General features: G+C 43.2%; 1 protein-coding gene across 2 annotated transcripts; it reads right to left on the reverse strand.

Moving 5' to 3' along the window:
* Positions 1-3,441: 3,441 nt before the first annotated feature.
* HTR2A (5-hydroxytryptamine receptor 2A) lies at positions 3,442-56,263 on the reverse strand. 2 transcript variants are annotated; one of them, XM_075919033.1, is made up of 3 exons: positions 55,855-56,263; positions 50,443-50,643; positions 3,442-9,914 (listed from the first exon to the last, which is right to left on the reverse strand). In XM_075919033.1, exons 2-3 carry the CDS (start codon positions 50,564-50,566, stop codon positions 9,217-9,219), a joined length of 822 nt encoding a protein of 273 aa, XP_075775148.1. In that variant the 5' UTR covers positions 50,567-50,643; positions 55,855-56,263; the 3' UTR covers positions 3,442-9,216. The 2 variants fall into 2 exon arrangements, with proteins under 2 accessions (XP_075775148.1, XP_006123028.2); XM_006122966.4 differs by having other exon boundaries at positions 54,715-56,262.
* Positions 56,264-144,179: the final 87,916 nt, after the last annotated feature.

The following is a 144,179-nucleotide window of genomic DNA, read 5'->3' on the forward strand; positions in this document are numbered from 1 at the left end:
CTAGTTATTTTTTCTTCAGAGTGTATTTCTGAAACCTCGTTTAACAATATTTAAGCATAGTGGGTGAAGCTCTTCCTCTGTTAGGGCAGCTTTGTATCACTCTCCTTGTGTAAAGCTTCCCTAAAACCGGCTTAGCCAGTCACAGAAGCATCGCTCCATAGTAGAAATGATGGCCAGCACAATGAACTTGGTCAGGGAATGGCAGGATGGGCAGAGCATGCCTGCACTCAGATGATCCCTGGCTGCTATAACTGGGCTTTTGGGGCCATTGGTGGCTGGCACTAGTTGAATCAGATACCTGTTCCTGTTAAACACTCAGTCTGTGATCACCTAGAGGGTAATAAAGTTTTAAGCAATAACCACCTGGATTCAATCAGAATGAGTCATTCCAGACAAGCTTGATTTCCTTCTTTTTCAAGCCTACTGGATGGGGGAAGAAATAAATGTGATGTATCTTGATTTTTAATAAGGTATATAACACAGTCCCATATGACAGTCATAACAATCCTGGGTTATTGTGGCCGAGATTAACTTACTAAAAGGTCGAGGTACAACTGGCTGCAATATCATACTCAAAGGCTAGTTATCAATAGCTCACTGTTGAATTAGGAGGACATACCTAGTAGGTTCCTAAAGGAGTAAGTCCTATGTCCAGTAGGAGTCAAAATTAATGACTTGGAGAGTATGCATATAAAATTTGCAGATGACATCAAGCTGGTCCGTTTTGTGCAAGTATTTTTGACAACAGGTTTAGAATTCAAAATGACCTGGACAAAATAGGAAATTGTTTTTGAGCCAACAAGATTAAATCCAATCCAAGACACATGCAAATTACTAAGTAAGGAGAAATGAAATACACAGCTACAAAATGGAGAATAAGTCATAGAAGCATAAATGGATAGGTGATGAGCCTACTGAAAAGGATCTGGGAGTTATAACAGATCACAAATTGAAAAGGGGTCAATAAAACGGTGGTAGCAAAAAAACCCTGATAACAGGACTATAATGTTTAAGAGTAATTTTCCTGCTGTACTTGGCACTGGTGAGGCCTCAGCTGGAGTATTGTGAGCCATTCTGGCTATCATACTTTAAGAACAATGTGGACAAATTGAAGGTAGTGCAGAAAAGACCAACAAAAATGAATTTATCTAAATCTTTTTAAAACTCTTTTATAGTCTTGACATTCATAGCCTCCTCAGGCAAAGAGGTTGACTCTGCATTGTAAGAAGAAATATTTCCTTTTATTGTTTTTTTAAAACCTGCTGCTTATTAATGTCATGGGGTGACCCCTAGAGCTTGTGGCATGTTAAGGATTAAATAACATTTCCTTATTCACTTTCTTCATACTAATCAAAAAATTGTAGACCTCTATCATATGCCCACTTAGTTGTCTTTTTTTCCAAGCTGAAAAGTGCTAGTAATTTTAATCTCCTCCTGTTTCCTACCTCTAATTATTTTAGTAGCCTTTCTCTATACCTTTTCCAATTCCAATATATTTGGGGCATAGGGGTGACCAGACTGCACACAATATTCAGGATGTGAGCATACCATGACTTTGTATAACAGCTTCATGATATTTTCCTGTCTTTGCTATTCCTTTCCTAATGGTTCTTAACACCCCATTAGCTTTTTTGACTGCTACTGCTCATTGTGGATGGTTTTCTGAAAATATCCACTTAATGATTCCAACTTCTTTTTCTTGAGTGGCTACTGCTAATTTAGACCCCAGCATTTTGTATCTATAGTTGGAAAACACAAACTCAATGTGCATGACTTTGCATTTATCATGCAACCCACCTTCACCTTGAGCCTCTCCTTTCATTGGTTTTGCCACCCACTTACCTCCTCCCTACATTCAAACTCCTCCCTCCCCCAATTTCAATCCTAAGGGAAAACACTGAATGGATGTTACAAATAAGTGAGCACAATGCATATATCTATAAGGCTATGTCTACACTGGTGGCTTCTTGTGCAAGAACATCTTGTGCAAGGGTTCTTGTGCAAGAACTCTTGCGCAAGAAAACGTCCACGCTACCATGTGCAAGCTGTGCTTTTGTGCAAGAGTGCCCAGGACAGTGTGGACGCTCTCTTGCACAAGAAAATTCTGATGGCCATTTTAGCCATAGGGGTTTCTTGCACAAGAAAACCCTGCCGAGTTTCCACACAGCCCTCTTGAGCAAGAGCTCCTGAGCAAGAGGGCTTACACCTAATAAAAAAGAGCATAGCGCTAGCGCAAGAAGCTCTCTCTTACCACGCCGTACTATAAATTTACTTGTGCAAGAGCAGGCAGGCAGTGTGGACACTCTGCGGATTCTTGTGCAAGAAGGGCTGTACTTGCGCAAGAAGCTGCGAATGTAGACATAGCCAAAGGGTCCTCTCTTGGGGAGGACTGCAACTCCTGATTGCTCAAGAGGCTGCGGGGAGACAAACCAGGCCATCCCACATCACCAAACAAGACTCCTTAAGGCTATCCTCCCTGGTCTTCATCCTCTCATCCATCCCCCTCTCCCAGGTCAGCTTAGGTCAAGGCTTTCCTGCGGTGTGGAAACCCAAACCACAATAAATAAAGGGGGTTTCCAACATTCAAATTCCACAAGATATTTCCTTCTCAGATCATCTCTTGGATGGGTCCAGCCTTCCCTCAGGGATGGCACCTTTGGTCAGCAGTGTCAGAGTCTTAGACCTCTGCTCAGCTACAGGCCTGCTCACCTCCAGCTCTGCCACCCAAATGAACTAATTCCCTGCCTTTTAATTCCTCCAGAAAAGAGGTCATTTACTGCAGGTGTGGTGGGGCAGAGCTGGCTGAACCCAAAATAATCCTTACCCCCTTGTTGTGAGGTTTATACATCCCACCACAGTATCCCATTATGTTGTAATAGCAAATATTTACATTTTATATATCCCTATAACTAAATAACCAATGGAATGAGAAAGAACCCTTGTATAATTCAAATGAAGAACTTCAATAGAAAAGTGCTAACTTTGGAGCAAGTGATCATCGTGTGTGGTCCTTAGAGACCCAAGGCCCTAATGCATTCTTCAGTCAACGTCATCCAAAGAAAAGCCCATGTGGAAGTGACTGTCAGCTTGTTTAATATGAGGAGAAGCTATAAGTGTGAATTCAGGAAAGATTCTTCATCTCTGGACTGTTTGGCTTCTAACAGGGTGGAATGACTGAAGAAAAAGTTAGAGATCCCCAAAGTTATTATAGACAGCCTGAGAGACTTTTGGGAACTGGTAGATCACTACATCTCTGCTACTCTTTGGACTGTGACTCGCTTGCATGTAGGGGTGCTGGATTAATTTGTGTAGTGAGGGTGCTGAAAGCCAGTGAACCAAAGCATAAGCACTGTATACAACAGACAGAGCTGGCCTTATCATGAGGCGAACTGAGGTGGCAGCCTCAGGTGCCAGACTGTGGGGGGGGGGGGGGGGGGGGAGGTGTATGGGACTCCACTAGGACCCAGAGTGTAGAAAATTGTGTCTGCTGCTGGTGCATATGTATTCTTTCTGCTGTAGATAAAGAGCATGGGGTAGGTAGCAGAGCAGTACCATGAGAGGAGTAGAACAGGAAGAAGGCAGAACTGAGACCTTTCAAAGTTTTGGCCCAAGCGAAGGGGCATAGGGGCGTCATTTGAGCTCCCTGCCTCAGATGCCAAAATGTTGTGGGCTGGCCCTGGCAACAGAATCCACTTCAAGTCAGAGGTGAGGCAGTACCCCAGTTTTCCTAGTTCTGGCACCCATTTTTTTACCTGCTTTAACCTCTCAATAACTCTCAGCCCTTTTTCTTAGATGACAAACCTTTAGGTAGTTTACTATAGAATTGGCTGCCAGCATTTTTTTGCTGTACCAATTGAGCTGGAGTGAATGACTGGTTTTTAGGGACAAGGAGCAACCTGAATGTGGTATGATTTTTGGTGTAAGTGCCTGTTTACCACAAAGGCCAGTTTGTTTGGGAGCCCAAATAGACTGGAAACCCTCAAGGGATTGTCTGGGACGCCGTGGTAGACTGGAATTCTGATCCAGGAGTTCACATTTGTTACTGGCTTGGTGAAATCTAATTATGGAGTACATCACCAGTTGGATGTCTGCCCTGTTTTCTCCCAGTGTTGAGCCACTTCAGACAGCATGGCACCCTTCACCAAAATGGATCCATTTGGCCCAGCTGCCTTAGGCCCCCAGAACCAATGCCGAGACCTCCGACTCTCCAGAAGTAGAATCATGCCATTTCTCAAAGCTCCAACCTTGCAGGCACTCTGGGTTTGCCAGATACCTCTTCAGAGACATAGCGGAATCAAACAGCCACTGGAATTTTGGAAAGGTTCCAAAACCAATCTTCTTTACTTTAGCCTAGGTAACACAAGAAATATTCATATTTACACAAAACAATAAAAAACCTGCATATGTTGTCTTGCATCTGTTTCCTCACTATTCTTGAGCATTCTTTGTGCTTTGGTCAGAGTCCTCCAATGCGTCCAGGATCTCCCGTCCTCCAAGTGACTTCTCCCACAAATTGTGGACTCTCCTCAGGCATTCAATGATATAGAAATTTGATAAGATCAACCAGAATCTCTATCTTCGTATGAACAAATAGGGTTGTAAAGGATGATTTACAGGTACAGTTAACCCAGTGTTGCCTCACTGAATTAAGGGGAAAGAAACCTCTTTTCCTTAGTTTGATAATTTGAGAACAACATGAGGATATATATTTTTTAACTACACATTGCATAGCCCACTGAAGGGCATTTTATTAACATGCATCCTATTTTAACACACACTACAGTTGTTAAAATCATATGTACTGTATAGAATAATGAAGAATTTGATAGTTTAGGAAGGTGTTTATTTTATGCAAACAGCAGGAAAACAAAGCATTAAATAACAGCACATTTTCATTTATGATGGTAATCGTCACTTAAAAACTACCACGAGATGGCACTGTGGTCATGCAGGTCAGGTAAAATTTATGTATATGCGAACTGCTCTTATATTGTAGTTTATTATGGCACTTAGTAATCTTAACCTTTATAATACTCCCCCGAGTCAAATGAATTTGGTAGGCTGATTAATACTGTAAGGAGCTTGTTGTCGGAGCTAAGATATTTACAGTCAGATATATATCACCCCTTCAAACAACATACATTTGTGTTGAAGAGAAATACATTCAGAAGAAAGGTAGAGTGATCATAATGGTCATGAGTTTATTAAAGGTCATAAAGTTCCTTGTGGTACTGTTTTGCTGTCTGACTCTCACAAGACATTTTAATATATTTTTCCTCTTTCAGCAAACATGGTTCTCTTAAAAATTACCAAAAACAAACAATCCCCAGCCCTTACTAGGTTAAAACAAACATCCAGTTTATGAAGGAATTGACATTTGAGTATTTTAGTATGCTTGGCCAGAAGTGGGATTTAAGAAAACAATAAAACTTTAGAGAACAATTTTACATTTAAAGTTTACAAAATACAACAAATATTCTTCTCATGTGTATTTACATAAACATATATATATTCAAAATAGAATGCATCTTACTATTAGGCACCAATTAAATATATACAGTACATGATTGGATGAACAGTGTAAAAATGGAGAATTTTTTGCTCTAGCACAGTAGTCACACACTGAGGAAATATTCTCTACAGAAGCTTAAAGTCACTGTGCATTTTTCAGATGTGGTAGAATTGTTACTGAACAGCAGCAGTTGGTTGAAACATTTTAATGAAAGAGTTTTTTTCTCCATCAAAATGCTATTAGATTGAAAATGCTTCTTATATCAGGGTGGACAATAACACAGCAGCAATTTGGGGCGGTTGCTGCTTTATTTACCTGCACCTCCACAGGTATGGCCACAGATTGCTATCCTCAGCCCATGGGAGCTGCAGGAAGCAGCATAGGGTGGAACACCACTTCCTGTAGCTCCCATTGGCCCAGAATGGCGATCCATGGCCAACGGCAACTGCAAGAGCCAAGACCTGCAGAGGTGCAGGTTAATACAGCAGCGGCAGCCTGCCAAGGGGTAACTCTGGTGAACCATGTCCAGCCTGCAGGCGGGTTATTGTCCACCAGTGTTTTAGATCCAGGATGGAAGAGAGACAGAAAGAGAGAGAGAGAGAAAGAGACCTTGAAGCCAGAATAGCTAACAGTTTGCTGATTAAGATCACAGAGACTTGAAATCGGGTTTCCCATATCCCAGATGAGAGCCCTAGAAGCTAAGATATGCTGCAGATAGGGGTGACACGTGTCTCTTATTTTTTCATGAAAAATGTCACAAAATCTCATGTTGCTCTGATGCATAACCAAAACGAATTTCAAAATCTCAATTTTTGTAATGAAGTGAAATAGCTTTTCCCCACAAGCACTAATAAGCAGTACTGCATTTCAGTTCAAACAGTGGCTAGATATCCTCAAGGTGCTATAAATTCTGGACTTGAAATTGCTAAATCCTGATGTGCACCAACAATATAATTTATCTTTTGTTGATATCGATTTATTAACTCCATTACTGCAAACTAGAGGTCTGTTGTCCTTACTCAGACAAAACTCATTGAAGTCTATGGGATTATTGCCAGAGTAAGGCTGCAGGATCAGATACCATAGCAATCAAATAGTCAGAGATATTTATGATGAGCCAGCGGCATTCATCTTTGTCTGTTGGGTATTCCATCATCTTTGTATGAGGCACTTTTTGGACTAAAGTTGTTGATCTCTCAGCATAAACAACTACCTCAGAGCTAACAACAATAAACATCAAGAATCATATAACCATGCCTTGTACATTGCTTTCCAACAGAAATATTACTCAGAGTAATATTAATGTTAGATATTTTATTTTAATAAGTTTTGAAGTATCATATATTTAATAGGCTTCCTCTAATGAAAAGTAAAACAACTGAAAGAACTTTATAACATTTCCTATCAGTTTGCAAACTGAGCAATGTACAAGACATTGTACTAGAGTTAGTTACATACAGAAAATGAAATTTTCTAGAAAGGGTGAGTCTACTTTTGTTGGCCAATGTGAAAAGTTCAGAAAATAAAAGGTATAAATTGTGGCAATTAAATGCTCTGTTATAGCTGTTAAGCACACCCTGGTGGTAGTGATTGTATGAAGAAGCATTCACCCAATCAGGATCTTCAGAAAGTATTGTGATTCAGGTAACACCATAGCTCTCAGATCTCTTAGGTATGCACTAGCAGTGAATAATGATTGCACTGAAGTCAGTGTAGGTTGAAATGTGACATGTTCTTGACTCCCCCACCATGCACATAGTACAAGGCCATGACAGGCACTAAATTATATTTTTAGCATTGTTTCATTTTTCATCACTTATGGGAATTTGGATTGGGGCCAGATCCTAAAGTCCTCACTCAGTATTTACTCACTTCTTGTGCTGATGAAACTCAGTAACTTAATGAAGACATTAGGGTTTGGCTCATAATTTTTGACCTAATAGTGATCCTTTATTTTCAGTTGATAGGCTCTAAAACTGGACTGTACCTTGCTCTCCTTATATCTGTTTGTAAAGTCCATGTGTCTAATGTTTGGATGCAATCCTGCAGCTAGGAGCAACAGCTGTAATTTTACTCCCACACAGACATTCTGCCCATACAGAATCTAACTGTTTTCAGTGGAAATGCATACTGTACCTGGTTGTAAATGTCTGCATGATTAGGCCTTTTTATCAAAGTAGAATATTTGATGCTTTTAAAATGATCTAACTACTCTGTCATTCAACCTGGGCAGGTGAAATCCTACACTATTTTCAGAATCCCATTATTTTTAGGTGGGCTGATGGTGCCTCCGTCAACCCCGGTACTCCACGGGGTTCAAGGAGTCCCTTTGACTTCCTGCAGTGGGGATGCTGCAGAAATTTGACTTAAGGTGGACTCTAGCTATGCTATTTTCATATCTGGAGTTGTGTATCTTAGGTCGATTTTCTCACATATTGTAGATCTGACAGTGAAAGGAGCCCAGAATTCCTGAGCAATCTTCTAACAGCAGCAAATTGTTAGGAACCATATTCTAGTAATAAAAATATTTTATTTTTAGTCTTCTAATTATTCTCTGTATGAAAACATTAAAACAAAATGAGAAAAACCCCATAGTAATGTCCTTTCTGATCAGGCAGAAATGGGGGAAATATTCTATTAAAGTCCACTCCGTACTCGTGCCAAACTACCACTGAAGTTAATTACATTTGAAACCTATGGGAGCTGTAAAGAGAAATGTCAACAGGATTAAGCCTGACATTAGTTAGCAACGTTGGGCATGATTTTCCAGGCTGTTACCTCACTGACACTGTCATAAAAACAGTATAATGGAGTAGAGAACCAAGTCTTTTTGTAACAGTATATTTCAAAGTCTAAACCAGTGCATGTGAAACATTTGGAATAGGGGGTAAAATGAAGAGAAAGTAGAGCTGAATAAAGTTTGTTGTGACAAAGGAACATTCAAATTTAATTTGCTTTTGAAGAGAATTAACTTGGAGTACAGAACAAATGGCAGAAAGCCCAGCAATATTTCAGAATTGTAATTGGGAAGGAAAAATACCCATAAAACACATTTTTCACATAGTTGATCTATACATATTTTTATAGCATTTTCTTTCATATTTAATTAATTTAAAATATATATTCATAAATTAACTGACATTTTCTTTTCCTGTAAAATTCTGTAAAGTGCTCATTCAGTTAAGGATAATAAAATTACATTGTAGCAAGACAAACTAATTCAAACCTAACCAGCAAGTAAACCAAACAGTAGCTTTGTTTTCATTTGCAGAACAAAAAGAAACACATTAATTTTTTTCACAGCCCATGGTATAATAATACAATACATTGCATTTTTTCTTTAAGAAATATATTATTTAGAATACTAAAAAAATAAGTTTATTAAAGCCTGTGCTTAAAACAGCTGAAGTACTGTATGAAAAAAATGCACATTTGATAGCATTTTAACCCTGTTTGTCATCAACTGGATAACATGAGTATGTGATGTTATTGAAGTTCTCTTAGAGCTAATGTTCCTAAGCTATCAAAGCTTCTCACAGTTAGGTGAAGTTCTCTGAGTACATACCATTGGTTGCCATGGCAGCTGTTGACAGGCTGGCAGAGTCACACACAGCTAACCTTTTCACTGACTGGGCTAATACTGCCCTTTGAGGTACTATCTAAAGGATGTATTCCAATTGCAACCATAGAATAATCCTTGGCCATCATTTTAGCCTCTTTTTTAAACTCTTCATTTGTGCTAGCTGGAGCTGGCTGGAGTTATATGCTAAAGCAGGTATAGTGTTCACTAATATCAGCTGTAAAGGCTTCTTCTCCTCCTTGTATCGACACTGAATATACCGTGAGAAAGCAGAACGGTAGGTTTTATTGAACAGTGTGTATACCAATGGGTTGACAGCTGATGAAAGGTAGCCAATCCAGACAAATACATTAAGCAGTACTCCGATGACTTTTTCATTGCAAGACTTCTTGCAAATGACTGCCATCACATTGGTGATGAAAAACGGGCACCACATCACAACAAAGAGAAAGAAGACGATACCAAGTACCTTGGAAGCTTTTTGTTCATTACTGATAGACTGCATAGTCCTCCTTCCTGAGTTCCTCAGGTCTCTGTTCAAAGAGCGTTGAAAGAGTTTCTCTGATGACAGAGAACTTTGAGGGAAAAAACTAAATGAAGCAAACTTGGTCTTTGTGCCAAGGTCATTAATGCATAAGGTAGCTTCTTTCTGGAGTGATTTTATAGTTAAAAAATAGGTGACCACCATGATGGTTAAAGGAATGAAGAACGCCACAAACGAGCCTATTAAGACAAAGCTCTCATCAGCCAGCAGGCAGCTACATTTCTTGAACACTTTGGAATCATCTTGTAGTCCAAACACAGGGACTGGCATTGAGATACCTGAAGATTGATTAGAAAAAAGAAACAGAAAATGTCATGCACATTAATGATAATAAATAGCAAAAGTGCACATTAATTGACAAAGCATGAAGAAGCGCGGTATGCAGTTACTGAGCATAACCTATAACTGATACAAAGATGTTAAATTAAAAGACACTCTAAAACTAATTCAAGTATTTAGAAACCACTCCCCAGTGTCTCCAATTCACGTGCAACACTGCTGATCCCCTTACTGTCTCACCCTTTGCGCGAGGTCTTCAGGGGTTACCACAGGGAAATAATGCTGATTGTATGTTTGGTCTTGGAGCATGTCTTTTTTTGGGAGAGAAGCCTCAGGATGGTCGCTATTGTCCCCCAAGCTGGACACTCACCAAACTGCTGGGTTTGGGTCCCACTGTACTCAACTTTCCCATGGCCTAAGCAGGCTGCAGCACTGTCTCTTTCCCATATCTGTTCGTGGCAATAGGGCATGAGATCCCAGTTAGCTTAGGCCACCAGGACCTGTACTGACCCGCTACTGGTCTGGAGCTTGAACTTTGGGACTCTCACCAAGTCTGAGAGCTTGGTCTGGAACCTGAGCCCCAGCAACTTCATAGCAATTTTTCAGCCATGAGCCCAAATGTAGACACACTCTCAGGCTCTGTGATAAAGACCCAGTATTAAAAACTGATCTCTTAATTCTTTTGTCTGGGGATTTTCCACTCTCCCAATTCCAGTCCTCTACAAAGAAATTGGAGAAAACTGGCTTAATCTAGGCAGGAGTTGCTTTCCAGGTAAGATCTGTTTAGCTCCTGATAGACTATAGCAATTAGACTATTCATGAATAGATGTGTTACCTCCACTCCCCTTTCTCCTTAGCACAAGATAGAAGATAGTCATAAAACGTGAGGGTGCAGGCAATTTATAAAATCAAACTGGAATCCATAAATTGTATACAGATTCCCCAAATTGTCACAACTACCCTATGAAGTGGCTGCAGTTTTTACCCTACAGAGACCCGATTGAGAGGTTGGGGAGAGAGAACAGGACTTTAAAGTGATTGTTGTGTTTGCTGTCCCCCACTAGTGCTGGGGTTGGGGTGATCTTTGGCCAGATAGGGCCACATCCTCTCTTCCTGGCTGACAGATCCAATTTGGTTGTTTTTGCACCACACAACCCCCTTCATAAAACCTGTCCCTGGTGCAGGACTGAATATTGCTTCTCCTATGAACTGTGGACTTAATGGGCTTGAGGGAGGAGAAGAGGCCCAAGAGGAATGGAGTTTACAACTTGGCTCGGTACTTTATTTACATGACTGTAATTCAACATATATTTCAAGGAAAGACACCTAATGTTTGCATTTCTGTCCTTTCTTCTCAGGGGTTCTGCTGGGATATAGCAGCTTTAAATTGCTTATAGTGCTCCAAAAGAGCCCCATAGGTCTAAGGCAGTGGTTCTCCAATTTTAGTTCTAGACCCTAGTGGTCCCTTTCACATAGCAAATCTCTGAATACAACACCCTTTATAAATATATAAGTAAGTTTTTCATTTAACACCATTTTAAATGCTGGAGGGAAAGTGGGATTTGAGGTGGGGAATGACAGCTCACAACTTCCCATGTAGCAACACCTTGCAATCCTTTGGGGGGAGTGTCCTACCCCCAGTTTGAGAATCTCTGGCCAAAGGCGTCGGGGGGATGCACGAATCCAGGCTGACTTACTGTTTGCAAACCAGTGGAGCACAGTGCTTGTATCATTGATATAGATCACCCTTCTTTGATTATTACGATTATCTCTGCCAAGGTTGACTTGAACTTGAACTGTAGCAAAAACTTCAGACATTTAAAGAAAAAGACCCTCAGGCCTCCTACAAAGGACTTATCCGACCCCATGGATCGTTTGTAGCTGGGTGTTTGTAGCTTAGTCAGAAGCTATAAGCCAGAGCACTTTAAATTTCCAACTGAAAAAAGGCCCAGCTGAAGCCTGAACTCCCTATAGCAGTCCCAGAAGAAAGGGGGAGGCAATGTGGATTGTAGCTGATAAAAGCATTTAAGAGAGCAGCTGGAGATGGGCAACGGGAGATGGTGGTAATTTTGAACGTGATGACAAGAGATCCCGGGCTTCAGAAGCAGGATCACTGCTATCATTGTTGATATCAAGTCTTTTTTGACACAATTTCATACATGTAAATGTACCCTACTGTGGGTTTTCTGAAGGAGTTTAAGGGTATGTCTACTCTGCGGTGCTATTTTGGGATACTTCTGATATCCCAAAATAGCTATTTCATGTCTTTCAAAATATCTTTCATAATAATGGATGCGCCATTCCGATGTCCCTATAAACCTAGGAAGGGACATTTCGGTATAGACAGTGCCAAATTACTAAATAAGCTATTTCAAAATATACTCAAAATAAGCTACATAATTTGCATAGTGCAAATTGTGCAGCTTTTTTCGAGGTAAGGGTGCTGTGTAGATGCTGGAGGGATTTCAACCCCAAGGTGGTTGAAATTCCCAGATCCTATTGAGTTTCAATGTGATTTGTGCACCTAATTCCCCTGGGTATGTTCCACGAGGTGTACAGATAGTTCGGAATGGCTAGCTAGTTCGAACTATCTAGCCCGTGCCGCGTGTAGCCGCGCGGCACGGGGTTCGCACTAGCCGGCTTTTAAAAATGGCGGCGCTGGCTTTATGCTAATGAAGCCCAGGAAATTCAAATCCCGGGCTTCATTAGCAAGTGCGGTATGCATACATTACCCCGCTAGTTCAAACTAGCGGGGTAGTGTAGACATACCCCCGGAAAGAAATCCTAGTCTCTCAACTTCTTCAAGTAGAAAAATGGAGGTAAAGAATTGTCCTGTATTTTGAGACCATTTCTGCCCCCCCTCCTCCTAGAAAAGTTCTTCTTGGCTAGCAGGTAGTGTGCTCTGTCTGCTACTCATTAGTCCCTGGATTGTTACGTTGTCCTCCCACTCGTTTGTCCAGCTAGTTATCTGTTATCCTGTGCTTACACTGCGAGTTCCTTAGTGCCATTGTAAACCACACACCTAAAGTGTGCATCTAGACTGGCAAGATTTTGTGCATAAGCACTTGCTTTTGCACAAAAACTTGCTAGCTGTCTACACTGGCCGCTTGAATTTGCGCAAGAGCACTGACGTTCTAATGTAAGAATTCAGTGCTTCTTGCGCAAATACTTTGACGTTCCCACTCAGGGATAAGCCCTCTTGCACAAGAATACTTGCGCAAGAGGGCCAGTGTAGACAGACACCTTAATTTTTTGCACAAGAAAGCCCAATGGCTAAAATGGCCATCGGAGCTTTCTTGCGCAAAAGTGCATCTATACTGGGCACAGATGCTTTTGCGCAAAAGCACTTTTTGTGCAAAAGCATCCGTGCCAATCTAGACGCTCTTTTGCGGAAATACTTTTAACTGAAAAACTTTTCCGTTAAAAGTATTTCCGCAAAATCATACCAGTCTAGATGCAGCCCTAGTGTGGTTCACTATCCCATGCAATGGCACTTAGAACACAGCAACAGTTAAGAACAAGAGATCCATTACAGCAGGGACTGAGAAGAAGTGGGCTTTTAGCTCAAAGTGTAGAGGCTCCTACACTAAGCTCTTGAAGTCCTAAGTTCAAATCTGCATGGTGGTGGTTACACCATAACAGTCTCTTTAGTTCATGTGTGTACAGTGTCTAGCACTGTGGAGCTCCGATACATGGTTTGAACATAGAGGTGCGACCACAGTCCACATTGATAATAGTATTTAACAACAGAATGTAACACATTAACATTCATTCTGTTGTTTGGAATTATCAATGCCTGTAATAACACAATCATGCTCTTTATTATGTTAATACTATAGTTATGTATTTTCTCAGCTCAAAATTGAGAGTCACAGTGACAGCATCAGCCATGTTACAAAAAAAGTGCCACTCTTATCTGTGCAGAGCAGAATTTGGTGGCCGGCTTGTGGTGTAGCCCAAACTATTTCTGTTGTTCCGTTGCAGAAACCAACACAGAGTTACTGTCAGAAACATCCACCTCCTGGAGAATTTTACATCATGGGACCAATACAATGAGAACCCCATGCAACCCAACTGAAATTACAGGCTGTGTAACCCAGAATGTATTTCTGACCCACAATCTAGTCAATTCTACACAAATAGGCATCTACTAGAAATATATTTGTATGTGATATCTGAGTAATTACGTGCCCAGATGTATGAGGTGCTGACTACCTGTTGTGAGATGCTGAGCTCTCTCAATTCCAATTGACTTCATTGGCAAACTGAATGACGGTTGAGGAAACTCAACTGCTCACTGTATTAGGCTTTAGGCATGTGCAAAAATATAACAATCAGAGCAATACCATAAGTTCCCCCAGCCAGTTCTGCCTTGTATAGATAACAGCAGTGCTCTTTTTCTCACTTGATTCAAGAAACTACTGTGAGCTGTGTAGATAAAATACAAAATGTTATCGTCAGGATAGAGTTCTTGCATTGCTACAGAGCATAATGATTCAAAAGGGCAGGAGTGCTATTAAGATGGTTAACAGTCCTAGAAAGTTGTCAATCTCAGAATAATTACAGGATTTTTCAAGTACAAAGCCAAAGTGAAACCTGTGAAAAGATAAAACATCATGAAGAAATAATCCAGTCATTCTAGGCTCCCTTAAATGAGCATCATAAAATGCCCAAGATCCACTCATGAGAACTGGGATAAAGGCACTGGTGGATATCCAGTGTTACTGTTTACTGCTTCAGTGATTGGTAAGGTATTTAATTATCCATCCATTTTGTTTGCTGTTGGTAATTTCTAGAGCATTGAGATCTTAAATTCAGATTTCTTGCTTTTAAATAACCTCATCACTGTGACTGAGTGGACACTATCTTCCGTTTTTAACTGCAGTTTTTCAATTTCATTACAATTCCCTTACCAAGTGTAATAAATAGAGTTCACAATATAGATTTGGCATTGGCAGATATAGCTGTTACATCTGTATTGTGCAAAATTGATTTTCAATTGAAATGATTCTCCAGTCAAGTGGAAAATGGTTGTGCTATGTTCTACTGTATGGGAAACCCCAAGTTTGAGTCCCAATTCTGTTCTTTTTCTTCTGCGTTGACAGAGGCTGGAATTGCTGCCAGATCTTAAGAAGCAGGAAGTCTTACATTGCTTAACAATGTGCTTTCTGGTTAATTAAAGAGTGGGAATAACAGAAACTAATTAGGCAAAGAGACCAAATTCAAAAGCAACACATTTAAAATGATTAATAAAAAGAGATTCTTTTAAAAAATACAATATATAATTAACCTGTGAAGCTTACAGCTAAGGCAATTATTTTAATAGGAGTTTGAAACAGAATTACATGTTTATATGATTAAGAATGCCATCCATGGTTACCCTAACTGGGTTATCACTATAAAGAATATCCACACTCATGATTCTGGCATGCATAAGGGATCAGCTCTGGCCTATATTTTAATTTATTTATTGATTGATATATAAAATATGCATGTGTTTAGATAAGTTAACAATCATACATTAAAAAAAAAAGAATTGATAAAAGTCAACTCAGAAATAGTTCCTTCTCCCCCCGTAGGATGCTTACTATGGAAAAGCCTGAGGAAATGGCAATGCAGCATATCCTAAAAAACAATACATTTAAACTTTTTGGAACCAAAGGGGAAGCAAATTCCAGACTTTAGGCTCCCCCTTTGAAAATGTGCCTCTGAGGCAGTGTCTCTTCAACTGTGTTTCGTGGCACACCGGTGTACTGCAAGGCAGTTGGAGGTGTGCCGCTGAGAATAACAGAGTTAAAAATGGCCACCCTTAAGGGGGCAGGCGACCTTTTTTTTCCCCCTCAATAACTTTCCCCCTGATCCTTTTTCCCCCAACCGTTCCCCCCCCAACAAAAAATACTTGGTATTCCTCATAAAAAAAATTATTGTTTGGTGTTCCTCTGTCTTAAAAAGTTTAAGAAACACTGCTCTGAGGGATGGTTAGAAAGCATATTCCAGTATGTGTTTGGACAAATAAGGATGCATCTTATTCACTGAAACCAATGGCAAAACTCCCATTGACTTAAATGGCCGTAAAGTAGCTCTTCTCCCCCCCCCCCCCCCCCAAAAAAAAACCACAGGACTTTATAAAACTGGACTTTGAACAGGGCTTTATAGGGTTCTGCTTTCAGAAACAAATGGGCAGTCAGTGCAATAAATAAGACACAGATGATACTCCCATATGAAGAATACCCTTAAGTAAGGGCCTGATCCAAAGCCCTTTGAAATCAGTGAAAAGACTCCTATTGATGAATATTGGATCAAGCCTTAACTGGGTGACCAGATTCCATATAAACCATGGGTTCTTCAAGGATCATTCCCAGGAGTGTATGTTACAGTAATTCACACCTAGCACTGACGGAACACTTTACATGGGATCTGTATCTGATAACAAAAAGTCAACTTTATCATGCATTACAGGAACTCACTGAATTCATTCCATAGAATGAAGACCTATTTGTTTATTTCTGCTTGCCGATCCAGATGTGAAGAGCCTCACACCTTACAATGTTCTTGCTCCCATATCTTTGCTCTTGATGTCTCTGTGGCTTTATGTTAGGAGGGCATAAGGGACGTCCTGAATTTTCACATTTCAGGAGCAGAGAAATCAGTTTCAAAGCTCAAGATGTAATCACTGATATAGAAACTCTCCCAATACTACTAGCTGGCAAAGAGGGCAATCTTTTGAAAACTGAATATGTGTTATAAATAAGAGATTCTAAATGTTATACTTCCTGTGGTTTAAGGAGAATTATGTATGATTTAAACATAAGTAAAATGTGACTGTCCAAAACTCTTGATGCTTTTAACTAACCATGAAACATAACACATACACAAGCAATAAGTAATAAATCTTCAACTACATGGCACAACTTAGACCAACAAAAATACTCTTTCAATATATCATATTTAAATTACTAGAAATCAGAATAATACCAACCCTGGTGCATTTCTGCCCCAAAGCCCTTATAAAATTATTAAAGGGCTTGTTTTACTGGTTATTCTCTGATTGCTTTGAAGACACACAACAACCAGAAACCCAGTTTAAATGGACAAGTAAACTTGAGCTTATGGCTGCTTTGCAAAATCAGCATAGCACAAAGCAGCTGGAGTGTGCCTGTGAATCTCTGCTGGAATTTGCAACATGTTCTGAAGATCAGAAAATTTAAGTTATCCTGAATAAAGAGGTGGAGACTGGAGCAAATTGTAAAACCAAACTCCACTCAACATTTTGCCATCAATTACTTCCCATTTAACTCTGGGAACTCCAGCTCATGGTCCTTCTCTGCAGAACTGTTAATTGGTTTGGATACTGTACAAGGACTAATACTATAAATACGTTTTAAAATTTGGTTAAATGTTATCTATTATAAAATTTTGCCCCTTTGCTCACCTCTAAATTAAAAAAAAAAAAATCACCTGCCCAAATCTTGGCCATCACCATATTTCAGACTTATTCAAGCTATGGGCCAACATGTGGTTTGGGTTGGGGACCTGCAGAATCGCACTGCCTGGAGGGACCTCAGGAAAGTAATGTTACTCAGGGAAGTGCAATCTGTCCTTCAAGTAGCTAAGGGTATGTCCACACTGAGTGGCTATTTCGGAATACCTTCAGTGGAAATAGTTACTCCACATCTTAACCAGCCGCCCGTTATTTGAAATATTTTTTGAAATAAGGAGCATGCTGTTTCGGCATGCTCAGCCAGGCTGCCGCGTGGGAGCAAGTGGTGCAAGCGACCATTTGGGCTCCGCGCTCTCCATGCAGCATGGTCCACCAAGTAAGAGGCAGGAGGGGCAGAAGAAGAGAAAGAGAGAGAGGCAGAGGAGAGCTGAGAGAGAGAGAGAGTAGGAGGCAGTAGGAGGAGGAGAGAGAGAGACCGGAGGCTCAGGAGAGAAGACTGACGTGGAGGAGAGACCTGAAAATCCCGTTTTATGATGGGCTAATTGGCTAGTTCACTAAGTTTTAACAAAAAAGGGCTACAGCCCATTTTTTTCCAATGACATTTTCTTCTAGTTTTCAAACTTTAAGCATTAATTTAGTTGTGTCAAAACAAAACACTACTTCACTTTTCTCCATTTCATCTCCTTTCTGTAAAGTTTATTGAAAAGCACTCCTATTCCAGGTTCATCCTATTTTTCTGGCTCATCTTGGTTGAGTCTCTTTCAATCGTTCCATTATGTGAATTTTGAGGACCGTACTTGATTTGGCATTTGTCTAATTTCTGTTTGGTTTTATGAGAAGCAGTCCCATTGCAGGCACTTCTCATTTTCTTGACACAACTAAATTCTACCATTGCTTTAAGTTATGAAAAGAGGAAGCTGTATATGGAATTTGGTAGTCCTAGCTTCTACCGTTTAGGACAGGGGTGGTAAAAAATTTTCATGGGGAGGTACTTAATGAATTTTGATATGTAGTTAGGAGCCAGTTCTACCCCCAGAAAGGGCATGGCCTAGGGTGGAAGGGCTGGGGATGAGGACTAGCTTCCCGCCCCCACCAGAGTTTTCTGGAGCCAAGGCTTTGAATTAAAAATACAGCAAAGGGCTCCCAGCTCCTAGTCTTCTACTACTACTGCATTGGCTAGCAGCTGCCTCGGGTTGCTGCAGGTATTTAAAGAGCTCATGGCTCTGACCCCTGCCATGATAGCACTGTGATTGGGAGCCATGAACCATTTAAATAAGATCCTGCTACCTGAGTCACCACCTGGAAATGTGGTGGCATGGCAGCAGGATGTAAATAGAAAGCAGCCTGATGCAGTCTGTGGGCCGGATCAAAGTGTCAGAAAGCCTGGATCCAGCCCCCAGGCCACATCTTGCCCAGCCCTGGTTTAGGAGGAGTTGTTGGTCAGACAAACAAGCTCTCTAAAATATATAGTAGATTTAATCTCTGCACAAAAACTTCCAGTCTTATATTAACTCTAGTTCCAGCAATGCCCTTCTCTTTCTTAGAACAAAAGCATCTAGTCTAGCCTTAGAGGGCAGGGTATGCTTCAAGTCTATTCTCTGTCACACTGCACCAAATCCCACTCTGTACCAACTAATTATTACAGCTTAACATTGACAATCACATCTCTTTGCACTTGGTTAGCAATACCTTGACATCACAGGTTCTAATCCTATTCAGGCTACTTGATCCCTCCCTCATAAAGAGCAAGTTCTACAAAGTTCATGTTTAGTTCAAACCATGAAAACTGAGGTGAAAATTTTCAAAGCTGCCTATGGGATTCTCATGGGAACTGGGTGTCCAAAATCCCTTGATGATTTGAAAATCTCCACCTGAGATTCTGTCTGATCTGTGTGAAACCTTAAACATTTTAAGGCTATTTAAGGTAAGTGTAGTGTAAATTTCTTCTGACTCACTGTGGACAGTAGTTGCCACTCTACCCTAGGAAGTGGCTGCGTGTGTATGTGTGTGTATTTATTATTTCTTTCACAAATCCATAGAAAATATAATCTTTCAGATGGATTTTATATACAGCTAGTAGGACACAATTCCCAATACTATTTTCTTTTTATATTTTAATATTCAGTACAGAGACACTGGACAAGTATTCCCTGACATCCTCCCCTAAGGCATTGTCTACACAGGCATATGTACAATGCAGAACAATGTTGCATCTAAATTTTCCATATTACTCCCTGTAGTCATAACTTCTTTTTATTTACAAGTACACATGACTGGTTTTGTCTGACTGACTTGGAACATTTTATGAGTTCATATAAATCATTTAATGCAACTGACAGAGCATATTGCTTTTGATTTTTCTTACCCCCTTTTACTTGCACTTAGGTAACCTGATTCCAACTGGAATATATCACATCACATAGCTACTGAAGGAACTCTTCTCATGGATACAGAAAACACTTTCAGAAAGCATATTATTTAGCCCAACAAAAGACACATACATTTACTTTTCTTTGAGGCTTGAAGAGATTGTCTTTGTTGCAATATATTGCTATATATTATGGAGCAAGTAAAGACAGAGTGTGTGTCTAAACTGCTATCAGGAAGTGAGATTGGCACACATGGGTGAAATTAGCCCATGCCACAGTTGATGCTTTCAGTGTTTTTTCTGCTATTGTTACCTAAGCTAATAAGTCTGCATGTGCTACAGTTATACCTTCAGATTGTACTGTAGACATATCTCGAGTCTCTGCCCCAAAACATTTACAGACTGTGTTTACAGTCTGTGTCAGGCAGGTACAGAAGTACTTGCATAGAGTAGTTTGTAGGACTAGGACATGTGGTAAAGAAGAACAAATCAGGAGAAGATGACTGTCACAGGAGTTAGAGAAGAGCAAAGACAATTGGGATGACTAATGCATGCATTTTGCGGTTTACAATTTAAATATTCACAAATAGACTGAAGTCTATAAATCTCTTAAAGAAGGTTTGAGAAGGGATTTAAAGGAGGGAGGGTTCTCTGTGAATTGGAAATAAGCACATCGCACAAACAGAGTCAGGGTCTAAATCAAACCCCAGTGACGTAATTGAAAAGACTTCTCTAGCCTTAGGGAGTTGAAATACAGAGTGCAAATATCTTCTGATATGGCCACATTAGGATTTGAGTTCAGATATATTTGGAGATATTCACAGTTATTGGCAATTTGATCGACATTCTTTGTTACTTGTCAGTATCCTTTTGAAAACTGAAGCCCTAAAGCACTTCAGTCTCTGGAGGGTTTAAAAAAAAATCATGCTACTTGGAGTTAGTAGTATGGTGACTTGTACATCTAGGGTCATTATCACCAGGTGCATAGCCCAAGTCAGAGAAATGGAAACAGTTCCCCCTTGATAAGATGCAACTGCTGAAAAAAATAGAAGGTTCCATCAAGGGGAAGGATTGCTGTGGCAATTTTCATTTTGAGGACACGTCTTTACTGGGGAGTGATTTCAAAGTAACTTCCCTTATTTTGAAATAACAAGCAGAGCATCCACATTTTGGCTACATCTAGACTACATCCCTCTGTCAGGAGAGGGATGTAAATGAAGGACTTCGAAAGTGCAAATGAAGCAGGGATTTAAATATCCCACACTTCATTTGCATAATCACGTAAGGGTGCTCTTTCGAAAAAGCACTATTTCAAAATTGAAACTGCAGTCTAAATCCTGTAAACGTCTAGGCTGTGGTTTCAATTTCGAAATGGCGCTTTTTCGAAAGAGCGCCATTACATCATTATGCAAATGAAGCACGAGCTATTTAAATCCCGGCTTCATTTGCACTTTCGAAGTGCTTCATTTACATCCCTCTGCTCACAGAGGGATGTAGTCTAGACACCCTATTTTGAAATAAGGGGCTGATTATTTTGAAATAATTCCTGCTTGTGAAGAGGAATAAGCTTATTTTGAAATAGTTATTTTGGGAGTTATTATTTTGAAATAACTTATTTAAAAAAACTGGTAGTGTGACATAACCTGACATGCATTTTTGATTTCCTGCTGCTGGTTTATTACAGCACCTATTTCTGCAGATGCATAGTACATTTTCTGAATAGATATGAAGTATGATTTATCTAGCAAAATTCATCCATGGTTTCTATAAAGATTAAAATCATGTACATTGCAGTTAAGGATTTAGACCTCCCTTTTATAGTAGAAGGTACATGGATAATTTAAATTCTGCCTCCTGTAATTCCAACTCATTTGGGTTAAGGAGCATATGGGTAAAGTTTCCTCTAAGAAAAATTTCCTTGAATAAATATTTCCTTTAAGTTCCACTCTCTGTGAGGTTCTCTGTACATGTGTGGAACTTTCTTTATTACAGATATATTCCCTTTTACTAGCTGGTTCTAGTCAATTAATACTCTAGAGACTGTGAGCACTTCTTGCTCTAAGGACATTAAAGTTAATGAAACTTCTACTGTAAACATTTTTCTCAGAACAAACTTGTCTAAACTATATTGAGACAGTATTATATGGTCCTCTGGGCAGAATGGCTAATCTAATGGAAGCTTATAATGGAGGATAGGGACATAATTCAAAATGACCTTAGCAAGTTAGAGAAATGGTCAGAGGTAAACAGGATGAAGTTTAATAAAGAGAAATGCAAAGTACTCCACTTAGGAAGGAACAATCAGTTCCATACATACAAGATGGGAAGCGACTGTCTAGGAAGGAGCATGGCAGAAAGGGATCTAGGGGTCATAGTGGACCACAAGTTGAATATGAGTCAACAATGTGATGCTGTTGCAAATAAAGCAAATATGATTCTAGGTTGTATCAACAGGTGTGTTGTAAGCAAAACTCGTGAAGTCATTCTGCCGCTCTACTCTGCTCTAGTTATGCCTCAGCTGGAGTACTGTGTCCAGTTCTGGGCGCCACATTTCAAGGAAGATGTGGAGAAATTGGAAAGGGTACAGAGAAGAGCAACAAGAATGAATAAAGGTTTAGAGAACATGACCTATGAAGCCAGGCTACATGAACTGGGCTTGTTTAGTTTGGAAAAAAGAAGATTAAGGGGAGACATGATAGCGGTTTTCAAATATCTAAAAGGGTGTCACAAGGAGGAAGGAGAAAATTTGTTCCTGTTGGTTTCTGAGGACAGGACAAGGAGTAATGGGCTTAAAGTGCAGCAAGGGAGGTTTAGATTGGACATTAGGAAAAAATTCCTAACTGTCAGGGTGGTCAAATATTGGAATAAATTGCCAAGGGAGGTGGTGGAATCTCCCTCTCTGGAGATATTTAAGAACAGGTTAGATAGACATCTGTTAGGGATGGTGTAGACGGAGCTTGGTCCTCCCTTGAGGGCGGGGGGCTGGACTCGATGACCTCTCGAGGTCCCTTCCAGTCGTATGATTCTATGATTCTATGAATCACAATTAAATTCTTTATCACAGATATTGTTAAATGTTTCATAGAATCTTAGAAGTCTAGCATAAAAATGGAACTTAGTAGGTCATCTACTCCAGTCACCTGCATTCAAGACAGGACTAAGTAATAACTAATCAGTCAGCTTTTCTGAGTTAAGTAATTTACAATAATAAAAGCAGGGTAAGGCATAGTATGTGTATGATTGAGATACATTTGGGCTTAGAATAAGAGCTCCTGAATGTACTTAAAATAATCTTTCAGGGCCTTCCTTTAACAGCAGTCTGTAAAGAAACACTCTTTCCCACATTTGTTTCCCTTTAAATCACCTCTTTAAATCTGTCCCCAGCGTTGCCCCTTCTTTCCGAGGCTCTGCTCCTTCCTGGAGCATGGAGCTGGGCCCTCCCCAGCTTTGTCCAGGGGCCTGGCAAGTCTATGGGTGCCCCTGACACCACACAACTATCACATGGTAATAACTTTCAGCCAATACTGGTCATGATTGGATTAGATTTGAAGTGGTGACAGGCTCAGTTTTCCATACCAATCCTTTGAGCCAACTAGGTGCAAAGTCTTTTTAAACTGCTTAAAGAAACAAAGGGGAGAATGATCTGCCTGAGAAAAGTGGTCTTCATTCTGATAGCAGATGATACATGTAAAAAATCTGACAGGATAAAATACAATACAAAGAGAATCTGTATAGTCATGTTCCAGGCCAGTTATCTCAGAAAAATATGGGTTCAAATAGCATTGCTGCTCCTTGTAGGGAAGTACTCAAAGATACATGGGGCTAAAAATAATCAGAAGTTTGAAACAAATACACAAAAAATGAACAAAGGTTACAGATACAGTAGAATTCTTTTAAATAACTGAATTACAGATGGGTAGGAATGATGTCCCTAGCCTCTGTCTGGAAATGGGTGACGGGAGGGATCATATGAGGATTACCTGTTGTGTTCCCTCCCTCCGGGGCATCTGGTATTGGCCACTGTCGGCAGACAGGATACTGGGCTAGATGGACTTTTGCTCTGACCCAGTATGACTGTTCTTATTTTCAGATACTGTATTCTTGATTAGTAGTCATCTGTTGGCTCTTTTACTACTTAAATCAGACTTATTCCTACAACAGCCCTGAAATGATTAAAAATGATTAGCTTTCCCTTCAGGACCGCATAGGTCAGAGGCTGGCAACTTTCACCTTCAGTTTGACAATAGTTTGACACATTTACCCAATCAATAGTTTTAGCCAGTAGGGGAAGGTTGGTGAAATTTAATAACCAGTTGGTTTACCTAGTGGTATTAAATTTTCATTTGAGTGTGACAATAGACCTGTTACTACCACTCTCAGCTGTGATGGCAGCACTGTATCTGCTCTCAGTTCCTCTAGACCCTCTCCATGCTTCAGCCCTGTTACCTGCAACCTCTCATGCATTTGTGTTCCTACACCCTGCTTTGTACCCTGTTAGGTCTCTGTGAAAGGTTAAGGGCAGCATGTAGTGGAAATGAAAATTATAGCTTCAATATCTGTGTGTGGAAACATTTCAAACTTTATTTTGTGTAATAATTAAAACAAACTTTAATCACTTTGTATAAAGAGTTTGTTATCTGATTGGAAGTAGCCTCCTCCCTTTGAACCTGAAGAAAATGAGGTTTGAAGCTAGAAATGAGATCTAGAAGCTTACTTTTATGGAGTGGAGTGGGTCAGAATTTTCAGAGCAGTCAGAAAGCAACTACAGTTCTGTTGTTCTTTCAGAGACTTGATCAGAGCTGGGCTGCTATATTTAAAAAAAAAAATCTACCATACAGATGGAAGTATGTTTTTAATTTTTACTCTCCAGGACAGATATTGTGCAATGATGGCCACATAATCAATTAATGAGTAAATCAATGGTTCCTTGTCAGGTTCCTTTAAACTTAAAAGTTTATCTTAACATTGAGAGATTGTTGATTAGTTTGAAATCCATCAAGAAATTCAGATATTACAGCTGTTGATGAGTGGCATCATTAATTAGTCATTTCTCACAGCTTGGAAATATATTACTAATTCTTATTTAAAGATGACAGTGACATCTTATTTCAAGAATAAAAATTGTTAGACACATAGATGAACATACTTTGTTGGGGGAAGTCAACATGGTTTCTGTAAAGGGAAATCATGCCTTACTAATCTGCTAGAGTTCTTTGAGGGTGTCAACAAACATGTGGACAAGGGGGATCCAGTGGATACACTATACTTAGATTTCCAGAAAGCCTTTGACAAGGTCCCTCACCAAAAGCTCTTGAGTAAAGTAAGTTGTCATGGGATAAGAGGGAAGATCCTTTCATGGACTGATAACTGGTTAAAAGACAGGAAACAAAGGGTAGGAATAAATGGTACATTTTCAAAATGGAGAGAGGAAACAAGTGGTGTCCCCCAAGAGTCCGTATTGGGGCCAATCCTATTCAACTTATTTATAAATGATCTGGAAAAAGAGGTAAACAGTGAGGTGGCAAACTTTTCAGATGATACTAAACTGCTCAAGATAGTTAAGACCAAAGCAGACTTGAAGAACTTAAAAAAGATCTCACCAAACTAAGTGATTGGGCAACAAAATGGCAAATGAAATGTAAGGTTGATAAATATAAAGTAATGTACATTGGAAAAAAAATCCCACCTAGTACAGGATCTTTCAAAAAAGCCTGCCGTTTTCAACAGAACCGTGTCTAGACTGCAGTTTTACTTCCAAATTGGCGCTTTTTTGAAAGAGCGCCATTACGCAATTATGCAAATGAGGTGCAGGATATTTAAATCCTTGCTTCATTTGCAATTTCGAAGTGTCTAATTTACATCCCTCTGTTGAAAGAGGGATGTAGTTTAGACACAGCCTAAGTGATTGGGCAACAAAATGGCAAATGAAATTTAATGCTGATAAATGTAAAGTAATGCACATTGGAAAAAATAATCCCAACTATACATACAAAGTGATGGGGAATAATTTAGCTACTACTACACAAGAGAAAGATCTTGGAGCTATTGTGCATAATTCTCTGAAAATATTTATTCAGTGTGCAGCAGCTGTCAAAAAAGCAAATAGAATGTTAGGAATCATTAAAAAAAAAAGAGACAGACAATAAGATGGAGAATATCTTATTGCCTCTATATAAAACCATGATACACCCACAGCTTGAATACTGCGTAGAGATGTAGTCGCCTCATCTCAAAAATGATATATTAGCATTAAAAAAGATTCAGAAAAAGGCAACAAAAATTATTAGGGGTTTGGAACAGGTCCCATATGAAGAGAGATTAAAAAGACTTGGACTTTTCAGCTTAGAAAATAGGAAACTAAGGGGGGATATGATAGAGGTCTATAAAATCATGACTGGTATGGAAAAAGTGAATAAGGAAAAGTTATTTACTTATTCCCACAATATAAAAACTAGGGGTTACCAAATGAAATTAATAGGCAGAATGTTTAAAACAAACAAAAGGAAGTTTTTCTTCACTCAGTGCACAGTCAACATGTGGAACTCCTTGCCAGAGGATGTGGTGACTGGGACTTTAACAGGGTTCAAAAAAGAGCTAGATAGATTCATGAAGGTTAGGTCCATCAGTGGCTATTAGCCAGGATGGGTAGGAATGGTATCCCTAGCCTCTGTTTGTCTGGAAATGGGTGACAGGAGAGGGATCACATTAGGATTACCTGTTGTGTTCCCTCCCTCTGGGGCATTTGGTATTGGCCACTGTCAGGAGACAGGATACTGGGCTAGATGGAACGTTGGTCTGACCCAGTGTGGCTGTTCTTATGTTAAGCCAAAGATTAACTAGAAGGCCTTATTCAGTTTCAACAACAGCAACAAAAATTATTGTGAAATATACTGTTTGTGTGTTCAATTAATGCCATTTAACTTCTTTAGATGTTTGCATGTTCCCTGCAGCAATGGTTACATTTCTGCTTACAAGTAGTTATTGTTTTGTAGTTGACACTGTTTCAGGTAAAATATATTTTTGCAATAGTTCCTCTTACTCTAGCAATTGATTTTAACTGAGTTTTACATTTTACTAGGATTTTTTTGTCTTCCTTGCAGGGTGGCTGCTTTCCTGCAACATTCATCATTCAAGTGTCTGGGGGAATAAAATTGTGTACAATTGAACTTCATGAAATACACATATACATATGCCTCCCCCTGGCAAATGGGATATAAAAAATTAACAGGGGCAATGTCCTCCTCTGGGTATCCTAGTTGTATGTGTCTGACTTTTAGCCTTTAGATTTCTTAGGGCTGGGACTAGCTTTATGTATGCATTGTACAATGCTGAATACAGTCAACATTTTATAAATAATAGCAACCTAACCAATTATTAAAAGCCCCTAGATATTCTGGTGCCATGAACAATTAATGATCTGACTCCCCCCGGCAGTCTAAACCACAAGATCCTCTACTATGTCTGATTTCCTTCCTCTGGGCTTATAATTATTATAATTTATTGAGAGTTAAATGCTGGCAGTGTATTTAAGCTTAGGTTTAATGCTCCATTGAAGTGAATAGTAGTTTCCAAGGGACTAGATTTTTCTGAATTTCTCCAGCAGTATATTTGGGCTCCTTAGGTGATACTACAATTTAACAGTTATTTTCAGTCTACTAATGGATTACACTGATACACATTGAAATCAGTATTGAAATTTCCATCGAGGCATTTAGTAGCCTTATTGGTATACTCTTCCTCTGTAAATTGCACTGATATGGAGTAGAACTTCACTAGCCTTGGGCATGTGGACCTCCAATGCCCCCAAACCACTGATCAGTGGTAGAGAAGAGACAGAACTTTGTTGCAAACTCTGCAACTTTGGGAAGTAAATCAGCCCTTGAGCATGGGAGTGATTCCCAACTGGAAATATCATTACTATGTCGAGGTTAGATACAAAATCATAACAAGGGGTATTTTGCAGCTTCAAAAAAAACCCCAAACCAATGGATGTGATTTAATTGCTGTTTAAAACTTTGAATACTGTGAAAGTTACAGCTCTAATGAGCTATTACAAAAAATTTCCTTGTGTCAGAATGCAATTTTGCACTAAGTAGAGGTGTTTTATTAGTGATGCCCCCTCAAACTGTTTTTATGCAGACAGAAGAGTCTGGTTTTGTTTCAATTGGTGGTTCTGGAGAACTTTGTAAGGAACAGGTGACAAGTATTTCTAAATTTGTCATAGGTAAGTAGAAAGATGTTGCAAAAACTTTGAAAAATAATGACTTTTATTAGCTGATTTGTCTTCTGCCTAGAAATTGTACTAGCTAGGCAGAATAGGAAATGAACAAGGCAAAGTTAGATGAAATATGAGTATTTGACAGCTTGCAATATTCATGCTAAATAGAGTAAAATCCCTGTTTCTATAACATAAGTGTTAAGATTAACTTCCCAGTTTTAATGGCTTAAAATGTAAAATGTGGGTGTAATAAAGTATAATTCTTTAAAGTGCATGATATTTCACAGAATCTCTCTCTACACAATTTTAAATTTATTTTAAAAATTCTGTGTTCTTGAAATTTATAAGAGAAGAGCACAGCTTTAATGACACTATTTTTAATTTCTGGGGCAATTAAATTACAATTATAAAGCCCAGATGACAGAATTTATAAACCTCAACATGGTTTCTTTTGATCTTCTTTTGGCTCACATATTTCCTGAGGCTTCTGCTATATAAAACTCTCCTATTGTAGATGTTTACTTAATTGATACATTTTCTAGCATTTGAGAATCTGATTTCCTCAGTGGCCAGGAGTGCTTCTGGGCAGCTTCAGCTGATCTGCCAGTTGTGACACTTCCTGAGTTAGAATGACCTGGCTACAATGATTCATACTCGTCACATCCCCATTGGACTACTGCCATGCACTTTATGTGGGGCTGCCTTTGAAGAGTCTTTGGAAGTTTCAGCTGGTCCAGAATGTGTCTGCTCAAGTTCTAACTAACACTTGCTATATGGTGTATATTATGCCAGTGCTCCAGTAACTGCACTGGCTTCTGGTATGTTTTTTGGGCACAATTCTAGGACTTGGTTATGACCTATAAACCCCGAAATGGTTTAGGACTGGGGTACTTGAAGGACCGTCTCCTTCAGTATAAACCTGCCCGGGAATAAGGTAAACTGGAGAGGCTCTGCTCCGTGTTCCTTCATTTATGGAGATAAGGCTGACGTATACACAGAGCAGGACTTGTCAGTCTTTGCTCCCAAGCTATGGAATGCCCTCCCCCGAGACATTCACCTGGGCTATGTCTAGACTGCAGGCTTCTTTCGAAAGAGGCTCTTTCGAAAGCATCTTTCGAAAGAGCCTCTTTCGAAAGATCGCATCTAGACTGCAGGCGGATCTTTCGAAAGAGAAATCCGCTTTTTCGAAAGAGAGCACCCAGCGAGTCTGGATGCTCTCTTTCGAAGACGGCCTATTTACATTGAAGAACGCCTTCTTTCGAAAGAGGAACTTTCGAAAGAAGGCGTTCTTCCTCGTAAATTGAGGTTTACCGCCATCGAAAGAAAAGCCGCGTTCTTTCGAAATAATTTCGAAAGAACGCGGCTTGAGTCTGGACGCAGGGGAAGTTTTTTCGGGAAAAGGCTACTTTTCCCGAAAAAACCCCTGAGTCTGGACACGGCCCTGGTGCCAATCCTGGCATTGTTTTGGTGCCAGGCTTAAGCCCACCTGTACTTTTCTTGATGCTTGAGTTTGTGTGTGTGTGTGTGTGTGTGTTTATGTGTCCCCCTCCTCTCAATGTGTCTTAGCAGGTTTTATGCTTGTGTTATATGCCATTGTGTTTTATAATGCTATAATATTTTAAATAGAGAGGTGGGGTAAAATATTTTAAAATAAATGAATAAAATAAATGTCTTCATCCATAAGGGAGTCCCACTTCACCATAGAATAGATCTACTGGAACAGTTTCATGCCAGACTATTTACCCTTTCTGAATTTCATACACTGTATGTAAAACTTTCTGCACTGGAGCTTCCATGCTCTCTTCCAATTCCAATGAAGTCCATTTTGGATTCCCTTATGTAACACATATCTTGCTGTATCATACAGTATCACCTTTTAGAGAGAGGAATAAATAAATACATGGCACCATAGTATGACTGTATAATGCCTTAAAACAAATTTTAATTTATTACTGTGAATTATTGCACAAAGAGAATTCAGGATTTATTGCAAACCAAGAGCAGTTACTAATTTTTGCTCAGACATTCATGTGTTTTGTTTGCCTTCCCGCTTTGTGTGGCTTTGAAGATTTGGCCCTAAGGATTATTTTATGATGTTTGTAACAATTAGTGCAAATGACAGTTCTCCTAGTAAGTGATGTATTCATCTTAGTGCTAAGTTTTGTGTGTGTGTTTATTGGGAATTTTAGTTACTCCTGTGGTCATGGAGTTGTTACTTGCAATGTTGCAATAAATCCTCTGAATTTTATATGTGAATATTACAGTTTCTTTGTCTTCACATTATCAAATTTAAAGATTCTGTAAAATGTTTCAATCAATATCAATTGTTTTCACAGTTTTCAAAATGGATAATAGACAGGATGAGATTTATATTACTGCAGTAAAACTCTTCTAACTGAAGACTACTACAACATTAAAATGAAAAAAATGCTTTAAACTGCACACTCTTGTGAAGGGAGAGATATTTGTGATAAGATTTTAGTCTAGTAGTGGGTGAAAAAAATAAATCTAAGCAAAGAAATCTCTTAAGTGGGAAATGGGGAATAATTTATCTTCAAAACCAGATTTAGGTGTGGTTTTGATGTGCCTCATCCCCATATTAGTGGACATTTTTGACCATAAACTCTGTCCCTAAATCAGTATATATGCTTACTATATACAGGTACTTGGAAACAGACTGTACTGCAGTTAATAATTTTGTCTTTTCACAGGACCATTTATGAATTAAGTCAGCGTTAACTCCTCATTAGCCAGTTTTGATGAATTATACTGCTAAAGTAATGAATTATATATTGGTATAATTATTATTGATTGATAGGCCCTACATATAACATTGTGTATCAACACAACAAATAAGGTTCTAATTCAACAGGATGCAGACAACCCTCATCTTCTATTATTGTTGTTGTTTATTTGTATTCCTGTAGCACCTAGGACCATTGGTCATGGACCAATGGTACCTAATAGGAATGGATGGCTCTTCGCGCCTCAGATGATGGAGCCCCAACACCATGTTTATGTAATCTAGGATTTCTGGAGTGGATTTTAAATGCAGTTATGATGTTTTTAATTGGCTCCGCATTTTACGTTACAGTGTTTGATAGTATCCTTTATTTTTATTATGGTTTCATTGATAAATCCCAATCAGGAACAGTTCCCATTGTGCTGGGAGCTACAACAAACACACAAGAAAATGAAGTGCCTGCTTTGGAGAACTTACAATCAAAGATGCAACAAAACATATCAGCCAGGGCAGAGAGAGATACAATCAAAATATGTAGGATTTATATACCTATTACATCTGAAAATAAAGTCAAAAGAACATTAAATAACCTTAATTTGGTTCCTTTGTGCAGACACATTATGATATAATATAATATAAATATATCACATACTATTTTTTCCTCACGATCACTGCCTAAGTCAGTGAACAGGATGCTCTGGGGATGAATCAGGATTGTGCTTGAAGGAGGCTGCTATTTGTAGGACCCAATTTCATTTGATGGCAAAGTTGGAAGGTGTGTGGTGAATGAGGTAGATGACTGCAAGATGACAAAAGATGATTTTGTAGAACTGTAGAAATTTAGGGCCCCAGAAGCAGCCCTCTTCTATACCAATATTCCACCCACCATGTAGCTCTAGCCATGGCCGGGGCCTTTGGAGCATCTGCCAGGACCTCAGAAGGTCATCTAGTCCAGCTTGCTGCACGGAGGCAAGACTAAGAGAGCATCCCTCATCAGTGTTCCCTCTAAGATTTTCCATCCATGAGCGGAGTGAGTTTTGTCTTGTGCGCCTGTATTGAGGTCATGGGCGCTTATCTGGATGTGTGCCTCTGTGGCACCCACCAGAGGCGCTGCTCCCCAAGAGATTCTCCCAGTGCCCAGGGTTTGCAAGGAGTGGGGGGGCTTGGGCATGGGAAGCCAGAGGGGGGAAGCTGGCAGGGGACTCTGACAGCCAGAGGGCAGTGGGAGGAGGGGGAAAGAGGGATGCAGCTGCTGCTCAGAGCCAGAGGGAACTTAGTATATAATGAAGTCAATAACAGAAAATGTCAATAAGGATTGGTTCCTGATAATGAGCTATTGGGGGGGGGGGTATTCTTTGTGTTTATTTAAAGGTATCTGTGCTTCAGTCACAAGCACCCCCTTTCTTGTGGTTCATTCTAGTTTTGCAGGTTGGCTAGAAGGAAGTAAAATATTCAGAGCAAATAGTTCTGACCTTGTCCTTTAACAATCCTTGTTTGCTGAGGGGATGGCTTCCTGCTTCCCCCACCTCCAGCACTTTATAATCTCCTATTGAACTCAGTATTTTCATAGAATAGACATACCAATAATAGGCCTACCTACATTATTACAGAACAGCTAATTTTGTAGTTTAAAAACAATTGTTTTTAATTGTCTTACCCATTTTTTGGATAAATTACTGGCATAGTACTAGATTTCTGCTACTGTATATAGAAATTTCCTCAAACTATGCTAGAGATCAGATAGCTCTTTACAATAAAAAGCACATTCCATTACAGACAACTTACTAGGTGTGGAGTGCAGGGGTGAAGTTGGCCAGAGGACCAGTGAGGAAAGGGACGCAGGAGGTTGCAGCTCCTTGGGGGTGCTCGAGCAGGGGGATGGGGAAGCTGGGGGGAGGTGAGGGGGAGGAAGAGTGGCATGAGGTAGCAGTTAGGCTGAGGCAGGCAGAATGAGTGCAGGCAGGGCAGCAGCTTGGACCACTGGCTCTGAATGAGCTGCCCACACATGCTGCAGGTAACCAACAAATTGAGCTGGGCTGCCTCCCTGCCGAACTCTGCAGGCTCTCAGCCTTGTTCTCCCCACTCAGCACTGCAGCCCCTGCCCAATCCACTGGCCAGTCCCCCACTGCCATCAATGCTTTAACTGTCTTTGAGCCACCTGGCGCCTTCCACTTGGGGAGTGAGGAGAATGCTCCACACTCGACACTCCCAGCTGCACAGTCCCAACCAAGGAGTAGTGCACCTCTGGCCATGGCTCCAACTCTGACAGTCACCACACAGCCCGCCCCAGGAGCAACCAGGCAGCTACCCAGCAGTTCCTGGGGTGAGCCACATGGCAGATGGCTGCCAGGGCTGCAGTGTGGTTGATCCTGGCCCTGGGGCCACCCTGGCCTGGCCCCAGAAGCAGCCCTCTTCTATACCAATATTCCACCCACCATGTAGCTCTGGCCCTGGCCGGGGCCTTTGGCGCATCTGCCAGCTGCAAGCCATGCGACTCCAGCTCTGGCCCAGGGGAAGGGCTGAAGCTAGGGCCAGGGCTGCATGGTGGTTGCCCTGCTATTCTTGGGGTGGGGCAGCCATCTGCCATGTGGTCCCACCCTGGAGCAGCCGAGCAGCCACTGCGTGTCTTTGCTGAGGAGGTGAGCAGGCCTCAAATTGTTGGTGAGTGCCCATGCAGGTGCAGACCTTAGAGGGAACCCTGTCCTATATTTAAAATCCTGCAGCAAGGGGGATTCCACAACCTCCCTAGTGATTTGTTCCAGTATTTATCTACCCTACAATTAAGTTTTTGCTAATGTCTAACCTACCTCTCCCTTGCTGTCATTCGTTCTTGTCCTGGCCTCAGTAGATAAACTGTTCTCCTTATCACTCTTCTATTATGTACTTGAAGACTCTTATTATACCCCTCCCCTCAGGACTTGCTGGGCCCCTAAGACAGGTGTGTGTGTGTGTGGGGGGGGGGGGGTGGGGAGGGTTGAAGGGCTGGCTCTTGCTCCCAGCAGGGGCAGGGCCTCAGGCAGAAGGGTGGAGTGGGGACAGCCAGCCCTCAGTGTCACTGAGCATGCTGGGCTGGCTGCTCCCTAGCTCTCAGAGCTGGCCAGAGTTTACTAAATGGTGTGCCAGCAGCAATTTAAAGGGCCCGATAGCAGTGGCAGGGAGCTCCAGGCCCTTTTGAATTGTCAGGCTCTAGGACAACTGCCCTCTTCCTCCTTCTGTCTCCTCTCCTGTCAGTGGCCTTGCCCCTCTGTCTTGTCCTGACAATGCATCTCAGAACGATGTTCATTTTTTGCAACAGTGTTACTCTATTGATTCATATTTAGTGTGTGATCATCAATATAATCCCACATCCTTTTCTGCAACACTCCTTCCACAGCAGTCATTTCCTGTTTCATAGAATCATAGAATACTAGGACTGGAAGGGACCTCGAGAGGTCATTGAGTCCAGTCCCCTGCCCCCATGGCAGGACCCAGTACCATCTAGACCATCCCTGATAGACATTTATCTAACCTACTCTTAAATATCTCCAGAGATGGGGATTCCACAACCTCCCTGGGCAATTTATTCCAGTGTTTGACCACCCTGACAGTTAGGAACTTTTTCCTAATGTCCAACCTAAACCTCCCTTGCTGCAGTTTAAGCCCATTGTTTCTTGTCCTAGCCCCAGAGACCAAGATGAACACGTTTTCTCCCTCCTCCTCCTGACACATTTTTACTTTCAAAAAAGCAAGCCGCTTTTTTTTTTTTTTTTTTTTTTTGAAAGAGAGCACCCAGACAGTCTGGATGCTCTCTTTCAAAAAAGCACAGTTTGCATTACATAGTGCCTTTTTTTTTCTTCGAAAGAGCACTTTCGAAAAAAGGTATTCCTTGTAAAATGAGGTTTCCTCAGTGGAAAAAATGCCGTGTTCTTTCAATTTACTTTCAAAAGAATGTGGCAGCAGTCTAGACGCAGGGGAAGTTTTTCGAAAAAAGGCCACTTTAAAAAAAAAAAACCCTGTAGTCTAGACACACCTAAGTGTATTACTTAGCATTTCAGACCATTTCTCCAGTTAGTCAAGATTACTCTCTATACATTTATGAAGATATTGAATAGAACTGAACCCAGATTACTGTGTGACCCCATGTGATAAGCCCTTTGAGACTGACTGTGAACCATTGATAACTATAGTTTTCCTAATAGTTGTGTGCCCATCTTCTAATAGGTTCTTTTAGACTATGTTTCACTACTTTGCTCATGAGAAGGTCCTGTAAGAAGTACCAAAAAGACTCACTAAAGTCAAGATATATCCAATCTATGGCTTCCCCCAGGCGCAAGTCTTATCTTATCAAAGAAGGACATTGGGTTGGTCTGAAATGATTTGTTCTTGACAGATCCATATTGATTGTTATCTTATCTTCTAGATGCTTACAAACTGATTGTTTGATTTGTTACTTTGATTATTTGCTCCGTTATTTTTCTGGGTATCAACATTTAACTAACTGGTCTATAATTTCCTGAGTTGTTTTTATTTCCCTTTTTATAGATAGGTACAATATTTTCCCTTTTCCTGTCCTTTTGAGATTGCTCCCTTCTGCCACAAGTTCTCAAAGATAATTGCTTGTGGTTCAGAGAACTCTTCAACCAGTTTTCAATATTAACTTGTTCTTTCCCTATTTTAACCTCAGAGCCCATCCCATTTACACTGATGTTCACTATGGTAGTCTTCTGATCACTTCTATTTTTTTTGCTGAAAACTGAAACTAAAAAGGCATTTAAGATTCCAGTCATTGCTGTGTTTTCTGATATTGTCTTTTTTCCTAGTCGAGTAATGGACCTACCCTGTCCTTGTTCTTCATCTTGCCTCTAAACATTTGTAAAATGTTTTCTTTACGTCCCTGGCTAGTTTAATCTCATTATGTGTCTTGTCCTTCCTAATGGCATTGGTTTTGGTTTTTTTAAAATCATCCTTTATAATTTGACCAAGTTTCTGCTTTTTGTCTGACTCTTTTTTGAGTTTCAGGTTGTTGAAATTCTCCTGGTTAATCCATAATGATCTCTTGCCATACTTCCTATCTTTTCTATGCACTGGGACACTTTGCTCTAGTGCTCTTAATGTTTTTTGAGAAATTGCCAACTCCCCAAAACTCTTTTTTCCCCCCATAGACTTCTTCCCGTGGAATCTTTTCTACCATTTATCTGAGTTTGCTAAAGTCTTCCTTCTTGAAATCCATGGCCTTTGTTCTACTGTATTCACTCCCACTATTCCTTAGAATAATGAATTCTGCCATTTTATGATCCCTTTTATCCACACTGCATTCCACTTTAGAATTCTCAACCAGTTCCTTCCCATTTGTCAGAATCAAATCTAGAACAGCCTCCCCTCTGGTTGTTTTCTTTACTTTCTGCAATGAAAAGTTGTGTACAATGCATTCCAAGAACTTGTTGGATAACCTGTGCCCTGATATGTTATTTTCCCAGCCGATGTCTGGTAGTTGAAGTTTCCTATCACCATGGCCTGGCCACGGGATGGAGTTGTTAGCCTCAAACACCCTCTTCTTCCTGATTTGGTGGTCCATAGTAGACCCCAACAATGACACCACTCTTTTTTAAATCCCTTTCATCCTTACCCAGAAGCTTTCAACAGGTCTACCTCAATGCCAGTGCAAGTGTATTCATCTTTGATATTCAAGGCAAGGAATCCTCCTTTTTTTGTCCCCTGCCTGAATGTCCTGAACAAGCTGTACTCTTCTATACCAATATTCCAGTCACAGGAATTATCCCAAATCTCTGTGCTGCCAATTATGTCATAATTATGATTATTCAGTAGTGTTTCTAGTTCCTCCATTATATTCCTCATTCTTCTTGCATTAATATATAGACATCTAAAATGTTCATTGGATGTCCCCTCTACATTCCCTCTTGTCTCTCCTTTGTCCCTGCTATGATTGCCCAGGTTCCCCTCAGATTCCAACTCCTCACTCAGATCTCCATTTTCTGGACTTACCTGGGGGCAGGCATCAAAAGCCCACATTTAAGGCAATTAGATGCTGACCTAGAGAACTGGACTCTATCCCTGCCTCTGCAACAGAGCCCTTGTGTGATGCTAGTCAACTTGCTTATCAAACTTTTCAGAAGTTTTCACTAGCTGTGTGTTTCTTATTTTCTGCATTGCTGACTTGAGACCATGGGGTCTGATTTGCAGAAGTGTTGAGTGCTCTCAGCTGAAACTGAAGTCAATGGGAGCAGTGCTTTGAACATAAAAAAGTGCTATCTAATGCTAAGTACTTTGAAAAATCCCATTCTAAACATCTCACACTGGGCGCTTGAAATTAATAGCTTTTTTTGGCTTTAATTTCTTTGTCTCAGCTCCCCATCTGTGAAATGTGGATATTACCCACTCATCATTGTGAAAATACACTCATTAATATTTGTGAAGCACCCAGATACTATAGTGATGTGCGCCAAAGAAAAGTGCATGAGAAAATTAATAATTCTACCTATGTAGCAGGATTTGAATAGTCTGAAGTAAATAGGGCCACATGCTGAGCAATGAGGAGAAAACAAAACACTGAATATTGAATATAGCTGTTCATCAAGTAAGTGCTTTCCATCCTGGGTACGAAGTGAGGCAGTGATCCTGTGCGATAAATAGTATGTGATCATGGAGAGGGCAGGGCTGGGGGTACTCCAGCCAGGGCGTCCCACTATATACCAGGCTCCAGCTGCTAGTTCTGGCTGGACTGGGGAGGGAGAGAACTTCCCCTACCCCTGCAAGGGCCCTGGCTGCTGGAAGCTCTGCAGCTGTGCTGCCTTCAGAACCCAGCTGGAAGGAACTTCCTGCAGCCAGGGGAGGTTCACAGAGGTGGGTCTGATTGAGCCCCAGATCCTTTCCCATCCCCACCAGGACTAGCAGTGAGAGCCTGGCACATGGTAGAAGCCCAGCTGGAGTGACCCCCAGCCTTGCACCTCCTTGGCTCATGGCCTAGCGCTTAGAGACTAGGGCCTTGGGCTGGCTGGGGTTGGAGAGACCATGATGTCCCCCAACTATGGGGCTTTGGGCAGTCTTCCAACTGTAAGGAAGCCCTCCTCCCACAAAGTGACAACCCCTCTATGCCCTCTGATTCTCATATCTGTGCTGTTTTTACAGCCGGGCACAGAAGTAAGGGTGGCAATCCTTCAAACTCCCCCCATAATAGCTTTTTGACACCCACCCCCGACTGTCTTTTGGATCAGGACCCCCATGGTTACACCACTGTGAAATTTCAGAGGTAAACATCTGAAACCATGAAACTGAACATTTAAAAGAGTCCTATGACTGTGAAAGTGACCAAAGTGGACCATGAATATGGTGGAGTTCTAATCAAAATGCATACAAACAAAAGGGGGCTGAGTTTAAGATAAATGGACAATTTTAGTTCTGGCTAACCTAACCTTGCATCCTTAATAATGGTCTTTTAGCATAGCTTGATAAATGTATGAAGTTTTAACAATTTTCAAAGTTCTTATATTATGCCCAGTTGCCCCTTAATGTGCCTTTAATTAGTTGGCTGAGTATGTGTAGCCATCATGGAAGAAGTACTATGGGGGGGAGAGGGGGATAATGCCCTGTTTGCATCTGCCAGTTCTTCAGGTTGGTTCTTTACCATGCAGTGGGGTATCTTTGGATAAAGCTCCTGACCTAGATGCTTGTGCCAGCTCCACGTTGCAGGTGATATTGCTTCTCTGCTTCAATCCCTACCTGATCCAGTGTTTATAATACATCCAAGGAGTGAAGAAACTTGCCGGGTCCTAGAGGAAGAGGGGTGGGGGTGTGGAGAGGAGTTGGGGTCTCCATACTCCTGGAAGGGGCAGGGCTTCAGACGAAGAGTGGGACTGAAGGCTAGCTTCTTCCCACCAGCCCTTCAGCATTGCCTAGAGCACACTTCCTGGGGCTGACAGAGATTTAAAGGGCCTGGGGTGCCAGCCAGTGCTGTAGTAGTGGCTGTGGCCAAGATCGCTGGGCCCTGGGCAGTTACTCCCTTTGGCGGGCCTGAATACATCACTGACCTGAAGATGACTATTTAACTTGCTCTGTTCCTAAGAGCTGCTGTGGTACTTGGCACAAAAGTTTCAAAAGAAGAGTGGATTATACAGCCGAGATCCAAGAAAAATGGGGAGTTTCTACATCAGCACTTCCCTAGCTTCTGAGAGCTGAGTCACAAGCAAGACAAAACCAGTTACATTTCCTTTCAGCTTAGTCGTATTGGCTAGGCAGTATAGAGGAAAGTTACATTTCTGCTATTCCATGCCCCCTAGACTGTTCCTTCCTGTAGCCATCTCCCCTCAGGGAAGATATGCACTCCACCCTCTTAGTGCGAGCAGAGCAGGAAACAGTTGTATCGCTTGCCACTCCGGACTAGGGCTATCAACAGTTGCTTAGCCACTGGCTCTGGTGGGGAAAGGCAGGGAATAGTCTAAGGCTCACAGCCTCTTGGCTGAAGCCATCACTAACGGTTTGGGCTCTGGCCCCATGGATGTGGAAGTGCTGGGAAACAACTGTCCCTTCTTCATGTAGGCCTTCTGGCCTTAGGTGAGTTGGTGGACTCCTCAGTTGTTGGATGGCAACAGGTGCTTAGGAGATCCTGGCCCACCCATGCCTACCAGATCCCAGTTCATGCCTCTAAAAGTGGTGGATAGTCCTGCCACTGGGTCTGTGAGGAAATAACTTGCTACCTCCCTTCCAGCAAGTGATCTGATTTCCTTCGGCTACTTTCAACCACTCTTGGTGAGAGATGCTCCATCACTGCGGGGGTCGGTTTTTCAAACCAGTGGCCAGTAACACTTCCTGCGGTTGCTCTCTATCTCCAGTGGTTGAGATAGGGAGCTAGTAGCCAGGTGATAGTTCTGTTGAGGGCTTGGAGAGATATCTGCCTCTTTCCCTGGTTCAGACACAACTGAACTCCAGGCCCTGCTCTTTACTTTGTCCCTGCATTTCCTGAAAAGGGAAGATGGGGTGGGTCTGACCATGCCCACCAAGGGGCATTAACTCCTTCAAAACTGAAGGGGCAATCTTTCGTCTTACTATTCTTCTGCTTTGGGAAATGCTCATCTACATTTTGCAGTAATCACAATTTTGAAGTCTCCAAAACTATGGAAAAGGAATTAGTAAAAGTTTTGTTAGAAATGTGGCAAAAAGACTGTTTTCATCAGCTCTGCCCAACCCTATTTGGGATCCTTCTGGAGGAAGATTACTGTATAAATCTATATGGTTGCTGACTAGAGAGAGCTCAGAGTACCTGAAGGCAGTGAACAGATGTATAGGCTGAGGAAGGAAGAATAAGGGTATGTCTACACTAGCCCTCTCGTTCGAACTAGGGAGGCTAGTGTAGGCATTCGAAGTTGCAAATCAAGCCTGGGATTTAAATATCCTGCGCTTGATTTGCATCTTCCTGGCCGGTCGCCATTTTTGAATTTTACAAGTCCGGACTAAGTGCCTGTGTCCACACGCGGCAGGGACCCGGTAGTTCGAAATAAAGCCCTAGTTCGAACTACCTGTTAAACCTCATTCCAGGAGGAACAATAGATAGTTCGAACTAGGGCTTTATTTTGAATTACCGGGTCCCTGCCACGGGCAGTTAGTCCGGACTTGTAAATTTCAAAAATGGCGACCGGCCGGTAAGATGCAAATCAAACACGGGATATTTAAATCCCGGGTTTGATTTGCAACTTCGAATGCCTACATTAGCCTCCCTAGTTCGAGCTATGGGGCTAGTGTAGACATACCCTAAGAGAAGAGAGAAACTACAGCTAAGAGGATTTATGCTTCATCAAGCTTCACATGACTTGGACCATAATAGAAAGGTGAATCCTGTAACAAAGAGGGGTAAGAACTGAAGAATGATACAAGTAAAACCATAACATTTGTTATTCTAACCTTTATTTTTTGTATTGTTTTCAAAGGTCTTCTAAATGGAGAAAAGGTTGGTTTCTGGCCCTTTTATAGAGGTTTGTGTTTCTTAGGCAGGTTTAGATTCCAAAACTTCTCAAAAGCAGTCAACTAAATGAATTTTATTGAGCTTGTATTGAGTTTTTCAGTGCAGGTATTATTTATAGCATCACATATGCTAGCTGAATGTTATCAGACTGGGTTTCACATAGACAACTTTAATACCTTTCAAGAACTGATAATGTCTAGTTTTTGACACCTATTTTCAGAGTTCACCTCTATGCTCTAAAATAAATTGAATCATTTTCAGTGTTTAGACATTTAAGATTTCTAGAATAACAGGCCTGCCCCTGCACCAGCCACATATAACCTAATTATCCAGCCACTTTGGGTACTGTATGAATTAAGAATTAAAGACAGAATTAGAATCTGTTACAGTAATTAGATTCTATCTTAAACCAATTGCCCTTGGCGCTTTATGCTCTAGAGAAATAAAGGTTGCTGGCTTAATGTTCTGTTCTGAAATATAAAAATTCATTTTAATACAAAATTTAGATTGAAAACATCAAGATTTTCAGAAGTCAGGTAAATCACAGTTCCTATCTTCTATTGTTATGTAATACATCCTGAGCCCAGTCCAAAGCTCACAAAAGTAGATGGAAAAATTGTAATTAACATCAATTTATTTAGATCAGGCCCTTATAAAACAATAGTGCACTAATGTTTCTATTTAACCAGGAACAAAAAATAATGTGTCATGTTGATAGACTTTTGGAATTTTATGACTTTGAAATGCTTGATTTTTCAACCTCAGTGTTTAATTAGTATTAATGTTTATTTTTCTTGCCAAAAATTTTCATATGTATCTAGTGACTATCACTGCTGTCATTTTTGGGTTCCCAACATAACACACCTTCCAAAAAAGCCCAGAGGCCCTGACATCATGTCTTTCATGCTTAGTACTATCATGAGCATGATTTTTAAGTCTCCAGGAAAAGAGAAGAGTTTGTGCATATGCCATTTTGCCTTCCTCATCACACAGCTTTGTTTTATTTTCACATACTACAGTTCAGTTCTCAAATGGCTCAGATTTTGTTTTATTCATAAATCACAGCATTATACCAACAGTGATTTGTCTTGGCTGTGCCTATTCAACAACCCCGCATCTTGCCCTCCTGCTTCCAATCTAGCTTGTGCTTTTCTCTCCCAAGGAAAAACATTGCCTGAACTATTAAAAGGAGGTAAGACTACAGAAATGACATGATGCTACTAACAGTACCCTGACTTCCACTTACTGCAAATAGAAGAGGGACACTCTGGGCCTGATTCTCTCCTGTTACTCCTACTGCTCTATTCCACTCAGTTGAGGTTAGAATCTCACCTCAGCAGGCCTGCTGAGAATTTCCTTGGCATGGCTCAGGTCTATGTTGACATGGAGCCAGCACAGCCAACTCCTATACTAGCTACACCCCAACAGCGAGGACATGGTACCTGAGCTTCACCAGTTCTTACCTGCCGCATGGTGCCTTCGGGAGCACAGTCAGCTAGCATCAATCACAACAGCCACTGATTTATGCCAGAGCTGTTGGTCTAATTTACACCGGGGCTGGGAGCAGAGTAATTTGACAATCAGGGGCTGTGTCTAGACTGGCCCCTTTTTCTGGAAAATCATCTGCTTTTCCAGAAAAACTTGCCAGCTGTCTACACTGGCCGCTTGAATTTCCGCAAAAGCACTGACGATCTCATGTAAGATTGTCAGTGCTTTTGCAGAAATACTATGCTGCTCCCGTTCGGGCAAAAGTCTTTTTCCGAAAAACTTTTGTGCAAAAGGGCCAGTGTAGACAGCAGAGATTTGTTTTCCGCAAAAAAGCCCCGATCACGAAAATGGCGATCGGGGCTTTTTTGCAGAAAAGCACGTCTAGATTGGCCACGGAGCTTTTCCGCAAAAAGTGTTTTTGCGGAAAAGCGTCTTGCCAATCTAGACGCGCTTTTCCGAAAATGCTTTTAACGGAAAAGTTTTCTGTTAAAAGCATTTCCGGAAAATCATGCCAGTCTAGACGTAGCCAGGCTGCTGTAACTGGCTCTCTGATTGGTGTGAGCCCCCACTTAACCTGTGATGAGAAAAGGTCAGTGAAGGAGAATATCAAGGCCTTAATCACTTCTTTTATCCCTAAACCCCTAAGAGAGATAACAAAAATTTCTCAAAGCAACAGAGGTCATGCAAGCCAGGAAGCAGAGTGCAGCAGAATGATAAAAAGGGGTGGGGAGGGAAGAGGACCCAGAATGCAGTCTCAAGGCCATGATAAATCTCTTCTCTCCTGACAGAATCCCATAATGAAGTTACATTAAACTGTATTTTTAGGTTTGCTGGTGCTAATTGCACCTGTGTGGAACTGCAAAGACTTAAATAATGAATAGACCAAGTACTATAAGTAGCACCAGGAGTCTTGAGATTGGTAAATGATAGATAAAGCATTTCTTTGTTCATAAGCCATTGCCTAACTTCGCTGTGGCAGATTTTTGCAGGCAAGGGAGTGCTGGAGGAGGACAGGGTTATGTTACATTGACAATTAATTACACGTATGGGCGGAGACCATTAGGATTCTTTATCAGCCTGGCATATTTCTTTGTCCCTTTTATGTGGCAATCTGCCATGATGCACATTCGCTCTGCCTTGGAGATGAGGGAAAATCAGATGCCATTCTGCTGCTCCACTGGTTGTTGTACAGCTGCCTACTTCCCTCTTTCCAAGAGAACATCATGGTCAAGACACATTCAGCATCTGCGGGGCTTGAATCACCTGCCTTCAGCTGGTCTCTCCATTCGGCATGATGCACCAGTACTCACAAAACAACTGAGCACCATTCCATTCCTCTCCCTGCTCAGTGTGTTAGCTGGATCTATATAACCATATATTTAATTTAACAGCTATTATCTTTAGGTATGGTATGTAAATGAGAGAAACAGGTCTCCCCGTATCATCCTGTCTGACTTCCAAGACTGTATCACAGGTGTTGTTATCAAAACATAACAAAGCAAGATTCTAGAGGGACAAGGTAGATGAGGTAATATCTTTTTTGGACTAATTTGTGAAGGTGAGAGATCTCCTTTAAGTCTGGGAAAGGCACTCACAGCATTGCAGCTAAATACAAGGCGGAACAGATTGCATAGGAGGTTAGCATTTATTCTAAGGAACCATTCAAAGTGGAGTAGGGCCTGTTTAAACTCTTCACTCAGAAGACTTGAATGGGGCTTAGTGGGTTACAGATTGTTTTAAAAAGCCATAAATCCCATGACTCTGTTTAGTTCATGGCTTTTAGTGTCCAGCAGTGTTATGACTATAAGCTCCCAGGCTCAGCTTTTGACCACATTGTGCAGGTTTCCTTTGAGGATAAGGCCTGAAAAGTTAGAGACATTGGGAGGTTGTTTAAAGGCCAGAAGGAGGGATTCAGAAAAGATTTTTTTCAGGATGGAAACCCTATCAAATATGGGTTGTAGTTTTTTTTATGATACCCCGTATGGGTTCCAGTATATGATTGTAGGAGTTTGCAATAGAAGGGGATTTTATTTCAATATTAAAGTAGGTTTTCTTGTGGTATCTGAGTAGACCATTCTATGCGTTCTACCTCTCTGGGGGTATGTCTACACTACAGCACTAATTTGAACTAACTTAGTTTGAATTAGTTAATTTGAACTAAGCTAATTCAAATTAGCGCATCTAGACTTAAAAACTAGTTTGAATTAGCGTTTTGCTAATTCGAACTAGCATGTCCACACTGAGTGGACCCTGAACTGGGGTTAAGGATAGCCAGAAGCAGTGCCGGCAGGGCATCAGATTAGGACTTAGAGCATGGAGCCGAGGGCTGTGGTTAAAGGGACCCGACCTCCATCTGGGACAGACATTTCTCAGGGGTTCCCCGCTTGCAAAGCAGTCCTGGCTTGGAGTGCCCTGAGTGCCCACTCTCGGCACATCACAGCACTTGGCCATCAGCCCAGCTGCACTTGCTGCAGGCTGCCATCCGGAGGGGGGGGTCAATCAAGGGGCTTCAGGAGAGCTTCCACCCCGAGGAGCCCGCAGAGCCAGCCCAGTCCTCCCCATTGGGGGCTCGTACCCCATTCCTCCCTCACCTCCTTCCACTTACCCCTCCCTAACCCCCCTTCCTGATGTACAAAATAAAGGACACGTGTGTTCAAAAATAGAAACTCTCTTTATTGAACAAAACTCGGGGAGACTGGGAAAAGGAGGTGGGAGAGGGGAAGAGAGAGGGTGGGAGAGGGGAGGGCAACTAAAATGATCAGGGGTTTGGAACAGGACCCATATGAAGAGAGGCTAAAGAGACTGGGACTTTTTAGCTTAGAAAAGAGGAGGCCGAGGGGGGATATGATAGAGGTCTATAAAAGCATGAGTGGTGTGGAGAGGGAGCATAAAGAAAAATTCTTCATTAGTTCCCATAATAGAAGGACTAAAGGACACCAAATGAAATGAATGGGTAGCAGGCTTCAAACTAACAACAGAAAGTTCTTCTTCACAAAGCAAATAGTCAACCTGTGGAACTCCTTGCTGCAGGAGGCTGTGAAGGCTAGAACTAGAACAGAGTTTAAAGAGAAGTGAGATAAAGTCATGGAGGTTGGGTCCATGGAGTGCTATTAGCTAGGGGGTAGAAATGGTGTCCCTGGCCTCTGTTTGTGGAAGGCTGGAGATGGATGGCACGAGACAAATGGCTTGGTCATTGTCTTCAGTCCATCCCCTCCAGGGTCCCTAGTGTTGGCCACTGTCAGCAGACAGGCTACTGGGCTAGATGGACCTTTGGTCTGACCCAGTACGGCCATTGTAAGCTCAGGGCTCAGGGTCGGGGGTCTCAGTGGACCACCTTGATTTTCATGCCAACCTACTCCTGGGTGGCCAGGCTGGCAGCTATCCTGCCCTAGACGGCCACTTTCCTGTGCCTACTGCGGAGGTCCGCACTAGACCAGGCGGGCGCCCGCCTCTTGAGGACCCGGGCAGGCTCCCGGGAGCCACCAGCCTGGTCCCGGGAAGAGGCGGAGGGCTGGGTGGCAGCGGGTGGCTGGGTCGAGCTGTGCCAGGTGCAGGGTCTGCTGGCTGGGTGCTGGCAGGCTTGCACCTGGCACGGGCACCGTAGCCAGACCGTGCCCCTTTAAGGGCTCCGGGGCCGGGAGGGGGGCCGAAGGGTTTCCCTGGTAGTGCCCAGAGTGGCCACCAGGGAAAGCTGGGGAGGGCTAGCCTCCCACTAGTTTGAATTAAGTGGCTACACAGCCCTTAATTTGAACTAGTTAATTCGAACTAGGCGTTAGTCCTCGTGGAATGAGGTTTACCTTGTTCGAATTAAGCGCTCTGCTTGTTCGAATTAAGTTCGAACTAGCGGATCGCTAGTGTAGCGCCTATCAAAGTTAATTCGAACTAATGTCTGTTAGTTCGAATTAACTTTGTAGTGTAGACATACCCTGGTGGAGTATCTTTGCTTAGTGAAAGCAGTTTTATGTGTTTTATGGTGTATATCCCAAATTTTATCCTCACAGCATATTCTGTGGTATCTGAGAGCCTAGCTATAGGTAACAGATTTGTTAGTGTATTTGGGATTGTGACTAGATCTATGAATGTAGATATGGTGAGCCGTGAGTTTCTTGTATGTGGTTGTCTGTAGGGTTTCATTGATGAAGCTGATCATGGTATCCAGAAAGCTGATACTAGTGCAGAGATGTTCCAGAGAGAGTTTACTCTTACTATATATTTTAGAAATATGCATCTCTCTGTCCATCAATCTGTGAATCCATTTGTCCAAGAACACCTCCTAAATGCTTAGAGCTAGGACCACCAAATTTGATATGAAGCTTCCTCTTATCATAACTTAAAAGCAAGGTAAGGATTTCGTTGCACCAGGACAATGGGATGTGCCTGGAATTCAATTGTTTCTCATAAAATGAAAAGGGAGGGGCTTGGCAGGAGGAACAGTTATACTGCAGAATGACCTGGGGAGGAGGGGGAGAGGTATCAAGGGGGCAGAGATGGGGATCTGGACAGCTATAACCCCATTGGGCCAGCAGGGGGCAGAAGTAGAGAAAGGAACAGCTATCTACTATATATTTCAGAGAGTTTGTGTGTCTGTCTGTCCCCCATCTGGGGGCACGCACCTCTTCCTCAGCTGTGCCTGTTTCAGTGGCTTTGGACAGGGGCCTCTCACCTGGCTCCAAGCTGCTGCAGTGAGAGAGGGCTGGGGTGTCCTCTCTCCCTGGAGCATTCTGCATACTGAAACCCTCATCCCCAATCCCACTCCAGAACAATGATTTATATGAATAATAACAAAACTTATTTGAGTTAAGGATTCAAGCAACACCAGGTAAATCTGCTAGTGGATGATAGATGTTTGTTGAAGTTATGATAGACATCTATGAGGAAGTTTAAGTCACCTGTGCAAAGAATAAAAATATCATTGATATATGTCATTGGTCTCATGGTGCATTTGCCCAGAAATAGGTTGCCTAGTAAGGGGCCATCCTAGTACCAATGGCTATTTCTATAATCTGGATAAAGAGTTTGTTGTCAAATGTACGGTGGCTCTAGGTGAAGATGAAAAGGGATGACAATATGTTTGAGGTGGATATTTGAAGGTTGTCCAGTATGTTGAAAGTATTTGTAAATACTGGATCCTACAAATGCCTATCACAACATGTGGTGTAACTCATTCAATACATTAAGGCTACGTCTAGACTGGCATGATTTTCCGCAAATGCTTTTCACGGAAAAGTTTTCCGTGAAAAGCATTTGCGGAAAAGAGCATCTAGATTGGCACGGACGTTTTTCCGCAAAAGCACATCGGGGATTTTTTTGCGCAAAACAAATCTGAGCTGTCTACACTGGCCATTTTGCACAAAAGGACTTTTGCCTGAATGGGAGCAGCATAGTATTTCCGCAAGAAGCACTGATTTCTTACATGAGATTGTCAGCGTTCTTGCGGAAATTCAAGCGGCCAGTGTAGACAGCTGGCAAGTGTAGACAGCTGCTTTTGCAGAAAAACTTGCCAGTCTAGACACAGCCTAAGGCTACGTCTACACTGGCAGCTTCTTGTCAGTGTTTTGCAGAAGAGTTCTTCCTGTTTTGCAGAAGAGTTCTTGCGCAAAAAGTCTTCCACAAGAGCACATCTACACTGGCATGTGCTTTTGTGCAAAAGCATCCATGGTAGTCCGGACGCTCTCTTGCACAAGAAAGCTCTGATGGCCATTTTAGCCATAGGGGCTTCTTGCACAAGAAATTCATGTTGCCTGTCTACACTGCCCTTTTGTGGAAGAGCTCTTGTGCAAAAGGGCTTATTCCTCATGGGGAGAGGAATAACTCTTCTGTTTTACAACGCTATACTGTAAATTTACTTGCGGAAGAATGCACGTGCAGTGTAGACAGCAGGTAAGTTTTTGCGCAAGAATAGCTGTTTTTAAGCAAGAAGCTGCCAGTGTAGACATAGCCTAAATATTCCAATAATACCTATTGTGACAGGATCAGGTCAGAGATATAAAAGAGTGCTAGAAGGGAAGTATGTGAGCCCTAGATTAAGTAGATCTCTGCTCCCTGAGTAAACTGGGAGGAGCTGGCCTAGAACCAGCAGAAACTTTCCAGAAGCAGTCTGGACAAGCAAGTGAGTTACAACACCTGGAGCTAATTAGGAACCTTACAGAACCAAAGAAATCAGGCTAATCAGACCACCTGGGGCCAATCAAAGACCAGTTGAGACTGGTTTAAAAGGGCTCCTCCTCTGTTAGTTGAGAGGGGTGTGAGGAGGAAAGAAGGAATTGAGGTGCTGAGAGGCGTTTGGGTGGGAGCTGCAAGGCAGGAAGAGTGTGTTGGAGGAGCAGGTACCAGAGGAAAGGTCCTGGGAGGGATTATTTGGGGAAATGGTCCAGGGAAATAGCTGCCAGACAAGGAATAGAACAAACCCCACCTGTTGCCCCTGCTTTCAAGTCTCTGGGCCAGAACCTGGGTTCCACCCAACCTTCCCCGCACCACCACAGAGTCTCCCCCTGGCTAGCGAGACCAGGACTACAGAGGGGTCTCATGTCCATAATATGGACAAGCTGTGATGAGTATGGCTCAGTAGGCCATGAACCCTGCCTACTAGTAAAAAGAAAGAGGCTGTGTGGCAGGACATAGCAAGCCTCTGAGGCTGAACACTATCCACCAGAAGTGCAGGACCCACAGGTACAGCCAAAGCTTTGCCACACTATGTGGGTGAAACCAGACAATCATTATGCTCTTGCATGAATTCACACAGGAAAATGAAAAAGACAAAAACAATCCCCACAAGTCAATCTGACTAAAGTCTCATCTTCCAAGGAAACCTTCACAACACTTCCAAAAGACAAGCCTGGGAATTTACACTCATAACTAGAATTCATGGACAGAACAGAGCTATGGGATTTATGGCAATCTGTAACCTACTAACCCTGTCCTTTTTTTTTTTTTGGTCCTATGACTGCAGAGGTTTTAACAGGCCCCTCCACCTTGAAAGGTCTCTTAGAATATGTGCTTCCTACGTGTGCAAAACAATCTGTTCTACCTTGTATTTAGCTCTGACACTACAAGTACCTTTCCCAGACCTGAAGAAGGGCTCTGTGTAGCTCAAAAAGCTCCCCTCTCTCACCAACAGAATTTGGTGCCATAAAAGACATTGCTTCACCCATAGTCTTTCTAATATCCTAGCTATAATGCTGCATAAAGCAAGATTCTATCATTTAGAATCATGCCATACTTCACTGCTTTCTAATAAACATAGACATAATCTTATACAGAGAATAAAGGACATATTATCAGTCATTATTAGTACACTATCACAACATAGCAAATGTGTGGATATACGGATCGTGAGTGGGAGGAAACACTCTAGATGGTTAAATGCTACTGAAATTTTTATTTGTACAGTGCTTTCTATTGCCACGATGGGTGTTCATAACTCTTGAAACTGAATGATAGAAAGGAAACAAAGAAACAAAAATCCTTCCAAGAATTTTGAAAGGGACTTATTCCCTTGTGTTTCAGGGCATAAACAAACCTCTAACGGGGAGCAAGAAGAAGTTTTCTATGTGAGCATTTAATTTCACAATTGCCTTCTTTGTGAAACAACTGGTATTGGCGACTGTTAGTCAGAATATTGGACTATATGGGTCACTGGCCTGACCCAGTCTGACAGTTACTATGTTCCTGTGAATTTATGAGTAATACAATTCAAAATGTGCACTTTTCTGTGCATTCTGTGCACATAGGTGGGTAGGTGACACTCAAGATCCAGGAGGAACCCCTCACACTGCTAGGCACAAAGGTCCAGATTCTACCCACTCAGTGGCAGTGGCTTTGCACTAGACCATGGTGTCTCATAACCTTGGTGACCAAGGTGGAACAGATACGATGTGCTCCAAAAACAAACACACACACCCCCAAAATCCACTCATCTGCAAACAAATAATAGTGGTAAGGTGGTGGCAGGAACAACTGAATTTTAGCTAAATGAGAGAGATCTTTTTTCAGCCATTATCTATTGCTCTTTTCTGGTGTCAAGAAGGTAGGGATATCAACCTTGAAAACATGCACATCTGTAGAAGAAACTTGACTACAACTATTTTAACTTTATTGTGCATTCTTTCACTGCATAGGGCTGCTCAATATTTCTCCACTTGCCAGTGTCTCTGGTGATTTTTATCAAATAATTACTACCTTATGCCACATCTAATATTATGGCAAACAAAATCTTGCAGTCCAGGATATACTTTTAATCTGCAATATATGTGTCAAATTTCCCACAAATAAGTATTTCAAAATTTACAAGTATGTGTCAGAATGTTGCCTCACTTACCAACTGATATGGTCCAAACAGCAATTATTTTTGCGAAAGCTTTAGTTCTGGAGTTAAAGCGGCTGTGATGGATGGGATTTCGTATGGCAATATAGCGATCCAGAGAGATGGCGCAGAGGTGCATGATGGAGGCAGTGGAGAAAAGCACATCCAAATAGATCCAGACAGCACAGAGTTTTGTAGGCAGAGGCCATGTATATCCTACAAAAAAGAAAGAAGAGTATAAAAGGATGGATTTTACTATTGATTATAACTTTACCACACTTGACCATTGAACTGAGCTGTTCTTGGCTTGCTTTCTGCCTCAGTGTTTCCTTTTCTGGAAAAGATTTTAGAGAAAAATATGTAGTTTTCTCAATGTAAACACATTTTTTCCAGTTTTCTTTGAAGAACTCTAGCACCACCACAGTTCAGAGCAGGAACCTTAAATTTAATGGGGGATTGGGCCTGAGAGCAAAGAAGTGCATTTTGTTTTCCATGCAAAAAAGATGTGACCAAATTATAAGAAAATTGCTGTTTGCTCATGCTTTGTAGAGCTTATGCAAGACCTGATGCTAAAATCTCTGAAAGTTCCATGTGCACTGAGCATGCTGCAGTCCCACAACTCTCTCTCTGTGATAGCCACACTGAAAGTCCCGGGCAGTGAATTAGAGCATCAGATGGGGATAATGTGGAAGTAATAGCAGCAGCTACTGCCATCACTGTGGGACAGGACAGTTTCCTAAAGTGTGTCTGGTATTTGAAGGACCTGTTGGGGGAGGGAGGTTGAGCAGGGGCAGTGCCAGTTTTCCCATCTTGTCCTGCTAACATGACAGGTTAGAAGGGGAATGAGATTGGCCTAATTTTTCTGAAGTGTTTCTCAGCTTTTGGTCTGAAAATACTAGCCAAAGTGTATAAAGTGAGAGGAAGCAGAAGGGAGTATGGCTCCCTCTTCTGCTAAAACCTTAGGGAAAACTCCTCTGTTCTCCCTCTTTCTTGGCTGGAGCAGCGAGAGGTCTCCGGCCTGTTTCAATGTGCTCTATGCTAGGGAAGCTGTGCTGAGTGCTAGGAGAAGACATGAAGTTCTAGTCTCAGCTTTTTATGGCCCTTATTAATAAACAAGGCCTGCCACATCCTGAATGATCCTAAGTATCGTTCCTCTATCTTATAGATGGGATATCTGAGAAGTATCACAAGTTCTTTTATGACAGAGTTGGGAGTGGAACCAAGATTCCAGATTCTGTGCTGTGCTTCTCAGAAAGTCTAGTATGGAGAAATGGGAAGGAAAGCTGATTTTAAGCAAGCTTTGTGCCTCCCAGAGTCTGGGCTGATCTAAGAGTTGGTTCCATCCCCAGCATAAATTAGGAGTCCCAAAGGCTGCTCTAATTTACAGCCTTACACAGATGCCCATAAGATTCTTCACAACTGCTGGAGCACAGAGTTTCACCTCCTTCACCTGGCATGCCCCTATGCTGAGGGTTGGAAGAGTGTGAAGTGTTGGGCCAGGGGGAATTCCCCAAGTGGTCAACGTGCATCCCATACCGTCTTTCCATACCATCTGGGGGACCACAGTTAGTCCTAAATTTCCAATATAGTAGACCTAAGTTTCATCCACAATTCTTTTCTGAATTGATGTGCAAAATTTATGCACTTGACTGTGCACAATCCTCTCCACAGCCAGGAATATAATCCAAGTTTATGGATTCCCAATATTCCCTTGCTGTCCAGCAAACAGTTATATAACATTGGAAAAAAGTCACATTCTTCTGCAGTGGCTGGCTCCAATAGACAATAACATTCCTGCTACTGCTGCTTCTACCCATTACTCCTTCAGCTGAAGCAATAGACTTCCCAGGGAATGTTGGACAAAATGTTGTTGTAATAATTATGTACAAGGAGGTTGAGTTAAAGTTGCAGGGGCAGAATTAATTTTTGTCCTTTTCTATCTTTTTAATCCTTGACTTTGTAACCTTAACATTCTTTAATGGATTTTGGGAGTATGAATATACAGAAAATCAGAGAATGGCCATTTTTTAAACCTAGATGTTTGCATAGCACTAGTATAAAAGACATCCTGTTTAGGTCCTAGTCAATACTGAAATACAAATAATATACTATGTATATTAATACACATACATACACATACACACACTTCAAGCGGAGTCCCAAGCCACATTCAAACCTGTTTTTCAACCATTTCAGTAACACTCTAAAGTTCAGTGTGTTTGTATTCTGGGGTTTTGATCTGGGTGCTATTAATTTGAATATAAAGGAGACATTTAGACCTCAAGGATCATTTTTGCTCCCACTTACACCAATGATGAAACTCTTACTGACGTAATGTGGAATTAGATGAGACTCTAATAGCCTGATGTAGAGTTGAGCAATTCTCCAGATGCTGAATGCCTCAAGGATAGGATTTGAAGGAGCCAACACTTTTTAGGATTGAGTTAATCAAGCCAGGATTATCAAAGGTATTTTTGTGCCTAATCCCCATTGATTTTGAGGATCTGGGCCATAATGACTTCTGGGTTTTGTTCAGTGCAAACAGCACAAGAAGTGCTATAATGGATGGGATAAGATGATCACAAGTTAATGGAAGTCTGAAATTGCGCTGATTCCTGACCTTTTGCCCCTGGTAGTTGGGGTAAAGTTCTTAGTTCCGCTGGAAGAGGGAGGGTTTTCTAGAATCAACTATTTGCTGGTCATTGTGATACTGATAATGTATCAGGCTAATGCTGCATTTCTAGGAAAGCTTATGCCAGAATGACAGAGTGATTTTTCAAATGCATGTATCCTGGAAAGGCATTGTTCCTCTGGCAAAAGACATTGCAGTGCAATGGGTTGGGGAGAGGAGAGAAAAACAGAAGCAAACCAAGAGTCCTTCCTCTGTCAAATGGAGAGAATGGAGTTTTTCTCTTTTGCAGTGACCATGCAGCTGCCCTCCTATCGCTGTGTGTGTAGTAAGGGTGCATTTGACCATGTAAATACTACAATTAAAATAAATGAATGTCTTCATACTTTTGCAGCCTTCACACACCAGGAGAAGGAGGTGAAGCTCTGTGCTCCTTATGAATTTCTGAGCAGGGGCAGGGATTGGCCAGCAGGAGTCCCTATTGCATGTGTCATTGAACCATCCAGAGCTTGAGTCTTTCACTTTTATCTCACAAAACAAGCAATTACTGCTTCTATGGCACTATTTTGGATTAGCTTCCCTATTACCAAAGGTAATGATACTACTGATAAAATCAGTCACAGTCCCATGCCAATTACTAACCTAATGTGATAATACCATTGAGGTAGTTTGTCTGCAACACACAGGCAAAGTGAAAAAAGCAGCATACTCTTACATTACTGTTTCCTAATAAAATCATCCTAAAGTTACAGTTTAGTGGTGGATGATTTAGCCTATTGAAACAGGCTTAAAAGCTATTTAATCTCATAGCTCTTCTCTTCTTGTATTATGGCAATAGGTAGTTTTGTAAGTTTTGAAGAAAAACTATTAGGCTGCTGCTTTTCAACCGTCTCTGCTGTGTAACAGGGATTACTAAGGATTTTGATCAAAATGACAAACTTCCAATACCTATCACAATAAACAGTGTCACAATTCAGTTTACATTTTCAAACTACTCATTAGAATAAAAAACAAATGTCTTGATATTTTGGTTGTTAATTGGTAAATGTTGCTAGCAGTTGAGTACCATTAACTCTATTCACTTTTCAGCCTCCTTAAGAAACACTTATTTCCACATTTCATAGTAGCTAATGAAATTTAAAAGATAAACATATAAATAAAGATCACAGTGGAAAGAAAATTATTTAAAATTGCAATGCTTCATTTAAAAAAATAAAAAAATAAGTAGAGGCAGGCTATTTTAAACAGAGAGTATCAAGATATTAATGTTTCTTTGCATATTTGCAGAGGAAATTAATTGACAGGAAGTTACTTCCCTAATAGAAACACTGAAAACTGTGTCAAAGACAACATTGATTCAAAAGAGAAATTATAAAACAATTCCATAAAAATCAAAGTGGTAAATTGCCACTTTGGACTGTTTAAAATGTCCATTCTTAGAAGTTAAAAGTTAATAAACACATACATATTTCATCTGTTCTTTATATACATTTACCTCTATAGTTATTTTTCACCTTGCATAGGGAGGTGGCAAGTGAATACCCTAAAACTAGCATATATTTACATTTTCCTTATCAAGCTGAAATAATAACAGTGTGCGCATACAATTTTTTAAAAGCTACTCAATACGTGTAATAGGTTAGACTAGTGATACCTACCATACAGTATGGTTAACATTGACACAGGCATGACAAGGAAACCCAACAGCATATCAGCTATTGCGAGTGACATTAGAAAATAATTAGTGGCATTCTGTAGCTTTTTCTCCAGTGACACAGCCATGATAACAAGAATATTTCCAGCAATGGTTAGAACAATCACAATAACTGTCAGCAGAGCTGGCCAGTTTTTCTCTGAAAGATGAAATAGTGAGGAATGGCACGGTGGAGTCACTCTACCGTCACATGAAAGATTAGTTAGGTTTTCGGAGTCCATAGTCAAATTAAACAGATGAGATGTATTAACCTCTCCAGGCCAAAAAACATTTTTGTAGAATCTTCTTTCATGATTTAATTGGATTAAAGAATTCACAGTTGGGTTCTCCTCATCACAAAGACTATCCATTGCTAAGTCTGAAACCGGGGCAGATGTACAGTGAAAAAACAAAAAATTATAACCCTTTGTCACCATCAGGCTTTATATTCCTCTGTTGTTCAAAGCTGAAGCTGATGAAAAGGAGGTACTCTTTATGATTGATTGTATTTTCATCTTTAACATAACACTGAGAAAATGGATGGAGTTATTCTGGATCCTCAGATACTTTTGTTTTCAGTTCCACTTGGAGTCCAATCGCTGCATATGTTAAAAAATCCAGTTGAAAAGCAAAACTCACAGGCTAGAAAATGTGGACTGGAGGCTTCAGAGAGGAAAAACATTGGCCAAAAAACTTTTGCATCCACCAGGATTCCCTTTTGTAGCTACATCCTATTGCTATTGGTAACTGTAATCACACAGTTTTAAACACAGCAGTATGAAAGTAGCTTGCTATACAAAGCAAGAGAACTCTTTGCACTCTGTATTAAGAAAGTTGATTAAAGATTCCATTCAGCATCTTAGTCTCACAATAATTAGATATGTTGTTACTTATAGTTCATCTTCGATATTACAGTTGATAGTCTCTGACTTCTGTCATATGACAATATCATTTTAAGTCTCATACCAAGATTACAAGTAATGTTCCATATTGATTTTAATATGTAATTGTAATAATTACTTTTTGGCCCAGCATGGCTTGAAAATAGAAATAAAATTATTATGTACTAACAGTTTTTAAAAATACAAGATAAGGCAAGACTTACATTGTACTTCAGAGCCCACACTCAAAGTGCATTAGAGTCACTTTATACCCTGATTTCTTGTATCCTTTACTGTGTTATCCACTTTTGTCTTCTTTCTTTTCAGTCTCTACAAAAATGATTTTGAGTACAGCTTTGTTGACTTCTACTCTGTATGTTAGAGTGATGCCAGTTCCTGTGCTGTGAATCTTGTTCTTTTCTTCTGAGAGATGGGCAGCTTGCTGTCTCTGTTCCTGTGCATCCCCCCCTCCCCAAGCTATATTTAAAATAATAACAATAACCATAGAGCCCACCTCCAAGTGACACGAAAGAAATCACACAAACTAGACGTAGCAGTCTCCACAAAGGGATTACTGATTTCAACAGGAATGTAATTTCTTGCTCACTGCCTTGTTCAGTTTGTCAGACCTCCCACTAGCTAGATGTCATAAACTGCAAGGTAGCAACAGCAAAAGAGGGCAGACCAAATAGGGTCTTTTTTATACATAAAACCCAGCTTTCTCGCTTTATCACTTTGAGGGCTTAGGGTTTTTTTTTTTTTTAATTATGATTTTCGTTTGTAAAGGATGCTGGGCAAAGCAGCTGCACGTGCTGATAATATTTCACAGGGTGAAGTTTTAAGAAAGGCAATAAATAAGCCTTGCAATGGTACATGCTGGTAAAATTGTAAACATGCAGATTTTTCTATCCTAAAGGTTGCAGCTTTTATGCTAACCCTAAGATGAATTACTAACATTTAGATTTTTATTATTTTATTTTTGGCTCTTCACTGATGTCATAAACAATTTGCCAAGATATATCTTCTGATAATAAATATAATACTTGTAACATATTATAATACATATATACTCTCCTGATGACCATACTGCATATATACCTGGATGTCATTTTTAATTTGTCAAGAGCATGATGTTACAATTAACCCCAATAAGCTGTGTGAAAGAGAAGCATCCTAAGTGAAGTAATCCAATCAGATAACACAATCTCAATGAAGAAGAGAAAATAAATGCTCTTCCAGGATTATTGCCTATTCCCTTGTAACATTGGTGCCAGGATGCCTGTGGGAAAACTAGCTAACAGATAATGAGACGTTTGAGAGTAACTGAGAATAATGTATGTGTTATATTGACAATAAAACAAGCTACCCATTGTTAGGGCCAATTACAACCTTACCAATATAAAACATCTCTCCCCACTCTTCTCTGTCTAAAGACTGAGCTCCTTCACCTTCTTCTATCTAGGTTCTTACCTTGCCTTTATCATCATGCTATCTGAATGCCTTACAATCATGGACCAATTTTATCCTCACAGCATGCTTTTTTACAAAAGGGAGACTGAGGCACAGAGTAGATTAAGTGTTTTGTTCAAGGTTGCACAAGAAGCCTGTAGCTGAGCTCTAATTTGCACTCAGCTCTTTTAAGTCATAACCCAGTATCTTAGCCCCAAGACGACCCTTCATTCCCACTTCCCTGTTTGGAAGTGCCACTGGGAATGTATTGATCCTCATTTTACATAAGAACATAAGAACGGCCGTACTGGGTCAGACCAAAGGTCCATCTAGCCCAGTAGCCTGTCTGCCGACAGTGGCCAACACCAGGTGCCCCAGAGAGGATGGACCGAAGATAATGATCAGCGATTTGTCTCCTGCCATCCTTCTCCAGCTTCTAACAAACAAGGCCAGGGACACCACTTCTATCCTCTGGCTAATAGCCCTTTATGGACCTAATCTCCATGAAATTATCTAGCTTCTCTTTAAACTCTGTTATAGTCCTAGCCTTCACAGCCTCCTCTGGCAAGGAGTTCCACAGGTTGACTATACGCTGTGTGAAGAAGAACTTTCTTTTATTAGTTCTAAACCTGCTACCCATTAATTTCATTTGGTGTCCTCTAGTTCTTCTTTTATGGGAACTAATAAATAACTTTTCTTTATCCACCCTCTCCACACCACTCATGATTTTATATACCTCTATCATATCCCCCCTCAGTCTCCTCTTTTCTAAACTGAAAAGTCCCAGTGGCTTTAGCCTCTCTTCATATGGGACCCGTTCCAAACCCCTTATCATTTTAGTTGCCCTTTTCTGAACTCCCCCTTCTTTTTGAAGGATTCTTTAGATTTTGAATCTAAAGATAACTTAGATTATTTATCTGAAGACCTCTGGCTTCCTTTACATTTGTTAAAATCATGCGAACTGTTCCCGTGTGGCAACAGAGAGCCTTTGTTAACGTGGATCTTGATGGAATCGAGGGTACTTGCACTTCTTGGAGACGCTCATCCTTCAGAAATTGGGCCTATATTTTGTCCTGGTAATAGAGGCCAAATTGTGTTGTAAGGACTACATAGAATTCACTGATTTCTAGTGTATGGCAACCTTCATGTTTCATACAGAAGAGTAACCTCTGGAAGCTAAGGGTCTGAACATGTAAACATTCATTTTGAAATGAGCAAACCTCCACTTAGGGGTGTTGGAATAATTTGCACAGTGGAGGTTCTGAGAACCATTGAACCAAACTGCAAGTTCTGTTTATAATGGAAACCACTTCAGGCCAGGGGGTGCAGTAGTGCCCCTAGTTCCAGCACGTATGGCTCCACTCAGCTAAAAGTAGAGCCCTTCTTACTTTAAATCTATGCAATAAACTTACAGTATTGACTACAGCTGCAAAACCCATCTGTTTTCTTGGATATTTTGGTAAGGTGTGGGTGGCATTTGGAGGCTTTTTTACTTTGATCTGGGTTGCTACTAAATTGGGATTTATTATGATTTTTATTAGTGGTTGTTGGAGCAGTCTATTCCTGTTGTTGTGGAGAACTGATAGCTGTGAATTACAAATTCTTACAATTACAAATCAAACCAAATAGTTAAATAGCACTGATATGTCTTCGCCATAATCTCCAGAGTGTAGTGAGTTTCTGTATCCCTAAACACCTTATTTCCTCTTTCTTTTGTACTGAGGGGAGATCATCAAAGGTTAGATGTTTCAGTTCAGAAAAAGTACTCTTAGGGATTGACTACACTACAGAGATGGACACAGCTGCAGTCGATCTTCTGGGGTGTGAATTTGAACTGAGAGTGCTCCCTTGTTGGTGCCAGTACTCCTGCTCCTTGCAAGGAGTAAGGGAAGTCAATACAAGTGTGTGCTTCCATTGACCTTCCGCTGTTTGGACATTGCAAAACCCAATTTAAAATACTTTGACTCCAGCTATATAATTAACATAGCTGGAGTTGTGTATCTTAAGTTGACTTTCCCCTTTACTGCATAAGAGGCCTTAAAGTTTTGCTTTCTTTTCTTCATATAATTGGACTCCAATTCATATGAGAACATTTTTATGAGGTTTTTGGCTAGTCACACTTCCAGCCTGGCCACAAATACCCCATAAACACTCTTTGTAATAGGATATTGACTCCTCCTCTTCTAATTTTGTCTGAAACCAGGAAATGCAGCAGAAAATACATACCTACAAGAAGTTAAATAAACTCTTCCAACCCCAAATGTTTGAATCGGTTTTATTTAATTATGGATTAAATTTTGGATCAGATATTCCTTTGTCCCGAATGATTCACTACTCCCTGCATTTTGGATTGATGTACACTATTTGTAATGTTGACTTGATAGATTGTTCCACATTCTGTTATTTATATACCTCAAAAAGTGTGCTGGTTATCCTAGCCCCCCTCCCCAACCAGTTCCTGCAGTGAACATATTAAAATTTAAGAGGAGACAAGACACCTAACAAACTAAAAAGAAAGTTTAAAAAGAAGAGGAAGTACAAGGAAATGTATTTAGGTAGTTATACGCACATCTTGGAGGGCTATATATTAATGAGCTTTCTTTTTTATTATTGTTCTGGGAATTCATTTCTAAAAGAAGTGAGTCTAGTTTTATGTATGCACTTTCTATAATTATTTGCTTGACATGTATATATTCTTGCTTCACATTCAGTCCTCAGTTATGGTTTATGACCTCTTGGGTTTTGTATACATGATGAAATTGACCAGCACAGTTGTAGAACAATAAAAACAGAGTAATCATTCCAGAATAAAGTCACTTTTATTCCAGAATAAAGTGTGAGCCCAAATGAGTAATATCAGAATAGCAATAGCATAATAGTTGTTATGCTTTAGCTTTGCTGATGAATTTCCCTTTTCAGGCAAGTTCTTGTATCTGTATCTGAAAAGGCTCAGCTCGCTAGCCAGAGTGCTACTTTGAATGGGCCAGAAACACTGAAGAAGGAGAAAAGGTCTGAACCAGGAGCATCGAAGGCAGTACACAATGGTGTCTGAGGATGGGCAGACCTGAGAATGAAAGGAGGCATGAGCTTCCCCTCCATCTGTAACAAAAATGTTTATTTTAGTATTGGTTAGAAGAATATAAGTATGATACATAATGATTTAATATATAATGACTTGCTTGTAAGTTCTGTATACTTCTATTTCACCCTGTCTCTCATAATTAAGCCTCAATTGGAGTATTGTCTCCAGTTTGGGCACCACATTTCAAGAAAGATGTGGAGAAATTGGAGAAGGTACAGAAAAGAGCAACAAAAATGATTAAAGGAGAAAGCATGAGCTATGAGGCAAGACTGAAGGAATTGGGCTTGTTTAGTTTGGAAAAAAGGAACCTGAGATGGAACATGATAGTGATTTTCAGGGATCTAAAAGGGTGACACAAAGGTGTGTGTGTGGGGAGGGAGGGGATATTGTTCTCCTTGGCATCTGAGAATAGGACAAGAAACAATGGGCTTAAATTGCAGCAAGGGAGGTTTAGGTTGGACAGTAGGAAAAATTTCCTAACTGTCAGGGTAGTTAAACACTGGAATAACTTGCCTAGGGAGGTTGTAGAATCTCTATTACTGGAGATATTTAAGAGTAGGTTAGACAGACATCTATCAGGGATTATCTAGACCATGGTTGGTCCTGCCATGAAGGCAGGAGACTGGACTTGATGCTCTCTCAAGGTCCCTTCAAGTTCTAGTATTCTATGATTAGACAATGTTTCCTGTAAGGTCTTGCTTCCCATTAGCATTACAAATTAAGCTGGACTCCTTGTCTGCATCACAAACGAAGTTGTGCAAGATTCCTTTCTTTCTGTTATTCCTTTAGTAACTATTAATCTTGTCTGAAACTCTGCAGAATTGTTTGGTGTAAGTGTAGGATGTGTGTAAGTGTGAAAGTATTTTCTCCAGTCATCTGAAGAAGTGGGCTGTGCCCACGAAAGCTCATGATTCCATCTTCATATTTTGTTAGTCTATAAAGCGCTACCAGACTATTTGTTGTTTTTTAAGTTTAAGAGATAATGAAGCTTGACCAAAAACATCAAAGGAAAAATTCTGATTTGGAAATATGTTGATGTTTTGTTTTGCTTTTTTAAAACTTGTAAATTAAACATTTAAAAATTCTGATGCTGTAGTATCTGATGACAACTGTAAATCCTCTTGCCCTTATTCTGGACTCCATGGGTGGATTACATCTCCTCTGATGCACCACAGCATCCTGGCAAGTTGTAGTTTCATGTTGAACTGACTTGCGAGAAAATATTTCAAGTCAGTTGAATAAACCAAATATTTTGATTCAGGTGAAACCAAGGGTAAAGGTAGTATTTTGGTTGGATTTTCCCAATTGAGAAATCAAATAATATCAGGAAAATAAATTTTTTCCACTGAAAATTTGATTTTGCAGAAACTGCATTTTCTTGGCAAAATATTATTTTAATAGAGATTTCCCAACCAGTTCTAGTGTGTAGCACTGTTCTATTTTTTTTTCAACCGTGTGTGGAATAAATTTTGTTAGTGCACCAAGGCAAGTGTGGATATGCACCGCCAGTAAAACACATGCTGCCAGCAGCTGTGGGCACTCTGCTAATCAGCGGGGTGACATTTGAATTTCCCTGGGTGGCTACCCATGTGCTCAGTTTACAGGGAACACTGGCTGAGGCATTGAATCATTTCTTGCTTACTGTTATAGGGACTAATTTTGCAGCCTTTATTTAGGGAAAGTTCTCTTAAAATCAAAGCTAGTTTTTCCATAGTGAAGAATGAAGGATCAGTCTCTTTGTCACATCTTTCAGGCTTTGAATATTAAATATCTATCTAAAGATAGTTTTCATATAACCAGGGGCCTGTGCACACATTTGAGTTACTAAAACACATTTTGCTTTAGCTAGTCTCATTTTAATTTAGGAAGAAACAGGTTGGCAGCTTGGCTTGTTCATTGAAAATGCAGTGATATGTTCTTATAATCTGAGTTACAGATCTGTCACTTTGCCTGAAGGTAAAATTTTATTTCATCCACACATATATCTCTGTCAGGCCTATGACATGAAGTCCCATGCTCCAGTATTAGTATCAGTATGTGCAGTGGTAATGTCTCTTTTGTTTCTTAATTGAAATAACCTTTAGTAGCCTCAAACAGAATTAATCATTCTCTATTTGATTTGCTCCAGTCTATTGTCCAAAGATGTAGCACCTCCTTTACTTGCCCCAAATTAATACTGGTCATTCTCCAACCCCTGAATCATCTGGAGAGTGCTCCAGTAAACAATGTTCTTTTAGTGTGATGATCAGAATTGCATGTAATATTGCAAATGTGGCATCATTAGAGTTTTCTACTGTATCAGACTAATTTGTGGGGATTCATACTTTACTATGTGCACCTCAGAAATGCTGCATGTTTTCCTCCACTCACTGTCCATTATAGAGAAAGGTCAGTGCACATTCACAACTATACCTCAACTTTTACTGATCAAGGAAAGCTACCTAAATAGTTTTGAATTTTTCTTCAACTCCTGTTAATTTGCTTGTGCTCTTTTGCAATTTGTATCTCTAATAGGTTCAACCAGCATTTAAATTATGCCCTTTTCAAGGTCAATGGATTTACCATAGTCAAAAAAAAGTAGTTCTAATATTTCAACTCACTGTTAACAATTTGTAGCCTCTATTTCTGGTAGTGCTTGCATATCTTTGGTTAATCAAAGCATATTCCATAAGGAATGCTGCACTTGGAATGCCAATGCCTTTGTAACTCACAAACCTGCTGGGTATGCATATGTTGCATTGTCCCATCCAGTGGCACTGAAACCATTCACAGAGGGAATGAGTCGTCTCTGCAACCTTAGCTATCAGCCAGCTGGCTTTTAGTTCCTGTAGTAGAAGCTCATGCATTAAGCTCCAGAGGTCCCAGGTTCACTTCTGCCTGCAGATGGCTGGGGTCTACTGGCCTTACAACTGCAGAAGAGCTGAAAGCAAAAATTGCTTTTAAGAGTTGCAGGGTTTGATGAATCCCTACTGATTTAGGCTGCAAAATAGCTGGTAGAAAAACAGGTGGAGTCTCCACATCTCACCTGCATGAGTAGTTCTGTGAGGGGAGGGGGAAGAGCCTGACAGTCTCTGCTATATTTCCTAAGGCAGTGTTAATAACTTTTACCACTATGCTGGACAGCTGTGCACCCATCAGCAAAGAAGGTGTTAAAGTTGCTTCACTCATTTGTAATTAAATTTCTCTTACAATTTGTTTTGTTTCTTTGAGAGATAATGTGTAAATACCAAGGATGGAGAGGAATTATTTAGCAAGGTGAAAAGAGGAAACACTAAGATGGGGAATACTTAAATGGAATATCGGGGAAAATTCTTGACAATATTTACCTAACTTTCAAAGAATCACCTAACAATGGATGAAACATATATTGCTTAGAAAAACTAAAACTAGATAGGACAAAACACTAGCTGACGTTGCAAGAAACAATCTTGTAGGTGTATCAATTAGATTGTTTAAAAACCTTTTTCTGTGGCTAATTTTTATGAAAATACAATGCTAAAATTTGACTTTCTTCCAGTGGTGTAAATGTAATATGCAACACTTAGAAACAGTCCCTCTAGGATGCTTTTGTTTAGTTTTCAATTCCTATTCTAACTCTTCCCGAAGTGGGGTTATCCTTTTGCAGGATGTTTTTATCCTAACCTGCTTTTCTAACCCTTTAAATATGGCAAAGCTAAAAACCCTGCAGCCCTGAAGTGGGCTTCTTAAAAACATCTGTTACATATTGAACTCATCTGCTTCAGTCTAGTAGGTAATGTGGTTATATTCTTCCTTTCTTATTGCTGAGAGGCATTTTTCCTATACATTAAATACACTGTTCTTTATATCTACTGAGACTGAAAATACTATGCACTGTATATCAATATAAATATCTGTTATCTGTGTTATATTTCCAAAGGCTTGGCATCATAGTCACTGGTAGTTGGTGGAGGTAGGATTGGTGCTGGCAATTTTTGTTTAATTAAATTTAATCAAGACTACTGTAATGGCCCATCCACAATGGGCCTGATCCTTTGTGTGGAACTAAATAAGAGCATGGGTTCCTTCTTACAAATCCCTTCCAGTGTTAAAGCAGGCTGACATGGGAACTCTGGATTGGGAGGAAGGCACAGATCTATAATAAATGGGGACTTCAATCAACATTATGCCTGAAAACTAATGGTCCTAAATTATGAGGTAAAATAAGATTTACCTGGCATTGCTTGTGTCCTTAATTCAATTAATTTTTGTGGTTTTGGAAAATAAAATGAAAATGTAAATGCTTCATTTAAATCATTGCTCTGGCATGGGACTTGGGATGAGGGGTTCAGTATACAGGCTGCCCTGGGGCGAGAGGACTACCCCAGCTTCACTGCAGCAGCAGGGGGCAGGCATGGTGAGAAGCATGTTTCCATGGCGACTGCAGCTCCAGCAGGTCCAGCTGGGGTAAAAATTTTAAAAAAATTATTAATGGAGATTGTCCATCTCCTAGAACTGGAAGGGACCTTGAAAGGTCATCCAGTCCAGTCCCCTGCCTTCACAGCAGGACCAAGTACCATCCCTGACAAAGAGGGGGGTAGAGGTGCATATCCCCCGATTAGGGCAGGTCCATATTTGTCTGCCACCTGAACAACCCAACTGGCATGAGGAATGCAGCCAACTGCACTTTCCCCTTACTTCATGATGAAGGGAAACAGCCAGCAATATTTCTGCATGAATATATGAATGGGAGGGGGGAAGTTTCATTCCCCTTGTTCTCCCTAAAGGGCATCTGAAGGTTAGGAAGCTAGAAGCTGAGGCAGACCTGGCTGGAGGAGTTGATGCACCAGCAGCCAGCCCCTTTCCCTTGGCTGGTGATTCTGTCTCTTTTCTGTATGGTTTTGTGGGAAGCAATCCCATTACAGCAACATCACATTTTCCTGGCACAACCAAACCCTTACCTCGCTTTAAGTTATGAGGGGAAAGTGTACTCCAAATTTGGTGGTCCTAGCTCTTACCATTTAGGAGTTCTTGAACAGACACATAGACATACAGAGAAATTCAAATACACAAAAGATAATATACTGAGTTTATTTATGTGAATGAGATTTTGTATCATCCATGCCACATAATCCATAGTATGATGCTTGACATAACATGATAATGCTTAGCACTTATGTTAAACTGTACCTGTTTCTTAAAATAACCAAAATGAAGGTTATTGGAGCTGCAAAAAGATATTAAAATATCGTTCTATCAAGGCATAGGTTATGACAATGAGCTGTCAGCTGGGAGGAAGAAAAAACATCCAAGCAGCTGACTCTAATTAACTAGGCTTCTCAGAGGCTGTTGGGAGTGGGAGGAGCCTGGGACCTCTCTAAGGGTGACCCAACTCACTTGAAATGAGACTTAGTGCATGCATCTAAGAAGACTGGAGGAAAATAGCTGTTATCATCATCACCTTTTTGAGAGGAAAATGTACTGAGAGGTAAGTGATTCTATGGGGAAATGGGATAAAAGACATTAGATGTAGATGATAAGCTGAATATTAGTATATGCCTTTCATAAAAGAATGTGTGGTCTCTCTAGTGTCCTTTCTCTGCTGCTCTGCATGGGATGGTCAGGTAATCCTGTCCCACTAGGCATCGACTTGATGATTTTTGGAGCTGTGGGATTGGAATCTTAGCCAGGGGATCAAATCAGCTTCATGGTCATTTGTGGAGCTCCCTAGAGCTTGACAGAGTCTACCAGTTGATACAGGCAAACTCAAGAGCATGTGATGTAGATGTTGCAGTCTCCGAATTAGTTAAATTTCTATCTACACATGTTCTAATAGAATATTAATGTTGTACTTCAAGAGTAATAGTTACACTTCATCAAAACACCTAAAAATAAATGTATTCTCCTACTGGTTAACAGTGAAATCCGTTAATTATCCCGTCTTCTTTTAGTTTGGAAATAGGTGTTCTTTATAGTGCAAATTAACACCCTTAAAGACTCTACTATGATTTCTCCCTCCCCTACCCCCCTTCTGGGAAGGTTATAGTAGTTGAAAACTTGAATCATTAAATAATTATTTATTATCTAGTTTTAAAATATAGTGCTTTCTCTGTATTTTAGTTCTTGGATACAGTTGGAATCAAAATGTTTACTTTACAATACCTGAAGCAATCAATCTAGCTGTGTAGGAATGACTGTAGGAAGTAAGTGGAGAACCACTAAAATATTATTCAGTGAATGTTATTATATTCATGAAAATGTTTAGACTTTATTGTATCACTCATCCCTGCTTTTCACAACGTTCTTTCTTTCCAGCTGGCATTGTGATCCTCCTCTACACAGCTACCTCTCTTTATCTACCTACAAAAACTCTGGTCATCTGAAGAAGTGGGCTGTGCCCAGGAAAGCTCATGATCCCATCTACATGTTTTGTTAGTCTATAAAGTGCTACCAGACCAGTTTTTGTTTTTTAAGTTTCTCTACCTTGACAGTTTTTGGTTATCCTCTGTGAGAAGAAACATGGAGACCTATTGTCATCGTGTAGTAGAGAAAGCAAGTGAGAGGCTTTATTGGTATATTAATGGGTTATAATTCATTTCTTCCTCTTGTGATGTCCTCCATTCTCGATTTCTGTTGTAGCAAGTACTCCAAAATCAACCTTTCATTGGCTTCCCCTATGCATGCTGGGACTGTTTGCGGTGGTCAAAGCAAAGAGGTCAGTAGCTCTCAATAAAGTAACAGCTCTCCAAAATTCTACTAATCTATGGTGGGCTTCCTTCTCTGTGCAGAGGGTTCGGACAAAGCCTGTTCCATTTAAATCCCACTCGAACCTTATTTAGTAATCTGAGTAGTGGCCTTTGTGTAGGTAGCTTGAATTGGACTGAATTTGACTCATAAACTCACTAGCCCTTTCTTTATGGATAAGCTATATTAGCACTGGATTTCCCATTTCATCAAAAATCTTGGTAAAACACAAATAGCCTTTCCACTTGGAAAGTAATAATGACATTTTCAATGCGTGTGTGTGTGTGTGGACATTACTGCAAGAAGCCTGGTTTATCTCCATTAAAGTGAATTGAGCCTGCCATCTCTTTCAGTTGTGATGGTTCAAAAGTCTTCAGTTGCTTATGTAAAGTAGGGTTAGAAGAATTGGCTTCCCTATTTAAAAGTAACAGAATTCTGAGAGTTAAGTCTTCTGATTTCTTTTAAATACAGGCAGTCCCCGGGTTACGTGGATCCGACTTACGTCATATTCCTACTTAAGAACGGGGTGAGGGAACCCCGAACTAGCTGCGCCCCCCCCAGCAGACCGCCGAGACGCGCTGCGGCGGTCCCGCCGCCCGCGTCCTCCACGGCGAGAAAAGCCGCTCCGCGTCTCCCTAGTCTGCTGGGGGGGGCTCCCCCAGCAGACCAGGGAGACGCGGAGAAAAGCCGCGGAGGACACGGGCGGAGGGACTGCGGCGCATCTCGGCAGTCCCGCCACCCGCGTCCTCCGTGGTGAGAAAAGCCTGGTCTGCTGGGGGTGGGGTGCAGCTAGTGTGCCCCCCCCCCCCAGCAGACCTGGCTTTTCTCGCCACTGGTCAGTTTCAGCAGTGGCTGAATCAGGACGCCTGGGTTAGAGCAGGTGGGGGGCTGCCGGGTTGGTCCCACAGTGCCAAGGTGCGGCGCTGTGGTGACCTACCCAGCAGTGCCCCAGCTGCTCTGTCCCAGGCATCCAGATTCAGCCGCTGTTGAAACTGATCAGTGGCTGATTCCAGGAAGCCCGGGGCAGAGCAGCTTTGCCTCGGGCTTCCTGTAGTCAGCCGCTCGTCAGTTTTAGCAGCGGCTGACTTGGGGACACCTGGGGCAGAGCAGCTGGGGTGCTGCTGGGTTGATCCAGTAGCGCCGAGGAGCGGTGCTGCGGGACCAACCCAGCAGCACCCCAGCTGCTTTGCCCCAGGCATCCCCAAGAGCAGCTGGGATGCTGCCGGGTTGGTCCCGCCGCACCAAGGGTCTGCGCTACCAGACCAACCCAGTAGCACTCCAGCTGCTCTGCCCCAGGCGTATCCAATTCAGCTGCTGCTGGTCAGTTTCAACAGCGGCTGAATCTGGACGCCTGGGACAGAGCAGCTGGGGCGCTGCTGGGTTGGGACCAACCTGGCAGCACCCCAGCTGCTCGACCCCAGGTGTCCCCAAGTCAGCTGCTGCTGAAACTGATCAGCGGCTGATTCCAGGAAGCCCGGGGCAAAGCAGCTCTGCCTCGGGCTTTCTGTAGTCAGCCGCTGGTCAGTTTCAGCAGCGGCTGAATCGGGGACACCTGGGGTACAATATGTACCAGTTCCGACTTACATACAAATTCAACTTAAGAACAAACCTACAGTCCCTATCTTGTACGTAACCCGGGGACTGCCTGTATACTTTTTGATATCTCCTATCAATGCATTACCTGTACGGCAAATATTATTTTTTACAGTATGAATGAAAGACTGTATCTGTTATCACTTCTTACACAATTAAATAAGAAAATAGCAAGGGAAAGAGCACAAAGGAGAAAGTGTTTTCAAGTGAGATTTGAAAACAGATGTTCAGTGTTGATGAGGCACAGAGAACCAAGCTAAGAAGGCTGTTCCAAATGGCAAGAACTGCAGTACTGAAGGCTCTTGCAAGCAAAAATGTGTGATCTGGAGATGTGGCTGAGGCTAACTGAAAGAAGGGCGGGGAGAAGGGAGAGAAGAATGAAGCAAAGTCTGTCAAGTTATGGTTGGCTGGGCAAAACTTGGTATATTCCATGTTTACACATCTGGTTTTTTAAACCTACCAGTCACTTAGGCTTTGTCTACACTGTCAATTGAGTGACAAAGCTTTTGTTATTCTCAGGTGCTTAATGTCTCCTCCAACTGCAAAAGTGTTGCAGTGCAAGTACTTGTGTAAACAGTGCAAAATCTGTTCCTAACGAGTGGAAGTTGTTGGGTTTTTTAAAAGCAAAAGTGTGGACAAATGGTCTGTGATGCTAAATCAGACATTGTAAACAATATGTCGACATAGCCTTGTCACTAAAAGCTGCGTAATGTAGACACATCCTTAGTTTTACATGGAAACACAGGTTTCACGTACTCCAGGGATTTTTCATACTTCCACTAGCTCTGTAACCTATTGGCTGGAGAGAGAGCCCCTTCATGAATGGGGGCAGAATTTGACCCTGAGTAACCAAAGAGGCTTCCTGCTGTTTCATTACATTGCAGCAGTAGAGTGTGCTAAGTGATTCTTGGTACCTCTGATACTGGAAAACTAGTTGAGACTAGAGTTGCAACTGAAGAGTGAAGGCAGAGTTGCTGTATGTGTAAAAGGTTCGGAACAAACAGAAATGTCTGGAGGAACTGTGGGTGGGATAGAATCATAATGACTGGTAATTATAGATTAAAATAATGAGTGTAGTGGCAGCAGAATTTACTATCCACTGCCTGCAGAGCCAGCCTTCTGGCAATCCAAGTAGGACTGGATTAGTGTGTTCCATATGGGTTAGATTGGTGTGTTAAGCAGCTGGTTTACTAATAAATTTTCTATTTCATCCCCACTTGAAGAAGGCAAAGAAAGTGTGCATCCTCTCCTTGTTGCCTTGGTAGGCAGAGTTATTATTAGTATAACTGACTCACAAGCCTCCTGTAAAATACTGAAGGCCCAGAGCTAAGATTACAGTGACAGTCTTAAATTTAAAGGGACAGGAGCAAATAAAGATTTACATGCACCTGTGAGAGCTACTTCTAATCTGTCTTCTACAACCACTTGGATGCCTCCTGTCAAAAGGAACAAAGCACTCTGAGGGGGAACAGAAATTCAATGTTTCTGTGAAAACTGAACCTCGAGTGCTGGAAAATTTCAGATGTCTGTGCTATAACTAAAGGATACTAAGTGAAATCAATAAATCCCAAGGAAGTTTGAGCACTGGACTGCTTCTCGGCTACTGATTTAAGTTAAGTGGCATATTAAACACTCCTCCTTCACTTATTTAATATTAGAAAGCAGAATCCAATCAAAATATACTCTCTAAAATGTAAGGAAATATTCAGGCAAAAGTCTGACAGATGGTGAACCATGCACCGTGCCATTAAGTGTGAACAAATTATGGCTCTGCTTGTCTTGTGGAAGCTGATTCCAGTGTCAAGAGCTATTTCCTGGTCATGGTGCTGTCAGCCTCCAGGTATTAAAATAGCAGGACCTTTAGATGGAGTACTCAAGTTGATCTCCATTGCCATAGTGGTACAGGAATAGAACATGTGTTCCAGGTTGCCAGAATTTGAGCCAAATAAAAGGAGGATCCATAAAAACAAGCTGTTGTTGATTAGGTCAGAAGTCACAACCTTGTTCTACTTTATTAATGTAATGCCGGGGGTAAATCCATAGAAATTAATAGGAGTTTTACTAGTGGAAAAATATGTCCATGGAAGAAGAGCAGTGTTGGGAGGTATGTGATTTTTTTTTTAAATGTAGTAAGTACATTTGTCAAGTGAACACAGAAGATAGGAGGAAGGGGCTGTTTTTGTTTGTACAGCACCTACCACAATTTAACTCTGCTCCATGCCTCGAGCTCCTGGGTGCTACCTCAAAACAAACAATACTAATAATTCCAGTATCTAATGAGAGGAGAATGAGTGAGGTATGTGGTAAATGACTTACTCAAAGAAGTAAAGGGAGTTGCTGTCTGAGCTGGGGCTCGAACTTAGTTCCTGGATTTTAATTCTGTACTCAGATCACCAACTCTCAAATCTTACTTGTCAGCATCCCTGTAAAACACAAATGGCTTGTAAATGGACAAAGGGACTAGCTGATCCTTAGACATGTTGAGAAGAGAGGTAGGGATGTGATTGTGCAAGCCAGCAGGTACCTAAAAGCAGTTGGGGGGAGGGGTTAAGGAAAGAAAACATCTGTGTACGCAGTAGATGCTACACTTTGAAAACAAGCCTTTGCTGGTTCTGAATTCCAAGGAAGAGCTACATACATGACAATTTGGGGCATTCTCACATCCATTATTGAGGCTGTGGTTTAAGTCTCTGATTTCCAAAACCTGCTGTTACTGAGTGAGTGAAAGTGAAGACAAACAGCCCTCTTCCCCTTACTGAATTTTGCCCGAGAGGAAGTTTTGTTACCAGCTCCTTCAAAAATGCCCCACCAAAGACATGCCATGTTATGGGAGGCCCTACTGAGGGGGCAGGGAAAGGAAATGGGCAGCAGCGTTGAGGCAGGATTGCTTGAAAGCAACAGGCATGATGTTTAGGTTTCACCTCATCTTTTGGCTGATGATAGTAGCCAGCCCAGCTGTTTAAATAGGGCATAGCAAGTTCCTGCGGTGCCTTTGACTTCAGAGGGACCAGTTGCCAGCAACTGAATAGTTTGTCCTAGAATGTCCAAACAAACGTACAAATTATAACCTGAATGCTGCTGTCGGGACAAGAGTGTGCATCACCCAGTGTCCTATAGTATGAACCGCAGTTCTGCTGTCTTGTAAAACCAGCTGCGGCCCGTTTCTATACAAGACAAGCAGCTTTGAGTCCTTACATGCACACATTGAAAATCTGCAGCAATCCCCATCATCAGCCAGAGAAAATACCATTGAACTGATTTCCGCAACATGTGTTTTCGTTGTGCTTCCAACTAGAGCATGTTAAACTTATATACAGTAATGCAACTCCCTGGTAGATTTCCCACCATCAGTGAGTGGGAGGTGGGGTGGGCTCAACCCTTGCTGCTGGTGCCAGGCCCCCCACTAATCCCCTGGCCCCCCTGGGCCTGAAGGGCCCTCCAAATCATGGAGCCTATGGTGGTTGCCCCAGATGGCTCTGTCTACTTGAACTGTAAATGCAGCAAGCAAAAAAGGAAGAAACTGCACCCTACTGCCATGAGTTGATAAGCTCTAGGCCAGCCCACTACTGTAGGAATGAATGGGCTTCTGGGTCTAGTGGCAGATGGTATAGAGGAGATGCTGCTCTTTGGCTGGATTTATAGAAGGGAACAATGATCAAAGAAGAGAGCAAACCCTTTGAAATTAGAACATGTCACTGATGTACCCCTTCTAATGCACCACGCGAAAGAATGAACGAGTGGGTATCTCTGTACATTTGCTTTAGTGGTAGTAGGAGGCAGTGCCCCCTACTCACTATGCTTGCCAACCCACCATCTTTGGGGGTAAGCAAGTCCAGCTCTCCCCCTGGCAACCAGGGACTGTGCCAGCCCCGGCTTCTCCCTCCCTCCCCCACTGGCCGTCAGGGAGGGGAAAGCCAGGGACCACATCAGCCCTGGCCTCTCACCCCCTCTAGCCTCAGTCCAGAGTCTTGGGATCCCACCCTGGCTGCAGCCAGCCCTGGCCTTCCCCCACTTCCATCCGGCTGGTCATCTGAAGAAGTGGGTTTTGCCCACAAAAACTCATGATCCCATCTACATGTTTTGTTAGTTTTTAAGGTGCTACTAGACCATTTGTTGTTTTTGAAGTTTTTCCTGAACGTAAAATGTTCAGGAGAGAATAAAGCTCTAATTGCAAAATTCCCACCAGGCAAGTTGGCAGACCTCCAAGAATCCCTGTTCAAGATTCCGATACATAACTTACAATATGGCAAAGGTAATGTTGATGCAGAATCCCAGGGAAAGTTTTGGAGATTCACACTTAATGTGAGGAAGGCACCCAAGGAATTATGCTGTTGAATACCTGGTTTCTTAAGTTAAGGTTTTTCACACAAACGTGAGCTGCATTTTAATTGATCCTCCTTGTTACTCCTGAGATTATAAGCATTCTGCAAATATTAAGAGTGTTGCATTAGTTCAAGGTGGAGATGTGTTAACTGTTTTGTTTTACCATAAAAAGCACAGACTAAAAATACAAAAAACCAAAACGTATATTGCCCATAGGACAGCAGCAGCAAGAAACAGCCCCTTTAGTGTTCAAGGCCAGGTCAACACAGAAGAGTGTGTATTGGCTTTTCTGCGCATTGCAGCTTTTCATTAGCATTTGGCCAAGAATTTGTGTGTTTTCTTTGTAATGCATTTGTAACAGGGTGATATTAAAGAAGTCCCCTTGGGATTGTTTTCTAATGTGCTGATTATGATACCGATGCCCACCTTCTTGTTCCCTGGGGTTTCCCACCACCCTGTCCTGGTAGGCCAGATTCTCTGGTCACTCCCAGACAAGGCACAGAATCAGGATTACCACCCGCCTGCAGAGCAAGGCATACACAGAACCTCTTTAGCTCTGGGAGGACTTACTTCTAGGACACAGCATCCAGGAAACCAACCCCAAAAAGGGATTAAACCCTGAATAAATCAGTCTTTCTCAGTGTGAAAATTTTTCACTGGGAAAGCTCATAAGGTAAGCCCCCTTTATCAATGAGAGAGAGAGAGATGCACAGTGGTTGCTTCCCCCAGGTAATTAATATTTTCACTGAGCCTGATGATAAACAAAATGTTTTACTAAGTACAAAAAGTGAGATTTAAGTGGTTGCAAGTGAAAACAGGCAGTCCAGAATAAGGTCACTAAATTAAAATGAACAGAACACACAGTTAATTCTAATTGACTAAGAAACTTGTTACATGCAAATTCTTAACCTAAACAGCTGTTCTTATTTCAGGTAAAAGCTTCAAATCAGAGTCAATTTTTTTTACTTGACTTGGATCTCTAGTCCCTTCAGAGTTTTTTAGTCTCTCCCCCCCCAATCCTCTGACCCCTGATCTCCTGCTCTACCTCCCAGTTCTAGTGGCCCAATCCTTCAGCCCCTCGCCTCCTGCTCCCCCTCCCAGCTCGAGTGGCTGAATCCCACAGCCCCCTGCTCTACCTCCCAGCATTGGTGGCTGAATACTCCAGCTCCCCCATCCCCTGCTCTGATCACTTCTGAGTCCTGGTGGTCCCTATCCCCTGGCCTCCTGCTCCAGCTATTGACATCTGTGGCCCTAACTCCTGATTCATTTCTCAGAATACACCACTCCTCCTTCCACTTATTCTCCCACCAGCCTCCCTGTCCTGTTCATGCCCCCACAGCTCCTTCTCCCACAACCCTGAGCATATCCCCCCTTACAGAGCTGCTGTCCCTTTCCCTGGTGGGTGATGGGGAGGTGCAGATGCTCAGGCTTCATAAGGCACCAGAATTCATAAAGGCAGCTCTGGTGAACTCTTATCTTTGCTTAGCAGTCCTTCTTCCTGGAACAGCATCCCACTGTAAAGGAAGCCAAAGCCGTACTGGTAATACCATCTTTGCAGTCAGATATTTACCTCCAGGATGCATCTGTCTCTGCCTGGGTCCCTGACTTTGACCGGAAGGATTGAAGAGAACATCACCTGTGCTCAAAATTCCTTCATCCATTCCCTCAGAGTCCTGTAGTCACACAAGAACCCAGGCAATGCTGAGGAAATCCTCTAGTGAAACTATAAAAATAAATATAGGGAAATATTTCCTAGTAGGAGTGGGGAGAACAGGCTGTGGAATTAATTGAGGGAGAAAGGTGGATGCCTCATCATTTGGGACTTTCAGAATTAGATGGATGCTAGAAAACATAGTTCATAGAATTAGACCAAATGACCTGTGAGGTTTTGTCCATCTTTAACTTCTCTGTGGCACTGTAGATTTATGGAAGATAGTAATGAAAACATAGAAGGCTAAATCCTACCTTGATATATCTCTGCAATCTCAATGAAGCCCACAGAGGCAGGATTTGGCTCAGAAAGCACACACATCAATCTGAGTTCTGATATTTCTGGTCTTGTCATAGTTAGAATTTGAAATGCTGAATTCAAGATAAAATGCACCAATTATAATATTACTCTGGGCATTGTAAACTCGCAGTTCTCTCAGAATACTGTCATGTTGATTGGAGAAAGTACCAACATTACAATTAGTGTTTATACTTCACATGACTCATTAGCCTCTTTGTATCCCCTCCCCCTCAAAAAAAAGGGGGGGGGGGAAGCTTTCTGTCATCTGGAGCATTGCCAACTAAATGTGTTGTCTTTTGTTTATCGTATGAAGTTCAATCTTCATCTCATGGCAACAGCCTCGTATTGCATCCAACTGCTGCTGTCACCAAATGATTTCACAATGTTCCATTTTCAGTTTAAATTAGTGGAAGAAGTAAAAAAGCCACTCACTAAAATTGCTATTGTGATGTAATAGACAATTGTTAAATTGAAACATCTTCCTCTCTTGCCAGCAAGGCTACATCTACTCGATCAGCGTGATTCCTCTGCTTGTGAACACACACTTATGCTGGCGCTCATCAAGCTAATGTGGGTATAAATAACACCAGAGTCATGGTAGCACAGTGGCATGGCTTAGTACATAGCCAAATACACAGCTGCCTGAAACCAGGAGGTGTATATTGGGCATGGCTAAACTCTGCCTTTGTTGCCACTCCCACAGCTACTCTGCTGTTTGCAGACATGCTAGCTTGTTCAGAGTGAGTGCAACCATGTATATGCAAGCAAGGGACTCACACCCTTCACTTCTAGTGTATGCATAGTTAAAGAAATATCCATAGATTATTTACAGCTTTGCAGATGGGAACTAACAAACAAAAGTAATTCAGAATTGCTTCAGCAACAAAATCAGGGCGGGTACCCCAGCTGGTGATATATTATTGCTGTAACTCCATAGAAACCTGATTTTACGCCACTCAAGGAAATGACTTTTTCGCAAATACATAAGTATATGAGGCCTGATTTTAAACTGCCTAGTACATGGTGGGTAGGGGAAGAAGACATCTTCCTAGAAAACATTGACTTTTTCTCGAAGGGTTTAAAAATGTTTTTTTTAATTCAAACCATTTTTATGACCAAAACCCAGTTTATTTGCTCTGATTTTCAACCAAAAATCACACACACGTTTTACAGGAAGACTGATACTTCCGTCTCTTCCCCCCCCCCCCCCCCACTCCATTCCCCAGAAACTTTTGTTTAGTCAAAAATCCAATTTGTAATGAATAACATGTGTAGACTTGTGATGAGCCTACAAGGCAGGGGTGGATGAACCCAACAAACACTGTTTCCTGTGCATCGCAAGAACCATACCTAACGGCGGCAATGGACAAAAACCAAGGGATTCAGATTTTGCTCATCATAAATGTACTAGAGCATGGGTTCCTAAACTGGGCTGTGTGCCTCCCTGGGGGGGGGGGTGAAGAAATTCCAGGGGGGGCATGAGGCAACCACCAGCCCCTCCCCCCCATCAAGTTTTCCTGCCCTGGTCAGTTCCATTTTTTTTTTTTGCTCAACAAGTTTTGCTGGGGGGAGGGGGGAGGGGGGATGGGGACGTGAGGGTTTTTCAAAAATCAAAAAGGGGGCATGATGCCGAAAAGTTTGGGAACCACTGTACTAGAGGAACTCCACCCACTTAGGCTTGCACTCCAATTGACCATGAATTTGCCTTTGTTTATATGGCTTCAACATGGCTTGGCTCATCTGTTCTTTGTGCAGATACACAGTAATGCAAACAATGTGCATTGTCTTTTAGATGTGAGAACATATTATGTTCCACAGGGGGCAATCCTGAAGAGTGTAAAATGGGCAGCGATGTCTATGCTGTAGAAAGGGAGTACGGATGTAAGAGTTTAACCATTTAACTGGTTAATTGATAAGCATCAGTTTATTGGTTCCAGTTGTAGTTAAAACTCTTCTGCTCTGCAGAGATGTGCTGGCTCCTGGCACGTGTCGGCCACCAGCGCCGCTCCTGGGGAGCCAGCTGCCATCCCACGCTGTGGGCTTTTCAGTATAAAGGCTTCTATTACAGAGCCCACAGCACAGCCAGCTCCCCAGAGCAGGGCTGGCAGCCAGGATCTGATGCGGGCCAGGAGCTGGTTTATACTAGTATAGTACTTATAATCCCAGCTGCCGGCCCTGCTCCCAGGGAGCTGACTGCACTGTGGGCTCTGAAGTATAAGCCTTATACCACAGAGCTCGCAGCATGTAACTGCTAGGATTTTAAACGGTTTCACAGTTACTTTAAAAAAATATTTTTACTTCCCTAGTATTTACACTCTCCCATATATTATTGTTTGCTTGGAACTTTAAAAATGTGCTTGAGAGCACACACACCAATACATATATAGATGTTGACCAACAAAACGGAACACTCCTACTTTTCCCCATGTATCTGACATTTTTGTGTACTTTGCTTTGTTGGCTGTACAATGCTCACTCTTTGCAGGCAGTTTCACAAGGAAGAAAGGATACAAATTTGCTATTCCGCTTTCAATGCAAGTTTGAACTTCTTAAGAAAAACATTTCACAGTAGATACTAAATACCTGGCAAATCACTTTTTACTGTTACTCACTTTTCTAAACAAAATATTGAGAAACAATTAAATGCTACACTATACCCGTATGTATTGAATATGTCATTCCTCCCAGGAATATAGAATATGTGGAAAATTAGATCTCAGCAGCCACACTGCTCTTTGCATAGGAAGTTTAATGTGAATTCTTCTTTCCATTCTGAATTTCAACTGTATGTTTCTTTTGCATTTAGTTTGGGTATTTTTTAAGAATACCAAACCGCTTTCTAATGCAGTGTGGTTCAGGTTCACAGCTCCCTGTAGCTCCACTGAATATCCCAGACTTACTTCAACAGTGTTAGAAGCTGACATGATAGAAACAGGACTTGAGAGGAGTTTGTATGTCTTTAAGAATAGCATGGCCCCATGGATAAGGTACTGAATTCTGATTTGGAAGACCAGGGTTTTAGTCCTAGTTCTGCTATTGAACTGCTGTGTGATTGAGCAAGTCACTTCACCTCTCACTGCAGTGTAGATATACCCCAGTTGGAGACCTCTTTCTGTCTAAGGAACAGTTTAATTGTAGTGTAGACATTCAGGTTGGGCATGTACCCAAGCTCTAGGACCCTGTGAGGTGGGAGAGTCCCAGAGCTCCGACTGAGGTTTAGATACTCTGGCTGCAGTTAAACAGCCCCTTAGTCCAAGGCCTTTGAGCCCAAGTCAGCTGGCACAGGACAGCTGTGGGTATCTAACCACAGTGTAGACATACCCTGATGGTTGCCTGTTCCAGTTCTTTCTCTGTCAGCTCTGTTTAGACAGTAAGCTCTGCAGGTCAAGGTCTGTATTCTGTTCTGATTTTGCATAGTGTCTAGCCCTTGTGGCCAGATCTCATGCCTGATCTCAGTTGGTGCAACCTTAATATACATTTATACCACTAATTCCCATTGCCACATCTCATCCCATGCTGCTCCCTCCGCACAGAGTAGCTTTCCAGTCCCAGGGTAGGCAACCGCCATCTCTCTGCTAAAGACTCCTTTAATGAGTTGGGAGTTCAGAAAACAAAACACCTGAAATTCTTGGTCCTGCTGGATTCATGCCCTAAGTTATGGATCTTGTTATAGAACTTGTTGGTGTAAAGTCTACTGAATTTCAGGCCATGTCATTTCTCAGATGGAACAACATATCCTATGTGATCTTGATTTGGTTTTGCCTGGTCATATGACACCATCTCAGCTGGGAGTGGATGAAACTTTCTCTGGTCACTCAACGTCATTATATTCAGGATCTTACACTGCACTCATAGCTGTTGTAGCTTAACCCCTTCCAGTGCTGCAATGGTTTTCAAACTTTTTGTATTGATGTCCCCTTCCACACAGCAAGCCTCTGAATGTGACCCTGATGATAAATGAAAACTGGGGAGGGTGTAATTTAATGGGAGCTCAGAGCTGTCAGCCTAATGCAGTTGACAGCTTATAACCCCCATGGGCATAAGAACATAAGGGCTGTGTCTACACTGGGCCACTTATTCCGGAAAAGCAGCTGCTTTTCCGGAATAACTTGCCAGCTGTCTACACTGGCCGCTTGCTTTTCCGGAAAAGCAATGACGATCTACTGTAAAATTGTCAGTGTTTTTCTGGAAAAACTATGCTGCTCCCGTTGGGGCAAAAGTCCTTTTCCGGAAAAACTGTTCCGGAAAAGGGCCAGTTTAGACAGCACAGTAGTCTTTTCCGCAAAAAAGCCCCAATCGTGAAAATGACGATTGGGACTTTTTTCCGGAAAAGCGCGTCTACATTGGCCACGGATGCTTTTCCGGAAAAAGTGCTTTTCCGGAAAAGCATCCTGCCAATGTAGACGCGCTTTTTCCGGAAATACTTATAACAGAAAACTGTTCCGTTTTAAGCATTTCCGGAAAAGGGTGCCAATGTAGACACAGCCAAGAAGGGTCTTACTGGGTCAGACCAAAGGTTCATCTACCCCAGTATCCTATCTTCCCAAAAGTGGCCAAAGCCAGATGCCACAGAGGGAGTGAACAGAACAGGTAATCATCACGTGATCCCTTTCCTGTTATCCATTTCCAGCCTCTGACAAACAGAGGCTAGGGACACCATTCCTACTCATCCTGGCTAATAGCCATTGATGGACCTTCTTAAACCCTTGTACTCTGAGTGGAGTATAGGACATCTACAAGTCTCCTCCACTTCACTTTTTCTTGAGACCAAACTTCTAGCTGACTCTAGGAGTACCCCAGTTGTTGTCCTTCAATCTCAGTAGATCTTCTCCATGTTGTCCGAGGTCTTCCTCTTTTGCGTTTTCCTTGCGGGTTCCATGTGAGAGCTTGACAGACTATGCTGGATGGTGGTTTTCTGAGAGTATGGCCTAGCCATCCCCACTTTCTTCTCTTGATTTGAACAACAAGTGGTTCTTCTTGTGCTCTGTTCCAAAGCTCCTCATTTGTGACAAAGTCTTGCCATTTGATGTGACGGATGTACCTCAGGCATCTGTTTATGAATGTCTGTAACCTCCATGAAATGATCCAGTTCTTCTTTGAACCCTGGTCTTCACAACGTCCTCTGGCAAGGAGTTCCACAGGTTGATTGTGCACTGTGTGGGGAAAAAAACCCTTCCTTTTGTTTTATACCTCCTATTAATTTTATTTGGTGACTCCTACTTCTGATGTTATTGGAACAAGGAAATAACTTTTCCTTATTCGCTTTTTCCCACCACTCATGATTTTATAGACCTCTATATATCCCCCTTAATCTCCTCTTTTCTAAGCTGAAAAGTCCCAGCCTTTTTAATCTCTCTTCATATGAGACCCAAACCCCTAATCATTTTTGTTGCCCTTTTATGTGCCTTTTCCAATGTCAATATATCTTTTGTGAGATGAGGCCACCACATCTGTACACAGTATTCAAGATATGGGTGTACCGTGGTTTTATATAGCGGCAATAAGATATTCTCTGACTTATTCTCTATCCCTTTTTTAATGATTCCTAACATTCTGTTTGCTTTTTTGACTGCAGCTGCACATGAAGTGGATGTTTTCAGACAACTATCCACAATGACTCCAAGACTTTATCTCTTGAGTGGTTATAGCTAAATTGGTCCCCATCATATTGCATGTATAGTTGGAATTATTTTTTCCAATGTGCATTACTTTACATTTATCAACATTAAATTTCATTTGTCATTTTGTCACCCAATCACTTAGTTTGGTGAGATCTTTTTGAAGCTCTTCACAGTCTGCTTTGGTCTTAACTATCTTGAACAGTTTAGTATAATCTGAAAAGTTTGCCACCTCACTGTTTACCTCTTTTTCCAGATCATTTTTAAATAAGTTGAATAGGATTGATCCCAGTATGGACCGTTGGGGGACACAACTTGTTTCCTCTCTCCATTCTGAAAATTTACCATTTATTCCTACCCTTTGTTTCCTGTCTTTTTACCAGTTATCAATCCATGAGAGGACCTTTCCTCTTATCCCATGACAACATACTTAACTTGCGAGCCTTTGTTAAGGGACCTTGTCAAAGGCTTTCTGGAAATCTAAAATAAACTACAGTCACTGGATCCCCCTTATCCACATGTTTGTTTACCCCCTCAAAGAACTCTATTAGATTAGTAAGGCATGATTTCCTTTTACAGAAACCATCTTGACTTCTTCCCCAAAATTATGTTAATCTATGTGTCTGACAACTTTATTCAGACTGGTAGTGACATTAGGCTTACCAGTCTGTAATTGCCAGGATCACCTCTAGAGCCCTTTTTAAATATTGGCATCACATTAGCTATCTTCCAGTCATTAGGTACTGAAACCGATTTAAAGGATAGGTTACAAACCACAGTTAATAGTTCTGCAATTTCACATCTGAGTTCTTTTAGAACTCTTGGGTGAATTCCATCTGGTTCTGGTGACTTGTTACTGTTAAGTTTATCAATTTATTCCAAAATCTCCTGTAATGACACCTGAATCTGGGACAATTCCTCAGATTTATTACCTAAAAAAATGGCTGAGGTTTGGAAATCTCCCTAACATCCTCAGCCATGAAGACCAAAGCAAAGAATTCATTTAGTTTCTCCACAATGCCTTTATTGTCTTTGAGTACTCGTTTAGCATCTTGATTGTCAAGGGACCCCACTGGTTGTGTAGCAGGCTTCCTGATTCTGATGTACTTAAAAACATTTTGCTATTACTTTTTGAGTTTTCGGCTAGCTGTTCTTCAAATTCCTCTTTGGCTTTTCTCATTTTATTTTTACATTTAACATGACAGAATTTATGCTCCTTTCTATTTTCCTCACTAGGATATAACTTCCACTTTTTAAACAATGCTTTTTTATCTCTCACTGCTTCTTTTAGTTGGTTGTTAAGCCACGGGTTCTCTTGGTTCTCTTACTGTGTTTTTTAATTTGGGATATATATTTAAGTTGGGCCTTATTATGGTGTCTTTGAAAAGTTTCAACGCAGCTGGCAGGGATTTTACTTTTTTCACTGTACCTTTTAATTTCTGTTTAACTAACCACCTCATTTTTGTGTAGTTCCCCTTTCTGAAATTAAATGTTACAGTGTTGGGCTGCTGAGGTGGTTCATCCCACCACAGTGATGTTAAATTGTATTACGTTATGGTCACTAGTTCCAAGCGGTCCAGTTATATTTACCTCTTGGACCAGATACTATGCTCCACTTAGGATTAAGTCAGGAATTTCCTCTCCCCTTGTGGGTTCCAGAACCAGCTGCTCCAAGAAGCAGTCATTTATGGTATCTTTCATGTATAGTGCCACTACATTTTCTTTCATATATATTGCCACTGTCCCACCAACACGACCTGTTGTGTCCTTCCGATATATTCTGTATCCTGGTATGACTGTGTCCCATTGATTGTCTTCATTCCACCAAGTTTCTGAGATGCCTGTTATATCAGCATCTTCCTTTAATACGAGGCATTCTAGTTCACCCATCTTATTATTTAGACTTCTAGCATTTGTGTATAAGCTCTTTAAAAGTTTGTCACTATTTACCTGTCTCTCATTTCCTGATGTGTTAGACTCTTTTTTGTTTGATTGTTTGTCATCTGATCTTACCCATACTTTATCATCTTCCATCCTCTCCTCTTTACTAGAACATAGAGAATCTCTATTAATAGACCTTCCGCTAAGAGATGTCTCTCTCCAATCCATGTGCTCCTCCACTCCCATTAGCTTTCCCCCAGCCCTTAGTTTAAAAACTGCTCTATGACCTTTTTAATGTTAAGTGCCAGCAGTCTGGTTCCATTTTGGTGTAGGTGGAGCCCATCCTTCCCGTACAGGCTCTCCCTTTCCCAAAAGTTTCCTCAGTTTCTAATGAATCTAAACCTCTCCTCTCTACACCATCATCTCATCCACACATTGAGACTCTGAAGTTCTTCCTGCCTACCTGGCCCTGCATGTGGAACTGGAAGTATTTCAGAGAACGCTACCACAGAGGTTCTGGAGTTCAGTCTCTTTCCTGACAGCCTAAATTTGGCCTCCAGAACCTCTCTCCTACCCTTCCCTATGTCATTGCTACCTACATGTACCACGACTACTGGCTCCTCCCCAGCACTACATATAAGTCTATCTAGATGTCTCGAGAGAGCCGCAACCTTCGCACCAGGCAGGCAAGTCACCATACGGTTCTCCCTGTCATCACAAATGCAGCTGTGTATGTTTCTAATGATTGAATCCCCCATTACTAACACCTGCCTTGTCCAAATGACGTGTTTCTTCCCCCGGAGAGGTATCCTCGCTGCGAGAGGCTACCATAACATCATCTGGAAGGAGGGACTCAGCTATGGGATGGTTTCCCTCTACTCCAGATGAATGTTCTCCTTCCCTGAGCCTTTCACCTCCTTAGCAGCACAGGGTCTGTCTGGCTATGTCTAGACTGCAAGCCTCTTTCGAAAGAGGCTCTTTCGAAAGATACTTTCGAAAGAGCCTCTTTCGAAAGAGAGCGTCTAGACTGCACGCGGAACTTTCGAAAGAGCAAGCCGCTTTTTCAAAAGAAAGCACCCAGTGAGTCTGGATGCTCTCTTTCGAAGAAGCCCTATTTACATTCAAGAACGCCTTCTTTCGAAAGAAGCACTTTCGAAAGAAGGCGTTCTTCCTCGTGAAATGAGGTTTACCGCCGTCGAAAGAAAAGCCGCGTTCTTTCGATTTAATTTCGAAAGAACGCGGCTGCAGTCTAGATGCAGGTGAAGTTTTTTCGGAAAAAGGCTACTTTTCCCGAAAAAAACCCTGAGTCTGGACACAGCCTCTGATTGGAGGTGGGACAGTCGCACAGTGTCCCGGAAAGCCTCATCTACATACCTCTCTGCATCCCTTAGATCCTCCAATGCAGATGCCCTGGCCTCCAAAGCCCGTACGCAGTCTCTGAATAACCAACTTGTGATCTCTTAAGGGCTAGGACTCTCCTCCCCAGTTTGAAAATCACTGAAGTTGTACATGAAACCATATGATTAACATCTATCTTTTGGACCATTGTTCTGATCCATCCTTCTAACCTGACCGTAGATGAGACAACTGACAAGATTCATTCCCCACTTGCTCTGGGATCAGAGAAAGGGATGTATCTGGGTTTCTCATGTCTTTCTTCTGCATTCTCTTTTACCTGCTTAGTTGAGGAAACTAACAACTTCATGTGGAACTTGAGAATCTTTGGTGGCAACCCAATTAACATTTCCATCACTTAAAATTTTTTAACAGAAAAGCTGTTTTTGTAACATGTAATTTTCCTTCATTTTTGTTAATAGAATAGGAGGATTGCATTGTGTGTGATTTCTCTAAAGCTTTACATCATTAATAATGAAACAGAAACCTGGATTTAGCACTAGCCATGGGGTATACAAAGTAATAGCATAAATCACGACCGAAAATCACAACAGAGTCCTCCTCCCCTGAGCTTTGGGAAAGGGTTATTCAAACTGTGCAGCTTGTTCCTATATCTAGTTAAAGGTGTACAGCTGTGTAAAGAATAAGATTTGAAATTTTCCATGTATCTGTGTTTGGGATTGAAAAGGTTGCCACAGTTTAGTAAAAAAGCCAAAAGGTATTTTTTTGGTATAAAAAAGTATATTGCCCCGAATCTCTACTTATGGGTTTTCAGCCTGATCCCATGAAGCCCTTTTGAAGATCAGATTTATTTTCTAATACTGCCCGATTCTTGCTGTCATGTCCCCCCACCATGCTTTATGAAAATTGGCTAATGAATATGCATAACTCAAAGATGTTTTAGGCAAATCTGCTGAATGTGTATATTCTATTTTTGTGTATGTATCATTCTTGTATGTGAAGCTAGAAATTTATAATTCTAAACATGCTAATGTGGGTCATTACTGATTCCCAGGAATGATAATGGCTCAATACTAAGGGAAATGATCTGTAAACAGTTTTGTTTTTCCTGTAAGATCACATTGTATTGGTCCTAGAAAGACATGTGGCCCTGCCACTTGGTGCTGAACCCCATCTTGAATCTAGTATTTTTCCATGAGGATGGGGAGATTAAACAAATGGGTTCCTGCTCCGGGGAAAGTCTATTTAAGAAATGGAAACTGATCCATCTTTTGTCTTCAGCTGACTTTTGGAATTGCCTCCCCATTTTAAGAGGATAAGCATGAAGAAACATGAAAACAAAGAACTCTAAAGAACTCTAAAAAGCTGTAGACCCAGTCCAAAGAAAAAGAACAACTCTGTTTTGAAAGATTTTACCTGAACCAGGGAAAAGGGGTGAGGAATATACGTTGCATATAACAAATTTCTTAATATATTAGGATTATCTGGTATGTTTTGTTTATTTTGGATAGTAACTCACTTTGATTTGTCTGTTTTCACTTGCAATCACTTACATCCTACTTTTTATACTTAATGAAACCACGTTTGTTTATTTTCAAGCCCAGTGTAAATAATTGTTGCCAAGGGGGAGTGAGAGCAGCCACTGTGCAGCTCTGGCCTATGAGATAAGGTTGAATTTATTAAGGTGCATTTTTTTAGTGCATGATTTTGTAAAGTTGAAGGTGCATGTCCCCAGTGTCTGCAAGAGTTCAACATAGCGCGCCCCCTGTAGGGTGGCTACCATCAACATTGACAGCAATGCACCGTGGGTAGATAACCCACAGTTCCTGCTGCCCCTTTGCATTCTGGGTTCGGTTCCCAGTGCTTGAAGGGACTGAAACAGTGTAGCAGGTGGTTCTGGGTACATGTCATCAGTGTCCTACAATGCACTCATTTCTCCCTCCCCACCACTTGACAGTAACAGCAAACAATCTTTCTGCATCCTTTCCCCCTGGCTATCCATGCAGATGCCATCGCAGGGCAAGATTGGACCTCATTCAGCAGCAAACTGCTGTGGCAGTCATTGCAAACATCTTGCTCCTTCTGCTGTGCTATGTCCAGAGCCAAGCCAGGAGCTGTCGAAGCAAGGAAAATGTGAAGCGGCCACAAACAGACATATGCATGAAACACGAGTAGAACAATTGTCAGATGCTGGCAGCAGTTGATTCTGTTGACATGGTGAAACACTGGTTCTGGAGCCATCAGACAAGCACAGACTGGGCGGTGGGGTGGCGGTGTAATGCTGCAGCTATGGGACAATCAGCAGTGGCTGCACAATTTTTGCATGTGTAAGGCCACTTTCATGGAATTTTACAAATTCCATTTTCTCACCCTGAAGTGCAGCAATACCAGAATGAGACCTGCTCTGACAGTTAAGAAGTGCGTGGCAATTGACCTGTGGAAGCTTGCAGTGCCAGACAGCTACCAGTCAGTCAGAAATCAATTCTGAGTGAGTAAATCTACACCAGGGGCTGCTGTGATCCAAGTAGCCAAGACAAACAATACCCTTCTGCTACCAAGGACAGGAACTCTGGGAAATGTGCAGGACGCAATGTAGGACTTTGCCATGATGGGAGATTGCCTAGCCAGTAGCTATGAACAGCCAGACACCAGGGCAATAAAGAGAGCCCATCGAGGGGCACTGCAAATCAGAGAGGCTTTGAAAAACAGCTTTGTGAGTGGTCAGATCCATGATATGACAGTCATGTATGTTGCTGTTAATGAGGTGCCCTGCGCATTAAGTGTGCTTGCCTATAAACATCCTCCTCCCGTACAACACAAGCAATAAAGATACTGATGTTGAGAAATCATGCATTTGTATTTAGGGAACACAAGGAAGCAAAGAAGAAAAGGAGTTCAGGGTAGGAGCTTTGAGGGGTGGGGGCTGGACAAGGGGGACATTTTGCATTCCCTTGGTTCAGCAATCACACAGGTGTGAGGATGGCAGCCTTTTGTTCTGGGTCACATCCCTGGGGTTTGAGGGTAAGGCTGCCTTTGACATTGCCTCCTTCCCTTCTTTCCCCTCCCCCCACCTCGTATTCTAGAGAGCCTGGGAAAGAGGTTGTGAAACTTGGTGAGGAGGGAGTGTGATTCAGCATGGACCAGAGCGGGGTATCTCTAAATCTGACTCTCCTTTGAGTCTACCAGATATGTCATCAGCTCACTCAGGATCCTTAAGTTGTCCTCCTGTGTCTTCAGTGCGTGTTTCCTGCACCCTCTCCTCTCCTCTCCATTTGAATCTCCTGCAACTTCGTTCTCCTCCATGCATTTAATTGTGTTCTGTCCATGCGGGCAGATTGCATTTGCTCATTGAACATGTCATCCCTATTACATTTTCACCTTTGGATCTGTGCTAGCCAAACAGCTGGAGGAGCCGGGGGAGGGAGTAACAGGCTCACTGTTGCATCGGCTGTAATGAAAAAAGTGAAGGGCAGACTTTTCTGGAGATATATTGTAGAGCACAGAACCTAATCTCTTAGCATGAAAGACTGTCTGTCAAAGACAATAGGGCTAAAGTTATGTGTGAGGCCAAAGTTATGTTTTAAGCACTCGCTATGCTGCAGGTATAGTACAGAGATCATAAGGGAACAGCTGGCCTTGGTTTGATGGCTGTCATAGTAAGGGACAGGTTGAGGTTTGCTCTTTTGCTTACACTGAGAAAGCATGTGTGACACAGTGCCTTCAAATAGCAGCACCCACAGCTAGGCAAGTGTCTATGTTTGCAAAGGGGAGCCATGGTGGCATGGTGGCAGGGCTGGGGTTCACATGGTGCCTATGTGTTTAGCACCCCTCTTCCCCCTCTCCTCCCCCCCGTTTGGGGCAGGAAGGAGGGAGGGAGTCTGGATGTGATGGGGCAGCGGCTTACATGGTGACTGTGTGTTTGGAAACACACCCACCCATCCTGTTTTCTGAGAGAGTGTACTTTCCTTCCCACAGGAGCCTGCAGGTGGGAGGGAGTCTGGGTATGGCGACAGGGCAGAAGCTCACTTGGGCACTGAGGAGCCTGTTGGGGAGAGAAGGGGTCTGGGCAGTGGCTCAAACCATGCTTTATTGGGGATGAGCAAACCAAGGTGTACTGCCTTGTTTGTACTGGTATCAATTACATAGCTGCCCCGCCTTCATCCAGGTTGCCATGCACGATATCAGTTTTCTCCAAATCACACAGAGAGATAGGGAGCCAGATGCTGATTAAATGTGGCCAGAAACTTGGACCTTATGCTGCAATGCTCTGTCCTGCAATGATGCCAGACCACTTTCTGCTGGCTTGGCATGGGAAGGCACCCTACTGTGGAGGACGGAATAAGGCAGCCCGACCCCAGGAACCTTGTGAGAAGGATGAAAGAGTTCCTACCTGAGGGTGTGTCTAGACTACAGAGTTTTGTCGACAAAAGTCCACTTTTGTCGACAAAACTATACCTGCGTCTACACTACCGCTGAGTTCTGTCGACATAACATCGACAGAACTCAGCAGTTTTGTCGACGATGGTAAACCTCATTTTACGAGGCATAACACCTTCTGTCGACAGAGTTTCTGTCGACAGAAGGTGTTATTGAATGTAAACTGTCCTTTGTGTCTACACTACCATGTCGACAAAGCAGCTTGCTTTGTCGACAGAACTCAATGTAGTCTAGACGCTCTTTGTCGACAGAAGTTTTGTCGACAGAAACCTGTAGTCTAGACGTACCCTGAGAGCTTTACGAAGATGGGCTTCCCACTCTGTCTCCTGACACATTAACAAACTGTTCTGGGAAGCCACCACTGTCTAGGCAGAGTGGCCACCACAGATCACACCCAATTGGCTTAACCCACTTATTGCACGATTAAAAATGTGAACTCGCTAGAAGTGCCCTCCCTGCCATTAGGGTGTGGCAACGATACGTCCTGGGAGGAGGGGATTGTTTCCAAAGTTATAAAAAGGTCCTGGCTGTCAGTGAGATCGGATGCTCTGCTCCCCTGCTGACCATTCTCCTCCTCTTCTTCCTTATCCACAATGTCCTTCCTACTGTTGCCAGGGGCTGCCTGACGAGTGTCTTGGGAGGAATCCACATACTGGGTTGGAACACTGGCTGGTTCCCCTCCCCCCCAGAATACCATGCAGCTGCTCACAGAAGTGACATTTTTGTAGAGCTGACCCAGAACATCCATCTGGTCCACCTGGCTCAGCTCCTTTATTTTCGCACGGCACTGCTGGGCATCCCTGGGGTATCCTTTTTTCTACCATGCCCTGTGTGACCTTGGCATAGATCTTGCCCTGTGTTTCTTTTGCTGATTCGTAGTTCTGCCTGCACAGATTCCTCTCCCCATACATCAGTGCCCCATGCTGGAGTTCATCTACAGTCCTGGACATTCATGGTCAGGTGCATTTCTGGGGTGTGCTGCCTGCTCGGAAAGGTCTGCTTGCCATGCTGGCCAAACAGGATGTGAAATTCAAACTTTTCTGGGCCTTTTCCTATGCACCTGGAGATCAGCAGAGTTGAAAATGCTCGCCAGAGAGGTCAAACTGTGGCACTGTGGGACACTTTCTGCAGGCCAAGAACATCAACTTTCACAGCACTGCGGCTGCACTACCCTAAAGGCAACTATGTAAGGTCAAATTTACAGGAGTACCGAAATCAACTGTAACAGCCCTTACGGTTGGCAGAAGAGGCTTGGTGGTGAGGACTCCACCTAAGCTCCTATTGCAGACCAGGCCCCTCTTTCATTGATAAAGAGGGTGAATTTATAAGCTTTCTCTGCATAACACTTTTATATAGAGAGTAAGACAGATTTATTTGTGGTTTTTGATCCTCTTTGGGCCTGTGTTCCTGGATGCTGAGCTGTCACTTTAGAGCTGAGCCCTCCCAGAGCTGCACAGGTTCAGTGTCTGTATGGCTCTGTTGAGGGGCTGTTACCCCTGCTCCGTGCCTTGGCTGGGGGAAACCAGAGCTTCTGGCCTGGCAACACAGGATTGTGGGATGCTGCAGAAGGCAGGTTGGAGGGCTCGGTGGCATAACCAGCACATTGGGGGACAATCGCAAAAGGACCCCTTTGATCCAGCCCGTCACACTTGCCACTCTACTTGCTAGTATGGCAGAGTAGTTCTGTGTCTCATTGATGGGTTCATAAGGTTTTGATTTTTCTGTAGTGGACTGATTGTCTTACTCGTTACTCACAGTAAACGCTACACCACAAACTGAAATTGGAGCTGCTTCGCCTTTACATCAGGGGTGGGGAAACTTTTTTGGGTTGGGGGCCAATGACCCACAGAAAAAACTGTTGAAGGCCGCACACAAAACTCCCTAACTGACGTGGCGCACGACTAAAAAGGAGAAAGACCCTCCCCACATTCTCCTTGCACACCAGAACTTAGGGGGATAAGCCCTATAGATTTTGTGTGCTTCAGCACTAGGATGGGGCAGCGGGAAATGGGGGGCTGGAGTGCCAGCACAGGCATCGGGGGCTGGATCCAGGCAAGCGACCACTAGGGCCTGAGGTTCCCCACCCTTGTTTTTCATTAACTTTTGTGCACTTATTTTGTTGTTGTAATTTAGTAATAGTATTTTTAAGAGGGAAAACAGTCAGTTATCAGACTTTTTCTAATTGCCAGGGTATCAACTAGTATAAATCTGCATAACACACCGAGTTTAACTGTGTGCTGCTCATGTATATCATCTGGCAATCTGGTGCTAAAGGGTAACAATTAAGTAACTCTTATGAGACTAGGGTTAAAAAAAATCCTAGCTGCACTGTTGGTTAACAGCCAATAGGGAGCAAAATTATTTACTGGCTGTAGGATAAGTATAAAATTCAAGAACTGGATTAAGGTTGGTTAAGGAAATATGTGTGTTGTAGAGAACACCCCTGACTAGCAAGGAGAAGGAAGGCTTTGAAAATAAGTGGTAAGCCTAGAAGGAATAAAGTAGAGAGGGTGTCTGGCTCAAAGAGTATCCAGTGAGGTAATGGGCACTCATCCAATGAAATGGGTCTTACCCACTGGATACTATATATTTTTGTTAGTCTCTAAGGCACCACAGGGCTAAACACTGTTTTTAAAGTTACAGACTAACACAGCTACTCCTCTGAGACTAATGAGGTAAGGCAAAATTTAAAAAAAGGACTCTGACTGATGCAGATGAGTGCAAACGGTTCTAAGTAATAATAATAATGAATCTGTCATATAATAGCTGGCCACGGCCTGTTGGGATTTTGCGTACCCTTCAGGCCTTTCCTTTACCTACTCATCAGGGGTAAAGCTTCTGTGAACCCCGATGAAATGGGAAAACTGTTAGACAGTGAGGGTGTGTCTAGACTACATGCCTCCTTCGACGGAGGCATGTAGATTAGCCAGATCGGAAGAGGGAAATGAAGCCACGATTAAAATAATCGCGGCTTCATTTAAATTTAAATGGCTGCCCCGATCTGCCGATCAGCTGTTTGTCGGCAGATCGGGGCAGTCTGGACGCGACGCGCCGACAAAGAAGCCTTTCTTCATCGGCACAGGTAAACCTGGTTTCACGAGGCTTACCTGTGCCGATGAAGAAAGGCTTCTTTGTCGGCGCATCGCGTCCAGACTGCCCCGATCTGCCGACAAACAGCTGATCGGCAGATCGGGGCAGCCATTTAAATTTAAATGAAGCCGCGATTATTTTAATCGCGGCTTCATTTCCCTCTTCCGATCTGGCTAATCTACATGCCTCCGTCGAAGGAGGCATGTAGTCTAGACACACCCTGAAAAGGAGGGGAGGAAAGGCCTTGGGGGGAGAGGCTGTAAATCTTACCTGGATTAAGATTGGAAATAAGGATGAACTGTGTCAAATTGGTTTTAGCTGACATAAGTAATGAGCAGTGATCGCATTTATTTGTTAAAGGGTATACAAAGTAAAGTCTTAAAGGATTCATTGCTAATACCTGTCCGACCATTTTGGAGCTGACCAAGCACCCTTGGGTTTAGCCTGTTTGCAATATCTTGATCTAATGCTTATACATATTTTGTGACTCTTTGGATGTAATAAATTGCTTATGAGTTAGGAGTTTCATGTGTATTTAGAACATTTGTAGAAGTACCATTTGGGCCTTAGGATTTAATAAAGAAATTTGTGGTTAAATTAGTATTTTGGAGTTTCCATATTAATAATTTCACATATTAATAATTCCAACATTTGCTTTTGGGTCATTAGAGCTCATATATTGCAAACACTAATGTGTTTAACTTTAAGCATACTTGTAGTCCCAGCTTGCAGAATCAAGGCATTGTCTCAGCAATGCTATGGAGAGATGGGCAATCACTTTCATAGGGTATGTCTACATTTAATTCCTCTTCAGAGAGAGGAATGCAAATGCAGACACTTGAAATTGCAAATGAAGCATGGAGTTGAATTTACCATGCCTCATTTGCATAATCGCGTTATGGCGCTATTGCAGAATAGCGCTATTTTGAGGAAAAAAACGGGTTATTTTGAGATAAAATCCTTCCTTCGAAATAACCCTAAAAATGAGGAGTAAGGGTTATTTTGAAGAAAGGGTTTTATCTCGAAATAACCTCTTTTTTTCTTGAAATAGTGCTATAGCGCCATAACACAATATGCAAATGAAGCATGGGAAATTCAAATCCGCGCTTCATTTGCAATTTAGGATGTCTGCATTTGCATTCCTCTCTTGGAAGAGGAATGCAATGTAGACATACCCATAGTCTGTGACAGTGTCTCTGTGAACATAACACAAAACTGCATTTGCTTTTGCTACCATATCATTCTGCAGACTCATGCCTAAGTTGACACCCATAACACACCACTGATATGACTGCTTTCCAAGTATCCCCTTCTCATGGGATATTTGCCATAAGCTGGGAATGGGCAACAGGGAAGCGATCTCTTGATGATTACAGGTTCTGTTCATTCCTTCTGGAGTGCCTGGCATTGACCACTGTTAGAAGACAGGATACTGGGCAAGGTGGACCTTTGGTCTGACCCAGTATGGCCATTCTTACGTTGTTATGTTGTTCAAGGGTGAATAGAACCCTATATTAGTATAATATTATATACTTCCTAATGATACAGTTCTCTAGACACCTACCAAAACTGACTGAAAATAATGAAAAAGTCCACATGGCTTGAAAAATTCCTATCCAGTGTAACTCAATAGTATCAGCAATATATGGTAACAAAAAAAAAATCAATAAAACATAAAATAGAAGAAAAAGCAAAAAATATCTTGGCTCCTATTTGGCAGTCTCATTGCTCTGTTTGCTAAATTAACCATCCCTAAAGAGAGGTAACATAAGAGTTCCAATCCTGCTGATCTCAACAGGATATAAAGCAGCAGATGGTCCCTCAGGTAGAATGGTCCTGCATAATTTAAGGTGTTGGCTACTAACAGTAAGATGCTATATGATGCCATTTCATCATATCTTCAGAAGTAGCATTAGATAGGAATTTCCTATTGGGATAAAGGAGACTCTCTCTTATAGCTTTAATATTATTTTATTAGATGCTAATGAACATTCTATAAACAGGCTTTTGAAGCCTCTTTTAAGAACTGATGATTGAATAGAAACTTGTCTGTGTGCCAATATGTTTTGCTCTGTTCTAAAATCTATACTATAATTAATTATATCTAACATAATTTAGAGCTTTAACTATTGCTGAAAACAAAAATTAGTTATGCACTTTATGCTGGTTTATGTTTTTGCATACTAGCTCCCGTAACAGCAAGGTCTATTATGCTAAAAGCAAACTTGCTTCTTTTTTAATTTTCTCTCTGATTACAAATTAATTTCTAATGGTTCATATGCTGTTGGGGAGCAGCTTTGACGTAGGTGCTGATTCAAGTTATAGTTCATAAACGGAGGTATTAATCATTCACTAGCTAAACAAAATTCTTATTTTTAAAATATGTCTGAGTGCTGAATAATCTGTTGTAAATCAATATGCACATCTGCATGGAGTCTGACAAAGCACAGAGTATTGGCGCAGAGGACTTTACTAAAATGCAGCCATTGTAGAGACAGAAAATTAAACATTTCCTCCATGTCTAGAGATCATGAACTATGAAGGAAGACTGAAAGAACTGGGCTTGTTTAGTTTGGAAAGGAGAAGACTGAGGGTACGGCTACACTGCAGTTTTTTTTTCGAAAGGAAGTATGCCAATCGTGCTCACATTTGCATATCTTCTTCCGATTCTTTTCCCGGAAAAGGTTTTTCCGATATTTGGCCCGTCTTCATGGGGCCAAATATCAGAGAACCACTCCGCCCCCTTTCGAAAGCCCCCTTATTCTTTGTAAAATTAGGTTTATAGGGGCTTTCAAATGAAGGTTTTTCCCGACATTTGGCCCCATGTAGACGGGCCAAATATCGGAAAAACCTCTTCTGGAAAAAGCATCGGAAAAAGATATGCAAATGCGAGCGCGATTTGCATACCTCCTATTGAACCCCCAACCTCCTCCCCGCCACAGCGTAGCTGTACCTAGAGAGGGGACATGATAGCAGTTTTCAGGTATCTAAAAGGGTGTCACAAGAAGGAGGGAGAAAAATTGTTCTCCTTAGCCTCTGAGGATATGACAAAAAGCAATGGGCTTAAACTGCAGCAAGGGACGATTAGGTTGGACATTAGGAAAAACTTCCTAACTGTCAGGGTGGTTAAACACTGGAATAAGTTGCCTGGGGAGGTTGTGGAATCTCCATCTCTGGAGATATTTAAGAGCAGGTTAGACAGACATCTGTCAGGGATGGTCTAGACAGTACTGGGTCCTGCCATGAGAGTAGGGACCTCTCGAGGTTCCTTCCAGTTCTAGTGTTCTATGATTCTAATCACTAAGCAACACATCTGGTTTAGAGAATGAACCACAGAAAAGGTGACTGAAGCACAACAAAAGCCCAGCAAAGAGTTCAATATATAATGGAATGGGGGAGTCAAATTTCTTTGTAAACTGTTTGTCATATTGCAACTTTCCTGTTTGTATAAAGCTTCGGGATGTAAATTTCCTAATGGCATGTCAAATAAGATTTCTTGCTTTCTCAGTGCTTACTTTTAGAGTGTGATGTGTTGGAGTTAATCACTCTGAATCTTATTATTTCTGTTATTGTAGCACCTAGGAACCCTAGTCATGATCCAGTACCCCACTGCATTAGGTACTGTTAAAAACATGGAATAAGAAGATGGTTCCTATCTCCAAAAGGCTTGCAATCTATGCAATATAAGGGGTCTTTTCCCACCACTGTTTCAGGAATTAAAGTGGATTACAGTAGACTTCCGATAATCTGGCACCTTTGGGACCTAGGTGGTGCTGGATTATCGAGTACCAGGAGGTACTATAAGGAGACATACTCCCAACCCAATCCCCTTCTCCCCCCGCCTTATGCTCGGGTCCCAGAGCCTCCAGGACAGCCGCGCGTCTCCCTCCAGGTGCTGGGGCACATGCGCCGAGAGGCCAGCTTTTCAATGAGCTGGCTGGGATGCCTTGCACAACCCAATCCCCCTCCCTTCCCCTTCCCTTCCCCAGAGCCAAACACCTCCCCTCCCTGCTGTCACCCAATCCCCCTTTTCCCCCAACCTTATGTCTGGGTCCCGAAGCAGCTGCCTATGCTCAGTGGCCGGCTGCTAGCACGTGCAGGCTGGACACTGTGTGCACTGGGGACTATGAGTGGAACAGTGCGGGCCGTGAGCGTGCATGCAGCTCACAGCGGCCCGGCCATGAGAGCGGCTGACCTGAGCAGTTCTGGGTTCCACTTGATGCTGGACTATCAGGAGTGCTGGACAACTGGATGCCGGACTATTGGAGTTTTACTCTAATAGGCTCACAAAAGAACTGAGAGCATATTATGAAGATTAACAAAGTAAGTTCATTTAGGAATTTAGGTAGGCAGAGTGTAATTACTAGAGATAGTTTACTACCTCAGGGATAATGTTCACACTCCAATGAGACTGCTATAGGATCTTTAATGGCCACAAATGAGCAAGCCCATTTATTTTAGAGCAATAATGTGACCCCTAACACTTTGCTGGGGCTTTGGTTCAACTCTTGATTATGAAGGAAAACTCACCTCGTTAATCATCAGAAGTGTATGTCATAATGCAGGTGGGCAGCTCTAAGAACTGTCCAAAGAGTAAATCCATCTTCTAACTACTGAATAAGAAAGAAAGGGGAGCTCTTAAACTGTGTCATGAAGCCATTTGGTGTTAAAAACAGAAGTGTACTAAAGAGCATATAGCAACTGTGGCCTGATGGGGAGAATGCAGCAAATGGGTAGCTAAAGAGGAGATGCTCCAGGTACACAGTGCCTCTGGTTCTTGGGAGCTTCAGCCATCAAAATTAGAGAGTGGGAGTCATGTGACCTAATTGCTTCACTTTTCAGTGTTCGAGAAGTGCCACCAGCAGCTGATAATAGGATATAAGGAAATTTGCCCATTTATTTTAAAGCAATAATGTGACCCCTAACACTTGCTGGGGCTTTGGCTCAACTCTTGATTATAAAGGAAAGCTGTTTTAAATCATCTTAATTTAGATGAAACAAGCACATAAATAGTTTCCTTATCTTGCCACATCTTTTTAAACTTTGTTTTCAGTAGTGTACATTTAACACAGTATTGTGCTATACTGTATTTGCTGTTTTAAAAAAAATCCCTGCTGCTTGGCTGCAAACTATTGGTTCTAAATGAAGTGTGTGGTCGTCCAGTCAGTTTGTAACTCTGGTGTTCATAACTCTAAAGTTGTGCTGGAGCTGGTTATTTGGAATGGACATGAAGGAAACTACCATGATGATATTACTCATCATGGATCTAAATCTTTATCTGCTTGTTTTGAACAACATTCATCAGAAGAGAGTCAGGATGTGACCATTATTTTTAATCTAGTCATTTTCATGGGAAAAAAATTGGAAGATATGGCTTCTTTTATAGGGACTGCTGCCACTTTAAAGATGTGACATGCATTGGTTCCATGAGCTGATACCTTGTATAATGTGTGACATCTGATTGACTGAACTTCAGCTGCTATTCAGGATTAATTTCTGTGAAGAACTGGGTCCATACAGTCAACTTAAAGCTTTAAAAGCAATGTCTTCATCTGAAAATGGAAACTCATATTAAAATACAAAAGATTGAAGGCTTGAAAGGATGAAGTTAAATACATAGAAAACAAGAAAATGAAAATTTGCTTTTTTTTGCATCTTCAGTAACATTTTAAAATGCAATTTACATTGACATTTTTTTTAAGTTTTGCTTCCCCTTCACAAAAACACTGACAATCTCCCAAAGAGCAAATTTTTACAACTACTTTGCTCAACTCACTTATACTCCTTGTCTTGTCTCACCTGAAGAAAAATCACTTGATTTTTGTATATTTTTTTCTCAAGGAAATTTTAAAGTGCATACTTGGAGGGAAATTTTCAGTCAGAATAGAACTGATTCTCAGATTTTCCTTTAGCACCTCAGTAACTTACTCTGGCAAACTCCTGAAATCATGTAGGAACAACCTAATAAGCATCATTCTGTCTGCTGACACTTGCTAAAAGTACCATATGCTTCTGTTTTGACTGAGTGTTGTCAGATGCCAGTCTGCTGGAAGTAGAGTGTGTGTGTGTGTGTATGTGTGCGCGCGGAAGTTAGAGAGTCAGTCTGACCTCAAGCAACACAATTTCTTTCTGCACTGAGCTTGAAAGTGCAAACTTGTTCCTGTATTTTATTGTACTTAATCTCTGTATTAATATTTAAGGGAATGTATGGGCCAAAAATATTAATATAACCCAGTCACTGACCAACATTAAACAGTGTTAAACAAGATCCAGTGTTTGGCACACAAAGAAAGAGAAAAATTTCTAGATACATTCTTGGGAAGAGATTTATCAATGGTTATTAGCCAGGATGGACAGGGATCATGTCTCTAGCCTCTGTTTGTCAGAAGCTGGGAAGAGGTGATAGGATGGATCACTTGATAGTTACCTGTTCTGTTCATTCTCTCCGGGTGCCTGGCATAGGCCACAGTCAGAAGACAGGATAATGGGAGAAATGGACCTTTATTCTTCTGTTCTTATCAGGCTGCTTAGTACCATGCCAAATATGCAATTAAACTCCTTTATGTACTTTTAAGGCTTTGTCTATAGTACACAGCTTTTAGCAACTTGTCCAAATGACAAAGTAATACTGACCTAACCTTGCTGTGTAAGACACACATAGGAAGCCAGGAGAACTTCTCCTATTGACAGGTACTGCATCTTGGGAAGTTGGATTACGTAGTGAATACAAGCAGAGAGAGGGTAAGTTTAGAAGATAGGATACACAAAGAACAAGTTAAAAATCACTTAGGAAAGTTAGATGTCAGCAAGTCACCAGGTCCTGATGAAATGCATCCCAGGATACTCAAGGAGCTGATAGAGGAGGTATCTGAGCCTTTAGCTATGATCTTTGAAAAATCATGGCAGACAGGGGAGATTCCAGAAGACTGGAAAAGGGCAAATATTGAGCCCATCTATAAAAAGGGGAATAAGAACAACCCAGGAAACTATAGACCGGTCAGTTTAACGTCTGTCCCAGGGAAGATAATGGAGCAGGTAATTAAGGAAATCATATGCAAACACTTGGAAGGTAATAAAGTGATAGGGAATAGCCAGCATGGGTTTGTGAAGAACAAGTCATGCCAAACTAATCTGATAGCTTTCTTTGATAAGATAACGAGCCTTGTGGATAAGGGAGAAGCGGTGGATGTCATATACCTAGACTTTAGTAAGGCATTTGATACGGTCTCGCATGATATTCTTATTGATAAACTAGGCAAAGATAACTTAGATAGGGCCACGATAAGGTGGGTGCATAATTGGCTGGATAACCGTAGTCAGAGAGTTGTTGTTAACGGTTCTAAATCCTGCTGGAAAGGGATAACAAGTGGAGTTCCTCAAGGGTCTGTTTTGGGACCCGTACTGTTCAATATCTTCATCAATGATGTAGATATTGGGATAGAGAGTACGCTTATTAAGTTTGCAGATGATACCAAACTGGGTGGGGTTGCAACTTCTTTGGAGGATAGGGACATAATTCAAAATGACCTTAGCAAGTTAGAGAAATGGTCAGAGGTAAACAGGATGAGGTTTAATAAAGAGAAATGCAAAGTGCTCCACTTAGGAAGGAACAATCAGTTCCATACATACAAGATGGGAAGCGACTGTCTAGGAAGGAGCATGGCGGAAAGGAATCTAGGGGTCATAGTGGACCACAAGTTGAATATGAGTCAACAGTGTGATGCTGTTGCAAAAAAAGCAAATATGATTCTAGGTTGTATCAACAGGTGTGTTGTAAGCAAAACTCGTGAAGTCATTCTGCCGTTCTACTCTGCACTAGTTAGGCCTCAGCTGGAGTACTGTGTCCAGTTCTGGGCGCCACATTTCAAGAAAGATGTGGAGAAATTGGAAAGGGTACAGAGAAGAGCGACAAGAATGATTAAAGGTCTAGAGAACATGGCCTATGAAGCCAGGCTTCATGAACTGGGCTTGTTTAGTTTGGAAAAAAGAAGATTAAGGGGGGACATGATAGCGGTTTTCAAATATCTAAAAGGGTGTCACAAGGAGGAAGGAGAAAATTTGTTCCTCTTGGTTTCTGAGGACAGGACAAGGAGTAATAGGCTTAAAGTGCAGCAGGGGAGGTTTAGATTGGACATTAGGAAAAAATTCCTAACTGTCAGGGTGGTCAAATATTGGAATAAATTGCCAAGGGAGGTGGTGGAATCTCCCTCTCTGGAGATATTTAAGAACAGGTTAGATAGACATCTGTCAGGGATGGTGTAGATGGAGCTTGGTCCTGCCTTGAGGGCGGGGGGCTGGACTCGATGACCTCTCGAGGTCCCTTCCAGTCCTATGATTCTATGATTCTATGAAATATGTTGATGGGGGTGGCTCTCTTGTTGGCATAGTAGTGTTGTTGCTAAACTGCTACAGCGGCACATCCTCTGTCGCCCTCATTTTGCCTTTTGCACCTTTTCTCACCTACATTTGTTATAGGTGAATGTGATTTACATTCAATCTTTATAGCTGAACTTATATTTAGGATGAACATGTGGATCTAGTTACTATGCTATCTCTGCATAGGATTCCATGGGATACAGTAGGGTTAACATGGAATGTGAAAATCCAGGGGCTGATTTTTTTCAGAGGTGCTGGGCACTCCTGTCTCCTTGTAACTCCACTTGGCATTGTGTGTGTGTGGCACCTCTGACATGAGACACTTACATTTTAAATCGCATTCACTGTACATTCAAAACTCTGTGTCTTCAGGAGTTGTGGGTGTACAGAGATTCACCCGTGCAGCAGAAGGGGTGCAGTTTTCAAGACAGAAATGGGGGCAGAATTTATGGAAGACATACTTCTACAGCACAAACATCAGGGCTACGTCTACACTGGCCCCAAATTCCGGAAAAGGGATGCAAAGCAGGTAAGTCAGAATAGGGAAATCCGTGGGGGATTTAAATATCCCCCGCGGATTTAAATAAACATGCCCGCCGCTTTTTTTCCGGCTTGGGGAAAAGCCGGATAAAAGGGTCTAGACTGGCGCGATCCTCCGGAATAAAGCCCTTTTCCGGAGTATCTCTTATTCCTATCTGAAAGTAGGAATAAGAGATCCTCCAGAAAAGGGCTTTATTCCGGAGGATCGCGTCAGTCTAGACGCTTTTTTCCGGCTTTTCCCTTTTCCGGAATTTGGGGCCAGTGTAGACGTAGCCCTGTTCTGTGGGATGCGGTCATGCTGTGAAGGACTGAAGGAAGGTTAAGATCAGGCAAGGATTCAGGGCAAGATCAAGGAAGGACCCATGAATATGTGAATAGTGTGTACTGGAGCAACAGAATCTACTGCCGCCTCAGGAAAGTAACAGCTGTGGAGCAGGTTCTCAGCAGCAGATTAGCTTTGTTGGGGTGAAAGATTCTTTCCCCACCACAGAACCCAGAGGCTGACCTTGGGGCATGGTCTGGAAACTCAGGTTGTGCTCTGCTTTCTAGCATTTCACCTTTGGTGGACGCAGTTTTATGAAGTGGACAGCTCATGGACTCCTAATATCACAGCTGATACATTTGATTTTTTTAAATATGGTGTTTTTAATTTTTTTTAAACTTCAAAACTATGGAAAGAATAACTTCATGGCTGTGTCTATATTGGCAAGATTTTGCGCAAAATCTTGCCGCCTGTCTACACTGGCCGCGAGTATTTGTGCAAGAACATTGACTTCGTAATGTACAATATCAGTGGTTCTTACGCAAATACTCTGACGCTCCCGCTCAGGTATAAGCCCTCTTGCGCAAGAGGGCCAGTGTAGACAGCAACATTATTTTCTTGCGCAAGAAAGCCCGATGGCTAAAATGGCCGTTGGAGCTTTCTTGTGCAAGAGAGCGTCTACAATGGCACGGATGCTTTTGCGCAAAAGCAAATCTTTTGCGCAAAGGCACATGCCAGTATAGACGCTTTCTTGCGCAAATACTTTTAACGGAAAAACTTTTCTGTTAAAAGTATTTGCGCAAAATCATGCCAGTGTAGACACAGCCTCATCTGTGTTTCCTTCTGTACCTCTCATCTTTTGGTAAAGGGAGGGGAGGCTGGGTTTTTCTCCTTTTTCACAGTCATCTTTCTGCTTATGGTATGTGGTGTTTTTTCAAAGTGAGAATCTGAGGGAAAGAGTGGTGGCTTTCCCCACTTGCTCTTCTGACTTCAGTGTCCTCTTCAGCCCTTTTCAGTGTGTGGGGGGAATGAAGGGGAAATAAACAAGAGAGGGGGAAGCAGAGACCTCACAAATTCCCTTTGTTTTTAAAAGAAAATAAGCATTTATGTTTGATATTTTTTGTGAATTTTTTTGGGTGTGTGTGTATGTGTGTGAAGAACTGACTGACTTTTTTAATCAGCTCTATTTACTGCCCATAGACTCCTGTTCACATATACAGTGCTTTTTAAATCTGAGAGAAGACAAAATAGCATTTCTGGGGTATTCATGACCCACAATAGGCAGTTAAGGTAAGATGGCCAGTTTTAGGGTGCTGTGTGTGGAGGTCTAAGGCTATTCTGCTGACTCTTTCTATAAATCTATTTTTCATGTCTCGGGGGAGGTGTGTTATTCCCAAATATTCTGGGAGCAAGAATGGGCTTATGTGAATATTCCTCTGGTTATGTTTCCAAGGTTGCAGAATAAAAACAAGCTTGTGGATGGAGGTAAGGGAGAGTTTTCTATGTATAGAATAGAATGTGAGACCTCTGATATAGCTACACTGTGCAGTTTTTAGCAACACGGCTGTGTCAACATAGCCCTGTCACTAAAAGTCAGTGCATGCGAATGCTGTTTGTTGGCACTCTTGCGGGAAAAATACTTCCTTCCCCAACATGCAGGTTTCACTTTGTTGGTAGGAGAGCACTCCTGCCAACAAAGCAGCATTCCCATGTGCACTTGCCATGATAAAACTTTGTTGCTTATGGCTGGGGAAAGGGGGTTAAGCAAATGACAAAAGTTTTGTTGAGCAAGTGCAAGTATAGACACGCTGCTTGTCTGTTTATGGCAGGTAATTCAACACAATGATTACAGATAAGAATTAGAGGTATTGAAATGACAGATCTAGAAAAAAGGTAATGAGAATATAGATTTTGGGGGCATTGTTTTTCAAAGGCAGACATTCAGATTGGGTAGGAAGGGAAGTGTGGACTACCAAGGTTTTTTTAATGCTCAGCTGCCAGACCACAAGAAGGAAGCCACTGGAAAAATGTGTTGGCTAACTGAGCTGCTCTGAGCAATCTGATGCCTTGGTGTGAGTCATATATTGTCACAACAGCCTTTCTATAAGACACCAAATAAAGAAATAATTCAGATTCAAGCTTCCAAAGGATTGTACTGTAACTGACAGTGAGATGATATGTTACCATTTATGGGACCCCTGTATATTCTATAATTGAGGTTAATGAGAATTGCATTGCTAAATTCCCATGCTCCATTTAGTACATGCTTCCCTTTTATCTACACTTTTGATTCCAAAACCAACGCAGAACACTGGCAAGTTTTGCAGTTCTGTTTCTCATGAAAGGTGTCTCGTTATTAACCTTGATTCAAACTATCCTTCAAATGCTACAGTTTGCATCTTCAGATATCTTTCTGCAAAGTGAGATACCTTGATCCTCTCCACTACAACCTCTACATCTTCGGAGTTAAAGATCATTAAGATGTATGCAGTTTGGGAAGGCCTATGGTTTATGTAAGAATAATAGAACTGAAAGGAGCATTTAAATGATAGCTACAGATCCCAGCTAGGCTCTGGTACCACAGTTTGACAGCATAAATAATTAGGAGCATATGTGTACATTATTCATCCATTTCAACTTATTTCCATGAAAAGAACTCAGGACAGGGAACATATTACGTATATGACAGAACTTTGTGACCATTATCTACAGGCAGTCCCCGGGTTACGTACAAGATAGGGACTGTAGGTTTGTTCTTAAGTTGAATCTGTATGTAAGTCGGAACTGGCGTCCAGATTCAGACACTGCTGAAACTGACCGCCAGTTCTGACTTACATACAGAATCAACTTAAGAACCCAAGGCGTCCCCAAGTCAGCTGCTGCTGAAACTGATCAGCAGCTGATTCCAGGAAGCCCGGGGCAGAGCAACTCTGCCTGGGGCTTCCTGTAGTCAGCGCTGGTCAGTTTCAGCAGAAGCTGACTTGGGGACGCCTGGGGCAGAGCAGCTGGGGTGCTGCTGGGTTGCTCCAGTAGCACCGCTCCTGGGTGCTACTGGACCAACCTAGCAGCACCCCATCTGCTCTGCCCCAGGCGTCCTGATTCAGCCGCTGCTGAAACTGACCAGCAGCGGCTGAATCAGGACCTGGGGCAGAGCAGTTGGGGTGCTGCCGGGTTGGTTCAGTAGTGCCCAGAGCGGGCGCTGCAGGACCACTCGGCAGCGCCCCAGCTGCTCTGCCCCAGAGTCCAAAACAAAAGCCTGGTCTGCTGGGGGGGGGGGGGGGAGAGAGCACACTAGCTGCGCCCCCCCCCCTCCCCAGCAGACCAGGGACACGGGGAGCAGAGCCTCTGAGGCTTTGCTCTGGCAAAGCCTCAGAGGGAGGGACCCCGCCGCGGCTGCGGCTTCAGTCTGGGAGCTTGTGGTCTGCTAGGGATGGTCCCCAGCAGACCACAGGCACCCAGATTGAAGCGGCAGCAGCGGCGGTTCCCTGCGCCTCTGAGGCTTTGCTCTGGCAAAGCCTCAGAAGCGCGGGAACCCGCCCGGTGCCCCTGGTCTGCTGGAGACGGTCTCCAGCAGACCAGGGGCACCGGAGCAGCTTACGAACGGGGCTTTCTCGCCCCGACTTCCGGGGTGAGAAAGCCCCGTTCGTAAGTGCGGATCCGACATAAGTCAGATCCGCGTAAGTCGGGGACTGCCTGTATTAAAATCAGGTTTTGGGTTTGAATTGTCTAGTGGATTGCTTTTATTAAATGCACACTTCCAAGCTACTAAGTATTACATCACAGCTTTGATGTCAGCGCTTCTGTTCTCCTAACAACTAGATCAGCTAGCATCATGGCTTGACATGTTCTTCACTGACTATTCACTGAGAAATTTTGTTAAATGAACTATAAACTGTTTCAGTAAGTGGACTTGAGAAACCTGCCTATTTTACACCCCTAAAACCAAGACAACAGTTCCATTGCAAAAGCCTGTGTAAAGTGGATTTACAATACTTGTGACATTATTGGCAAACCAACATGAAAGGCATTTTGAAGACTATGAAGTCACAAAATGGTAATGGGTAGAAATGGGAGACAAAGGATTGATTAGACTTGGGATATGAGTAACAAGGGATATTATGGGGGAGGGAAATGAAAAGATAAAATAGCAAACTATGCAGGATGCTATTAGATTGTGTGGGCCACTGCAAAGATATTTAGCAGCTGATGTTTTTGACTTGCTCTGGGCAGGATATTGATAGATGTTGCTGGTAAGAATAAGAGGGAGTTGTACTCAGCAAGTAACTTCTGTGTAGGAGACAAATTTGTTGTAAAGTTGGATTGTGTAGGATGTTGGAGGAGTGCATGTCTGTGTTAGATGTAGTTTCCCAACAGCAAATGAAGGTGGAGATGTACTGTGATAAGAAAATGACACAATATGTAACCCTTCTGCCTGATAGCACCAGTAGCAGCCAGGTTCAATATCTAGGGCAATGTTTCTTAAACTTTTTAAGACTGAGGAACAGCAAACAATAATTTTTTTTATGGGAAATGATGATTTGCCCCTTTTAAGGACAGCCATTTGAACTCTGGTTGACCATATTTTCTGAACCAAAATTAGGGACACATTACCCCTGACCTCTGTTTACTATGTCCCTGAATCTCAGGGTCAAGATGGACACATGACCAGAAGTAAAAGTAACCCCCTTTAAGAACTTTTCCCACCATCCTCCTACACATAGGGGATGAGTTTGGCCCCCACCGAACCCTCTCTCTTCTGGTGCTGGTCTCTCCCCTACAGGTGTCTGCTCTTCTGCTTCCCCCCCCCCCCCCCGGAATCCCCTGGCACCTGCACCTTCTCTTACCCTTGCACCCTCCTGGTGCTTCCTCCTTCCCTCACTGCCCCTGCCCCCTTTCTCCCTGATGCCCATCCCCTCACCACCCTCTGCCCCGTTCCTCTCATGCCTCTCTGTGCCCTCACACATGACTTGCTCCATCCTGGCCTTCCTCATGCCCACCCTTTCTTTTAACCCTTCTCCCAGCACCTCCACCTCCCCTTGCTTCCTCTTGCCCCCCATGCCCTTCCCCTCTCTTCTCCCAAAATCACCCTGTCCCCTCCACTCTCCCACCCCCACTGACACCTCCTCTTCCTCCTCCTGCCCTTTTCCTCATTGTCTCCACTTGGCCCCCTGGAATTTGTCTCTCCTCCACCCTGTCTTTTGGTGCCTTCCCCTTTCTTCTCCTGCCCCCTTTCCTTCCCTCAGCACAAGCCCCTTCTTCTCCCACCGTCCTTCCCCCTAGTTTGCTCCGAGCCCCTCCCCCACCTTTTGCCTTCCAGTTTGCAGGGCTGGAGTCTGTGGTTGGGCCCCAGAAGTCCCCTCAGCCCTGGCCCCAGCTGCTTCCAAGACAGGACCACTTGCCACCCGCGGTGCTAATTTTAGTGCCACATTCCAGTCCCCGCACCAGCTTTGGCTCCCATTAGGAGGAGCATGGGGAGAGGGGGGAAAGGGAGAAAGCACCCACTTCCCCAGACCTGGCTTGCGGAGCACAGCAGAGTGAGTGGGTCCATGCACTGCTGCTCCCCCAGCAGAGTGGGAAGGGATGGAGGGAGAAAGGGCCATTCACAGAGTGCACCGACAGAGCCTGAATGTACCCCACTCTGCTGCACTCCAGCCAGGCTCTGCGTGCTCTGCTGGGACTCTGGTGGCAGCTCCTAGGAGCAGCTCACCAGCTCCAAACAGTGCCCCTACCCTTTCGGCAGTGGTGGTGACCACCGGTGGATGGAGGAGGCCGGGCCGGCGGTGCACGGCGGAGGCAGTCCCGCAGCGGGAGGGAAGGGCCACGTGGTGAGGAGAGGGGCTTGCTGGAAAACAGCGCGTGCTGCATGGGACCTCGGCGCTCTGGACACTGTGTGTCACCAGCAGTGGCCCTGGCTGCCCGCGCAAAGCACCAAGGGAGCCACTTACATGCCAGGTGGAGGTGAAGAGTTGCTGTTGGACTGCACTAGCTCTGGGTGTCTTTAAATCCGGGACTGTCCCGGAAAAAAGGGGATGTATGGTCACCGTATCTCTGCGGCACACCTCTGACTGCCTCGCAGCAGACTTCCGACTGCTGGCCATTCGTCATCTCTCACTACCACTGTTCTGCTGGCCACTCCTCATGCTTCTCCATCACTGCCCTGCTAGCTGCTTGTTGCATCTTCTGCTGGCTTGTGATGGATATCACTGCACCACAACTAGTGACTTCAGCTCTCAGTGATTTAAGCGCTTGGTTCAAAGCACAGTCCAGCCACAAGAGATTCCAACATCCACTGGAGTACATTTACATACCAAAGAGACCCCTTATGGAACCTTTTTTTTAACTCTCTCATCAAAACGGTGGGGAGAAACAGGTTGAACCAGTATTACAGCTCATGCCTGGAGGGCATGTGGCCAGCTGACTCCCTCCCCAGCTTAATCTATAGGACTCTGAAAAAGCAGCCTCTGTCCATCCAAGTGTATTTGCATTGATAGGGTCTCTCTTCTAACTGAGTTAAAAACAGTGTGAAATTTCTGCATTGTGCATTCCCATAATAACTGCAAGCATTAGTGGTCATATCTTATAACTCCTGCATTTACTGATAACACAGTTTGTGGCCCCCACAACTACCAAATTGGTTACAATGGGCAAAACACCATTCTAACAATTGAATATCTTGCAGGCCTAATCAGCCTGAGTGAAGTGTATTTACATAACCACACCCAGGATTCCTTTCCCATTCCAGCTGGCTGTAATGGAAGCACTGATTCAGACCCTGCTTACAAATATATTACAGCATCTTCTAACATTTTGTGGTAACATGAAGTATCTTCAATATTTTGTTGAAACCAAACACTTTGTATTGCACATTTGGTGTCTCATAATGTTGCATTTTTCAACATCCAAAGGATATCTTGAATGTCCCCAGTTGCTTATTGGATAAGAAGAACTGTTACACAGATGCTGCCCAATAAACAGATATACTGCAGCCAGGGCAGAACTCACTTTGTAGCTATCAGATTCTGTCAGTTGTAACTTCGAGGTCTATTTCCTGCATCTTTTAAGGCATTGTCTTTTACAGAATCTCTTGAGTGGGATGTTGATTTATATCAGAAACTTGTTTCACCAAAAACTGTAAAGTAACAACGAGAGATAATTCTGACATTAACTTTTGAAACCCTGGGGGCAATAAGTTGTCTAATCATGCTTTTAAAAAATAGAAGAACAACAGTTATTTTTTAAGATTATTTAGCAACCATGTGGTACATATGGTCAACGTGGTGGCAATGATTTTTCCAGGCTCTTGAAGTTGTTTATAATGCTTGAGTCAACTTCACTCCCACAGGTGTGCAGAAATAGCTAAAAGGTGTTTGTAGATATAACTATATATGCACAGCTGTGGGAGTGGCGTTGGTGGGGAGTATCATATGCAGACACAGTGGTTCTGTGCTGTCCCTTATTTGTAACCTTGCATGTTTTTATCCTAGTTCTTACATGAACCTCAAGATGCTGGAATATTATGGCTGTGGCTGTGGCTGTGACTAATCAGTTTTGGTTTCCTGCAATGTCAAGAAGCATCATGGTGATTTGAAAAGGAAGCAAATGTTGAGGCATTTAAGACAAGAAGAAGCCAATGTGGCTTTTTAACATGGGAAATACATCTTCCAGAAGAGGAAACAGACACTCCAGACAAAACTGGGCATCTTAATTGTTCCTCTTCTAAAAACTGTATCGGTCTGTGCTTCTATTTAATTAATAGTGCTATCAACCCATGCCATAAACACATCTTCCTCTGAGCTTAATTTCCTCTCACAACTACAGTCTAACTACATACCCTCTCACATATTTCTCATATACTACATTCTCCCTTCAGCTACATAATCTGCTTGCATAAACTAAACACTAATCCTAGTCTAATCCCCAAATATTTATTTCCAGGCCGAATCCCCTTTCAAAGCTACCTTTTTTTAAAAAAACTCTTCCTGATTAAAGTGTAAAACCATCTTGAATGTTTCCATTTTCCCCAACCCCAGTCTTCACCTTCCTATACCTACATTTAAAGCACTACAGAGACACTGCTGCAGCTGTTCCACTGTGGCACTTTGGAGTAGGCTCTCTCTCCAACTATGTGACTAGGTACTTCACTCAGGGATGTGCATTTTTTCAGACCCCCAGCTGACCTAGCTTTTCAGTGTTGATCGGTAGCCGACACCTTACTAACCAACGTTCTTCAGCCAAATGATATTTTCTAGGTCATTTGGCACAGCCAACAGGCCAGTGTGAATGTAGATGAGAGGTTCTCATTGGGATGCCATTACCCACTGAGGGTTAACAACACTTTGCCTTCTTTTGTTGCTAAATGGAAAGATGCCCCAGCTAGATCCTGGTTAGACAGGAGTGGAGGGGCCATTGCAGGGCAATGATCTGGAGGTCAACCTACCACATCCTCTAATGGGAAGTTAGTATTGATAGGGGTGACAGTTTTATCTTTCCTGTCTCTCCCTACTGTGATTATCTGGCTTCCACAAAAGAGGTGTAGTGGAAAGGTTCCTTGTTCTGTGTGAACTCACCCAGGGTCTACTATGGAACATTTTAAGCATCTGGGTTTAGATCCATCAGTCTCTGTATTTCAGTGCTGCTATTAGTTCAAATTTGTGAGACACTTAGATCTGTGGTAATTAAAGTCAGATGTCCCAGAAAGTGAATATAGAATCTTGCTTTTGTTGGTGTCTTCTCTCTGGAAAACACTATTCTTACCTTAATTTCCTCCCTCTTTTTTGTACATTGAATATTTTTTTCTGCATATCCATTGCAGGGTTAACATTAATAATTTGATAGTGCTTTTAGTAAATGGCAGGCTTAGTCATCATAAAGATTGATAAATGTCATAGCACATATTCAGGTGATTTTGTGCATTGCTAATTGAAGTGTGCCTACACTTTTTCAAGCAGTGTGCTATCAAAATAAGCACATGTTTGAGGACAACTTTCAAATAACATTTGTTTACTTTATGCCTGCACATTTCACAGCTCACTGTCAATCCCAACTATGGCTTTTTTTTAATGTTAAAAAGGTTTTACGGTATGTGATGAAGAGTGGTGATAGTTGCAATTATGGTGCTAGGAGAGAGAGAATCTCTTTTAAAAATGTATAGAAGGACAGATAGGGAAAAAGGAGCAAGAGGTTCTTGTATATACTTATACTGAGGCTGATTTGGAAATAGGAGATAGACTTTTTGAAATTCTAGGTAGGGATGCAAAGGATAAAAACAAGTGTGATGCCATGTTTGGAGGTCTCCTAGGGTATGTCTACACTACAAAGTTAGTTCGAACTAACAGACGTTAGTTCGAACTAACTTTAATAGGCGCTACACTAGCGCTCCGCTAGTTCGAATTTGAATCGAACTAGCGGAGCGCTTAGTTCGAACTAGGTAAACCTCATTTTACGAGTATTAAGCCTAGTTCGAACTAGCTAGTTCGAATTAAGGGGTGTGTAGCCCCTTAATTCGAACTAGTGGGAGGCTAGCCCTCCCCAGGTTTCCCTGGTGGCCACTCTGGCCAACACCAGGGAAACTCTATGCCCCCCTCCCGGCCCCGGAGCCCTTAAAGGGGCATGGGCTGGCTATGGTGCCCGTGCCAGGTGCAAGCCTGCCAGCACCCAGCCAGCAGACCCTGCACCTGGCACGGCACAGAGCCACCCACCCGATGTCCCCCAGCCCACCCCCTCTTCCCGGGACCAGGCTGGCGGCTCCCGGGATCTTGCCCTGGACCGCAACAGGCGGGCACCTTCCTGGGCTAGTGCGGACATCGTGGACCTCGTCCACGATCTCCGCACTAGGCACAGGAAAGTGGCCGTCTAGGGCAGGAGAGCTGCCAGCCTGGCCACCCAAGAGCAGGTGTGCATGAAAATCAAGGGGGTCCACTGAGACCCCCGACCCTGAGCCCTGAGCTTACAATGGCCGTCCCGGGTCAGACCAAAGGTCCATCTAGCCCAGTAGCCTGTCTGCCGACAGCGGCCAACCCTAGGGACCCTGGAGGGGATGTACCGAAGACAGTGACCAAGCCATTTGTCTCGTGCCATCCCTCTCCAGCCTTCCACAAACTTTGGGCAGGGACACCACTCCTACCCCCTGGCTAAGACTACTCCATGGACCCAACCTCCATGACTTGATCTCACTTCCCTTTAAACTCTGTTCTAGTTGTAGCCTTCACAGCCTCATGCAGCAAGGAGTTCCGCAGGTTAACTATTTGCTTTGTCAAGAACAACAACTTTCTCTTACTAGTTTCAAGCCTGCTACCCATTCCTTTCCTTTGGTGTCCTCTAGTCCTTCTTTATGGGAACTCAGGAAGAACTTTTCTGAATGCACCCTCTCCACCCAACCCCTGCTTTTAGAGACCTCTATCCTGTCCCCCCTCCGTCTCCTCTTTTCTAAGCTGAACAGTCCCAGTCTCTGTAGCCTTTCTTCATCTGGGACCTGTTCCCAACCCCTGATCATGTTAGTTGCCCTCCCCTCTCCCAGGGTATGTCTACACTAGAAAGTTAGTTTGAACTAACATCCGTTAGTTCGAACTAACTTTCCTAGGCGCTACACTAGCGCTCCGTTAGTTCGAACTTAATTCGAACTAACGGAGCGCTTAGTTCGAACTAGGTAAACCTCATTTTACGAGGACTAACGCCTAGTTCGAACTAGCTAGTTCGAACTAAGGGCTGTGTAGCCCTTTAGTTCGAACTAGTGGGAGGCTAAGGCTTCCCAGGTTTCCCTGGTGGCCACTCTGGCCAACACCAGGGAAACTCTATTGCCCCCCTCCCGGCCCCGGAGCCCTTAAAGGGCCACGGGCTGGCTACTCACTTTGTGCCAGTTGCAAGGCTACAAGCACCCGTGCCTGCACAGCCTGCACCTGCCACACAATGAGCCAGCCATCTGAGGGCTCCCAGCCCTCCACTGCTCCCCACGACCAGCCTGGCGGCTCCCGGGAGCCTGCCCGGGGGCGCAAAAGGCGGGCGCCCGCCTGGTCAAGTGCGGAGATCGTGGACCTCATCGAGGTTTGGGGGGAAGCCTCCAATGTCCACGATCTCCGCACTAGCCACAGGAACGCGGCCGTCTATGGACGCATGGCTGCCAGTCTGGCCGCCAGGGGCCACCAGCGCAGCCGGGAGCAGGTGCGCTGCAAAATTAAGGACTTGCGGCAGTCCTACTCCCGGGCCTGCCTGCCAGGGGCTGACCCGGAGGCCTGCCCCCACTTCCATGCCCTGGACCGCATCCTGGGGCCTCATGCCGTCCCTGCCCCCCGGGACGTGATTGACCCCGGGGCAGAGGGACCGCTCCTGGAGACGGAGGAGGAGGAGGAGGGCTCTGAGAGCCAGGAGCCTGCCGCCAGCCTTCCCAGGACCCGGGACCCCCGAGGCACCCCACAGATCCGCTCGCCTGCATCATCAGAGGCCGGGGAGGCGTCCACCTGTGAGTACCCTCGTGTTCCCCTTATGTGTACGGGGGGCTGGGGCGAGAGGGAGCCCCGGGACCGTGCACCTGGGCCTTGCCCACCACGGAGCAGCAGCTGGGGATCCTGCAGGGGCCCTGGCCTTGCAGAGGGGAGCTGGGTTTCACACACCTGGGCCCCTGGGGTAATTGACCGCTGGTCTTCTTGCACCACAGCTGCAGCACCGGGGCCTGCAGGGCGCACCACACCGCCTGCAGCAGCTGCCCGCGCCCGGGCAAGCAGGACAGCCAGGAACCAGGAGGACTACCAGAGGCGGCATCTCCGGTTCCTGGACCGACAGCTCCGTCTCCAGGACCACTGGGTCCAGGAGGACCTCAGGCTGCGCCAGAGGAGTCTGGAGGCCCTGGAGGAGCAGGGCCGTGCCCTGCGAGGCCACCTCCAGAGCCTGCTGGACCGCTTTCCATTTCCTCCTCCCCCTGCTCCCCCTCTTGCTCCCCCTCTTGCTCGCCCTCTTGCTCCCCCTGCTCCCCCTGCTCCCCCTGCTCCCCCTGCTCCTCCTGCTTCCGCTCCTGCTTCCTCCACACCCCCTGTCCTCTCTGCCCCCCCCTCCACAACCATTCCCCACCGACGCCCCCGGACCCGCAGTGTGGCGAGACAGGAGAGGCAGCCGGACTCCCACCCCTGAGCTTTCCTTTCCCTTCCTCCCTTCCCTCCCCTCCCCTTCCAGCTCCCTCGTCCCAGGTTTCCCCCTCCCTTCTCCCACCTTCATTCCTCCCTCCCCCGCCCCAGTTCTCTGAAATAAACAGACGTTTTTGTTTGAAAAACAGGTGTCTTTATTTGACAGTAGGTAGGGAGGGGAAAGGAGAAGGGGGGTAGGGTGGAAGAAGGCCCCGGTGGGGCATGCAGGGAGAGGTCAGTCCTCCTCCTCCTCCACCTGGAAGCTCTCCCGCAGGGCTTCCCGGATCCGGATGGCCCCCCGCTGGGCTTCCCGGACGGCGGCGGTGCGGGGCTGACCGTAGTGTCCAGCCATGCGGTCAGCCTCAGCCATCCAGGCTGGCAAGAAAGCCTCCCCCTTCCGCTCACACAAATTGTGGAGCACACAACATGCCGCCACCACGGGAGGGATGTTGTGCTCGGCCAGGTCCAGACGGGTGAGGAGGCATCGAAAGCGGGCTTTCAGTCGCCCGAAGGCCCCCTCCACCACGATGCGGGCCCTGCTCAGCCTGTTATTGAAGGCCTGGCGGGAGGGATTGAGGTGCCCCGTGTAGGGCTTCATGAGCCACGGCTGCAGTGGGTAGGTGGCATCCCCCACCAGGCAGACGGGCATGTCCACGTCCCCGACCCTGATGTGGCGGTCGGGGAAGAAGGTCCCGTCCTGCAGCCGCTGGCACACGGAGGAGTTCCGGTACACCCGGGCGTCGTGTGCTTTGCCGGACCAGCCCACATTTATGTCCGTGAACTGTCCCCGGTGGTCACACACGGCCTGCAGGATGACGGAGAAGTACCCCTTGCGGTTCACGTACCGGGACGCCTGGTGTTCCGGGGCACGGATGGGGATGTGCGTCCCGTCGATGGCCCCCCCGCAGTTGGGGAAGCCGAGGGCGCCGAATTCCCGGATGACGGCATCCGGGTCGGCGAGGCGGACCACCCTGCGGAGCAGCACCCGGTTGATGGCCTTGACCACCTGCGGAGAGAGACACAGCAAAGCGTCAATCAGTGGGGCGCCCGGGTGGCTGGGAGCGTGCGTGCCCTGGCAGTGCCCCGCGCCCCACTCCCGGAAGTAACCCCCCTGGCGGCGTGTAGTACGGCCGGGACAGCCCGACCCCTCCGGTGCGGGGCACCTTCGCCTCCTCCCGCCCCCCCCTTTGTCCCTGGGGCGGCCCATCCCCTCCTCGCAGCCCCCCTCCCCCCCGGCTTGGTGGCCGACAAGCACCGTACCTGCATGAGCACTGCTCCGACAGTGGATCTCCCCACACCGAACTGGTTCCCGACGGATCGGTAGCTGTCCGGCGTGGAGAGCTTCCAGAGGGCGATGGCCACCCGCTTCTGGAGGGGGATGGCGGGCCTCATGCGAGTGTCCCTTCTTTGCAGGGCAGGGGCAAGCCACTCGCAGAGCTCCAGGAAGGTGTCCCTCCTCATCCTAAAGTTCTGGGTCCACTGTCGGTCGTCCCAGCGCTCCAGGACGATGCGGTCCCACCAGTCGCTGCTGGTGTCCAGACGCCAGATGCGGCGGGGCACGCCGGTTCCGGGGCGCTGCCGCGGCTCCTCCACGGCCCCCAGGGCGGCCAGGCGGAGAGGCAGGGGGCTGACGTTCCCCAGGTGGTGCCAGGCAGCCTCGAGCCATTGCTGGCAGGCTTGCAGCAGCAAGTCCAGAAAGTGCACCAGAAGGTGCAGGGCGAGCCGTGGCTCCATGTTGCCACCTGCGGCGGTCCCCCCCCGAAGGGAAGCACCGACACAGACGGGCACAGAGACCGACGCTTTGCTGTCCCTCGGCGAGGTTGGCAAGCAAGCAGGAAAAGCTGAGAACCGGCTGTCCAGGGGGGGTCCCTTTAAGCACAAGCCTCAGATAGCCTCAGACAGCAGCCACACAAAGCAACTGCTGACCTGATGCCCTGCCAGAACCAGTTTCAGCTGCCCTTAAATGCCCCCCTGCGTCCAATCAGTGTGGACGCGCTAGTTCGAACTAGCAAAACGCTAGTTCGAACTAGTTTTTAGTTCTAGATGCGCTAGTTCGAACTAGCTTAGTTCGAATTAACTAATTCGAACTAAGTTAGTTCGAACTAGCGCTGTAGTGTAGACGTACCCCCAGCCTTTCTCTTCCCCTCTCCCACCTCCTTTTCCCAGTCTCCCCCAGTTTTGTTCAATAAAGACAGAGTCAATGTTGGAAGAAACGTTATCTTTATTTTGTACATCAAGAAAAGGGACTAGGGAAGGGTAAGTGGAAGGAGGTGAGGGAGGAATGGGGTACGAGCCCCCGATGGGGAGGACTGGGCTGGCTCTGCGGGCTTCTGGGGGTGGAAGCTCTCCTGCAGCCCCCTGATTGCCCCCTCTCCCCAGATGGCAGCCTGCGGCAAGTGCAGCCGGGCTGATGGCCGAGTGCTGTGATGTGCCCAGTGTGGGTAGTCCGGGCAATCCAAGCCAGGACTGCTTTGCAAGCGGGGCACCCCTTAGAACTGTCTGTCCGGGGTGGGGGTCGGGACCCTTTAAGCGCAGCCCTCGGCTAGCCTGAGACAGCATCTCCACGCTCTAAGTCCTCCTTTGATGCCCTGCCGGCACTGCTTCCGGCCATCCTTAAGCCCTGTTCAGAGTCCACTCAATGTGGACTTGCTAGTTCGAATTAGCAAAACGCTAATTCGAACTAGTTTTTAGTTCTAGACGTGTTAGTTTGAATTAGCTTAGTTCGAATTAACTAATTCGAACTAAGTTAGTTCGAATTAGCGCTCTAGTGTAGACGTACCCCTATAGATTACCTGACCAGGAAGAAGAGGTGGATGAGGCCTTTTTCAAACAGCTAATAAAATCCACCAAAGCACAGGACTTGGCGGTGATCAGTGACTTTAACCATCCTTGACATCTGTTGGGAAAATAACATTTCAGAGAACAGATTATCCAACAAGTTCTTGGACTGCATTGGTGACAACTTTTTATTTCAGAAGGTAGAGAGAACAACTAGGGGAGAGGCTGTTCCAGATTTGTTTTTTGACACATAGGGAGGAACTGATTGAGAATGTGAAGTTGGAAGGCAGCGTGGGTGACAGTGAGCATGATTCTATGGAATGGTAGGAGGGAGAGCAGCAAAGTAAAGACAATGGATTTCAAGAAAGCAGACTTTAGCAAACTCAGGGAGTTGGTAGGTAAGATCCCATAAGAATGCAAGTCTAAAGGGAAAAACAGTTCAAGAGAGTTGGCAGCTTTTCAGAGAGATATTATTAAGGGCACAAGAGCGAATTATCTCACCACATAGGAAAGATGGGAAGCAAGGCAAGAGATAACTCTGGTTTAACCAGGAGATCATCAATGGTCTGAAACTCTGTGCATCCTACAAAAAGTGGAAACTAGGCCAAATTACAAAGGACGACTAAAAAGGAACACAAGGCTGTAAGGACAAAATTAGAAAGGACAAGGCAAAAAATGGAATTAAACTAAAGATATAAAGAGTAATAGGAAAACATTTTGCAAATACATTAGAAGCAAAAGGAAGACCAAGGACAGGATAGACCCATTATTGAGTGAAGGGTGTGTGTATGGGGCAGAGGCGTAGTGAGGGTGTTATGCCCCTCAGGGCGAAGGCAAAATTGGTGTTCCCCCTACTACCAAATGGTGGGGCCCCCAACCTGGCGCACGGCTGAGCCCGACTCTGGGAGGAGTGGGGAGAGCTTGTACTGCATCTTACCCATCCTCCTCCAGTTTGGGGCTGGGTCCCGCATGCACTAACCCTCTGGCAGAGGTGGAGGGGGTTGGCTGGGGGCAGAGAGGCGGGGAGGAGGTAGCTCCAGCCTCTGGCAGTGGGCACAGGAGGAGCAGGCGAGCGGAGGGATGACATGGGGAGAGTAGGGGTACTATACTGGCACCTAACTAGTGTGGCACACAGGGGCCACTCCCCTCCCCCCCCACGCCCTCCTCACTACACCACTGCAAATAATCCACCTCTTAGGATATTTATTGTTTAATGAATTACTTATTTTACTAACTACAGAAATACAAAGTATGAAGTTTTGTGGTTTACTTTCTGTTAAATATTTTTTCTCTTTAATTTGTTCATATCCCATTCTCATTAGGTTCATGTCTTTTACATAAAAATGTCAAATTCTTAAATATGTAAGTTTTATAAAACACGAGAGAAGTTAATGTTATACAACCTAAATATGAATGTCATCACTATATTTCATTCAAGCATTTAAAAGCACTGCTATAGCAAATGAGTAACACATTGCTTTCATGAATAAAAAGTAAAAAAGATTTTGAGCATATCAAATTTATTGTAATAGAGAGGTAACTGTGTTAGTCTGATCTTGGTAAAACGAAAAGAAAAAAAGTTATGTAGCACTTTAAAGACGACCAAGATACCTAATAAATTTATTGTAAGCAATCTGTAATGCTTCCTAACTGCCCATTTACTTACCTAGTTAACCTAATTGTTTTTCACATTATTGCAAAGCGAGAAACTACATGAGCGTTATGAATGTAAGAGATTAACTTACCTGTTAAAATAACACTCCGAAAAACTTTTAAATAAAACTAACTCAAGAATCACCCTCACTTTCTTGAAGGTCCTTGAAGCAATAAGTAGCCGAAGGCTGAGGATACCTTGCAAGTGTGGCTTTCTGTCTGCCATGAGGACTTTTTCCTTCAGGCTGCCATGAGATTCTATCCTTAAGTAAAGGAGAGAGGTCTTTCTGAGCTGCTCTTCCAAATTTCACGCAAGCCATTCAAGATTCAAGGCCAACTTTGCCTTGAGCAGACTGCCTCTTCAGGTGTTCACAATCACAATATCTGAACACACATAATACTTGTAGTTGAGAAAGCCACGTTAATCCCAAGTCTCTACTGTGACTGGGAGATGGAAAATCTGCAACAAAATGTGGGGTGATCTATCATTTCAGTAATGCCAACTTCTTTAGAATTGAGGCTCTGGTTATCCAGCACCAGCTGAGGTAGAGCGGACACTGTGTGCATGTCTGATACATTTTTACCAAAACTCCTGCCTGCCCAACTCGCCAAAGGACAAAGGAAAGAGGAAGGCCTAAAGGAATGATATAGTATAGAACCCTTTTTCATAAGCTTCAGAGGGGTAGCCGAATTAGTTTGTAACAGGAAAAACTTAAAAAACAACAAAATAGTCTAGCAGTACTTTAAAGACTAACAAAACATGTAGCTCAGGAGAAGGTAAAAGGGCCTCCGTGGGTCCGATCCAGTCCACGGAGGCCCTGCTGCTCCCCCGCCCCTAAGCTTTCTCTGCTTTGCCTCTGCCCTGCAAGCATCATGTGGTGCTTCCAAGTGCCATGTGCTCCTTGGAGGGTAGGAGGAGGCTTCCCACGCTCCCCCGCCCTCAAGCCCTGATTGGCCTGGGGGAGTGCCCGAAGCCTTCTCCTGCCCTACCAGAGGCATGAGTGCTTAGTGGGAAGGAGGGGGCAAAAGGGCTCCCCCACCCCAGACCAATCCTGGTCTGGGTAGCCTCGCCCCTTCCTGTTTAGGCTCCACCCCTTCTGGGGTGACCCAAGGCTACTTCAAAAATTTTTGAAGTGGCCCCCGGGGAAAAATTATTGCCCACCCCTTATGTACATGGTATCATGAGCTTTCGTGGGTGGAAGTGGTTGTGCCCACAAAAGATCATGATACCATCTACATCAGGCATGTCAAACAGGCTTCTGGCAGGCTGCATGTGGCCCAATCAAAAAGTTTAGTGGCCTGCCACTACATTTTTATAAAAGAATAAAGTGTGTCTGAGTGCAGATCATGGCTGGCCAGTGCCTGCTAACAGCTGGCTGCTATGCTCATGCCTCCCCAGTGCCTGAGGAAGAAATGTGTGGTGGCGGTGACACTGGCTCCAGGACCCAGGCATTAGGTATGGGGGAGGAGGGGCTGAGAGTGCCTGGGTCTGGGGAAGGGAGAAGGCATTGGGTTGGGGGAGCAGAGGGGAATGGGGTTAGAATGGGGATATGGGAGTGCCTGGCTCCGGGGGAGTGGAGGAGATATTTTGTTAATGTTTTTGTTTTTATTTATTTATTTCCCAATAAAATCGCAAAATGTATTTTAATTTTATATCAAATATATGTCAATTTTTTGCAGCTGCACAAATAATTATATGTTTATGCAAAATCTCAAACTTACAAAGTATTTGAAATGTTGATTGGCCATGGTCTATATTTGTTTTTATTTCAACAAAACAAGTTACGTATCATATCAAAAAAATTAAAAATACCTTAAATTTATATTTAAATTAAAAATTATTTTATGAGAAAATAACAATTTTACACATCAAATTATTGTATTATATTAAAACAAGACCTGAAAATATATTATCAAATATACCTAAAACATAATCTGTAATAATAAATAATTACAACTTTCCGATAGAAGTACATTTTCTTTGGTGTCCCTGAAAGTTATTAGTTTTCATTTGTGTGGCCCTTAGTGGGCTTCAAGTTTGACATGCCGGAACTATATGTTTGTTAGTTTTTAAAATGTTACCAAATTATTATTTTTTAAGTTTTTCTTTAGTTATAAAGTATCTTTTATTTAAAAAAATTATAAGTAACCTCAATGCACCCACCTCTCCCCCAGAGCCAGCCCCTCCCCAGTGTCCCCCATCCCAATGCACTCACCCCTCTCACAGAACCAGCCCCTCCCCAGAGCCTCCCATCCCAATGCACTCACCCCTCCCCCTGAGCCAGACCTCCCCACGGCCACCCATTCCAATGCACTCACCCTCCCCCTGAACCAGGCCCCCCCAGCTCCGGAAGCGCCCCCCTAATCAAATCCTTCCCCCCCCCCCCCCCCCACACACAGAGCCAGGCACCAGAGGAATGGGACGGACGGGTAAGGAAATCTAACCATTAAAGTGGCCATTGCTGCCGCCCGGCCCTGCTGCCTCAGTTCGCAGTGTATAGAGAGTGGGGAGCACGTAGCCAGCTCCCGAGTCTCAGTTCAAAAGTGTCACGTGGGCCAGAGCAGTGTATGCTTCGCTCCCACCCCATCCCAGTGCCCCACTAGCATGGCACCTAGGGGCAACTGCCCCTCTGCCCCCCCTCCCTACGCCTCTGGTATGGGGGAGAGACAATGGAAGAGAGACAATAATCAAAAATGTGGAAATGGCAGAAGTATTAAGTGAGTTTTTTGTTCGGTTTTTTTGCTTCAGTTTTCACTAACAAGGTAAATACACAAATGGGCATCTAACATAGTGAATGCTAGTGAAAATGAGGTAGGATCAGAGGCTAAAATACACAAGGATTGACTACTTACACAAGTTAGATGTTTTCGGGCCTGGTGAAATACATCATAGAATACTAAAGGAGGAGACTGAGAAGATCTCTGGCACTGAATTTGCCCTTTTCCAGTCCTGTGCAATCAGTCCCATCCTCCATGTGTTCTCAAAGGCAGTCACTAATACCTTGATCTATAAAAAGGGGAATAAGGACAACCGGGGGGGGGGGGGGGGGGGGGATTACAGACCAGTCACCTTATCTTCAATGCCGGGAAAGATAATGGAGCAAATCAAGCAATCAGTTTGAAAACACCTAGAAGATAATAAGGTGATAAGTAACAGTCAACATGGATTTGTCAAGAACAAATCATGTCAAACCAACCTAATATATTTTTTTGACAGCGTAACAAGCCTTGTGGATAAGGGAAATAGTAGATGTGGTGTATCTCTACTTTTAGTAAGGCCTTTGATACAATCTTGCATGACCTCCTTATAAATACACTAAGGAAATATCACCTAGATGGACCTTCTATAAAATGGGAGCATAATTTGTTGGAAACTTATTCCTAGAGAGTACTGGTTCACAGGCAAATTGGGATTGGGATTTAGGAGACAATACCTGCCATTTCCCTTCAGCAAAATGTAATTTGGGAAACAGCTGAGTTACTGGATATGAATGTTAATCTCCATTTTCCTATGTATGTGTTGTTCAAAATTTTTAGTTGAAAAGCTATGCTGTTCCTGTGGGAGAGGAGAGAGAGAGAGAGAGAGGAAATTATCTTCAATATGAAGTAAGTTTTGCAAACATGTTATTGACGAAACAAAGTGAGGTTACTAACCAAGTTTTTGGAAACTTTGAAGAGCTTAACACTTTTTAAAACCCAGGCAAGTCTTACGAGCACAAGAGCAGCCATACTGGGCCAGAACAAAAGCCCATCTATCCCAGTATCTTGTTTTCTGACAGTGGCCAATGACAGCTACCCTGGAAAGAATGAACATAATAGGCAATCATCAAATGATCCGCCCGTTGCCCATTCCTAGCTTCTGACAAACAGAGTCTAGGTACATCATTCCTGCCCTTCCTGGCTAATAGCCTTTGATGAACCTCTCCTCCATGAATTTATCTAGTGCTTTTTAAAAACCCTGTTAAAGACCCGGCCTTTCACAATGGATGCCTCATGGAGATTTCCAGTTAGAAGAGTAGAAGATAACTCTCCTACAGTGCCAGTAACACCACACACTCCTACTGAAGTTTTCTCTCATCCCCTCTTCCAGTCTACTTAGGCTATCTCTGAACAAGTTGCATTTTGAAGAGAAAAAGGTTATATATCTGCATGAGAGTCAGGCTAGACACCAAATCTCAGAGTTGCTGAATATAGGGGGTGGACAAACTGCTTGATCTCATGGAAATATTTCCTAGGGATCTAGGAGACAGTGGTCCAACCAGGCACTTTCCTGAAGAAACAAGAGAGGCCAGTAGGCTAGATATCCACTCCCTGAAGACCATAGTCTTTATAAAGAATTACGTAAACCACTAGGGGTCTACGGAAATTATTCTAAAACCTAGGAAATGACATTCCTGCTCTATAACTATAAAATACTATAGGAAATTCTCTATTAAACTTTATAGGTCTTTTTTCCATAATGAGAGGGATGCGGGTGTGATTGGGGGTAGGGTATTGTTTGGATAGAGGAGGGCACTGAGGATCTCTCAATCTTTTGCTGATTTGGAAGGGGAAGTTTTGAAAGAAAGAAGGTTTGTGCTGAAACTTTTTTGTGTCTTTTCATCTTTTATGAGAGAAAATGCAGCAACAACTGACTGTCAACAAAAATTCCCTCTGAACTTTGTGGAAATAAAGAGCTTGCCTTGTGGACAGCCGAAGCCTTTCGGGAAGGAGGATCTCAGCCTGTGGCAGGTCTCCTTCCCAATTCAGAGAATATCACAGCTTCGGTTTATCATTGCAACCCGAAAGTAGGCTAAAAACTCGCTTGATTTATGATTTTAGTGCGAGAGGTTGACACACAGAGAGAATAAAATCTAGGTTGTTGCACTCTGAGTGGGGTTCAGAAATAAACAAACATAGTTCCATTTTATATGATTGATGAAGAGAAGCTATATACAAATAAAGAGAGAGAGACTGATAAAGAAAAGATATATACAAATAAATAGAGATAGGTTACCATTTCAGGGACAAAGAGTCCAGTGATCAAAATGCCTGATCAATTGCCCCTGAAAGTTAAGGAACTAACAAACTGGAAAATAGATCAAGGTAAAGTTTAGCAGTTATAATATCTTAGCACCACCTTAAACATAAAAGGTACCTTCCTTTCAATCTGGAATATATCTCTGTGAATAGCCAAGAGAAATATTTTCCTATTTTTTTATTTTCAAATAAGAAAGGGCACTTTCAGATTTTTAACTTCAAGGGCTTTTCAAATGACATCTGCTAATATGGCATTATTGTACCTGATTCTTGAAAGAAAATATTGGCAGGGAAAATAGCCAGTGAGCCCACACTTGGATTAAATTTGATCCTGGTAATATGGAGCCCATGGGACATTTAATTGCTGTGCAAATCACCTGCTTACAATACTGTTATCATCAAGCTATCAGAGCTGCTTGGATTTGCTGATGCCATAGACTATTATGTCCAGTCCAGTGATGGATATAGAAAAAGGAAACTCTTTATAGGTCTCCCCTGTATTAGTTCAAAACATTATAATGCAACAAATGCTGTCTCCTTAATTCTAAGCATGTGTTGGAGGGGAGAGTCAATACTTTGAAATACACTTTGTATTTTGCTGCCATCCATATAGGCAAAAATGTTCAATTCTACCTTATAGAATACTAGAACTGGAAGGGACCACGAGAGGTCATTGAGTCCAGTCCATGGCTCTCATGGCAGGACCAAGCACCACCTAGATCATTCCTGATAGATGTCTATCCAACCTGCTCTTAAATAACTTCAGTGATGGAAATTCCACAACCTCCCAAGGCAATTTATTCCAGTGTTTAACCACCCTGACAGTTAGGAAGTTTTTCCTAATGTCCAACCTAAACCTCCCTTGCTGCAGTTTAAGTTCATTGCTTCTTGTCCTATCCTCAGAGGCTAAGAAGAACAATTTTTCTCCCTCCTCCTTGTAATACCCTTTTAGATACTTGAAAACCACTATCACGTGCCCTCTCTGTCTTCTCTTTTCTAAACTAAAGAAGCCCAGTTCTTTCAGTCTTCCTTCACAGGTAGTCTTTTCTAGACCCTTAATCATTTTTGTTGCTCCTTTCTGGGCCTTCTCCAATTTCTCCAGATCTTTCTTGAAATGTGCTGCTCAGAACTGGATACAGTACGCCATCTGAGGCCTGTAAACACAAAGTAGAGCAGAAGAATGACTTCTCATGCCTTGCTCACAACACTTCTATTAATGCATCCCAGAATCATGTTTGCTTTCTTTCCAACAGTGTCACACTGTTGATTTATGTTTAACTTGTGGTCCACTATGATTCCTAGATCCCTTTCTGTCATACTCCTTCCTAGACAGTCGCTTCCCATTCTGTATGTGTAAAACAGAACGCTCCTTCCTAAGTGGAGTACTTTGAATTTGTCCTTATTAAACTTTATCCTGTTTACCTCAGACCATTTCTCTAGTTTGTCCAGATCATTTTGAATTTTGACCCTATTCTCCAAAGCACTTGCAACCATTCCCAGTTTGGTATCATCTGCAAACTTAATAATCCTACTCTATGCATTCATCTAAATCATTGATGAAGATATGGAACAGAACTGGTCCCAAAACAGACCCTTGCAGAACCCCACTTGTTATGCCCTTTCAACATGACTGTGAACCATTAGCTGCTTTCTGAGAAGAGTTATCCAGCCAGTTATGCACCCACCTTATAGTAGCCCCATCTAGGTTGTATTTCACCAGTTTATTATTAAGGTGATGCAAGACTATGTCAAATGTCTTACTAAAGTCTAGGTATGCCATGTCCACCACTTTTCCCTTATCCACAAGGCTTGATATCCTATCAAAGAAAGCTATCAGATTGGTTTGACATGATTTGTTCTTTACAAATCCATGCTGGCTGTTACCTGTCACCTTATTATCATCCAGTTGTTTGCAGATGGTGTATTCCTTAATCACATGCTCCATTATCTTTCCTGGCACAGAAGTTAAACTAACTGTTCTGTAGTTTCCTGGGTTGTTCTTATTTCCCTTTTTATAGATGGGTACTATATTTTTCCTTTTCCAGTCTTCTGGAATCTCTCCCAACTTCCAAGGCTCAGTATCTCCTCTATTAGTTCTTTAAGTATTCTGGGATGCTTTTAATCAGGCCCTGTTGACTTTCAGACATCTAACGTTTCTAAGTAATTTGTAACTTACCCCATTTCCACTAGTATTCACTATGCTGGCCATCCCATCACCATCAAACTTCTTGGTGAAAACTGAAACAAAGTTGTCATTAAGCACCTCTGCCATTTCCAAGTTTCCTGTTATTTCCCTCCCTCTTCACTGAGCAATGGGCCTACCCTGTCCTTGGTCTTCCTCTTGCTTCTAATATATTTGAATCTTATAGAAACAGTCATGGGATTATTCTTCCATATCCCTCCAATATGTAGCGTGCCTGAATTTTCTCTATAAGACACCAGGCCCCTCCATCTGTGCAATCCTTAATTTTCTCTCAGTTTCTGTCCCCTGACTGATACTTCAATTTGTCTATACATGGGTTTAGCACCAGGATAACTGTGTCGGTGATGGGTGTGTGGTTTTTTAATCTGATACATTTATAATGGCACAACCTCAAATATGGACACAGCTATATTGATATATAGGTCCTTTATATGATTATATCTTTGTGATGGATTGGGATGAATGGCACCTGTGAGCTTGCCCTCAGTTTCTCTCAGGGCACTTGTATCACAGAGGAACTCCCTAGTTAGACTAGTTCACCAGACTCCAACACTCCTACTCCCACCATGCTTACAGTCAGAGTCCTTCATGAAGGTGCCCTTCAGACTACTTTAATCTCTGGATGGGTGAAACCTGGTGGCACTATAGCCTTGGATTATCCATGAGACCAGTTACCCAAAACCACCCCTTCTCCACTTTGAAAGTGCCAACAGTCTAGCACTTTCTACTAGGCCATAGCCACAAATTAATTCAAGTTTTTGTATGCATGGGGCTATGCTCTGTGGCTCATAGTTCATTATTTATTCCAAGGTACCACATATAAAGATAAACATATATGTGGAGTCACCACATATAAAGATAAACGCTTTTTAAGTATTTAATCCTTTTCCATCTGTGTCTGTTATCAATTCTTGACACACATCATCCCAGCAGTAATTCCACTGCTTTTTGGTCAGGTAAATATTGCTAAAAGAATATTAACTTTGCATTTTTGTATAATTTAAGGTGTTTAAGTTTGCAGGCTTAATATAATTTTATAATTGTTAATATAATTTTGCATTAGTTACTGTATATAATACAAGATGGATGAAATTTCAAGTTTTATGGAATAGTTATTGTACTAATGATTTTTTAAACCCTTCTCAGCCCCTTTATAGAATATTTCCTTCAGAATTTCATGACTACAGTATATGAAATCAGGATTCTGGTATATGAGGCATAAATCAATGCCTTATCAGACTTACAAATTTATCAGCTATCTAGAAGATTCATGAAATGGACAGCATCTTCTGCTATCGAATTCAGTAAGAAAAAGGAAGGCTTAACTACTCTCTTTATATGAAGACTGTTTTGAGCTTCCCTGTGGTATATTTATTGTAGGATGTTCACCATATTTGGGTATGTCTACACTACAGCGCTAGTTCGAACTAACTTAGTTCGAATTAGTGAATTCGAACTAAGCTAGTTCGAACTAACGCATCTAGAACTAAAAACTAGTTCGAACTAGCGTTTTGCTAGTTCAAACTAGCAAGTCCACATTGAGTGGACTCTGAACAGGGCTTAAGGATGGCCGGAAGCAGTGCCGGCAGGGCATAAAAGGAGGACTTAGAGCATGGAGATGCTGTCTCAGGCTAGCCGAGGGCTGCGCTTAAAGGGTCCCGACCCCCACCCCGGACACACAGTTCTAAGGGGTGCCCCGCTTGCAAAGAAGTTCTGGCTTGGAGTGCCCTGAGTGCCCACACTGGGCACATCACACCACTCGGCCATCAGCCCGGCTGCACTTGCCGCAGGCTGCCATCTGGGGAGAGGGAGTAATTGGGGGGCTGCAGGAGAGCTTCCACCCCCAGAAGCCCGCAGAGCCAGCCCAGTCCTCCCCATCGGGGGCTCGTACCCCATTCCTCCCTCACCTCCTTCCACTTACCCTTCCCTAGCCCCCCTTCTTATTGATGTACAAAATAAAGATAACGTTTCTTCCAACATTGACTCTGTCTTTATTGAAAAAAACTGGGGGAGACTGGGAAAAGGCGGTGGGAGAGGGGAAGAGAAAGGCTGGGAGAGGGGAGGGCAACTAACATGATCAGGGGTTGGGAACAGGTCCCAGATGAAGAAAGGCTACAGAGACTGGGACTGTTCAGCTTAGAAAAGAGGAGACGGAGGGGGGACAGGATAGAGGTCTCTAAAAGCAGGGGTTGGGTGGAGAGGGTGCATTCAGAAAAGTTCTTCCTGAGTTCCCATAAAGAAGGACTAGAGGACACCAAAGGAAAGGAATGGGTAGCAGGCTTGAAACTAGTAAGAGAAAGTTGTTGTTGTTGTTGACAAAGCAAATAGTTAACCTGTGGAACTCCTTGCTGCAGGAGGCTGTGAAGGCTAGAACTAGAACAGAGTTGAAAGGGAAGTGAGATCAAGTGATGGAGGTTGGGTCCATGGAGTCCTATTAGCCAGAGGGTAGGAGTGGTGTCCCTGCCCAAAGTTTGTGGAAGGCTGGAGAGGGATGGCACGAGACAAATGGCTTGGTCATTGTCTTCGGTCCATCCCCTCCAGGGTCCCTAGGGTTGGCCGCTGTTGGCAGACAGGCTACTGGGCTAGATGGACCTTTGGTCTGACCCAGTACGGCCATTGTAAGCTCAGGGCTCAGGGTCGGGGGTCTCAGTGGACCCCCTTGATTTTCATGCACACCTGGTCCTGGGTGGCCAGGCTGGCAGCTCTCCTGCCCTAGACGGCCACTTTCCTGTGCCTAGTGCGGAGATCGTGGACGAGGTCCACGATGTCCGCACTAGCCCAGGAAGGTGCCCGCCTCTTGCGGTCCAGGGCAAGCTCCCAGGAGCCGCCAGCCTGGTCCCGGCAAGAGGGGGTGGGCTGGGGGGCATCGGGTGGGTGGCTCTGTGCCGTGCCAGGTGCAGGGTCTGCTAGCTGGGTGCTGGCAGGCTTGCACCTGGCACGGGCACCGTAGCCAGCCCGTGCCCCTTTAAGGGGTCCGGGGCCGGGAGGGGAGCATAGAGTTTCCCTGGTGTTGGCCAGAGTGGCCACCAGGGAAACCTGGGGAGGGCTAGCCTCCCACTAGTTCGAACTAAAGGGCTACACAGCCCTTAGTTCGAACTAGCTAGTTCGAACTAGGCGTTAGTCCTCGTAAAATGAGGTTTACCTAGTTCGAACTAAGCGCTCCGCTAGTTCGATTCAAATTCGAACTAGCGGAGCGCTAGTGTAGCACCTATTAAAGTTAGTTCGAACTAACGTCTGTTAGTTCGAACTAACTTTGTAGTGTAGACATACCCTTTGTTAGTGAGTAAACATCATTGGAAAACCATCATGTAGAACCTGGGTATGTCAGCTCAGTGGTGGTTGCAATAATTCTATGTTGGCATCGAGAGCTGTATTGTACTAGAAGGTTGGAATACTTAGGCTGTGCCAACAATAAGAATAAGGTACCTACTAAAATCCTGATGGAGACAAGGCAATTGTAGTTTTCACACGTGTTATCAGGTCAAGGTGAACACTATGGCAGAGATCAGAATTTATCTCAACAGGCTAACAGTTTCATATTGCAAGTGCCTTATCACTAGAGATTTTACCTCTTGTTAGTTACTGTGTTAGCTAAAACAAAGTAGGAACTAGAGGTGGTCAGAAATTTCCCCTTGGAATTATTTTTGATGGAAAACTCACATACAGCAAAAACTCAATGTTGCATTGGAAAAAGCAATCTCTTTTTTTTTCCTTTGGAAAATCTTTCCCAGCCCTACACTCACTGCCTTTGTTCTTTCCATGTGGGTGTTCCACCCATGCTGAGCCCTAAGGCCCCACTGCCATTCTGCCTCTTCTTGCCTCTGCTCTGTCCCCTACCACCAGCTCTTCCCACCCACCACTGAGCAGCTGATTGGCTGGTGGCTGCTGAACACATACTGTTTTTCCAATGGGAGCTCCAGCCCAAGAACACCCACAGAGTTGAAATCTACGTCTAGTCCCATGTCTTCCCCCACTCTCTGGCATCCTGGCAAGCTGCTGAGGAGCCCATGCTCATGGGCAGCCCGTCAGGTGGGCTGTCTCAGAGTTAGGACTCTCAGCCTCCTCAAGCTGTGCAGCTCCCCCCACCCAGCATGTTTTGGAGCAATTTGAGAGGTCTCTGAACTGATGTGAAATTGAAGAATTCCAGTTCTGAGGGAAATTTCAAACTTTTTTCTACTTTCTATTCTGTTTCTGAATGAATTTGTTTCTGATATTTCTGAATTTCCCATGGACAGGATTTCCAGTTTCTGGCTAGTTCTAGTAAGAACATGGCTTTTTTTCACCTACTGAAGGCAAAGCATTTGGAATTGTAAGGCTCAGCCCTCAGTAAGATGAGCTAGGTAGTTATAGTACCTTGGTGGCAGCCTCAGGAAGGAAATGTGACCCAAAAGTTACTATTTTCCCCTCTGCTCCTCTGTAGCTCTGGGCAGTGGTGGAAATTGCAGCCCTTAAGAGGGGACAGCTTAGATCTTGTCTACACAGGGAAATGTACTGGAATTATTACATCAGTATAATTATATATGTATAGTTATACTTGTATTAAGGCCGAGTCTATACTACAAACTTTGGTTGATGCATGTTATATCAACATTATGCCTCTGCAGTTAATATATCACTTGTGCACATATGTACTTGTTTCCTTGCATCTGTGCTGCATGTACTCACCAAGAGTACTTATATCAATACACAGTGCAGTACACCACAGGTCTATATCCCAGTATGGAACCCATCACTCATGAGTGCACCCTTTTGGGAAGAATTGGTGGGGCTGTAACAAGTCACAGAGGGATGACTGGGATGTGGGGATGCATCTGTCCCCAACCCATAATGTCATCTACATTCCATACTTTTCACACCTTCTTCAAAATCCCAGAAAGCCTCCTTACTGTCCACCGTCACTAACAGAAGTATAGAGTCTGCACAGCTCTGCACTAGACTTGTAACCATTTGCAAGATCAAGACACATGATCAGTCAGTATTTGAAGAGCCAGAAGAATAACTAAACCAGTGTGAACATGGTGATTTCTTGTTGGGTAGTGATAGAGATGCAGTTGTGTTAGGCTGGTGTAGCTGAAACAAAAGACAGGACTATGTAGCAGTTTAAAGACTAACAAGATGGTTTCGTGAGCCAGACCCACTTCCTCAGATCAATATGTGGAAGAAAATCGGCACAACCATATATACCAAAGTGATACAATAAAAAAAAATGAATGCATGTGAAATTGACAAATCAAATTTTAGAACAGAGTGGGGATGAGGGGGGAAGGTAAGTTTCTGGGAGGTAATGACATAGGGGTGATAATAGGGGAACAAAATAGAGGACTATGTAGCACTTTAAAGACTAACAAGATGGTACCATCTTGTTAGTCTTTAAAGTGCTACATAGTCCTGTATTTTGTTTCAGCTACACCAGACTAACACGGCTACATTTCTATCACTATAATAGGGGAAATATCTGTGAGGTAATGACATTAGGGGTGATAATTGGGGAAGCTATCTTTGTAATGGGTGAGATAATTAGAGTCTTTGTTTAAACCCATACATAAAGTGTCAAATTTAAGCATGAATGACAATTCTGAAGCTTCTCTTTGAAGTCTGGAGTTAAAGTCTCTTTGAAGCAATATTCATGTTTTAAGGTCATTAAGGGAATGATCAGTCTGGCTGAAATGGCAGGCAACAGCTTTCTCTCTATGAGAGAATCTTATGTCTGTTTTGTGGGCATTGATTCTTTGGCGAAGTGTCTGAGACGTTTGTCCAATGTACATAGCAGACAGACACTTTAGGCACATGATAGCATAAATTATATTTCTGGATGAACAGGAATATGTGTTCTTGATCTTGTAACTGGCATGGTTAGGTCCAATAATGGTGTCAGCAGAGTAAATATGTGGACAAAGCTGGCACCGGGGTTAGTTGAAAGGGAAAGTTCCAGGGTTGGTATTAGTGTGATATGTCCTGTGGTTGTTGGTAAGAATCATCCTGGCACCATTCATAGCATCAGCCATGAGGAGTGTGGTCTGCAAGGGGTAAGGGAATTGCCTGAGTGCATACAACTGAGTATAGAGCAATGGCACTGAATACTGGCACCACTGTCCCCAGGTGGTATTGATTTTAGCTGGTATCTCACTCCTCAGGGTACAAAGGTAGAGAGAGCATTACTGCTGCCCAGGCCCATATGCTGCTAGTCTATTTAGTACAATGGTGCCTGCCAAGATTACTGCAGACTAGCATGAGAAAGTGTCCTGTTGTGGGAGAAGAAATAAGGCTGCCATCCCTAGAAACCTTGGGGAGAGGATCAGGGTTACTCCAGGTTGAAAAAGCTATTAGGGAGGAAGCTGTTCTAGATTTGATCCTAACAAATAGTGAGGAACTGGTTGAGAATTTGAAAGTGGAAGGCAGCTTGGGTGAAAGTGATCATGAAATCATAGAATTCACAATTCTAAGGTAGGGTAAAAGGGAGAAAAGCAAAATAGAGACAATGGATTTCGGGAAGGCGGATTTTGGTAAGCTCAGAGAGCTGATAGGTAAGGTCCCATGGGAATCGAGACTGAGGGGAAAAACAGCTGAGAAGAGTTGGCAGTTTTTCAAAGGGACATTGTTAAGGGCCCCAAAGCAAGCTATTTCACTGTGTCGGAAAGATAGAAAATATGGCAAAAGACCACCTTGGCTTAACCACGAGATCTTGCATGATCTAAAAATAAAAAAGGAGTCCTATAAAAAATGGAAAGTAGGACAAATTACAAAACATGAATATAGGCAACAACATAGGAATGCAGGGGAAAGATTAGAAAGGCAAAGGCACAAAATGAGCTCACACTAGCTATGGGAATAAAGGGAAACAAGAAGGATTTTCGTAAATACATTAGAAGCAAGAGGAAGACCAAGGACAGAGTAAGTCCACTGGTCAGTGAGGAGGGAGAAACAGTAACACGAAACTTGGAAAAGGCAGAGATGCTTAATGACTTCTTTGTTTCGATCTTCATCAAGAAGTCTGTAGGAATACCTAACATAGTGAATGCTAGTGGGAAGGGGGGAGGTTTAGAAGATAAAATAAAAAAAGAACAAGTTAAAAATCACCTAGAAAAGTTAGATGCCTGCAAGTCACCAGGGCCTGATGAAATGCATCCTAGAATACTCAAGGAGCTGATAGAGGAGGTATCTGAGCCTCTAGCTATCATCTTTGGAAAATCATGGGAGACAGGAGAGATTCCAGAAGACTGGAAAAGGGCAAATATAGTGCCCATTTATAAAAAGGGAAATAAGAACAACCCAGGAAACTACAGATCAGTTAGTTTAACTTCTGTGGCAGGGAAGAAAATGGAGCAAATAATTAAGGAAATCATCTGTAAACACTTGGAAGGTATCAAGGTGATAGGGAACAGCCAGAATGGATTTGTAAAGAAGAAATCATGTCAAACCAATCTGATAGCTTTCTTTGATAGGATAACGAGTCTTGTGGATAAGGGAGAAGTGGTGGATGTGGTGTACCTAGATTTTAGTAAGGTGTTTGATACGGTCTCGCATGATATTCTTATCAATAAACTAGGAAAATACAACTTAGATGGGGCTCCTATAAGGTGGGTGCATCACTGGCTGGATAACCATACTCAGAGAGTAGTTATTAATGGTTCACAATCCTGCTGAAGAGGTATAACAAGTGGGGTTCCGTAGGGGTCTGTTTTGGGACCGGCTCTGTTCAATATCTTCATCAACGATTTAGATATTGGCATAGAAAATACGCTTATTAGTTCGCAGATGATACCAAGCTGGGAGGGGTTGCGACTGCTCTGGAGGATAGGGTCATAATTCAAAATGATCTGGACAAATTGGAGAAAAGGTCTGATGTAAACAGGATGAAGTTTAATAAACACAAATGTAAAGTGCTCCACTTAGGAAGGAACAATAAGTTTCACACATATAGAATGGGAAGTGACTGTCTAGGAAGGAGTATGGCAGAAAGGGATCTAGGGGTTATAGTGGACCACAAGCTGAATATGAGTCAGCAGTGTGATGCTGTTGCAAAAAAAGCAAACATGATTCTGGGATGTATTAACAGGTGTGTTGTGAGCAAGACATGAGTAGTCATTCTTCCACTCTACTCTGCGCTGGTTAGGCCTCAGTTGGAGTATTGTGTCCAGTTCTGGGCACCGCATTTCAAGAAAGATGTGGAGAAATTGGAGAATGTGACGGAGCGGGTCACCCCCACCCCGTGGACGCAGACCCACCCTGCACTGAGCCTGCCGTCGCCCTAACACTCCTCGGGACGATCCGAGGAGTAAAGGTGAAGTGCCGCGCTTGCTCTGCTGCTGCCGCTGCCCAGCTAACAAGCGGCGCGCAAAAGACATGGCCGGCAGAGGGGCGGGGACTGGGGAAGGGGCGGAGCTAATGCGCGCGGCGCCCGACGTCATAAGGCCGGGACACCGGCGTGGGACTTTAAAAATCCCAGCGGGGCCAAGAGGGGGAAGGATGCAGGAGTGGAGAGGGGGAAGGACGCAGGAGTGGAGAGGGGGGAGCTAGTGACGGAGGATAGGAAGTAGCCCAGGGCCGGGTAGGAACCCAGCGTGCTGGTGCGTTTCAGGCTAGCGCCCCACCAGCAGGACAGGTCTCTGTGCACCTGTCCTTAGGGCCCTGGGCTGGGGTCCGGGAGAGAGGGTGGGCCCGGACCCCCCTATCCCCCATTGGTGACGAAAATCCAGGGACCGCAACTAGAAACTGAAGAAAACAGGAAGGGAGACTAGACTCTCCTGTTACAGAGAGGGTCCAGAGAAGAGCAACAAGAATGATTAAAGGTCTAGAGAACTTGAGCTATGAAGGAAGGCTGAAAGAATTGGGTTTGTTTAGTTTAGAAAAGAGAAGACTGAGGGGGAACATGATAGCCATTTTCAGGTATCTTAAAGGGTGTCATAAGGAGGAGGGAGAAAACTTGTTCATCTTGGCCTCTGAGGATAGAAGAGGATAGGACAAGAAGCAATGGGCTTAAACTGCAGCAAGGGAGGTTTAGGTTGGACATTAGGAAAAACTTCCTAACTGTCAGGGTAGTTAAACACTGGAATAAATTGCCCAGGGAGATTGTGGAATCTCCATCTGTGGAGATATTTAAGATTAGGTTAGATAAATGTCTATCAGGGATGGTCTGGACAGTATTTGTTCCTGCCGTGGGGGCAGGGGACTGAACTCGATGACCTCTCGAGGTCCCTTCCAGTCCTAGTATTCTATGATTCTATGATTCCAGGAAAGCCTAATCAAGATCTCCCAGGAGGATTCAAGAGACATTCCTATATACATAAATAAACAGCTTCGCATATCCCTCTTGCCTAACTCTACAGAGGAATGAAAAATCGAATAGCAATGTTACCTCCCACTGTTGTATTGATACCTCTTCTAGCATCAGTAAATTAATGGAAAGTCAATAGCTGCATCCTGTGAAGATGGGGTGCCATCACTGTAATGGGAACTTATCTAAGGATCCTCACCCTGAATCAGACTCAGCCCTGCTCAGCTGACTAGAGTGTAGTAAAGTTTCAAACAGGTCCTGACTTACGGCATAGCTGGATTCCCCAGTTGTATGTTCCCCATTCTCCTCTTTCTCCTCCATTTCTTCCTTGCCCTTGCTGCTCATATCAGGGGCCAGGGATTAAAGGTCCTCAAAAATATCCACACTAGTATGCAGGTGAGTGGTCCTTCAAGTATGACAAGAAACTCTTTTTAAAAGCAGCAGGTCTGCAGGTTAGTGCCAGTTCAACTGTTAGTCTCCATGACTTTTAATATGGTTGCCACAGTTCCTTCACTTTCACATTGGTGCCACTGCATGTCCCTGTCATACCCTTCTGCATTCCGTCTGCTATCTGCTCATAGGTGTTGACATTTCTGAGGCTGGCCCATAGTTATGCTTTCAGAGCTTCATCTCCACACACACCTTAGAGGTCCAATATTTCTTATCTACTCCGTGATGGAGTGTGTAGCCAGCATAGTCAACTGGGCATCTGTGCACAAAAATAGACAACCTGCTAGATGTCGTTGGCAAACTGGACAATCAGGAAAAGAAAGTTAAAAAATGTATGGGATGTTAAAGGGGTAGGAGACCATCTGGTCTCTGCAATTCCTGGTCAGGGAGTTCACAATTGTGACAAGAGTGGTCAGTGTTGGGCATTTTGGGACAGCTGCTGGAGGACTATTAGAGTTGACATAGGTACTGTGTCTGCTCTTGGGCTGCATCAACCTCAGTACATTGACCATGACTCAATGTCTCTTGGGGAGGTGATGTTACTGGGTGTGTCTAGACTACAGGGTTTTGTCAACAAAAGTGGACTTTTGTCAACAAAACTATACCTGTGTTTACACTACCACCGAGTTCTGTTGACATAATGTCGACAGAACTCGGCAGTTTTGTCGACAGCAGTAAACCTCATTCTATGAGGAATAATGCCTTTTGTCGACAGAGTTCTGTCGACAGAAGGTGTTATTGCATCTACACTGTCCTTTGCATCCACACTCTCATATCAACAAAGTGGCTTGCTTTGGCGACAGAACTGGATGTAGTCTAGATGCTCTTTGTCGACAGAAGCTTTGTCGACAGTATCTGTCGACAAAGCCTCTGTCGACAAAAGCCTGTAGTCTAGACGTATCCACTCTGTTGGTACGCTTCCTAACTTTGGAGTTTAACAAAACAAGCTTTTATTTAACCAGGGTAAGCCAAACATAAACATAACAATAGCATTCAGCAGTCCTTCTTTTTACTCCTGGGGGAGGGGGGCAATCCTAATCTATAAAAACCTGGCAGTGCCTTCCTTTCTGATGACAGTCTAACTCCCTCACTCCCTCTGTGATCTGCTCCCTGTCACCTCTGGAGCTAACTGGCCACCCTTCATGTTCAATCCCCAGGAAGTTCCAAATGAACAGTATGGGTGGAGCTTCAATCCAGGATACCTAGTGTCTGTCTCTCTGCACCTAGCAGCAGATGTTCTTTTTGGTTTTCGTTCCATTATATGCCCCATCATGCAATTTTACTTAACTGCATTTATCCCATAGCATCATTTCATATCGGACAATTTCAAGTAAATATAGACCCTACCACAGGCTCTTCCTCCATCTATTTGTTTATGGGAAAGGGCTCTTACAGCCAGTCCTTTGGGAAACATCTTAGCAACTCTGCCTTCTCATACATTACATCCCACATATTAGCAACAGAACCATCTGTAATCTCATAATACTCTATATTAAACTATCTTTCTTTATCCTATGTTTCTATTAGAAGCTTTAACCATTCATCTTGTGTGCTATTTCTTTGATATAATTATAATATGTCTGACTAGTTAATTGAAGATTTAATGACATCTCATTTTGTTTCTTCCGAAGTACAGTAAAGACACTGGCTCACCAGTGAGGAAGAGTTAGCTCTGCAATAGCCTTAATTGCCTTTGAATGTACTTCTTTTAGATAGATATAAAATGCAAATGATTTTCAACTTCGACTATGGCAATCCCTCATTTTTGTGCCTTTTAAAAATATGCATAGCTCATAAGTTTGCAGTGACATAAAGCAACATCATTGCATGGGTCTACTTGGAAGTGCTGGCTGGTTGCAGCTGGTTGTGGCTGCTCTCAATTTAATTAGGATAGCCCAATGACAGTAAATTACTCTTGTAATTCATAGTCTTCCCTGGGTGAAATACAAGTGGCTTTTCACAAATTTCAAAGATTTAAATGGTCAGGGCCTCAACAGTTTTAGAGACTGCGTTCTCATCCAAACTCCACCATTACATCTGTTCTTGGACAGTCTTCTTCATCTACATTTTACCAGGGTGACACTCAAGGAGTTTGGAAATAGGGTGTTCTTGGAAGTGGAACTTCTAGAATTTGAGCCCTAACTTGGCCATGTCCAAAGATTGTTCTGAGATTTTATCTTCTGGATGCTGTCTGCTATCTTAAATCTGATCAAAGAACCAGAGTCAGCTGTTATTGAAGGACATGGAGCATCTTATTGCTTATTCTTGTGGTAACTGTTTCTTTTTAAGTAGCTCATCTAGACATAATAGTGATGGGTGCCGTGTCTTAAAGATGCTTGTAATAATAATCTGACTTGTCTCCTAGGGCTTCTATACGTTGACTATAGCGGTCAAGCCTTGGGTGTAATATTGATCTACCACTAAAGGTATGTCTACACTGCATATCTATTTCGGGATACCAGAGGTATCCTGAAATAGCTACCCCGCGTCTAAATATTTTTCTAAATAATGGGCACTCTATTTCGGCATCCCGGTAGCCCTTATTCCACAAAGGTTAAGGAATGTCTTGAAATAGCACGTTATTTCAAAATAAGATAGGCAATTTGCGAGTTTAGAGTGCTGTGTAGACGCACCGCACCCTAAGCAAAGTGAATTAAGTCCTGTCTCTACAAGATCTGAAGAGACCTCATATCTGTGCTAATAGTTTCTTTTTCTCTTAACTACAGTATCATTTCGCTTGCTGGGAGTGCTGTAGGAAGTCCTTGAATCGAACTGATCCTTTCCATAGTGTGGAAAGCTCATGAATTTCAACAGTAAGTTCTGTTCTATTTTCAAAACTGCTGTATGCTCCAAAAGCAGAGAGGATATATAAGAGTTTGAAGAAGTTGTCCACCATGTGCTAGATTGCAAAGAATGCACAAAAATTTAATGTTTTGTCAGATGCTGTTGGTAATGGGAAGTAAATTGTTAGGGACCATCTGCTGTGCTTTTTGTATCTATGAAACTGACTTGGTCATGATTATTCAGATGCATGTCAGATGCTTGGTGACAATCTTTCCAGTACTTCCCTTTTTCTTTGTCTTTTCAAGTTGTCTTTTATATTTTCATCCTTTCTACTGAATTCCACATGTATATATACATTTATATATTAACACACAAACTAAATCAATTCAAAATTGACCCTTCAGTTTTATGAACAATGAGTAGTCTTGTGGCACCTTAGAGACTATCAAAAATATACATAGTATCATGAGCTTTTGTGGGCAAAACCCACTTCTTTGGATGAGCTGGAACTCATGATACTATATATATATTTGTTAGTCTTTAAAGTGCCACTGGATTATTCATAGTCTGTAACTTTAAAAACACATGCGGCTACCCCTCCAAGACCTTCAGTTTTAGGATAGTAATATCTTGCCATCAAATATGGCTTGTAATTATTCTAATATAGATGACAAACTCACAGCAGTTATTCTAAATATATGGTTTATAAATTACTATAAATTATATCGTGTACATATAATTATAAACATAAATAATGAATGTGTTACTTCCAGGGTTATTGAATTATGATCCTGTTTTGTGAATTGCAGAGAAGTTAACCCTAGATTTTAGAGCTGCTTCTGCTACGCAGTAGCTGTGTGATCTTAGGCTAAGGAATAAAACCACTCTACCTTCATTTTCTCCATCTGTATAATGGGGGTGATGCTATTGTTACTTGGAAAGAAAGGTTTTAGTGACAGAACAAGCTAGTTTGAAAAACGTCAGGTACTCTGTGGATCACTGCCTATCTTTAGGGGATGGGTAGGGAGGGAATTTTCTAGTTCAGCTTCAGTTCCTTCCTTGGTAATGGATGCAGTGGGCTACAGTGGCCATGCCATTCTGTGACCTCAACCAGGTGTGCCAGGGAACAGACATGTTACTAGTCTGTATGCAGTGGGGGGGATTTACATTTGGTGCATCATTCAAACTCTGTGGAGCCCCAACAACTGTAGTGTGCACATTAATTTAAGGTGAAATTATTTGGGGGTAGATTATAGCTGGCTCTGAGCAAGGATGAAATGAGCTTTCCATCTCACACACTCACATATATCATATGAGGAGCAGCTGCAATTGCTAACCATCCCAAAGAGGGTGAGTCGGAATGTGCACTAGGCAGTGCCGTCGTTCCAGCCTGTCCCTGTGCTAGCCAGCTCAGAGTGCTCAGTGGGCTGCTCTTCTGGTGCAAGCTCCAAAGATCTAATGAATAGAACATATAACTGAGGCTCAAGAAGCCTGGGTGCCTTTACTGGCTCTGCCACTGGCCTGCTAGGTGAGCGTGGGTAAGTCATGTCACTGCTATGTGCCTCAATTTCCCCATCTGTAAAATGGGGATAATGCTATTGGCCTGCTTTGTAAGCACTTTGAGATTTAGTGATAAAAACACTATGTAAGATCTAGGTGATACCATATTAATAAGGTACAAGCCTCTCCAGAGCTCCATTTCATTGTGCTTTGAAACAATTCTTTATTTGGAGTGAAATGTTAAGAAGACAAATCTGGCAATTAAACTTTCCCAAATAATATTTTATTGCAGAGAGCCAGATGTAAACCAGATAATTAGTAGATCTCCTTTCAATAGCTTAAAAAAAATGCTACAGCCTGTGGTTGAATTGAAAAGTCACCACTTGATTTACGAGTTTTGCACATTATTGAAGTCTTAGAAATCTTTTACGAATTTGCTTTATCTAGCCTGACAAGTCCAAAGAATTTGTCAGACATTATGAGTGAATAATCGTCATGTTGGCAAAGAAGATGGTTTCCTTAATTCATTTTGTGTTAGTGCAATAGACTGCCACATAATTTCTGTTCAGTCAATCTCAGTAGTCTGTTGTAATTGATTACCTGTTTATGGGACGTGAATGCTAACATATGTCCTAATTTAGAGAGAAGTTGAAATAAATTCAATTATCTTTTAACACTTTTCTTCCTTCAAGTATTCACTACATGTAAGTGAATAAGAATATTATACAATCTGGCATGTATGGGATGGAGAAAATAATCAGTTAATTTCTCTGATGTGATCATTTTCTACTAGTGATTTAGCAGTACCAAAGAACATTGCTCTTGATGCTTGTCTAGACTTGAAATGCTACTGTGACACATCTGAAGTACTCCAGTTGTGCCGATGTAGCACGTCAGTGTAGACATTACTTCCACTGATAGGAGGGGCTTTTCAGTAGGCATAGATAATCCACCTCACCAAGAGGCAGTAGGTAAATCAATGGACAAAATCTTCCTTTGCCCTTGGGTTGTCTACACCGTTGGTTTGGTGGGCTTAAGTACATTACACCAAGGTGTGGATTTTTCACATCCCTGAGGTAGCTGGGTCAGCTTAGCTTTTCAGTGTAGACCAAGCCTTAGAAAAGAACTCTGAGCAAGCCGAGTTGAGTAGCAAGAATTCTGTCATCAGCGCATGGAATAGTTATAATAATAGGTATCTATTCATCTGTAGTGGTCAGACTTGTGGGCCAGAAGGCCACATTATCAGGTTCTGTGTGAAGACTTCCATTTTATACTCCATGATGACACTGCAGGGCTTACTAGGGAAGGGCTGCATTATAAAATATGCTGTATCCATAATGCATGCCCCATATACTGCTTTATTGGGGAAAGGCTTTGTTTGGGCTAACATCAGCAACAGGACTATAGGCCTCTTTAAGAATCACTCCACACCCCAGTCTTTTCCTTCCTTTCCTCCTGGGCATTCATCTACCTGGCAGCCTTGAGGAAAGGAAAGAGGGGCGGGGGAACTGTGGTTGCTTTGTCGGACACAAAGGTGTAGTATAAGCCTAGTGACTCTTTCATGCCTAGGGGGAGACCTTATAAACCAGGGATGGGCAAATACTGGAGGTGCAGGTAAATATAGTAGCAGTGACCTGCCAAGGGCTAACGCTGATGAACTGCCACCCCATTATAAACCCTTTCCTCTGCCCAGGGACACCATTCTGCACTGGGAGGAAAAGCTTTTCTCCTCATCCACCAACCTGTGGGATTAGAGTAGGACCAGAGTTTGAGGCCTTGCTGTGGGCTCATGCTAGTCATGTGGCTAGGCAGTATAGGGTTTTTGCCACATTCTCAGCAGAACAGGGGCCAGGTGATAGGTTAGACTGTAAAATTCATTTTGTCACAATATGGCAGGTACCTATGCAGATACTTGTTCAGTATGGGTCTGGGTCTCTGATAACTTGGAACTGGAAGCCAATCAGAAAGCATTTCCTAAATAAGGTGGGAAAAGGAACAGGGATTCCCAATGTCTGGTACAGTGGTGAGACAATATCCTCTTTTCCACCCCCTTGAGCCTCACACAATGAGAAGGCAGGTCCCAGAAATGGTGCTGGTCAAATTTACAGCATGCGAGGCTGATGGCAGACCTTCATCAAATGAGAAAAGCCCTGCTCAAGGTGGTACAGAGAGCCAAGAAAGGACAGCCTGAACTGAAGAGTCCCCAGCTATGCAATAAAACTACAGCCTAAGTAAACCACATTTCTACTGTCTTGTCTTCCAGTGGTACCCTTGACAACAAAATATTAAACCAAAGTTCCATGCCTATCTCTGATGCCTTCCTAGAGAGTTTAGAAAACCTGACAGTGTTTGTATGAAAGAATAAGTTATAACTGTAGCACCTACTTAATAACATGCTTTATCAATAAAACTGTTTATTATTTTAATTATTATTGTGTATACAATAGCTACTTTGTTTATATGGTTACTTAACTACTTATAGCTAACATATTTAGATTGTAAGTCACTGAAGAAGAAAGGCATTAATTTAGTTTATTTCTGAGTAGATAACTGATTTTTTTTTTCATCCAAGAAGTTACAAGAAACCAGAGCCAAATTTACATCATACACTTTTAAATGGTGCAAATTACATTTTTTTCTGCGAACAAAATCTGGGCTTTATCTCTTCAGATGTGAGTAGGAAACTAAACCCAATGTGAGCAAAAGTAAAGAAAGTAAAAACCAAATCAATTCTATGCTCTGTCACAGCAGCAATGCTACCTATCAATGTAAATATAGAAACAGATATTTTAAGATAGATATTTAAATATGTACAGTAAACTTCCGATAATCCGGCACCTTTAGGACCCAGGGGGTGCCGGATTATAAGATATGCCGGACTATCGGAAGTGGGGGCTATGAGGGGTCTGAAGTGTGTGGGGGGGATGCCACCCCAGACCCCTCAGAGCCCCCCCTTCCAATAGTCCAGCTCTGCCCCAGGCATCCCCAATTCAGCCGCTGCTGGTCAGTTTCAGCAGCAGCTGAATCGGGGATGCCTGTGGCAAGCAGCTGGGGTGCTGCCGGGTTGGTCCAGTAGCGCTGCGCCTCAGCGCTGCAAAACGAACCCGGCAGCACCCCGGCTACTCTTGGGGATGCCTGGGACAGAGCAGCTGGGGTGCTGCCAGGTTGGTCCTGCAGCGCCGAGGGGCAATATAGGACCAACCTGGCCGCACCCAAGCTGCCCTGCCCCAGGCGTCCGGATTCAGCTGCTGCTGAAACTGACCAGCGGCTGATTCTGGCCGATTCAGCTGCTGGTCAGTTTCAGCAGCGGCTGAATCAGGGAAGCAGGGCACAGAGAAGCTCCAATTGTCCAGCTGCCCTGAGCACTTCCGGGTTCCCGATGGTGCCAGACCATCAGGAGTGCTGGAGCACTGGATGCCGGACCAGTGGAGTTTTACTGCAGTTGAAATCTCTGTCTTAATAAGAATTCGAAGGACTGCACAACTTGCCCTCAGAAACACACTTGTGCAAAATTACGAATGTTGGTGTGTTGCCAATATTTTAACATGGGCTTGCTCAAATATTTCCAGCCATAGCATCATCTTCCCATAAACAAGAAAGGAAGCAACCCCAGAGGACAAACTTACATTAAATGATGTTAAGTGGCCATTTTTGTATGCTATATTGTATTGCTCTGTTTCCTATTCATGAATTATACACAAAGTGACTTAGTTTTATGGAATTGTTCCTTTTTCAAAACAATTTGACACATCATTTCTATGTCTATATTCCAGTCTAAGGGTTGTTCTTTGTTTTTATTTGCTTCTATTATTCCCTGTTTGTTTAAAAAATATACAGTAAAACTCCAATTGTCTGGCATCCAGTGGTCCAGCACTCCCGATAGTCCGGCACCAACTGGAACCTGGAAGTGCTCTGGCCAGCCAGACAATTGGAGCTGCTCCACGCCGCTTCCCCAAGTCCACGGCTGCCACTGCTGAAACTGATGAGCGGTGGACTTGGGGAAGCTGCGGAGCAGAGCAGCCGGGGTGCTCCTGGGTGCCGAGCAGGGGAGTGAGGGGCGGTGCTGTGGGACCAACCAGGCAGCACTCTAGCTGCTCTGCCCACTGCTTCCCCAACTCCGCTGCTCATCAGTTTCAGCAGCGGCGGACTTGGGGAAGCTGTGGGGCAGAGCAGCTGGGGAGCTGGTGGGTTGGTCCCGCAGTGCCGCCCCTCACCTGAGCGGCGCTGCAGTCCAACCCAGCAACACCCCAGCTGCTCTGCCCCACCGCTTCCCCAAGTCGCCACTGCAGCTTGCAGCCCCAGCTGGCCTGTCACCGGTGGCTGCACGGGGCTTCCCCCACCTCCCTGCAAAATGACAGAGGGTTCACCCCATGCTGCACCGTTCCCCGTAGACTCCCCCCCCCCCAGACTCGTGACAGTCCCCCTGCCAGAGTACCTCCTAATACTCCGGCATATCCGATAATCCGGCACTCCCTGGGTCCCAAAGGTGCTGGATTATCTGAAGTCTACTGTAATTTGCAGGTTTTTTATTAGAATGAATTGCGTGTTAATACTTTATACTGTGGTTCTGTTTGTGCAAAGACATTGGACAAGTTACAGTATATGTTGAAAATAGGACTACAACCAGCTAAAAGAGCCAATGATAACAGAAACAGAAGCTACTCCATAGTCATAAGAAAAGATAGTTTCTGAATGTTCTTAACTGTAATGAAGAGTTATTTGTTAATGCTTTACTATGACATCAGCTCTCTGTGGAGATGCACAAGCTGGCCAGGACACCAGATTTTTTAATACTGCTCCAAATAGCCCAAATTTCTAGACTTGGAGATCTAACAGCTGTAATGGATGAATATCCTTCCAATGAATTAAAAATAGCTATGGGTATGTCTACACTAGAAAGTTAGTTCGAACTAACGGACGTTAGTTCGAACTAACTTTCCTATGCGCTACACTAGCGCTCCGCTAGTTCGAATTTGAATCGAACTAGCGGAGCGCTTAGTTCGAACTAGGTAAACCTCATTTTACGAGGACTAACGCCTAGTTCGAACTAGCTAGTTCGAACTAAGGGCTGTGTAGCCCTTTAGTTCGAACTAGTGGGAGGCTAGCCCTCCCCAGGTTTCCCTGGTGGCCACTCTGGCCAACACCAGGGAAACTCTATGCCCCCCTCCCGGCCCCGGACCCCTTAAAGGGGCACGGGCTGGCTACGGTGCCCGTGCCAGGTGCAAGCCTGCCAGCACCCAGCTATCAGACCCTGCACCTGGCACGGCACAGAGCCACCCACCCGATGCCCCCCAGCCCACCCCCTCTTGCCGGGACCAGGCTGGCGGCTCCCGGGAGCTTGCCCTGGACCGCAAGAGGCGGGCACCTTCCTGGGCTAGTGCGGACATCGTGGACCTCGTCCACGATCTCCGCACTAGGCACAGGAAAGTGGCTGTCTAGGGCAGGAGAGCTGCCAGCCTGGCCACCCAGGACCAGGTGTGCATGAAAATCAAGGGGGTCCACTGAGACCCCCGACCCTGAGCCCTGAGCTTACAATGGCCGTCCTGGGTCAGACCAAAGGTCCATCTAGCCCAGTAGCCTGTCTGCCGACAGTGGCCAACCCTAGGGACCCTGGAGGGGATGGACCGAAGACAATGACCAAGCCATTTGTCTCGTGCCATCCCTCTCCAGCCTTCCACAAACTTTGGGCAGGGACACCACTCCTACCCTCTGGCTAATAGGACTCCATGGACCCAACCTCCATCACTTGATCTCACTTCCCTTTCAACTCTGTTCTAGTTCTAGCCTTCACAACCTCCTGCAGCAAGGAGTTCCACAGGTTAACTATTTGCCTTGTCAAGAACAACTTTCTCTTACTAGTTTGAAGCCTGCTACCCATTCCTTTCCTTTGGTGTCCTCTAGTCCTTCTTTATGGGAACTCATGAAGAACTTTTCTGAATGCACCCTCTCCACCCAACCCCTGCTTTTAGAGACCTCTATCCTGTCCCCCCTCCGTCTCCTCTTTTCTAAGCTGAACAGTCCCAGTCTCTGTAGCCTCTCTTCATCTGGGACCTGT

This window comes from Pelodiscus sinensis, chromosome 1, assembly GCF_049634645.1.
Source record: "Pelodiscus sinensis isolate JC-2024 chromosome 1, ASM4963464v1, whole genome shotgun sequence".
NCBI classification, from domain to species: Eukaryota; Metazoa; Chordata; order Testudines; family Trionychidae; genus Pelodiscus; species Pelodiscus sinensis.

Coding starts and splice junctions, on each gene's coding strand:
- HTR2A (XM_006122966.4), bottom strand. CDS start 55,186: ATGGTGACAAAGGGTTATAATTTTTTGTTTTTTCACTGTACATCTGCC. Junction 50,644..54,714: donor AATGTTAACCATACTGTATG/GTAGGTATCACT, acceptor TCTTTTTTGTAG/GATATACATGGCCTCTGCCT. Junction 9,915..50,442: donor TGTTTGGACCATATCAGTTG/GTAAGTGAGGCA, acceptor ATCAATCTTCAG/GTATCTCAATGCCAGTCCCT.